Raw genomic sequence first — 142215 nt, 5'->3', positions numbered from 1 at the left:
GTCCATAAACAAGTCCAGAGCTTGCGTTTCCAAGCGATCGTCATTTCCGTCAGGTCGCCTCAACCGAGGTGAACGCCGATAGTGGTTATGAATGGGGAGCTGCGATCTGTCATTCCCTGTGCGGTCAGTGATGAGATCCGACGTTATTCTTTTTCGGGTTCGGGTTATCTGTAGGGTGAATCAGATGCATTTTGTTTTGCTTGTGAAATCCTCACCAACCACCTCTCGGGACGTTAAAAGGGTGATAAGTGGAAGTGGAACATCGATATGGGATAGTGCGATTAGCTGACCTTAACATAATTTTGAACTAGTTATCAAAGATAAGCCGATGATTTGGTTTTTATCACCGCGTTACAAGTACATCGAGAGTGCCGTGGTATATTAGAGGGTGTCTATTATGAATCGCGATAATGCATGATCTATCCCAATAAACCTACGCACGATTTAAGCAAATTATGTTCGAAGAGTGTTTGACCGTTCTAGAAAATGGACTACATTTTTATGTGTATGTACATGTCTCCTACGATGGAGTCAATGGCTTACTAAGAATTTCGAGAATGTAGCACATAGCCCACTGTAGCAGAGGCAAAAATATGAATGCATAAAAATATTGACGCATTCTTACAAAACAGGCTAAGAACCCGTGCCACCGTATTTCGTTTTTCCACAAACACATTTCATAATGAGTATCCACGATCGAAGCACAAACCATTGACCTTTCTACCAGGTGTAGAGTTAGAGACCCGATCGTACCCTTGAAATTTGCTTGCTGTAGATGCCGAAAACTGTATCTGACGATGGCAATGTTACGTGCATGTTGAATATTAACGAGATACGAGAGGTTTCGTTTATTTTTTTTTTTGCGAAGGTCTTTCGTTGATACCGTAGATGGCCCGTGTTGTTTTTTTTTTCTTTTTTGTTCATCAGTTCCACCGACCGAACGTCGGTCCGGAGGCTCGTCTCGTCTACATGCCCTGAGGGGTTCAAGATATCAGTGCCGATCAATGCCTGACCGGGACAGCTGATGACAATGAGGAAATTTGTGTAGCATTCAGTGATGGAACGCTTGGCAATTTTGGCTAGTTTTTTTTTTTTTGGGTGCGAAACAGGTTTCCACGATAAGGAAGAAAATGCATTACTCTGGTTCCGTTGGTAATTGAGGCGAATGAAAGAGTTCGTCATCGACCGCGGGTCGCTGTCGGTTTGGACCAGGGTGCAATAATGGGCGCCAAATTTGGTTCTACTTCTTTGCATGGACACTTTAATTTACCCTCCTGGCGGTCTGGGGGGGCGTGCCGAAACCGAAAAACGACAAGGGAGACCTTCGAGACGTAGCGGTGGAGCTGTTCGGCGACAGACTTTTCCCTGCTAATGTGGAGAGCAAGAGCCCTCCGGCAATTCCATCCACAAAGTTGGAAGTTCGAAGGAACCTATGAAATGGAAGGGAAATCCTTCACCAATGCCGAATTTAAGGCACATTTTTTTTGGCACACTACCAATTTATATTTTGTCAAAGGTTTAATAATTGAGTTGCAAGGCCTTGTTAAAAATTGATTAACTTCCAGCGCATTTTGCTAATGAACTGGCTTGACAAGTTATCATGTTTTTAACATTCTTCGGCAGCTAACCATCAATTTCTTTGCTTTGTTTATGGCTATCACAACCTAATACACTCTATCGAAGACCGAGAAAATCAACCTGCCAGTTGCATCATGCATTCATTCCCGGTCTCCGTCGCTCTATCGTCGCCAATGTTGACGCTAATGCGCCACAGTTGCAGAATGTGTGTCACTGTCAAATATGCAGTTTTCACACGCCAGAAAAGGAAATGCATAGCGAGCTGGAACTGGTGGCCACCTTTGGCTGACACTGCAATCCACGGTCCATGGTTCGAAGCTAATCGAACGCTGTGTGAACAGACCAATCTCTTCCGTCAAACATATGGTGGATCGAGCTTGGAGCACTGCGATAAATTCTCAAGGGAGCTTGAGATACTCCTAGAGATAGTTTCACTTTTCCTTTTTATTTTCAAAGCGGCGATCGATTGCGGAACCAAATTAATATCACTCATTTCACCCTTTATCCCCACCCTGGGATCTATGATTCTCGATTGAACACTCCACTTCCACAACGTCTAGGTACCTGCGGGCCCAATTTGAGCCACCAGTCGACTAATGGATACGCGTTGTTAGCAAACAAAATATGCCACACATCGAGCCAATGAAGGGAGGTTGGCTTCTCTTAAGCGATCAATGTTTATTCTGATAACGCCGTTACCCTCTCAACGTAAAAATCGAATCGCTATCATTGGAACCGACCGTAAAAAACCCGGTCCAAGGGAAATGGGTGTACCCTACAGAATATCTCAATTTTACGTCGCTATCTACCCGTCGGGGGGAGGGGCGATGGCGCAATAGTGTGGAGCGATTTTATTTGATCGGTACGAACCATAATTTAAATCTGGAACCGACAATCACTGAACGGACCCGTAACCGACACAACTGAATGGCTAAAACTAGTTGAACTTGACATTCGTGGTATTTGAAATAAAAAAAAGGTATACTATCCGATCGAGCTCCAACAAACGTAAACGGATACAGCATCCGATTGCAATCACGTGCCTGGTTCCGTTGAAACCGTTTTGGAGGTAATTAAAATTGTTGTCCATGTTTGGTTTGCAAAATATCCTATTAATGTTATTTGATGTGCTTGCTTATTTAAAAATAGCTTTGTTAAATTAAGCCCTTGGTAAAATTTGTAGTAAATTATTTGGTTTTGTTTTTAAGGGCAATCGAATTAAACATAATTTGGATTGTAAAAATTATTGAATTAAAAAGCAGACAGTATATTTGAGTAGTTTTTAATCCTTGACTTTCTACACCTTTCTATAAGTCTGGTCACATTTTGTATAACACGTCCTAAAGCAATCAACATATAATCAGTGCAACAACTTTGTTATCACAATTTGTAATAGATCAACTATTGCAGGTGGTTAAACACTAAAATTGATCACGAATCACGTGCAACAAATCACAGTTTCTTTTCCTTTCCCCTTCAACAGTCTATTGATTGGCTTGCCGATTTAGTTTGTTTACCTCCTTCACGTGTGTGTATTGCGTCCTATCACGAATTAAGAAAAATTGAGGGTAATTACTAGTGTTTATCGGAAAGCTTCGCGGGCCACAGTCAACGAGTACTAGTGCACATACACACACACAGACACACCTGAGGTAAAATGAGCACACTGTATGGCTCGCCGTATTGTTCCTCCAGCGCGGAGGACTACGAAATTGAAAGTGCGTGCGTAGCGTCGCTCGGTTGACAGCGTACTGTTTGCCAGTTGTGAACGGGTTCGCTTAAATGTTCTGATCGCCAAACCCCGACGAGCGGGAGCGTTTGAAGCGGTGCGGCTATTTTTTCTCTACCAGCGTACATCGTCAAAGCCTCCATCGTCTCGGAGGTCTCCTCGCGATCAGCCGATCAGCTTCTGCTGGAGTCACCCTTCGGATTCAGACGCTGAGAATCGTTTGAATTTACAACCCATGTGGCCGCTGCAACATGCTGTGTGACGTCCGCCTAGAGTTTCGCCTCGAAAGGATTTTGTCGAACAGCACAGTTGATCTTGGCGCATAAATATGAGGAGGAAGTGCACCACGCGGCGTGCGAGAGGTCGATACACGATATCGTGATGGATTGACCGGTGGCGCGTGGGAGTCGCCATGTGAGATGCGCAGTTTTGCACCCAGAGAGGGCGAAGATTTTAAAAGTCACGGACCTCGTGGCAATGCGGCGAAGCATATGTTTGCGTCTGGTTCACTAGGCAGACGACACACCGGTCGTCCTTCCAGGTTGCTGCCGGAGATGCTGCTTTCGAAAGTCCGGCAATGACCTAGCGAGGTGGCGGAAGTGGATTTAGCGTTTGCGTGGTAGTTGGCGCTATCCTGCACGTGAGGTGATTTCAAATTGGTGGTAAAGAAGTGACGGCCACCGATTGTCCATGTCGGGTATATGGTATATCGGTATTGACGCACCGCTGGTATTGTGAAAAGACATTAAAGCGTGTTTAATTATGTTCCATACCATTTTGTACTTTGCATACCTTATAGAATGGTCATCGTTATAAGTGAGGCATTTGAGTTCTATACTGCAATAGTGTTTGTAGCTTATGATTCACTAAATAAAATTTATCGAAATATTAAAACACGGTGAGCAATGGTGTATAAATATTTTTCAATACTGCCAGGACTGACAATTACGTAAGCAATATGCTTGAAGAAAGAAAAGAAACAGAATGGCGTTGTAAAACCTATTACCTCTTTGCTTAACGAAACTATTAATCAATTCAGGTAACGATTGCGAGTAAAGAATAAACATCCTTATTATTAGTTTCAGGTTAATTCTTAAACTCTCACGCACATTCGCCCCGATCTTGTTAACGTGTGCATTGAATAGCAGCGCATACTGCATAAAACGATCTTTTTCATAAAAACGACTTTAACTAAGGGAACAATTGTCATCGCTTTGAGTTTCTAGGTAGCCAATCCTTGGGCCTGATACTTTCTACGGGGGATGTGCGAAAAATTAATTTTTAAGGAATTCGTGCAATAGGTAACATCTACCGCAAAAAAAAAAAGTATGAACAGTAAACACAAGTGTCCGTTTGTTCCATATCTTGGTGACCCGCATTGAACGTGCTAACTCGCACGTGTTTTTCTTCTGCTGCTTCTTCTTCTTTGCTTGGGAGGATTTAATCCAATTCGGCTATTGAATCCTACTTCCAGGGCCAAGATAATCTCATGATGTCTAGGGGGCTACTAAGGCCATATGCCCCATGACTTCTTCTTCTTCTCTAACGGTAGAAGAATATAATTCTGATACTAACAGAATAATAGAGACAAATATTGCGAAGCATCTTGAACGAGGGTGAAAATGCCATTTTTTAGAGTCGTTAAACGGAGAGCTTTTTCACACTAGTCATCACCAAAATTTAGGCATGACTAAGATCAATGTAAAAAAAGGTCGCAGCGTACCACGTAACGAGTCAAAAACCGTGGGAATATTTTTGACAGTTGGTTTAAATTTTGTTTGCCTCTTACGATCAGTCAGGAAAGTGGAGTAAAACTACAAAATTGGTATGTTTCATCGCGTACAGTCAGCATCCGACTTACGCGGATAATGGGGACCAGAGAAATCCGCGTATCTCGAATTTCCGCGTATCTCGAATATTGCTTGACACATAGTTTATACTAGGAGGTAAGAGATCGAGTACATGTATCATAGGATATTGATTTTTTTTCTTTGTCCATTAATATGAATGCAATGCAAGCGTATTCAAACAACATAAATTGCAACAATCGAAATAAACAGCGTAAGTTATGCAAATGCGTAATTTACATATTTATTCGTGTGGTTGTACATCTCAGGAATTTAAATCGATGTAATAAACCCAATCTACTGTCAAATTTTGAAAACCGCGTATCTCCGAATCCGCGTAAGTCGAGAGCCGCGTAACTCGAGAACAGACTGTATACGCTTGGCCTGAATATCGACGATACACGAGAGACCAGCGATTACGCTTCGTTTACCGTGCCCTTTACGCTAATGTTTGAGACCGAACGCTATAGCATATATCGAGCTTTCGCGCATTGCGGATTTCTTCTGCCATATCGCTTATACTTCATATTGATGAGTTGAAACTGAAAGGAATTATTATTTAACAAATCTTCTATCCATATTTCCATTTCTTCTATTATCTCATTACGTTTCCGTGTAGCCATTGAAACACCGTTCGCAGAATTCGCGCAGATGCCATTCTGGCATTTTCACGCATATTATATTTGCTTTGGATGATGGTGGTTTCCTAAAATTGTTATACCACGCTTCTTCCAACTACTTTTATTATTTGAAGCCATATTAATCGGTTTAAAAATACAGTGCAGCTTAACGAAACAAGAACCAATGAGTATTAATTGTAGAAACAATTGAAAATTTCTTGGAAATTCAGGGCGCTGCAGTCATGGCCTTTAAACGGCTATTAAAAAATGCGTATTAAAAACTTCATTCGACCAAAAAAAAGCAAAATTGACCAATCGGAACTCAAGCAACAACGGTAAACGCTACGAACTACCATTTTTCCGATAATCGCGTTTATCGAGTATAGCGTACTGCGGGGATCTACTGTATACGACAAACGTTGGATGGGACAGGCTGCGTGCGTTACACGGGCGGCTGCGTACCTGGCATTAAACGTTGAAATGTCAAAGTTGTTTTGGTTATGTGACTAATTCGACTCAAATCATTGTGAGTCGATTCAAACAGTTTAGGATCAAGTCTGAATCGAATCATATCGAGTCCCAAACCAATCAAATCTGATTCGAATCCTAATGGAATCAAATCTTTAGAATCCGTCAAATGGGATTCGAATCTTCGAATCTTCCGAATCCCGATTCTGTCAACACTATTCGAAACACACACGTGCATTTGTTGTCGGTAAAGTGCGGTTCACAAAAGCACCAGCGGAATTAACTTTGAAGTAAATATGCAAAAACACCGCAAATTCAATCCGAAGAAAAGGCCAAAGAATGGCAAACCAAAGCCGAAGGGCGAGGGTGAAAAAAAGGGCCAAGGAAAACCCAGCTGGAAACCGGTTCAAATCAGTGGCCCTGTGATAGCCGATGATGGTGCCGATTTCGGTGGCTTTATCGGTTTGGAGGTGATGGAAAACTACGACGACTTTGTGCGGAATGAGAAAGTGGTGGTAATTATTTATCCCCTGCATTAGTTAAATTTTTGCTCACACAATGTTATTACCGTTTCAGTTGGACGATGATATGGAATTTGGAAACACGAAAAAGAAGCCTAAACGCAAACGAGGAATGCACAGCGATTCGGATGAAAGTGAAACGGAAATGGAAGTGTATAGCCGAGAAAAAAACCTGAAGGTACCGAAATTGACCATGTCCGCGTTCCTTGAATCCACCGAGGACGATTCTGGTTTCGACGACATACCCAAGAAGAAAAATAATGAGAAACCAGACTCGAAGAAAGTGGATCTGGTGGAAAAAGTTGAGCGCACGGAATCGGCGAAATCATCCTCAAAAGCGAAGGAAACATCTTTAAAACCCCGGGAAACTGTGAAACTAGAAAAGGAACTGAAAAGCAGGGAAAATGTGGAAGCGAAATCAAAGGTTGATGAGGAAGAAGCGGAACCATCCAAACCATTTTCGATGCTGCTTAAGCCTCCCAAGCAAAAAGAAAAAATGAAAAAACAAGTTTCAAAGAAACAGGGTGAGAAAGCGGAAGCACAACAATCCTTTTCATCTGCAGATTATATAGTAAGTATTTGTAGAATGTATTTAATATACGTTACTCACCCCAATATTGTTATCTCCTCTCGGCAGTCTTGGATAGAGCTGGGCGTCTCGGAACCGATCGTAAAAGCGCTTGCCGATAAAGGCTTCAAGGTGCCGACGGAGATACAGAGCAAATCGCTGCCGGTGGCGATTTTGGGGTGTCGGGATTTGCTCGGTGCTGCCGAAACGGGTAGCGGCAAAACGTTGGCTTTCGGCATACCGATGCTGGAGGGTATCATGAAGCTGAAGCAACAGGACGAACTCACCTGCGTCGAGGATCATCGTTCCAGTGATCACGAGCTAACGCCACCACCGGAGGACATGGACGACATGCCGGAGGACGTGCGGCGGGTGTTTGCAACCGAGGGAAGCAAACTGCAGAGTAATCGTGCGGATCCGAACAAACCCCTTTACGGGTTGATCCTCACGCCGACGCGTGAACTGGCAGTGCAAATCAACGATCACCTGAAGGCAGTCGCAAAGTACACCGGCATCAACATTGCGACCGTATTCGGAGGGTTAGCCGCGGTGAAGCAGGAACGTTTGCTACGCAAGTGTCCGGAAATTGTGATCGCCACCCCAGGACGCCTGTGGGAGCTTATTCAAGGTGGCAATGCTCATCTCACGAAAGTAGCACAGATAAGGTAGCGTCGCATTGTTAATGTGAAGACAACGTTGAACGTGTTATTTAAAAGTTGTCTGTCTTTTGCTTACCCCCTGTAGATTTCTCGTCATCGACGAAACGGACCGTATGCTGGAAAAGGGACACTTTGAAGAGCTGAAGCAACTTTTGGAGCTAATCAACTCCAATGAAGAGGCGAAAAATCGTCGTCGCAACTACATCTTCTCTGCGACACTGACAATGGATCACGATTTGCCGGAACATTTGATGAGTAAGGTCTTCAAGGATAGAATGCTCGTTATGCCATAACATAACAAAATGTCGTTTCCTTTTCTTAGAAAATGCCAAGAAAGCTAAGAAGGTGATCAAAGAAACGCCCGGAATGCGGATGAATAATCTGATTCAAGTCGTCGGCATGACCGATCCAAAGATCGTCGATCTTACGCAAGACCATGGCACCGCGCACACTCTCACCGAGTCGCGCATTGTATGCTCGGCGGAACAGAAAGATTACTTCCTTTACTACTTCCTCGAGCGCCATCCGGGACGTACGCTGGTGTTTTGCAATTCGATCGACTGCGTGAAGCGGCTCGTGTCGCTGCTCGATTATCTCAACTGCAGCCCGTTGAGTCTGTTCGGAAGCATGCAGCAGCAGCAGCGACTAAAGAATCTGGAGCGCTTCACCGCCAACCCGAAGGCGCTTCTCGTGGCAACCGACGTGGCCGCTCGTGGGCTCGACATCCCGAACGTGGATCACGTTATCCACTACCAGGTGCCGAAAACGACCGAAAACTACGTTCATCGGTCGGGGCGTACGGCACGTGCCAGCCGGGAAGGGCTCGCCCTTCTGCTGATCTCGCCCGCCGAGATGAAGGACTACGTGAAGCTGAATCAGAACCTTGGGCGCTCGGAGGATCTTCCGCTATATCCGACCTCCGACCGGATGATGCGCCAGATCAAACTGCGTGTCAACTTGGCACGTGAAATCGAGCGGATGGATCTGCAGCAGCGCCGTACCGGGGCCGAGCGGTCGTGGCAGGACAAGCTAGAGCAGGAGTTCCAGAACGACTCGGACGTCGACAGCGAGCAGGAGGAGCTGCGCAAGATTGAACAGTCGAAGTGGAAGCGCGGGTTCAAGGCGAAACGGTTGGAGCTGAGCAAGATGCTTGCCGCTCCGCTCTTCATGGAACGTAAGGTCGAGATGCGTTTCCCAACGTCACACCTTGCGCTGACGCCGAAACAGGACACTGGCAAGTCGGCTATCAATCTGGTGCGTGAGGCCGAGCAGGAACGTATTGCAGCGACGAAACGGCGCGGGAAGAAGAAACAAAACTAAACGGCGCAAGAGGGTGCATGTAAAGAATAGGTTTTTTTTCTTTTAGCAAATAAAGCTTTATCCCTGGTAATACTTATGTTTGAGTAACACTTAACCTATCATCTAAATCAAAAACTGCTAAATGTTGAGCAATATTTTGTTCCACTCTTTCCCATTTTTTCTATACATTTCCGTCGTCTTGCTCTTGTTCTTACCCTTGTTAATGTTTTGAAACGTACATCCGCACACCCTTCACCACCAGCGAGCGGGTGTACTTGGCCAAGATCGACGTCACGCCCACCGTCGGCGTGGCAAAGCACTCGATGTATGGTTCGATCTGCTCCAGATTCCACCGTTCCTTCGTGCGGAAGAGTGTATTGAGGCGTACGAGTAAGTTCATCGGTAGGTCGGCTTCGTTAAGGCCGCGCACGCACGGCACATTGCCTTCCCGATCGACGATGCCGATGCCACGCAGATACTTTTCGCTTACTTCGAAACCATCCGGAAGGGCCTCCTGCCAGGTGACGAGAAACTCATCGATGTGAAATTTCAGCCCGTTCTGGAGTATTTTCTCAGCAAACAACGCGCAGACCATATCCTCGCGGTACTGCCACCGGTCCGGCATGCGCTCGCTCGGGATCGTATAGACATCGAACGTTCCGTTTACGATCTCGTACGGTATGATTCCTTGCATCGCTTCGAGTGTTGTGTCCTTATCGATCGCATCCAGTTCCCAGGAGTTTTCTAGGATCACACCCAACAGCAGCGTGAGAACGCGGTACTCGTATCTGGAAAAAGAAAGTTGAAGCTGATTTAGCTTAGAACGACCCAAGACTAGAATTGTTAAACTTCGCTTACTCTATGTCAAGCATCCGAACACGATCTTCCACCTCAATGGCACGATACTTTTTTAAACCCTCGTGAAATTCCTCCTTGCTACACTGCACGGTGTCAAGGAGCTGGCCAAACCGAAAAAGCAGCGAACGATCGATTAAATGTTCATTCTCCGGCCCGGCGTATCGTGTTAACCGTAGCAAATCAATAATCTTCCGATACTTTGGTTTCACTTGGCGCAGCTCGAAATAGTCGTGAAACACCTTTACAACCTCCTTGCGCTCAACGGCATCGATCGTGTCGATGGCCTCGGACTCATCCTCCTCCTCCATGCTGCTATCCATCGACGTGTTGACTCCACCTTTGGGACTTTTGATCGGTGACCGGCTGGTCGCTTGGGCCAGCTTCAACCCGTTTACCAGCAGCAAACTGTTCGATATCTCCGCCTCCTTTACCTCGTACGTGCGGGATTCAGTGCAAAACACGACCTTCTCATTGAGCGCTCCCTTGAAGCACACCTCATCGTTGTTTTCCACCGCCTGCAGGATGTGGTCGTCCACTTCCAGGAGCTTGATGTTGCCCAAATCGTGCCCGGGCTCTTCCTTCGGGTAGTAGATAGCCTGCGCCGTGTTGGTGAGGTTCTTGTGGTCGAGTTTTGCGTGCTTTACGATTAAGCGCACATCATCGATCGTTCTTGAGTAGCTGTTTGTTTAAGACAGAAAAATAGAACATTTTGAAGAGCATGATTTAGAGGGGCCGTTTGTAAATACTTACTCTTGGCTGTAGATCATCTTGTGCGGCAAGACGGCTGTTTGATACGGCTGTTTGACCTCAAAATATTCAGGGCATCTTTATTTTTCAAAACAACATTTAATATTCGCGCGCGCTTAACATTTGACGTTTGCCTGTTGGGGCATGTTCGCTGAGTACACAAGGTGCCTCCATTAATTTTGAAATCACTGTCAATGAAAACCGTTGGAAAAAACTAACGAAATCGTCGAACAAAAGTGGGTGTTTCCTAAATTCTGAACACAAGCAATTTGTTTGTAATAACTTATTTCCACATAGTCTAAGCCAAAAAAAAGCTTTTTGATTAAAAAAATCCAGATCAAAACACAACTGATCAGCAGGCATGTGAATACTCTGAAACTTCCTTAAAATAAATAAAAATGCTTAACATAAGCGAAGGTCAACAGTGTTCGATAGGCCAATGATGGTTTTAAATTCGTACAAAATCTATCGAAAATGGCAGTCATGATGATCATCAATCGATTCACCTAATTTGACGTTTGCCGATTTATTATCAAAAAACATTGTTTATATTGTGATCATGCGTCGTGAATTAAAAATGTTAGTTTTCCTCATTTTTCCTTAGTTTTGCATCCTAAATTATCGAAAAAAGTGTTCTGGTACATTGTACGAGAAAATTGAAGATACGTGATGTGGAATGATTATGATCTGTGCATCATAGTTTTGCCTTCTCTCATACAAACCGTAAGTAATCGTATATTAGTATCGATTATGAAAATCATGTTTTTACTTTTGTTATGAATCGAATTGATCATAAATTGTGAATGATTTTTTCTCCGAGGTGCTATTCCATCGATTGCGATTGGGATGCTCAACGTATGCATTAAACATTTTCCAATGAGCGGTATCAGTACCAATGGTAGCATATATTTATCCACCCTATCCTATGCCAACGTGTTTACCCTGCAACGAAGACTTCATCCCACCCGATGATAATCGGATGGGCATGTATAATTCCGAACACAGCATTCTTGATTTAGCCAATAGATCTTGCCCAATCGGTCGAACAGATGCTGAACATGCGCCAAAATGGGTCCATCGATGCCTGAAGCAATGCAAGTAGCTGTTTGGAAATAATCCGGCACGTAATTTCTATCCCCTTTCAGCGCTGAAATGTACATGAATATACTTCTGCCCCGAGTGGTTTACACGATAGTAAGATAATGCACGATAGCTACCTCATTGCAAGACTGCGTAACGATTCGAAACGACAATCGAATTAAAACCCACCGATGTCGACGGTTCGGGAGGCAGGTTTTTTTAGTAGGACCAATCGGGTATCTCAGCAAAACGCATCACCACCGCGCTGGATCAGGCTGGAAAACATTGGAAAACATCCCGAAAGCCGTATTGCAAGCGCTGTTCATGCTACGAAGATGTTACATAAGCTCAATGGTTGGCGCAGGGCTACGATCTGCACAAGCAACCCTTTAACATTGCATCTCTTGGGGAATTATGCTTGGGAATGCTCAAAGGAAATATTTTTACTATCTTGTGTCTCACAAGTGTTTTATATTCGCATTCCAAGATGTCATAGATCATGATCCCATGCGTCACATTGTGTTCAACAGGTTTTTTCGGTCATTCTGTTACTGAAGGTGTCTCAATCCCCAAACCTGCTGGAGCTTCTGTTCAGTTCAAGTATTTCACGGGCTACAAATGCTTTGCGTCTTACTACGGCGGGAGAAAACACAAGCCATACCGTCGTGCAGTCTGCGTACCTAGCGATTGACCTTAAAAATTTCGACTCATGTCGGGCCTAGAGCTGTCACCCGGCCCGGGAGTCCGTCCCGCGACAAGCCAGGGTTCACGCCGGCGCCTTTGCGGAGACCTTGGGCTACAATATTTCACTGCCTCGGAAAATGTTGTAAACATTTCGGTCGGTCTCCACCCGACGGCCCGGACTCTCCCCGTTCTGATGGCGCAGTTTTTTTTGTGGAGCAACCCGATCGATCGAGAGCGGGTGTATAGCCAAACATTCAGAGCAACAACGGCAGCATTCGCAGGGTGTGTAAATTCCAGCAAGGCAATTAATCAACAGGCCGTACAAATGAACTTCGGTTATTTTTTTGAACTGACACCTTTTGGTTATTGAGGGAGAAGTTTTAGTTTCAAAGTTCCATTTTAGTTCGCTGCCGACCAAGGATGATTCTAACCATTTAATTTGCATTCCTTACAGCATTGCTATGAGCTTATACTCTGCTTAATCCGCTCCACAGTACCGCAGCATTCGTAGGGGCTTTGATCCGTGTGGTATGCTGTTCTTTTAATTAAATGCTATTCCCTCTAGCTACCTTTCGGTGAAACCTTGGCTTTGGGACCGAACTCGATGAAATTTGGTAGCTCAGGGCTACCTGGGATTGGCGGATTAATTTTTCACGTCGCTGAATGCAGGTGGTACAACAACATATTCCGCTCTCGGATTGTCATGATGTTGTCCGGGTGGTGGGTGCAGCTGGAAATCGATTCGTTTCGATACCATTTTGCTGCGTAATGGCGCTTTATCGTTCGACTCCCTTTCGCCCAAACTTCGCCCAACATTAATATGCGTGATGGTGACCTCCCGTCGGCCTCACCCCCGCCCCAGGAATCAGTAACTTCTGGTGGCGTACAGGTTAAAGGTCGCTCGGCGTACCGGGCGAGATTCGGGTTTTGCAATACCACCAGCGCGCCCCATATAATGCTGGACAATTGCTGGATCTCTCTAAGGTTGCATCGGACACGAGCATTTGCAACGAATGCAATGGCAACCTACCTCCTAAACCTGCCCCGGACACAACCACCCGCTTTCAAATGGGTGACAGGCGTGAAATTTTCGGTGTTTAGCAAGCGTAACACATCGTGGGCTAGACTGGGTCTTGAAGTAAGGTTGGCAAGGTTTAGACGAGGCTAAAGGTCTCAATTTAATATATTTTTTGCCAATTAAGTCATAACATCCGTATGATATGTTACGATTTATGTTCGTTTTCTTCGGCCTGTTCTGTCTGCTGAAGCATTTATTGAATGCTGTTTTCGATACTTGAAGTAATTGACCTACTGAACAATTGTTTGGACTTGTGCTTCCATGTTTAACGGGTTTTAGGTTTTGGTTTAAACTTATCCTTCGGTGTCTGCATCAGAAAGTACAAAATATGTTCATAGCATTTTTGCTGCCGAACACTTTTACTTTGAATGGTTTATGATGCTTTTCAAAAACAATTTAACCTAATTTCCGTTTGTAGCTAACTTCAGTAGCACATAAAGTAATAGTTTATCGACGTTGACGTATGTTCAGTACTGTGTTGAAAATTAACAAAAGTGTTTCCATGCCTTTTCCATCGTACCATCAGAAAGCGATCAACAGGAGATAACTATTACTTTATTGCACATTTGTAAAATACTTTACATCCCTTCTGGATACATACCGGGAGCGATTAAACTGAAGCGACGTGCCTTCGTTACGCAAAGCTCTCTAGCGTCAACGTGGTGTTGCCAGGTCCGACCAACCCATTCGAAATGCGCACGTTTTACGAGCCGTTAATGTGTGTGGTTATGGTGTGCCGGAAAGGTGAGTGGAGCGATGTTTCAAACGTTTGGCCGATGGGCGCTGCTTTGTTGTGAAAGATAATGCGCGGGGTCGTTGGGCGGGAGATAAACTATCTTCATACGAGTTGTTGTCCGTTTGCGATGATGATGGTGGGTGGCTTTTAAATGCTGGAAATTCTACCATTCGAAAGGAAGGTAGTTTGTGCCGCAAAAATGGACATGCTTCCAGGCAACGGTATGGATAAATAACAGAAGGAATTAGTAATATAACAGCATTTTGTTAAATATCAGCAATAGAAAAATATTTGTTATAAATTATGAAATGTACAAACTGCATTAATTCAAAAGCCAGTAGAAACTAAATTCATTCAAACATTAAAACATATACATGTTGATGTAGAAAGGTTCTACAACAACTTAACGACTTTAGGACATTATAGATGATGCTTTAAAGATATATGAAAACATAACGATGTAAAAAGTATATTTATGGGGAGAACATAAAATAAAAATAAAGCAAGCCTCCTTAATGGGGCCTAAGATGTACTCAAGACTATGGCAGATGTAATATCCTATTTGAAAAATGTGACCCCTTTCTTATACTGCTAAAATTATCTTGGTTTACTCGCCCCTTCTGAAGTACCCCGTCTTCAGGGCACAGCGGCTCGGATAAAGGAAACTTCACCGTGCAGTATACCGAAAGCCCAGGAACGATTCCGGACGACACACGCGTGACATGTTGGGCGGGAATTGTGGGCAAGTATCCGATTACGCATTACGCGCCCGGGGAAGCTTCGTGAAATGGCACGCACTGCCAACCCGATTGATGCCCTTCCCTTTCCCTCTCGCCTTCTCTAATGGCAACGGCTCCGCGTTACGGAGTGCACCGGGCGGTAATTGAATCGTTTATACATGTTAATTGCAATTTATTATTAAACGCTGATGCTGGCGCTCCTCTGCCGGCGATCCTTTCTCCACTTCTTCACGGTTCAGTTGACCATTCCGGCGAAAAGGATCACTGGCTTGATGGGGGTTGTTTGATAAGTTTGTTGGACGAAAAAAAATTAAATGGCATAGATAAATTTTTCTCAATTATATGCGATTTGTATGTACTCATAAGTAAAAGAAAATATCAAAACCAAAACAAAAAATATACTTAATTGTATTGGATTCGCATGCTTTCAATTTAAAATGAAAAGAAGTACCATAAATGCATGTTTCAATATTTACAATCAATTTGGAACAACAGTTTGGTACGAATAAGAGTAAATGTTAATGACCAGAATCGGGTATCAAATATTTCAAACATAAGCACATGATAGTTTTATTCTAGCCACGTTTCAAACAATTGCAAAACACGCACTCTCTCGTGGATTAAATTGCTTGTCCATTGCGCGGAACGACGGACGCGCGTCCGCAAATCGAGTTCAGATCGATCTTACACTACCGCTCCGCGCCTTAGAAACGAAGCGGCCAACAAAAGGAGGCAAATAAAGTTCCTAATCGATTTCCATTTCCACCGCCCATCTAAGCGTTACCTTATCAGGCGTTACTTAACCCACCGCGTGGCCCTTGGTAACCGATATTATCGAACCCTGCGCACCGTGGAATACTGCTGGTGATGCTGGAACTGATATGCTGGACGATGTAAAATGATGGAGCATTATCGGTGCCGAATAATCGATGAATCTCAGCAGTGATTAAGTTACGGTGCACGATGGAAAGTTCTTGGTCAAACGTTCGTTCTGAGTAGAGCTCGTAGCCGTTGGAATCGTTTATCGATTTTTTATACTTCATTAATAGTTCGAGTTAATGCATGTTTGATTTCATTTCAATAACAATTAAGCATAATATTTTATCAAGTAGTTATATACTATCATCAATCCGAAAGCGCCCCATTACATCAGTGTAAAGCTCGAGAAAATTCAGCCACACTATGTATGAGTTTATAAAACAAATCAACTCACTTTAAACACCTTTAAGTTTTTTTTATAACTGAATATTGTATTCAAATAAAAACTGAAACCAATTTTATTAAATTTTAAATATAATAATCATCAAGGTCATTTCAAATGTGAAATGATTGGCGAAAAATTTGAAGAACGAATAGATAGTAAAATTATATCGTAAAATATACTTAATACTGGCCACGTGGTTCTGCGTGGGTACGTTAAACTTTTCGTTGTAGAGTAATTTGCTAATAATAATTTCCTGCTCCTGAATTATTTTGCAATTACGGAGAGCAGTGCAGAGATGCTATAAAGTCGAAGAGGTTTGCGTTTCGTAAGCAGTTCTGTTTGCGCAAGCCATCGAACATCATAACGATGCGAATTGCGCTTGGGTTTCTGGTAGTTGTTGTGTGTGTCCTGAGCTTGACTCAGACTGCCGACGGACGCCAATCGTCGGAGGAAAAAGGCAAAGAAACGGGCAAACGTCCTGCCGACCTAGGATGGCTCGGAAAGGGAAGTCTACCGACGGAAAAGGCGAAGTCAACTCTTGCGAAACTTACTTTGGTGAAGCAAACGGCGAAGACGACCAGAACTACTCGTGCAAGACGCACTAGAAGGCCAAGGATAACGAAAACAACTGCGGCAAGGACTACTACTACTAAAAAACTGGTTACCCCTACAACTGAGTTGAAGTCGATTGTACTGAGTACTACGACCGGGCCGACGACGACTAAGCCTATAATTTCTTCAACAACAACTACTACTGCGACTACAACGACCACTGTTCCGATAACAACAACAACACGTCCTACTACAACTACCATCCCAACAACCACTGCGCCTTCGACGACAACGACTACTACAACAACTCGTCCTACTACTAGCACACTCCCTGCACCGGCTGCAATCCCTACAACTACTACGCTTCCTACAACAACAACGATTCCAACAACTACAACGATCCCAACAACTACCACACTTCCTTCTACTACAACGGTCCCTATAACTACAACGATTCCTACTACTACAACGATCCCTACAACTACAGCGGTCCCTACAACTTCAACGATTCCTACTACTACTACGGTTCCATCAACTACAAAGATTCCAATAACTACAACGATCCCTACAACTTCAACGATTCCTACTACTACAACGATCCCTACAACTACAGCGGTCCCTACAACTTCAACGATTCCTACTACTACTACGATTCCATCAACTACAAAGATTCCAACAACTACAACGATCCCTACAACTACAACGATCCCTACAACTACAACGATTCCTACGACTACAACGATTCCTACAACTACTACGATCGCTACAACTACAACGACCCCTACAACTACAACAATATCTACAACTACTAAACCTGCTACTACTACAACTACTACCCTTCCTACAACGACTACGCCGGTTACTACAACCAAAGCAACACCACCACCACCACCAAGCATGCCGAATCCTGGACCGAATAATAATGGAAACAATAACAATAACAATGGAAACAATAACAACAACAATGGTAATGGTGGTGGTAGAGGTGGCGGTGGTGGTGGTGGTGGTGGTGGACGCGGTTGAAAAGCGCCCGGCTAGAAAGGAATTCCATGTTTTTTCATGTTTACGTTGGATTTGTGTTTCGATCAAAATTGAAATAGAAGAAAGGGGAAAACGATTCATTGTTTTGTCTTTTCCTTAAATGTTTCATCCTTATGGACAGTATGTTTATTTGAAAGCCGTAATTTCTCATACAAATGATGCGCCATGAACGGGATCAGTGCAAAAATCTTAATCTTCTTACATACTTCTTTTATGTTTTAAATGATGCTCGATAAAATATTGATACATGAATAGAAAGTCTAAGTTCGTTTACAGGAAAGAAGGAAAGTGTCTTCAGGCCAAACAAAAGTGTACAATTGATTTGTTTTGTAGGGGCATATGACCTTAGTTGCCGGTCCTTAATCAACAGAGGTCTACATCACCATGCTTGCTGGCGAAGGCTGGATTCAACAGCCGTATTGGGGTAAATCCTCGCAGACTAAGAAGAAGAAGAAGAAGAAGAAGAAGAAGAAGAAGAAGAAGAAGAAAATTTGTTTTGTGTTTGATTGTTGATGGTCTTCCTAAAATGCCTTCTAAATATGCTCGTTTGTAGATGTAATTCTATAATATTTCCATACCGCCACACAATGAAAATTAGTTTGCATAAACGGCTGAAACGTGTGACTTTCATGTTTGTTCGTATGCGCCACGTAAATACTGGTTCCGGGATGGGTTTGTCTGTAGATAAAAAGGGGTGAAAGGTTTTATGCTAGACATTCGCTCTATCTCCGTGTCATGCTTGAACGGGGCCGAAAGTTTGACCATAACGCGGATTGCGATTGCATTCGAGCGGTCCTTCCCTATGCCATTTCAAATCATCCCCCGAGCCGTCTTCGGAAACCCGTCGTCGAAATGGAAGAACGCGCGGTGTTGCAATTGAGAGTGGACGGTCCAGTTGAACCACCGTAATCTCAAACTGCGTTGGTTTGATTAGGATTGTTATACCTATTTCATGCCACTTATCGATTAATAAACGATAAGTTCACCGGGCAAAATTATAGAGCAACCCTCGAAGCAATGCGCCCACAAACGAAACAAGTCGTCGTTACGGACGCGCAGCTTCTTGATTTTTGCACAACGAGGCCGTTCGGCTTTGAAACCTTTGGAGAATCGGTTGTGGGGTTGTTTTTCTTTCTTGGGTCTTTCTTTCTCCGGGTTGGTAGTGCCGATGCCAGCACCTCTCTCGGAATGGAATCATTTGTGCAGATGAGCGATGAGCATGGTGATTTTACCAGCGATTCGAGTGATTCCAACACCCTCTGCTGGCTTAACCTTTTGCGGAATGGACACTTGCGGAACACCCTTCGTTGAATCGGGTCTTTGTATGTGCAATCGCAAAAGTCTACATGGATTGTCCTGCTATATTGCTAAACGCAGATGGTTTTTTTGTATTGTATATATCCCTTGACATATCTCGCAAAAGCGAAGATGTAAAAAAGAAAACTTTGTTTCAGCCCTACATTCAAACGGTAACTACAAATTGCAGGTAGTTGTTTTTCGTGTTTGTCTTAGATGAAGCTTCCTCAGTTTTTATTAAATAAACATTTGTCTCCTAATTTATTTCTTGAGAATCTAAGTATTATATCTTTTTTAAATATGACCAAATCCGAGTTTCAATGTAATTGCTCTCGAAGGTGTTTATGGGTTGAACGAGAAATAATTATTTTGCTTAAAAATATATATAAATATTCAATTTTATTCATTTGCAAATAAACAAATTAAAAATTTAAAAAGTAAAAACGATTTTGATGCGTAATTAATTACATTTAATGATTATTTAGTTATTATTGTATTGAATATATTATGTAATACTTATTTAGATGCTAGTTTTTAGTACAATTAAAGTGTAAATAATTTGGAGTAGTAGTCAGGAATTTGTTAAACAATCTTTAAATATGATTGCTACAATTAAAAATTAATAAAAACAAAATGAGTATCAGAATTTCACGATTTTCCCATAATGACATTCTCGTAACATTTTTTTTCTTTTTGGTTTGCAAATTACTCTCTTTACACGTCCTTCAAAATGGTATGTAATGGTATACCGCTTTCGGTTATAAGTGATTAAATTAGTATCAAAAACAAATTAACTCTCCCCGGGAAGTAATACTCACAGGCAGCTGATGAATCGTATATAAAGGCTCCTAGAAGTGGAACGTACAAGTTTGGCCAATTCCATCCCTGAAACCCATGATGAAGTTGTCGGTTTGTCTGGTAGTGCTGTGTGTTCTAGCGGTGTTTGTGTCGAATGCAGAATGCGGCAGAGGGAAAAAGAAGTTTGATGATTCCGAAGAGCAGGATGATATACCCTACGGATGGGTGAAAATCTATTTGAAGGTAAAAATGCAATTAAAGAAGCGATTGAAGATGACAACGACCACACGCCGGGTAGTAACAACCCGACGACCTCCGATGGGATGGACGACGAGAATGTCTGGAACTACGCAGAAACTCCCAACGATAACTACCAAGAAGGGAGTTGCGAACTCGACGGAGAAGGGAGGCATTCTAACTACAACTACGGCTAGAGCGATGAACACAACAGTCAAGTTAAGTATCACAACGCAGAAGCCTGGGGTAGTAAGTACGGCAGGAACTACGAGTACTACAAAAGCAGCACCGACAACCATGTGGCCCACAACGACGAAATCTTTGAGTACTGCAGCTGTTTCTTCAACACTGCCTACTACGATGAGTACTAAACCAGCTACTACAACGCTTGGAACAACAACCACCCTGGGTACAACAACGACTACTAAACCAGCTACTACAACAGTTGGAACAACAACTACCCTTGGTACAACAACGACTACTAAATCACCTACTACAACAGTTGGAACAACAACTACCCTGGCAACAACAACAACAACAACAACAACAAAACCTGCCACGACCACAGTTGGAACAACAATTATCCAGGGTACAACGACCACAGTTGGAACGACAACTATCCTTGCTACAACCAGCACGTCGAAACCAGCCACAACCGCAGCTGGAATTACATCAAACCCGGCAACCACCTTGCCGACAACAACTGCTGCATCTACCGTTACCACAACTGCAGATGCCAGCAAGAAGGCATCCTCTGCTACGATTAACGGGGCCTTTTTCGGTCCAGGAATCATCAACGGACCAACAACAGCACCAGCAGCTACAACAGTAACACCAACAACACCGACAGCATCATCGACAACTCCAACGACAGTAACAACAACAACGGCCAAGGTCAGTACCACCATTTACCTCGATAGTACGCTAACGGCTTCCGAAACTACATCTCCTGTCATCCCTTCCTCTTCCGCTGCCATGATGGCCGCCCCGACTCCATGCGTAATACAAACGACGCCTGTTTCATTTGACACGACTACCGCAAGCAGGCCAATGACGAGTACAGCTACGACTACGGCGAGGAACCTACCTACTAGTTCGACAACGCCCACACTGGACACTACCTACGGGGACGAAGAGATCTCCTACGACTATGAGGACTTGGAACCGGTTCCAACAACTACCACCATCCGTAGCAGGGAAGATAGTAACGGGAAAGGACACAAGGAGAAGAACAAAAAGAATGACAAGGAGAAGAAAAATAAAGAAAACAATGGGTTACACTTGGGTCAGCAGAAGGAAGATTCGAAAAAGAGGGACAAAAAGGGGAAATAAATGTAATCACCTAGGAGCATCGGTAGGGGTTTCAAGCGACAAATAAACACGACAATGTGTCCTGGATTGGTTGTACCGCCGCCAGTCTTTGAGAGTTGGAAAATTATCCACTAAGGTCATTCGCGATTAGTAGTCGTGTTCCACATGAGTCAAACAACGGGCTGGTATCGCCTCAACGCCAGCTTCAAGTGGTTTGCTGCTGGGAGTACTAAGCCCCATTGGGAGCGCCTATTCCCACAAACGGTATCATCCGGAGACAATAGGTTGACACCAGAAGATACTTTCGTAAAGTGACGAGGCGTGTGAGCACCGGTCGACACGGCGTGTAAACACTGTGTGCCAGTCCTTTCGTAACTATCCCGCGGGTCACAACTCTAGGCCATGAGCATTGGAGAATGGCTTACATTCGGTCGTTGCCTGGCTCCAGCACGGCGGTTTGTGTTGTGTCTTCTTCCTCCTGCGCTGTACGTCCACTGCCATGATCCGGGGCCCTCTTCTGTAATGCGCACCTGTCAGATGTCAATCGACGTGCAGGCCGCTTCTGTCGCCCGCTGCGTGGAGCAATATCCCGTGTTGTTGCCATTTCAATTGCGCACGCCGGGAGATATCAGAGTGCGTGGGTTGAATGGTTGCTGTGATGGCCATCTCAAAACGACGCTTGTCCGGTTGACACAGTTCACGGTTGGTCTTTGGACGGTGTGTCATCATCAGCGGTTCGGTGGTTTTGCGAAAATGATTTTTGATTTTCCATTCCCAAAGGATGGTACACGGACAGAAATGCATTGGTTTTGATAGGTATGAACCGAAACACGAAACAAATATGATCCACCTGAGGGTAATGATCACTTGTTGACATTTGTGATTTAGCTCACGTGATAGAGAAGGGTTTATAACGTAGACAGAGCATCGAAAGATAATACACAATGCTCCTGACCTACCCAGAAGAAATACAATTGTTGTTCGAATAACGCTGAATAGAGTGAGAAAATGTTCGGGAGACGTAAATTTAACCTCACACTACAATTGGGTCTCTCAAAGCTAAGATCAACATCAAGAGTTATCACAAACGAAGGGGATTGCATATGCTACAAAATTTTGTATGTAAAGTAATCTAATTAAAAAGAGATGCTGATACTGATTTCATTATAATTAAATGAAAAACGAATGGCATACTACAATGGTTAAAACACGTCGCAACACCATCTGTATGATCTTGAACGTTTTGCAAGTACTATGTTGATTCAACTCTTTCTTCAGTGGAAAAAGTCCTTCGCCGTCAGTCAGTGCCCTGCTCTCCATTTGGTTGAACTTGATTCACATTCGACGCCTCCATGGTTTATAGCGCATGTTTTTTTTCTCGTCATTACATGAGAGAATAAAACACAGAGAAGCACGGCAAAGTAGATTAACCAGATTCCACCAATCCCCGCTCCACCCTTTTCAGCAGGTGCCAGTTTTCCCGCGGCGAACCGTGGCGTGCCCGGTGCCATTTTGTCGCCCGCTCAGATGTGGCGCGAACGTGCGCAATACTGTAAATTAATTGGTTATAATTATCAACCACATTGTCCGGGAGGTATTTTTTCGCTAGTGCCCATTTTCCACCACAACGTTTGGTCCACGGTTTGACGATCGCCCTTTCCTTTACCCTTTTTCTGTATCTCTCTCTCTCACTCCGCTACGGTAAGGTGTCTCTATCACTGCCCTGGGTTGGTTCGTAGTACTTGTTTTACGTGTACTTAATTTTCTTGCCGCCGTTTTCCCTTTTCCTCCCGTTTTTATTTTTCGGACCCCGGCCGTTAACCTCGCGGGAGTGGGTGTTGCATTCGACAGCGGCGACGAGTTCCCACCGATGGGTTGGACGGACGACGCGAAACAGCCAATTATGACATTAGCATCAATTTGTCATTGTGCTGCAGTCGAGGGTAGAGGATCAGATTGAACCTTTGCAGGGCTTGTGGAACAGCTCTGGCCGCGAGGGTAGGGGCTTGGGTCTCATCATGTGTTATGAAATATCAATTTACACCGCTTCGTCACATTCTGCTTGTGGCCGATTGGAATTAGAGCCGGTGGGGAGCTCAAGAACACACCAGGAACAGAAATGATTGCGGTGGTTAATTCACAAACGTCCGGCAAGTGATTATTTGTTGGATCTTTTAGAGGCTTTACTGGATATAGTTAGCAACAAATAAAAGACAACAATTTTGGGTTAGAGGAAATATTCTTTTGCATGTATTTGTCCCTCACAAAGTATTTGTGGTAGCAACAATTGTCCATTCAATAGCACCAACGTTTACTAAATTGTTGTGCATAGTCAGGGTGGGATTAGAACCAAGGATTGTGTTCATTATTCTAAACACGTCAAACGAGTTTAGGGAATAAAAGAATTAGGTCTGGCAAATTGTAATGGGAAACTATCAATCATTACGCAATATAAGTTCTAAACATTGGCCCAAGCCTGTGGGTCGTTCCAGACCACACCGAAACTTATTCTGTCACTAGATCCCTGATACACCCACCCCTAATGCCCTGATGTGCTTTGACTTGCTTGACACTCGTCAACCTCGCAAGCCGTCGATACACATTTTCCACAGGGATTGGCAGAGTCAGACTCCGGAATGTGCGTTTCATGGTCCATCGAACTAAGGCGGAGAGCCGTAACAACGTGTCCGGTGGTGTGTCAATGTCAAGAGTCAGTGTCAAATCGGTTCAATCACACAGAAGTAACAAACCGCATATCGGATTTGTCGGTGTCTCTTTCTTTTAGTTGGTTCTTGATCTACGAGTTTGTGTAATATGCCTGAGAATGGTAAAAACATGCCAGGTTTAAGGACCCAGACACCTACGGGGGGTCCAAAGTATGGTTGACAAACATCACTGGACATCTCCTAGGTCGGTTTCGAGGTGACTGCAACAAGCGTAAAGTTTGTGTGTCGGAAGAGTGACAAATGAACTAATTGTTTTTTCCGGTAAGGTTACTCGGTATCGCTTGTGCATATCGGCTGCCGCAAACGGACACTGGAACCCTGCTGTGTAACTTCGGGTTACATTGACCAGAGGACACCGTGCCATTGTGCTCTTGACTCACCAGTTGACAGTTTTCGAGGTCAGTTGTGCATTTAACCGTGCGCTACCGTGGACGTTCATACGCTCCCAACACACTGACGCTGGGGTAAAACAATGACCGAACGCGTGCGAGAAATGAAGTCCAAATGGAGCACATTCTTCGACACCCGCGACACGTTCGCTCTTAATTGTCCAGCTTGGAGCAAGGTTAGGCGCGCGCGGGAACCTGTACGAGATGCTGCACGGTTCCAACAAGCTGCCGATACGATCGATCGGACCTGAGAACTTGGCTTCGCTAGATTTTGGGATAGGCCCTCAAGGAGCGAGGCGAGCGGTCAAGCGAACAAATTCCATCATTAGTCACCCGTGTGGCGGCGGGTGTCCGGTAGTTCTCTCTCTCTGGGGCATGTCAACAAAGTCGAACCGAGCGGCTTGTTGGCAGTTTGTTTCAAAGTGGTCCGAGGTTAGAACGAATCATTCCGCCTCCGTTGTGGAAGAGGCACTCCCAGAAAAAGCGGGTTCGAGATAGACGCAAGGTGTGGGCCTAACCAGCTCCAGGTCCTGCCGGACTGGTGTTGAACCGAGAGCCTAGGCCCGGTCATGCGGGCTTGATGGACGGATCAGGCGGTGAGTGGTCGTGATTGCTTCAAAACTGCCAGGAATTCGCCAGTCCCCACACATATACTTCCTGGTACCATTAATATGTGACCACCACGCGGGTCCAACCGGTGCTTACGACCCATACGGTGCGGACTTCGAGGCTACGGGTCCGCTAATGGATCGTTTATTGACGATTAAATGATTTCGTCAATCCCATACGGGACCCCGAGCCATTGGAACCAGGAAAGAGGAGGTCCACGAATCGAAAGTACCATCGGTTAAAAATAAAAACAAAACCAAAGCACCGGCAACGGACTCGTTCCGGCATCGAAAGACGACTCCTGGCCCCCGCGCGAAGTGAGTGGCGAATTTCGCATTCGTTCTCTTGACAGTGAAACAGTCAGTGATCGGCCGGCGGAGATCGTTTGGCAGCAGCAGGCGCCATCAACAAAACATTCACTAAACGTCACACGAGCCCGACGCACGGTAGTATAAACGGACACTAATTGCACACCGCAGTAGGTGAAGTAGTAGTAGCAGCAGCAAACAGTACTTCATTGACAGCTAATTGTAGCACATGATTGGGCGCCATTAGCTTGATTATTTTACGACGCCCCGTTTCGTTTCGGCTCCGTTTCGGAGGATATTTATGCTCCTCCAGGTGGATGTTACCGGAACACGATTGGGTGGAAAAAATATATACACACCACATTCCTCCAAGTCGCACTGTGCAGTTCTCCCCTTTTTTTTCTTTCGCTAGCCAGCCATTTATTCCGTCAATATATTTGCTTTCGCGCGCCTTCGTTAATATTTAAATTATGTTTCCCTTCTCACCGTCTGCACCGAATGTGGTGACACTTCATTCCGGAATCCTTGCGTCGGTAATCTTCCAGTTCGCCTTTTTTGGGCGAACTCGACGCTGGCAGATTGCGTAGGCTGGATGCACAAATTGTCCGCCGTGGAATGCAGCACGCGTGACAAACGCAGTTCAAAAGTGCGAGGGCAGAGCAGATATCGGGAGGAGGGAAAAAAAGAAATTTCCCAAAAACACACACCGCAGTCACTTTCCTTTTGCATTGCGTGTTTGCAGTTTTGTTTCATTTTTGTAAAAACTTTACTTACTCCGTTTTCGTTTTCATTTCTTTAAAATAGTTGAGGATCGTTTCTTGTTCATTTTTATTCGTCGTCCTGTGACGGTAGAAAAAACACAAGTGGACAACAAGGGTGGAAATAAAAGTTTTTATTAAACCAGTAACTTCCCAGTGCGTGTTTTCGAGGCCGCAAAGTGAAAGGTCACGCGACAGTGTGTGCGCAAACTGCATCGGTCGCCACGTAACGATGCGCTGCAATGCGATGGGAAATTGAGAAAAAAAAAATGGTGGAAATCGATGGGTGGGTGGGCACGGACACGGTCACGGCACACCATGCGATCGGAAGGATGTGGTGTTTGTCGCCACCGTGTCGCAAAAGAAAGCAGGATGTGTCGATATCGCCGCATCGTTTCGAGAAAAAAGGTTCCTATAATCGCACTGGACTTGTTTTGTTAAACCAATTACCAGGTTCTTCAATTCTCAAGGGGATAAAAGATGTAATGAATTATAAATAAAACATTTCTCTCGATAGATTTAGGTGGTTAATATTTAATGAAAATTGTTTAAAGACGTGTTAAAGCTGAACTTACCGTCATGGAGCAGTCCTGAAGAAAGAGTTCCGGTTGTCAGCCACATTCGAGCCACATAAGTTCAACCATTCGGCACTGTGTAGAGTACGGCGAAGCACAAGACAAACCTGGAAGCATCCGTGGGCAATAAAAGAAAAACAAGAAGAAAAAACTGCGAAGATTTGCTTGAGAGTAGGTCAGTTACATCATGATGCATGTACGTACTTATGCTGCACCATATAACGAAGTGGATATTCATGCTTTCCTCCTCCGGTTGCAATGGTGCACGTCGGACAGCTTCCCGCCCAGCAGCCACGGTTCATGCCGTTGTCGTTATAACGAGTATGCAAAAATCCTGCACCCAATCCGTCCGAAATAGCCGCCGGATCGGAGGTGTCATCCGTTCCGCGTCTGCGATTGGGGTTCACGGTGAATGATAAACGAGGTGGAAAAGGGAAGAATAACTGGGTGGTGTTTACTAAAGATAGAGACCAGACGGAAGAGTTGAGGAACAACGAACAACAAGTCTAATCCTCAGTACACGATTTGTTTGACAATTTATGGAAGTAGTAAAGGTCGACGAACTATTACGTTTTAGTAGAGTGAAAATGTAATATTGTAAAATGAAAATTCCGGAACTATTGATAATACAACAAAATATGTAAATAAACACCAAAAAAGTACAAAAGTCTAATAATAGACCAGAACAACCAAAACGAATTAAAGAATACAAAACTATAGTGCCAAATGATAAAACAAACTCTATTCAAAAGACTATGATAAAAAAACATAGAATTTTATGAATTATATTCCTTTAAGTAAACTTTACTTAAAGTAAACTTTGCAGTTGAAAATATGAACCATATCTGAACAGAAAGTGAAATGATTTCTACAAAACAAAAATATTTAAATGGTATCGAAAAGTATCCAATGAGTGCGAAAAAAAGTGTGGCTAGAAAAAATTCAACAAAAATTGAAGAATACAGAAAGAAAAACAGTTGCATGAAACAAAACAAACCCAACTCGAAAACGCATCCAGTGGACGCACAATTTATTGATATCCCGTGAGTATTCGAATACCCTCGGGGGCGCGCTGTCATCGGCTTCGCACGGTGCCATTCATTACGAAAAAAGCTGGGGACATGAGTCGGAGAACGGAAGAAAGCTACATTTAATCGATCCTTCTCCTGTTTTAGCTCAATTGCTGTACGTGGACACTTGACCCAACTTTACCGGCAGCAGCTAACAGACGATCGTTACGTACGCAACGGCACTGCCAGCCAGCCGGAACAGACGGAGGGCATGATTTATAATCGCACTTTGAACTCACTATCCGATCCAGCTCATCCAGCGCTCCGATTCAGCTGGATGCCGTCCCGCTGGGAAAAGTGGACTTGCAGTGCACGCCGTCCTTTTACTCGCGCGTCGGGTGTGGCCGTTCCGATCTCGTACGCAATCGATTGCGCATGCAGTTCGCCCGGAAGTGTCTCCAGCGGGCCGTTACGAATCGTTCACGTTATTGCGTTTGCGGGTCAGGATCAATGTTTTATCGCTGCCTCTCGATCGCGGGTTGTCTTTATGCGTTCTTTGGCCTCGCGTTACTTATCGATTCATGACAAACACGTCGATTTTGCCCGACACAACGCAGGAAATCGATCGACCGTTGGGTCTCTCTGTAACTCCCGGTCGTATCCAAAAGTCGGTGATACACCCGCAGATCTCCGCAGTTTCTCCGCAGATAAGTTTTGTGCCCGGCACGCGCATAGGAAGACAAGCGAAACAAGCAATACATTATCGGGGAGGGCAAAGTAATTTGTACCCGAATCTATCTTACGTTATCGAGGGCCTTGTTTGGCCTTTTACTGATTCGAATTTCTGCAGCTGCGCCAAATGGATAAGCCTGTTAGGGGATCGATTGTCAGATTAACGATCTTGCTTTGGCTTTCTCCATGTTTGACAACAAAATGAGCGAGCATGGAGTTAAGTGGGCGTATATTACCTTTTAAACATTCAAATCAATTATAATTAGTCTGGAAAAAAAAATAAATAAAATTTTACTCCAATCCTTACGATTTATGTAGAAAACACAGTTTAACCTGAAAAATATAATAATATTGTTAGACACTTTATTGAAAAAACTATTGAAAAAAACATATTGGTACAACATATCAATAGGTTTGATGAATTTGACAGAAAATTTATGTTGGAATTCTTGAACAAATTTTGAATTCTTTTTTGTATCAATAAAATAGTTGAAACATGATATGGAACATATTTATAGTGATCAACTGCTCCCAACCAACTTTTCTTCGTCGGGCAAACTAAACAAAGTTGTAAAGAATATTTTGTAATACAAATTCATGCTAGGAAACCTATTTTATTGAAATTCAACTAAAAAGTTGCGGTGATTCAACTTGTTAAAGCAAGTATTGCCACTTACCCTTGCTCCAATACTAAAAATGTCGCAATAGTAGAAAAAATGTTTCAATTTTCATAAACCTAGGATCTTGAAATTAGCCTGAGTGAGTAACGATCGTTTTATCTGATTTTAACGACCATTTATTTAGGCGAAAATGATTGACAAATGCATCCAATTCATCGAAAACGAACGATTAAATGATAGGTAAATAAACGAGATCGGTTTGTCTTATTTCTCTGCAAAAATCACTGTGTAATGGAAGTTATTTAAAACATCAAAAAGACAAACTTAAAATGTAAATCACGCAAGAGTTCTTTTGATTGATTTGTATTAAATTTAGTTCATGGTTCAAAGGTTAATTTTTATGATGCTCGCGCTTATTTAATATAACATCTCACTTTCTGTTGCAAATCATTTTGTATTAAATTTCCATGAGTTTAATTGCATTTTACACTCCAAACACCACTTAACCTCGTGATGAACGGGATAGACAATGAAGAACTGCCTTCTCACGAGATAAACCGTCTTAATTGCCCGCGCTGCTGGGTGCTGATCAATTAATTATGTGGTTCGCCGTGCGATGTGGCCTGTCAGCTCTCCGAATCTTCCGAGCAGCTCCGAGCAGATGATGCATTCGGTGACTCGAACGATGGGCGGTTTATTTTCGCCACTTGGCCGCCGGCCGGTTCCAGTCGGTTGTTTGCTTTAGCTTGTTGTACCTTCCGATGGCGTAAGGTTTCCCGAGCTGCACCGAAACCGACACCGACACCTCCCTCCTTCACGACCCCGAGCATAAAAGCAATGCACTCGCGAGCACTATGCATTTCGGGAATGCAACGCGGCGTGCCATTAATCATCGAGGCCACCGCAGACCGCGCAGCTGGCGAGAATTACTTTCACTGGGACAGATTTTCTCACTTTGATTGTTTTGCTGATCGCTGCCGTGGCAAACCCGCCGCCCGCACGGCCCTGCTTCAGCCCGTGACCTCCGGTGGTTACGTTTAACCGCCCTTTTCTCCCTTTCAATGAACCCATTGCGGTGAAAAGTGCATCGTTTCGTGTCTCCTTTCCTTTCTAACGAGATGATCATCTTTCGAATCAAAAGCCCATCCACCGACCGCTTCCTTTACGCGCCTAGAAGAGACACGCTCCCTTGACATGGTGTGACAAATCATGATTTATGGATCGGGTCACACCGAAATGTGGTTTTTTTCACCCGCGCTTCTTTCCCCCTTCGATCGGGGGTTTTTTTTTTGTATACATTTGTATGTATCCCTTTACTTGCTCCTACTGGAAACCTCTTCTTTCACGACTTGCTCTGACATCCGTGGATCGGCCATTTTCTGGTAATATGGATAAAGTTTAGGGTTTCTTATTTTTTCCCGTTTGATATTTGACACAATATGTGACTTTGTATGATTTTTTCTTAATGGAGAGAAAGATAGAGATGCAATATAGGAATGTTTCCCAGGATGCATTGATTACAAGCTTGATGACGATTTAAGATTCATCCTTACATAACCCTATCCTCTTGAAGGTATGAAAAATTAAATGAAAACAAAATCACCTACCCCTGTCCTCCCCGCTGTATTTCGACAGTTTTGCTTATTCAATCTGACAAGTTTTGAATGCTTTACAATCCACCGAAGATGGCATCGCGAGATGCGCCCGTTCGTGCATCTGATAAGTTGTAAGGTGGTCCGCGCGCTGAGTGTCATCACGGGACGCACAACTTACCTCACTTGATGTCGATGTCAACAAACATGACACATCAAATGTGCACCACTGCATGCACAAGTTAAGTGCACTTAACTTGGAGACAGCCTTAAGGTTTTATATTTTTATTTTATTTTCTATTAAAATCAAGCATCTGTTTTTATTTTTCTTTTTCTAACTCCACTACTGTGAATTTCGTTCGGAAAAGTTGGGTTTATTCAAGTTTTTTTTATGATTAATAATCGATTTGCGTTGATGATGTAATTATTTGATTAACTTGAATTACACTCGTCATCTTCAATGATAAACGAGCTTAATATTTTTATGTAATAAACAACTTACAAAAATTTGTGCCGTTTTCGTGCGGTTCTTCAGAGTGTTTTGTATTAAATAGCATTGATGTTTAGCCTACAACGAATGCAGCTTTAGTCAGTTTGTGGATAATTCATCAGTTTATGTAATATTTCCTTTGAAATACTAAAACTAAACTGATCAAACGCAACACTAGCTTGCAGATTGCCGCGGGAAAATTGCATCGTGAAAACAACAATATTGCACTCTTACGTGTGTGCGATACGTTACGATGCACCAGCGGCATTTGCAAACTCTTCGCACCGTTCGGGAGGAATTTGTTCCTTGTTGCATGTTGACCGTTTTGTGAACCGATCGTAGATACGCGAAGAAAGCTTAAGCCTTTGGCGTTATAAACCCTTGCAGTGCTCTGTTTTATAGACATTTTGCAGTTTTCAAATGTTTGAAGAAAGGATGATTATACTGTTTTGTGAACAGCTTCTTAACTTGGTATTTGATTTAAAATCCGATCTATTTCCTTTATTCTGGAGATTTGTAATTGTTATATTACCATCCTTAACGTAGATATTAGTAATTTTTACTACTAACGAATGTTATGCAATTTCTTGAACAGCCTCTGAAATCTAGCTTTTCATTAATAAATTGACTACCATTTATTTTAACTTAAAGCATGGCTTGCATTCAACGGTTCCCGATTGAAAACAATTTGTCTCTCTTTTGTTTTTCCCTTTCATTCTCCACTCTTCGTCGTGCTGCATCCGTTGCATCCATAATATGTTGGGGTTTTATTGCAGGTGTTTATTTTATTTTATTTTCATCCCTCATTGCGATGGATGCGTGCGTTAGGTGAAAATTATAGCTCATGCAATTCCTCCCATCGCTCGCTCAGTGAAAAATACGGGGTGTCCAAGGTTGGAGGCAGAGAGAATAATTATGAGGACAACATTTATCATACGCCAAGCGTTTACTTTAGCCATGTTTCGGTCGCGCATCGGCGGTGGTTACGAGCTTCGGGTGTAGTTCTGGCTGTGTTGACAGAGGTGAACGCTAATCTCAGCCCATCCTGTGGGTATAAAAATAAAAGATGATGACTAAATTATCGCACGTAAGTTTATGAGACGTCGTCAGTGCGTAGGGCCCCGTAACTGGGCTCGGGAATTCTAACGAAACTCGATCATACAAATGATCGCAGTGAATTGAGCGAAATAGGATAAACAAACCGAACCGAAACGAGCACCACAGTGTTCGCCTCCGGTGAGAAAATGTGCTTCCGTGTCCACGCCTTGCACATCCCTCTAGGGCTCGCGAGTTATGCTGCCTGTCCGATTCCCCCTGGCTCCATGTCAGCGAAAGATTATGCAAAGGCACAAACAACCAAGTACGTGAGGTGACACACTGGGGTCGACGCCGTGCTGCTTTTTTCTTCTTTTTGTAATGTAGGTTAATGTTACATGCTTTTAACTGCAGGTCATTGGGTCCTGTGTATCAAGGTGTAATAATGTTCTCCACCGGGTTACGATCGTGCTGCAGGCGGCTTGGTGCATAGGCATGTTAGCGACGTGTTGTTGATTAGACGATTTGATAGTTTTTTTTCGAAAACAACTAGGAGGCGTTTTATCAATAAAGAACTTCTTCTGTACTAATTTAATTCTCTTCTAAATGAATTCAAGAATATCTAAGTGACCCACCCTGTGTAGATTTGACCACAAAACAATGATAAACATTTATAATGTATCGAGAACGGTTCGTATTAAATGCTTGTAAAATAAATGGTCCTATAGATCTAGTGTTTAAACGTAGAAAACCGATTTTTTTTGACAAATTACGTAAAAGTTTGATATCTTATTAACCTACGTGTGTGTTGTGTTTGTGTTGTAACCGATTTACTAAAGAAACATATAAGAATTCAATTCAAGTCAATTGAAGCGAAATTCAAACTCTTCTTTTATAAACTGTTTTCGCTTTATGACCAATATATTAAAAACAATAAGTAAAATGATAACTCATGCGACATCACTCCGGTTTCCCACCGTAAAATGAAGTAATCAAGTCCAATCCAATCGAAGTTTTTCTCCATCCTGCCATTGGACGCTAATTGCAATCCATTGCTCCACAAACTAGTACTCAGCCTCCAAACAGCCTTTTCGAACTAGTTCGTTTTACACTAGTTTCATTTCATCTTCGTGGTTTTGTCTTTGTGGGTTGAACCACGGGTATGCATTACTTTAATTCCGGTTCAATTCGTTTTACCATGTGTTCGCCGTAAATCTTTTCCAACTTCACCGATGGGACCGATTCGGGAAAAGGAGGAGTTCGGTGCGCTTCGTTGGTTTTAATTTGCATTTACATCGCGTCATCCAGAGGCACAGTTGCAAATGGTATCTTTGCGAACGGCTCGGGCTAACGCTAAATTATGCAAATTGTGCTATGATTTCCAATAAATCAATCCCGCATTGCAATGGCAGGTAAAAAGAAATGCATCGTGATATATATTTAAAACGGTTTATACAGAAAACAAACCAAAAAACAATCATTTGAATTTAAGCTACAGCTTTTCATACTTTGTAAAAGAATTAAGAGATGAGTTTTTTGATATTTAATTCAAATACAACATTAAATTTTAATCTTGAATTTTTGAAAAAAATCATTCGTGCAGTAAAATGTGGAATGCAAATCAAAATTATACAACTCACTACTAAAACGGAACGTTTACATGTTATCTTAATCTTCTTGGAGATAAGAGAGAGTTCTATGTCTACAACACATCTGCCTTCCAATAACATGTGTTTTTGGTGTAGCTCGATGATGTTGGTGAATGTGCTTCCTGTGTCTAAATATGAAACAAATCCCTATCCCATCTCAACGTGAAACAAAAAGCGCGGTTGAAGCCGATGCTGTTTGTGGGGAAAATCAGGAAATGGTCAACCTTTGGGCACCGGTGTCACCGAGATTTGTGATATTATGTGAAGCACGTGAAAGGAAAGCGTCCAAACGTTAACCAAAAGAAATTGAAGCAGAGGAAAGGCCTGCTCGGGAGAAAAGGGCAGCGGGATTTGTTTCTAATCCTTTTAATTAATAAAATTTCCATTTGATCCAATTGCAACCGTGTTTGCGGCGAGCGAGACCGACGACTCGTGACACATCCGATCCGAAGGTATCAGCACACGCGTCCGAAGGCAAGGAAGTCGGCAGCATTTGCATGCGTAGCCCGAGCAAAGGTTTTACGTTGAACGCTTTCCCGAAATCCCACACGCAGCCTGGCGGAAAGAAGGCTACGTGTGATTTGCGATAGTGTCACGAAACACAGACCTCCCCTCGGGCGGGCCAGAAATAGTACAGACCGGGAGCGACTTCCCAAGGCAGGGAAAATGCAGCCGTTGCGCAGCGAGCAAGGCAGCGCTTCTCAATCGACGACGTAGGCACAGTCCAGTCGTTTGGTTGAAAATTTTATAAAACCGATTTTTTAAATCCTTCTTCCATACGAAATAAGAAATCTTCAAATATGCACAAAGGTGAGGTGCTCTTTCAAATGGTTACTTTGTTTAAAAAACTAAATTTTAGATATTACTACATGTTTTGTATTGCTGAAAAGTGAATTTGGTTGGTAAATTTTTGAAGTAGCTAATTTTATGGCAACCTATTGACAATTTCCAAATACTTATAAAAATCTTTCTAATCCAAAAATGGAAGAATGTATAAAAAAAGTTCCCTCTTGAAGTTTCATAAGCCAGTAGTTTTTTGGAACTACTCGAAATTTGTTGGTGATGTATCAGGGCTTTAAAAGTTACTGTTTAACGATTGGTTGCCTGAACTTGCAACTCTGGGAGATATAAGGGTAGTTGGGAAAATGAAAGCCAGGCTGATCCTCGTCTCCATACTCCTATATTGAGGTATACAATAGAGGCTCCTTGAGGTATGCAATGTGTAACACAAACCATTAGGTAGATTGGCGCGTATCAGGTGTAGCCACAACCAAAAAAATTACAACCCGGGCCACATTTACTCGTTTAAAAGAAGCATCAAAGTGAAATACAAAGAAAAGCAGAAATGTTTAACAAATTTTATAAATATTAGTTTACATCTGTTTTATAATCGAAAACAACTGAAAACTGAGTGAAAATTCAGATAAACATGTACAATCGTTGATTGGAATATAAATGGACAACCTTCTTCTTTTTCATGGCGTGACGACCATGTTGGTCATGCCTGCCGTTAAGAATTACTAGACTTTTTCCCTGTATGCCCGTGGATAGTTAGTCCATTCGTGTAGTTGATTGTCCGGTCTCGGTTGGGATAAGAAACCACGTCGTCGAATTATTGTAGAAAACTGATTTGTCGAACATTTGGAGCGAGAATGAGAAGCTCTGCAATTTCTTAAAAAGTTCCGTCAAGAAACTCCCGGCCCACTTGCTGGCCTGACGCTGCTGTTTGCTGCTGATTGCGTGTAGATAGGCAACCGCCACGCAGCAGGAGTGTGTGTATGTGGAAGTGAGGGAAAAAGCTGTCGAAACGAAAAACGGAAGATTAAAACTATTTTAGATATAAAGTGACAAATGAAGAAATATAATCATAATATGCGCATGAGATAAGAAGTCATGCCATGCGGACTCCCGGTGTGCATATTCACGCGTGTATATGTGTGTGTGTGTGTGTGTTATAACAGGGACTGTGAATAAAAGCCTTCGTGAATCTAGAAGCAGGAAAAAAGGTGTAACGAGCCGGGTTTTGCCGTTAGATAATGTACCTTGAAGATATTTCAATTAAATCACGAACACGGCCGTTTTTCCTTACGTCGCGAAAAGGGAAATGGTGGACGGCTTAGCGAGTTTGCTGCCACATCATCATCTTTACGTCATAATCCCTGACCATTTCAAAGACTTATCCCATCGAAGCTTCAAGCTGGCAGCCGTAGGATGTGTTAGTAACGAACCCTGAGAAGTCTATTGCTGTTTCGTTTTATTGTATTGCGATTAAAAGAGATTGAACCATTTGAACCGTCACTTTTCTTCAATTTGAATGTTGTAAATGTGTTTGAAAAGACGGAGAGAAAAAAAAATTACACAAGCATGTTTTTTTTAAAGAAAATGATCTAGGTCATATGTTCTTTCTATGTCCTTTTCTTTGTTTTAGATCTTTCTATCTTTCTTTTAGTCTTTTCCTATGTTTGCATCATGTTTTGGAAGAACTTCTACATAATTGCTACTGATTCCTTTTGTTTTTATTCATAATAGTGATCACATGGTATAATTTAATTTTTGTTTGCGCTTGGAACAACTCTTACATTCACAATTCATTTTGATATTTCTTTTTATTTTTTTCGTTATTTCTTTTTATTTCGACAGAGTAGAATGGATTGTTAATTTGTACTTCTTTGTAAACCAATTTTGATTGATTTGTTTTTTTTTTAGTGTACACTTTTACATCGATTTATTTTACTGTACAGGCTTTTCTCGTATATAAGACATAATGTCTGAAACTAGCGATATTTGCAATGTTATCTGCCAATCATGCCAACACCACATCAAGTAAGACCTTTTCGCAACTGATCAAATGTCGGATTGTTATGTTTCACTAATTGTGTTGTGTTTGTGCTTGTGTAAGTATGCGTTATATCATATGCTCGCCTTCCCCAGGTCCTGACAGGCAAGAATGATATGTCGTTTTACTTGCTTAACTCTTCCTTTTCCTCTTCGACCCATCCCCACATCCCTCATCAACTGTTGTTGTCATGTTTCATGCTTCCGAACTGTCCAAACAAACAATTAAACAACAAACCGAACGGTCCGTTCCGTTTGGGCGAGCTTTAAATCGGTCGAAGTGCCATTCTCTGCCAAAATAAACCGCGAAAAACACCACACGTCTACGAATCCGAATCCGTTCCGAGGCCGATCTGATAGCGTTGCTGCGTGCGATAAGCATCGGCATCGTCCGGTTACGGTGTCCGCGCGCGCGCGCTCGCGCCGTGAAAGTTCGGTGGAGAGAATATTAATGGAAGATGCCCAAAAGTGCGGGCGAAGGTGGAGAAAAAATCCCGAGCGAAAGGGATTGTTTATTTATCTTGGCTTATTTCATTCATTATACTTCTCCGCCTTTTTTCTTTACCCACGAGTTTCAGTCCAAAGTTGAAATTAAATAATGGCGACTGATTATAATCCACCAAGCGTGGATCAAATTATGTTTCCTTTTTGAAGCGCAAGGCTCATGTTAGTGATCACTTTCTTCCAGGTTCTTATTTTGGTTAGTTGCAATCAATCGTGATGCCGGTAGACATTTATAAAGAAACTCCGTTTTTAGTAATATTCGGGAACAATATTTTATGCTCTTCAAACCATAGTTTAAAATTTGAAATAAACATTTCCTCTTCTGAAACACACAAGATAAAATGGGAGTGTAATGGAAAACTAAAATTGATTTAAATTTGTTGTCAATAATCAACGATTTTATCAGAAAAGGATAAACAAGGCTCAATGAGATCTATTTTTCATTCCTTGCATACGCCTCGAAAAACAAAGCAATCGACCAAAAATGAAACTAAAAACCCAACGAGAAAGATCTTTCTTCCTGTCTACACCCAATTGGTCAGCCTTTCTCCCCGGCGTCAAGGGAAAAAAAGAATGAAAACAAATTAAACGAGCTAATTGCCGGTCGTAAATACGAGTATTGATGTCATCGCTGCCGGCCATTACAAACCGGGCCACCAGTGGTTCATAAAACGAAATGAAAAAAAAAAATACCCTATCCGAAAAACCATCATCCCAATAAAGCTTTTTGCAACGGGTTCAGTTCGAATTCGACGAGCGAGAGGATTTCCCCTTTTTTTATCCATATCTTGAATGGATTGAAAGATTTTTGCGGGTGCGTTTAAACCCTTCCCGAAGGAGCGTTCGAGTTTACGCACGGAAGGAACCCGACGATGACGGAAGGTTTGGAACTATCCGGTTGAAGGAAGTGCCATAAATCAGCACTCCACAAACTCGCCGGAACGTGTTTAGCCGGAGAGACGGAGCAGGATGAGTGCGCGGGAAAGAAATTGCAATTGGATCTCAGCAGCAACCGAAAGGTGAGAAGGCAGCCCGCGACAAAGAAGCGAAAACCCGTGGCGCGTATCGGGGCGCCCTTTTTGGCGAAGGCACCGAAAGGAGGAAGCATTAGACGGGTGTCATATCCGCTGACTGATGGAAAGAAAGTTGGCATGCCGTGCCGCGGGTTGACCTTTCGCCCGACGAGCCTCGATATGGCCTGAACATCGGCGGCGAAGGCACATCTCTGCAGGGCGGAGCCAGCTACGAAAGGAAGCCGCCGCTTGGAAGCTCGCGGAATCGGATCCTTTGTGTGGAAAGGCGAGGAATTCGGCCAGGAGCGGCCCCTTGGAAGGGTGGTTTTGTGTAATTCGCATCCGCGTTACCTAATTGATTGGAAGGTGAGCAGCGAGCGAGCCGGGCACTTGTCATTACACGATCTTTTGCAACTGCCATTCGTCAGGGGCCTTTTTGAAAGGGAGTTGGCCCGGCCCAAAGGGTTGCCGTTCGATTATTCTATTTATGCACAAAGTTACCGTGAGCGTGGGATGAAATATGAAGCTTTAAAGTTTGTTTTCATGGGGCACTTTTCAATGTAACATTATATCTTTTCCATACTTTTGCTCTTTATTTGTGAGGATTTTGTTTCGTCTAGAAATTAAAAAAAAAACGGAAATTTAACACTTCTGAAAACGAATGTTATTTGAGAAATTTCGTTCTAACAAGACAATGTTATTTTTCAGTTAAAATTGTTAAAATCATAAAAAAATAATTTTGTTATGCTGATATATTTAACTTTTTACCTTAATGCTTTCAGGCACGATTGGGTGAACATTTCCATACTAAAACGTTTCGTTGACATTCCATTGCATTTCCTATTCAAATATGGATTAACTACATTTTAAAGTGTGTTCAAATGAAATTGAATTAAATTATAATTAAAAAGTGTCTTGAAACATCAATTGAAATTTGTTGAAAACAGTCTTTTTGTACCATTTTATTCCTTTGAATAAGCTTCTCATTATTAGTTTGTTTCGAAAATTAATCCATTTTCATAAAAAATATTGGAACAGTTTTCACATAATATTTTTTACTTTTTTATCACTTCATCATTTCACATCATTTGAAATATTTACTTTATAATAAATGGTTTTTAGTTATGAAAGTCATTATATTTATATCATAGGTTCTTTCATTATGAACTTTTGATAAAAGAAAAACGTAATATGGTTCTTTAGTATAAATATATTGGTAAAAGAGTAAATGAGGCCCCGGGCTAGATTCTCCTCTTCCTGCTGGTTCACATTAAGCGCCTGAAGCTATGCAAAGCGCGACACATGCATTCGTTTCGATTTTTGAACGCTAACGGTTCGCTTAAAAGAACATAACGGTTTAAACTAATCACGAAGTGGAGGTTGAATGCGGGTTAACATACTTTTACATGTTAAGTTACTAGTAAGTAAACTATACCACACATGATGGACAGCATGAAACAATGAGTTTAGCCGAAGAAATGATTTGAAAACGGCGGCGCGCCCGCAGCGAGCGCAGCGAGCGGACTGCGCTAGGTCTACCGAAAAAGAGAGTTTGTTATAGTTTTGAGAAATTAGGGGGGCCCGTGGGCCCCCCTCATACCGCACCACCTAGGTTGATTGCGTAGCCGAAATTAACGGTACACACTACGGTTCAAATATTCGTAGGTTGAATATAACGAATTAATGTATCACCAATTGCATACATTCAGTTTAAACGTCCACAAGAGGTGTAGCCACGATCGACAACATGGCGGCCGGGGCCTCATTTACTCTTTTACCGATTTTTCTAATAACTCCTAACCGTTTCTGTAACAGTTCCAACATAATTCTGGAATAGTCTAGCTTAAAGGATTGCATTATCAGTAAGCAATAAGGAGCACAAACTATTCCTAAGAACCAGTTGCTAACATCTCAATAATCTGAGTTTTGTCGTAAAAACGTGCTATATTTCATACCCGAAAACCTCCCGCTGGGTGGGGGTAATGCATGAAACAGTCGAAAAGTCTGCAATAAATATGATCGCTCGTGATGGATCACTTACCAGCCAGACTCCGGTTTCGTCGTGTACTTCCGCAGAGTAATTGCAAAACGAATCGAAACGAATCGGAAAAAGGGAGAACCAAACGATCCGCGACCGAACCGATGTGGAAGGTTGTCCCAAAATCGTGCCTTACCGCCGGTGGAGACGGAACCTCGGCCCCTCCCCGAACCTCTCCTTATCCCCGTGGGGCGCGCGTTATGGCCACTTCGTCTCTCAGCATGTGGTATCGTAAAAAATGCCCTGAAACGCCACCGGGGTTTCGAGGGTTCGGTTCGCTTTGTTGTAATGCTCAGTTACGCGCGGAATGTTCGATCGGAGATCGTGTCGGATCGATTGCCCTATCCGGCGGCCACCAACAGCATTACACACTCACACACAGGTGGTCGCACGCGAGCGAAGCATAATCAAACAGCACGAGCCGGCATCGATTCGGTGGAATTTGACCTGATGGATGCAATTAGAGTTGAGGAGGTTTTCTTTTAAGGCAAGGCGGCGGCAAGCGGGTGGAGGGCGGCGCCGGCGAACATATGCTGCAATGGCTCGGGTTCTTGGCGACCCTTGGGGTCACACAAGGTGGGGTCATACGAGTAAATAACACACACACACATACAAAGATAACGTTGCAGCAAAGCGAAGGACTTTAATTAAGGTAGGGCAATCTCCCTGAGGCAAAATCGAAGGGTTCACATGATATTTACGATCGGCCGTCAAGAGGCATATCAAAATGCCATATTTTGTGTAATTGATTCGGGAGATTAATACCAATTATGTAATAAAAGCAAAGTGCTACTGCTTGTTTTAATTTACGAAAGTTTATCGTAGTTTGAAAATATTTTGGGTTGGTTAATTTGGATTCAGAATCATGAACCTGAATCAATGTATAACTCGATTGGTTGAATGTAAATCTTTTCAATATTGAAAGATTCTTAAGGCTCTGCTAATAATTCAATAATAACCCCCAATGAAAACAATTTCCCCTAGATTGATTAATGTATTCTACTGGCTTGATGCTCCGGAGATGCTCGGCTAAGAATGGGCGGAGAAGAGAGTTATGTTTTACTTATGCTTTAACCCTTTCTGACGAAGCTATTTCTAAGCACTTCCAAGGAACACCGGTCGAAATCCAGTTCTGGAACTACCTTTCTATGCTACGACATTTACTTGGTTTGAGAGATTTAATTTCATAGCTACAATTGAGGCATATTTGAAATGATTGATATTCCAAGATTGTGTTGCTTTTATTTTTATTAGAATTGTATATGGCTCTACATTTTGTTTATAGTTTACGGGAGTCCCAAAATTTCTGTTAAACGTAAACAAATATTGAAAGCTGTAGACAATCTATACACAACACAAAACTCGTTACAAAATAAATTTAAAATATGCAATAGAATATAGAATTTAAGCGTTTAAATCCTGCTTTATGCAGCAATTATGACATTCCTTTATGCCATGGATCGATATGGATTTAGATCGGCCTCAAACGATATAGCAAACGTGGGTTAAATATGTCCGGACAGGCTCTAATCGAACGTGTGCATTCAGTGCAAGAGCAATTCAAATAGGCAAACGGCACCCATCAACACCAATTTGCAAAAATGATTTACTATCGGCCCGAGACGGGGCGCCAATGAAGAGATAGATGTTGTCGCCAGGACTCGCGTGCGTACCTGAAGGACACCGCAGTTTTGGTGTGGGCGATCACCGGAGGAACCGTCTAGTCAAAGGTGGGACCGTTGATCATAAATTTTGCTTGCTGGAAGGCGAAGTGATTCAGATCCGATTTAAATTCCATCTTTTCTCGGCGTTGAGTGCTTTCAATATGTTCGTTTCTTTTATTTTATTTGTTATTGTTATTTATTGTTCTTAGTCTACAACTGATTTCACTATATAGAACACTTTATTTTCATTATCAGGGGCTCAAAAATGGGTGTCCTTTGTAATGATGATGAGTTCGTCCAATTTTCGTTCACATTTGGTTGGATGGAAACATTTCTTAACACCTCGGGTGAAAAAAAAGAAAAAGAGAAGAATTTTATTTAGCGAGGTGTTATTTATCTCCTAACCTTAATTGCTAACACTTATTACTAATCGCCCTATTATTTAACTAAATTATTTAGTGCGCTTACTGAGCTATATTGGCATTTCAACCTATACCGTTTTTATTTATTTATTTTTTGTTATGCTGTTAAAGTATTTCTATTTTGGTTATCTGGTAGAGTTATTTATTGTGCTAAACCACATTTTTATGATTTTTTTGTTTTTGTTTCTTTTTCTGTTCCCGAATTAATGAGAATAAACTTCTAAATTGTGTTTCTTTTCTTCACGTACAATTTAACGAAAATTAACTTTGTAGAGGATTAAATGATGGCCAACTGTTTGTTTTGGTGTTTGCTACCAACACCCTAATGTGCTGACAAACGGGCACCCGATTTACGTCGGTAGGTGGCACCCGAGAAAAACACGCAAAACCCAAATCGGGGTGACACATCGAGCGAGACCCCGCCTCACCTTCCCGAAGGCGGAACAGAGGGGTTCGTCGCCTAATGCCGCACGCAGTCTAGCGATTCGAGCGCACGCGATGCAGAAGGAAAAGCGATGCTTTACGCCATGTCGGATGTGCGAACCTCTGGGGGACACGAAGAAGGATCACGATGCTGCTGACCGCGTCGTTGGTTGATGCGCGTTTTATGGACGGCGCTGGTTGCACACACGTTGCGTGTTGGACAGAAAAAAAAGGTGCAAATGGGAAGAGGCCAAAGGCAGCGCGGGCAGTGCAGTGCAATTATAAAAATAAACACATACTCACGCGGCAGAATAAGTGGCCGGAGAAAATATGCACGGGGGACCTAATCGTAGATTCCGCTAGAAGTTCCCGCATCGAACGCAGGTGAACATTAAACATGCCCAACATTATGCTCACGAAACGCGTCACCATCCGAAGCGGCAGACACACACACATACACACACACACACACACGCGGGCGAGTCGCTATAATAAGCAACGGAACGATTTCTTTAGGAAATGAGTCAATTTAGTCCCGCACACTCCAGCCTCGTCCGCGTGTGACGTAATTCTAGCCGCGATGGGTGGCTGAGTGGAGGATTTTCCTCGACCCGGATTTTTTCTTCCCTTCTCCTGCTTCTTCTGCTCGGCCAGCCAAATAAGAGTGCACCCGCGGACGCCTGGCTGAAGACGGGAAATAGTGTAGAATTAGTTCGTAATTTGCATTCAATTGAATTGTGAAACCGTGAACGTGATCGGGACTGGGAGTTGTGTGTTACATGAAAACCTTGCACCCTTTCCTGTGTTACATGAGTCCCGAAGGGTGCGAAAGGGGGTTGGAGTTTGACACGTCCGAAAGGGCAGCGAAGACATGGAATTAAAATTCGATTACCCGTATTTTAAATCGACGGTTACTGAAGAGAAAAATACTTTGTCTACAAACAACCACGGATGAAACTTTTCCATAAATCGATACACGAAAACAGACGTACGTTTTATTTCACTTTAATTCTCAATGAAGCGTACGCTTGTCGTTGTTCGAAAATAAATCAGATAAAGGCTGAACAGAAGTGAAGAAAACCGCAACGGCACACGCAATGGCACACTAACCGACCGTAATCGATTAGATCGCTGGCGCCAACGGATTGGCCCGTGGCGTCGATAGCTTTTCTCTATTTCCCTGTTGTGCTTCCCCCTCTCCCCTCCATCCTTTGCCCATTGGATTAGAGATGCGAATCGGCGCATAAATCATAATTACTGTCCATTTTGGGAAACTGCTTTCCAGTCAACAACGTGCCGTCTCCGTCGTGCGTCCCGCGAACCCCGACCATCCCGAGGCACGTGAGGGTGGCCGGGGTTGGGATGAGGTTTATAATTTTTTTTCTTCATTTGGATTCCTTTTTACATCGCGACCGACGCTTCGCGTACGGCGGTGGGCACGATCCGGGTGGGAAGATAAGACTTCTTGGGTAAATAGAAGGAAAAGGGCAACCGTAAGTCCTGAGGGGGAAAGGTAGGCCCGCCGCGCACGGTAGAGTTTAGTATATTTTTTTCCACCCCCTCCCCCTTACCTAACACCGCGCAGTAGTAGAGTTCGAATGGCGTACGGATTTGGCGACCTCATTTCGAACGGTGCGCTAATGCGTTCGGATTTTTAGTCGAACAGCAGCCTGCAGGGTCTGCTGACGCTAATTGTAAGCCTGCGTTTAATTGCAGCTAGCTACCGGCACTAACACACGCACTCTTACACACACATACATACACACATCCACGCCTCATGGATAAGCGGGTGAAATAGGGTGGCAAAATTTATATCGATCGGTAGATAGCATTAAGATCAATCAAATACAATTAAAATAGATCGAACGTAATAACAACTGCATTAAGGGTGATTAAGTGGGAAAAAGAAACGAGAGAAGGAGCGGAGAGGGGAGGTCGAAATGGACCGATAAATTTGGTGGCCCAATTTACGATTGTGTGATTCATTTATTGGATCAATGTTAAGGAGGGCTTAACAGTGCAGCTATGCAAACATATTTTTCTCGCGTTGTCCTTGAATCGAACATATTGAGATACTAAACAAACGATCTTATTTCCAGTTTGATCTCTTACTCCACTTGTCCTAAAGCCAATAATGTACTGTAGCTGTTGGTTTTCAACATAAACATTTAGCAGTTCGTTTCCTTGCTAAGGATTTCTGTCATGAACAAATATCACAAAGATATCGACACAAAACACCAAAACGGAATAAGGTTTCATTACACAGTGACCAGGCATTAAGGGCCAGTGTGGTTAGATGCCCCATTTGGTGGTAAACTGCACCTGCACTTTTTAGCTTAATTATACTATTTAAAACAAAATAAAGTAATAGAATATGTTCATTGGCATGTCGAATAGATTTTATTTAAATTTCATAGCTCTGAAGTAAGATTTAACAGCGAAAACAGGATACATGCTAGATGAAGACTTCCTTATGATACTATAAGTTATAACAAGTGATAAAATAAAATAGTGCACAAGAGACATTCAGCAAGTTCTTCAACATGCTACTTAACGAATACCGATCAGAATTCATAATCCTTGTTCTTGAAAATCATTACAACAAAGCAAAGTTTTTATTAGAACTTGAAAGCACATTTTACTAAATTCTTGACATTTTCTACTTTGTGATAAATGATAAATTGCTCTAAATAAATAACAATTACCGGTCGAGCGTTTTGCCGTACTTTTTGGACCATTTTGCCCCACATTTTAAAATGACGCGTGAAAAAAAGGGCTCTCTAAACAATTTTTATTATTTTTTGGCACTAAAAGAGAGGGTAACCAATCGATTTGTGATGATTTGAATTATTTTTCTTGAATGAATTTCGAGAAATAAAACTTTTTCGTTTAAGTATAGCATATTTACTCACATTACCTTATATCAACATCATGCAGAGATATGAACACCGCTGGAAAACTTTTGTCCGACTGTTGATTAACGCAAACGAGAACCTTTTAATATAAAGTGTTGTTTTTCAGCTTTAAACTTGTTGGTGTGTTGGTTGGAAAGTATTAAATAGATATGCCCACGATTGATGAATTGACGTTTTGTTTCGTTTTGAAGCATTTTTGGTTAGTTTTATAAGCTTTTTGGAACGCTTATACTGGTGGATATTTTTTTAAATAAAATTATAAGAGATCAAGGAAGCTGCGACAATGTCAGATTCACTAAAAACAAAAGGCTATCGTAGCAAGCAACAGGCATATTTTACCGTTTTATGGCCAAATATATGCTTTTAACACCAACACTAAAGTGCCCAAAACCAGTTATAACTATTGAGTGAACCATTACTGGAAGTTATTTATGTTATTATTTCGTTTAACAGTATGCATTACTCAGATTAGCCGTATCATTCATGTGTCAAAAGTTATTTAGGGTGCTTCACAACCGGAACCACCCCACAACCGGAGACAAGTCTTATAAGGTGTATACTTTTCGAACTAGCAATTTTGAAAGGTACACCCATTTCAATGTCGTACTGTTTTTGTTCCTACGTCAGCCCTTCACTTTGATAGATCATTTAGCGGATCAGTTTAGATTAGTTTTCATTGTCAATAAATATTTTCCACTCCATTTTCTTTTCATTTTACTGATGAAGGATGTTGATAATTTTTTCATTTGTGTCTTTCAATTGAAATCCATTTTTTACATTCTTACTGCTTTAATTTAAAATAAGATCTCAATTTTGTATCAAAAAACCATTAGAATTTGCGTGGAAAACTTAATTTTAAGAAAAATATTCAGTATTTTTCCCTCTTATAACCGGTTCATCTTGTTCTTTTACTGCAAAACAAATCCGTAAAACCTATGGCAACTGAATTCTCATCCACCTACAGCTTGCCGCGATGGGGCAAGAATGAACCTGTTGGAAAGGGTAAGAAAATTACTCATTTTCCTTCACCTGTACCGTACCTATTGAAACAGCTCAATCCGACACCAGTGCCAACACCGAAATGAATGTCGCAAGTAGGGCGCGCAATTAATCGGCAAAACATTGTACGCTGTGTCGTTTGCTTCGCGATGCTAACTTTATTTTTTCCATCTCGGCACAAAAGAACCCAAAAAAGGGCAGCCGATTTGAATTAAACAGCACCGATTACGTGTGCGGTCGGTGTGTGCCCATCGGCGGCGATCATTTTCCCACAATGTTTTCCAAGGAAAGGCCTTTTCGGAAAAGGGTTCGGCTTTTTGAAAGGTGGGAGAGAAGAAAACAAGCTGTCAAATGCCAGTGAGATGTTCTGCTTTGGCCGCGCAACGGATATTTTCCCACCGCAAAGGGAGGGCATCGTAATTATATCGATCAGCAGCAGCAGCAGCAGAAGCATTAAAAAGCATCATCATCATCAGCACCAATGGTGAGTGTGCAACGCAAATGACACGCCAACCGGGCGCTTTGTAACTCATCCCGGGCGTGTTAAAGCCCTCTTTCGTTGGTCCTCATTTGGAAAAACAGTCCATTCAACACGTTAGCGTGAACCGTATCCGGAACAACGTCGGGCCGCTCGTCCGTCGGACGGCTTAGGGATCAAAGACAAACGAAACAACACAAACCCGGGGCCAGAAGTAGGCCATCGAGGCTCCCATTTCGATGGGAAGACACCGAACCCGTCTTCGTCGGGACTGCGGGGAAATCATTTCGATGCACCAAACAATCGTGGACACGCTCTTCGAACGAGGGAGGTGAAACAAATAACAGCCCTCGGGGGAGAAATGCTTCGTTCGTTTTGGCCCAATCATCCTTTCCACCACCCTCCATCCTCCCAAAACCACCCACTCAGCGCAGCAACGTCGATGACTATCGTGGCAAACATTTCTCTCGAACGTCGAACTTCTGCTCGAACGTGGCCCGCATGACATAAGCTCCTAACTCGATCGACCTCGTGGGAGAGATGCGGCTCCAGGAGCATCCCGGGATTGGGAATTTAATGCATGTAATGACGCAACCCGCATCGCAATCGTCTTCCACGAACCGGTGACAATCGATCGGGAGATCGAGTTCCCCGGGTTGGCCGATTTCTATCGTCCGTTTGTTCGATACGATGTTAAGCAATAGAACAAATCGTGGAATGACGTTCCGGGAATCCATCAATATCATTTATTATTATTTTTAAAGTCTTCAGACCGTCACGGGCAGGGAGAAATGGGACAACAACCATTTGCAAATATTACATTAACGAGAACAAATGAACAAGAACATTCTAGTTAATAATCAATTCGAACAGTTGTTAATAATTATAACAGTCAAACTGATCCTTGCACCACATGTTTGACAGCTAAAAACATAATAAAATGCACTACATACTACTGCACTACAAGAATTTATTCAATTATTCTAATTCTAATCAAAACGGCAAGATTGTCGAACTTAAATTATGAAAATAGAACCAAAGCTACCAGAAAAAACTACTATCACTAACCAAAGAAATAGGTTACTAAATTTAACCCATGAAATAATTACAGAACGTATTCAAAAAATAAAAAAAAAAATATTGATAAGACAAGATATAAATATTAATATATATAATATAGCCGTTGCAAACAGCATATTAATAACAGCTATCAAGTTGGTTTTTAAAACATATGAAATTATTTGAACGAAGAATGTTCCATTTTTTCCAACTTGTAAGTAGTAAAGATTATCGGCTATGAGTTTTGAATTTATTATAAGTAATTTGTAAGTTTTTAGGCATTTTTTTATTTGTAAGTAATTATTCGATACTCGTTTTTCTATTACCGTATTTAAGTAAAAAATCTAGATGAGTAAATAAAGAACAAATCGCTATAAAAACCAACCCCTGAGGTCCTAGAGATTTAATGATTATCATATTTTGCAAATCATATGGTGAAGAAACGGAAAAAAAACATTGCACCACGCTTATTTGCGTGTTTTGTTTATTTTACCTTTCCCATAAGACTGGACTGTTGAGTAATGCACGTTGCGCAGGTACCTCGAAAAGGGTAAAATTGATCTAAATATCCACCGTTTAGTTCCCTTCGTGTACCTTTTTCGCCGTCCGCGACGTCCATCAACAGCAATCGATTAACGGCGAGCGGGGTGCGAGATGCGTGCGTGACCGGCGGGGGCTGCGATTAGCACGAACTGCGTCTTCACCGTCCACGTTCGGCACCATCATCATCATCATCATCATCATCATCAGCATAATCATCAACACAACCATGACTGGTCGTTTATGATATCGCTGGACGCGATTCAGGAGGACCACAAAACAAAACCCAAAACCAAACAACACCACAACACAAAACACTCGACCAGGCCAGGAGAGGTCGGGAAGCGCCGGCATTAGATGCAACCGTATTGGGATGGGGGCAGGAGGTCCGTGGAGAAATAAAAATAGAAAAATAGAAAAACGGAACATTAGACGAAATCGTTTAGCTTTGGCGATAGCCAAAAAAGAAAACAAAGCAAAACACAAGACCCGACGAAAGATGGACGATCATCGGACACGAGCGAGTCGTAATTTCGTGGGAAGAAACCCCTTTCGGGCCCGATGTTTTTGGTGGATTGGGGATGGGGCACGTGCGAATGGAACGGCGCATAAAACTAACCCGGCGTATAGCTGCTAAGCGCAGATAGCAGCATATCACATTTTAAGCGGCTTATGTAGTTTAGCCTTCCCCCGTGCGATATGGTAAGCTTGATCGTTAAATTTGTTCCGGATCGCTTGGCCTACGGAAGTAGGAATGTAGGGCTAATAGAAAATTTTCGGGCAAAGTTCAATTTTCGTTCGACGAATTGTTGTAAAAAAACACTGAACTAAATAGAAAAGAGCAAACTTTTCAATAAATCGTAGCGATACAACACAATCAAACGTACGAGCGATTTTCCAAAGCTCATTCCATCTACAGTTGCTCCCAAAAATGTTGATGCACGGTAAATTTTCAATTTTGGAAATACCTATTTTAGTAAATATCTTGTCTATCGAACATTTATCGTTATTTTGGATTAATCATAACCCATTTAATAATGAAACACCGTTTTCGGCGGTTACAAAAGTCTTTGCGCAATGTTGAAAGACTTCAAACATGGCCTAATTAGTATTTTTTTTTTTCATTTCATTCAACAACTTTAATTTAAAAACGCCAAAATTGCGTTATAAGTCGCCACAGGATATTTGAAAAGAATTGCGAAGCGAAAAAAGACAAAAAAAACCAACTAACCCTAGCGTACTTTTTCTCTTAGAAAAGGATAGGGAAAATGTGCACACTTACTTTCTAGCGTATTTTATGTCATACTTATTCATTCATTGTTTTGGAATGTAAATCCCTGTAAAGGATTCACATCTCTAAAATTATTTCCCTCTCTTCGTCGACCTGAATCCCTGCTTGAATGAACTTGTTTTTGGTTACGGTAATTAATAAGACTCTGTGGTTTGTAAAACTTAGTTGACTTATCAATGCAAAATATTCTGTGCAGCCATAACTACAAATTAATACTAAAATGGTGCAAAATAATTAGCTCGTATCAAATGTGTGTTGGATTTTTCAATTACATGAGAGTTTATATAAGTGCAGTTTTTAGTAAAATGATTAATTTGCTTAACAACATCATTTGTAATAATGTTATCAACAAGAAGAATATTTTAAGTTACAGATGCTTTAATTTCAACTGATAAAAAAGATGTGTTCCGGTTTGAGTGCGAGTGACTGTAAGCTGGGTAGGGAGAAGTATTTAGTATGCATGCGTCGGAACATAACATTTGCGATTAAAACAATCCCTTGGCTTTTTTCGATGGTTAGGTAAATTAAAAAAGAAAAACAAAAAACAAACGGCTACGTGTGTAAAACAAAACTGGATCCCGAAACGAAACACCCGCCGCACACAAAACATCGTTTTCCGCCCGCATCCGTAACGGGCTCGTCGTAAAGTGGGCGGTGAGGATTACGCGCAGGTCGATCTCAAACGGGGTGAGGTTCCGCATTGGAAATCCCTTACCTCACCCCTTCCCCATTACTGACCAAAGGCAAGACATCCCGCAGCGACAGCAACAACGCACGAATCCGTAACGCGTAACGGCGTCCGGGTGGCGGCTAATCGGGCAACAAAATTGTACTTTAATGCACTTGAACGGCGTGCTGATAACGGAAAAAGGGTAAGGGGCATGGGGGGTACACGGAGCTGGAAATTCCAGGCACGCATTCCCGGGTCGGGTACTCCTTCGGCGTGCTTCAGCTTACTATTTTTCTTTTATGCTCGATCCTCGGTAAAATGTAATCGTTTCCGTCGTTTATCAAACCCGGTTGGCATCGGGGCAAAATTTTCCCGAGGAACCGTGTTCGTGTGTCCCTTAATGGTCAGCTGGGTCGCGTAAGATATGATTAACTTTTAATTGTGGATCGTAAATCGTGAGGTGCACTGAGAGAGCAACCGCAATCGAATAAAAGTTATCACTTTTGAATAACGAATATTAAAAATAAACAAGATTCGTGACTTATTCTAAAGCAGCACGCTTTCAATCAGAAAACAATTAAAAACCCTAAAATTTAATGTAATTAACTTTTCGGTTTAATTTCTCACTTCTTTCCCCCCAAAACAGCTCGTCACGAAATGGAAATGAACTTCAAAGTAAACACCACACGAAATAATAAACAACTGAGCATGTAATGATTGAGCAATTATCGATGCGCTGATGTAATATCGACACGAAACGGTTTCAACGATACCGGTGCTGGGCTGGATGCAACAAAGTTCAGCTGTTTGTCAGCCCGAGATTAATTGCTACACTGCGGGACATGGTAGGTGTCGACTACGTAAGTAACTGATGTTATCGTATGGTGGGAAAAAACGTAAACCTGTCAAATTGAGACCGAAAGGAAATGAAATACTGCGCTTTATTATCTTACTTAGAGGTACAAGTATAAAAATATGTTAATATCCTTGAAAATGATTCTATTCCTAGTTACTTTCTAAAATAATAAACGTGATGTGATTCTGACATTTTGTTTCAACTGGGGGCATATTTTCTTGTAGAGCATAACATTTAATTACAAATAGTAAACAAATTAATTACTAAATTACAAATAGTTACATAATTAAATACTCTGAATTAAAATTTATTTCTTGTTTCAATATTGTTGCAATTTTACCTATTCATTGATGTATAAAATTAGATTGACTAAATGATTTCAAGTTTCAAATTGATTTATAAAAAAAAATCATGCTCATGCGAATATTAGCAAGTCACACTACGATAAAAGAGATTGTGTACCTTTTAACAACGAAAAAGTATGCATTAACCTCTTTCATCTCCGACCATTTTACTATCATTTCCATCAGTGTTGGCAGCTTTACGGTGTGCTCAACAGGTTGACAAATTATTGCAAAAATTTAAACCGAAAAAACGTCCATCAAAATTCATCAACCAAGGAACAACAATGGTGTGCGATTGGCGCCAACCTTCGAGCGAAGAGCGGAAAATAAAGCGGAAAAACTGCCCGCCCTTCTTTGCATACACGTTGAAATGTCGAACGCTTGTCCTCTTCGAACTGGCCCTAATTATCGTTGCCGAAAGAAAGCCATCGTAGCCTTATTTCAATTACTCCACCTGGTCCCCGATACGTTGATGGATGAGTTTTGGAGCGAAAGATATCGCGCGTTGGGGAAAGGTTGTTTTGCTGGTGTGTGGCGGAGTTTCAAAACGCTTCTCAATCATAAAGAAAACATCGCGAGCGTAGATGAACTGAACTGGTTAAACCCTTCAAGGCGATTGGCCGTGTGATCTGCTTCTTTCCATCGGCTCCCCGAAAAACGCGAAAGGTCAATAGTGCACGCGGTACGCATTTAATTATGGGTCTCGAGGTGGTAAAAATGGTAAAATTAAACACTCACACACGTACCAAAATATCTGAAAGCCAGCCGGCAACGCTTGGCGGCCGAAACGCTAAAGGACACCCGGCTGATGATGATGCTACAAGGGATCGCTCCGTTCCAAATAGCCGAAATAAAACCTGACCTCACTCACGTGCGACTCCCTTTGCGGCCACGGAGGGACGGCTACATCTTCTCCGGAGATTCCCGGCTGGTTTTCCTTTTTTCCCCGTTTCTACCCGGTTGCCCCAAACCGAGAGTACATAAATAGGATATCGTAAAACGAAGAGTAAAACCACGTACCGACCTTTACCGAGTGGCGTACTATATTCGCGCCGGTATTCGATAATGATCAAACTGGAACCGTGGGCAGCAGTACGTCCCTCCTTCACTGACATCACCATTTTGTCCGTCGTAGGAACACATAGTTTACGAAAGTATGTCAGAACGACATTTGCGGTGTATAGCGATGTGTACGAAAGTTGAAAACTGTGGCACCCAAGGACAAAAGTAGTAAGGTTAGGTTTTTCTTCTATAGATTTGACATTATATATTAGTTTGTTAGATTCTACATTCTTACAGATGTCGTAGGTCTATACATTTCAGATGATGCCTTTTGCATGTTGTGATTTGATGGTAGCCGTTTATGAAAAACAAGTACAAAGACTTGTTTGCAAAAGTTCTTTAATTTGAAAATCAATATTTATCATCCTTTTACCTTATTGTTGCAAGAAATGCTCTCACTCTCACCGCTTTAATCTATTATTTGAGATGAACACATTTTCCTTGATTTTAACATTTAACAGTTTTTTTAATTGTCTGGAATCAATTTGTTACCGTTAATAAAAAAAACAACAATAATTTAACATGTTTCATGTTTAAAAAGAGACGAAGAATAGAGTTTCAACTTCCACTTTCCAGAAATATGCTTTGAAACATAAAAGTAAGACCTATATAAAAACACACCTACTTTTCGAAGCAACAAACACGCGATAGGATAACCTTAAAACCTTGATCAATGATGGTTCACATGATCTCCTGGCAGTTGCATGAAAACAGAATTCCAAAATCCACATGATGCTACCGAAATTCCTTCACGTTCTTCATCACCGTATTACTTTAACTTTACATATATTGTTTCACGCAATACCACAGTAACAAGTTGGCGTGTTGGGGGTGTTGAGGTTTAAATTGTTTCTTTTTCTCTTCTTTTTTATTTTGTAGTCTTTGTCTAGACTTGTCTTCCTTAGCCTTTTGGTGCAGCTTTGACCAACTATTTTCGATGCTGTGGGAACCGAGCGCACTTCCAAGGCTGTCCGCCTTCCGACCGAGTGCCGAGCCCTTCCGAAATCCCCATCCAAAGACGATCGGTTGCATGCGGGGTGGTGGATCATCACCCCCACGAGGTGGGAAAATCAATCAGTCACGACGCGACGTGGGGCCGTCGATAATGGAGCGGAAAATGAGCAAGCAGCTCATCAAAAACCATCAACCGCTCGATTTCGGAAGACGATGTACGAAATATACTAACTATTTGGTTGTCATATGAACCTTTATCGACGCACATACTAACACACCTGATTGAGGGCATTTTGGTAGGGTTTTTCTTCCCTCCCGCGATTGAACAATTTGTTCGACATTTTTTGTGTTGTGCTATGAAGCGTTGGAAGTGACGCCGTATTAAAAGGTGCACAAGGTTTCGTTCAGGTTCGAACAACGTTAGAGCAAATTATTTACAATTGCTCAATTCGATGCCATTGACATTGAAGCAGCCGAAGAATTTGTGAAGGGAGGGAAAAAACTAAATCAATATTCATAGCTTTGCTGAAAATTCTTTTTTATGACTTTTCATACAAATGCCCTTAAAAACACTTCATTTGAGACCCGAATGACAGCGATCATCTCTTCTTCAACTCAGCTCATTGTGTACTTTCAAAGTCAAGAAGCATCTCGAGCGGTGGGAAAACAAATGAAAGGCTCGAGAGAGTTAGAGAGGGTAAAAAAAATACACCATACCAACCCATTCATCAACTCCTTCGAATGTGGATCATTGAAAGTAGCATTTAGAGACACAAAGCGGCCACCCTATAGGTCGTTTACAAGAAAAATAAAATAAAATGATCCAGTCGTCGTCGTCGTAAAAAATGCCCCTCGGACGACAATCGATCGACAAAAGGAAACCGATCGAAATCCACCGTTGAGCTCCGAAGATGGATGAGACTCATCAATTGCTTCTTCTTTATTTTCAGATCCACGCCATCGTGCACGCGTGACCTTGAGGAAAGCTGGAAGGAAAAATGATGCTTCGCTTCATTCTCTTGTCGTGCGAAAGCAGAATCAAAGCTGACAGCTGTCAAAAAAAGGGTTTCCATGGTGATGAGCGGAGCAACTTTGTCTCTAATTAAATAACGTTCCCTACGCGATGCGATCGATGTTCTCGTGCGATCGGTGAGTGACACTGACACTCGGCGATTGCCTCGGTAATTGAATGTTATATATGCGAAATGCATAACCGACGGTGCTGGTTGCAGGCTATCATTATTTTTGCTCTAATGAGGCAAATCGAAGACGACACTGGGACGCTGAGGATGAAGTTCTAGCGAGTGGGAGAAGAAACCAGAACACAACACCGGCTTCCAAGGCTCACCGCGGAGGTGTTAGATGGATAAATAATGGCACCCGTCAAACGATCTGTCAGAGGGATCTGCAAATGAAAAAAAAAAACACAACGTACAATTTTCTCCCTCAAATACGCCGATCAATGCACGAAGCGGGCAGAGGATGGAAGGATCCTGTTAAGGATCGGGTGTCGGCGTGCTGGAATTTCCGAAAGAATCTAACTGGGCACCATCACCATAATGACAGACTGCCCGAGCCGGCATCGAGCACGAATGCATGTCGCCCGGCCACGGACAATCCGTCAGAGGTCTCGCTGACGAAACGACGATCGCACCTCGTGAAGAATGTTGCATCTTCCGAGCGACACGGCACATCACTCTGTACACTGGGTGTTGCTCAATCGGTGCCGTCCACAGACCGATCGATCAATCAAGCCGCCCAAACGACGGACCGTCCGATCATAATCCTTCGGCGCAACTGGACAAATGGTGGCAAAGCTAAGGTTGCAAATTAGAAGCGAGTGTTTATGGACCGCCATTGACTTACTTTCTGGTTGGAGCGTCAGCCAAACAGTTCTAACGGTACGTTCAGTTTACGAACACATCAGAACAGCTGAAGAGACGCTTTAATTACCCTGTTTAAATCCTATATTTGAAGTTGTGATAATCTACCTTACATATTATAATTCAAAAAGTACACTCAATAAGTATACAAACAAGTTATGTGTACAAAGTAATTATAAGTATACATTCATTTATGTCTGGTTCTCCTTTTATTTAAAATGTTTGTTTTTGGTGTTAAGTGTTAAAGTTGGACTCTACTATAGATAAGCGCATTTTTAATGCTTAGATGCACAAACATTTAGTAATTAAAACTTAAAACGAGTGATATTAGTAAACCTTTTTCAACAGAAATCTCCCGTTAGAATGTAAGAACAATGTGAATAGATCCTACCTTGTATTTTTGTTTTTAATATCTGACTAATTATAACTCACATCTTTATTTTTGTTCCTTTTTTAGTTCTGATGAATCTAAATTTATATCATACCGGATTGCTGAACGTACAGACGAACGAAACTACGGAAGATGCAGCGGATAAGATTCTCGATTCTCTTCAATTCCTCGCCGGTCGCTGTCGCTGTCAGCTGATCAACCAGATCGCGAGTCCAAGATCTCGACGTGTGAACGAAAGCAAAAGTGAAGAAAATTACCCCACTACACAACCGCAAGAAACGATCGGCGCCAAGAAATGCAGACAGACCGTGGATGGTGGAGAAAAAAGCTCCCCCGAAAGCTCCGAAGATCACGAACGATCGGAGTCTGATCGGGGCACTTTCGGTTTCACTTCGGGGTGCAGGAAAAAGGAAGAAAACAAACAAGCCAAGAACTCGCGGAATCGCGCAAGTCGCGTGGGGCAAACGTCTCGAAGGGAAGTTGGTTCGGCCGGTCGCGGTTTTGAATTCAGTCGTCTGTTGATCGTTGCGGTAGTCGTCACGCGATCGTTCCGCGCAACAGCGTGCCAGCGAGGTGGGTGTACGTTCGTATGTGTGTGTGTGTGTGTTTGTACCGTTTTCCCAGGACCGAGCGAGGACGCGCCGTGATTTTGTTGTTTTTCACCATCTTCTGATCACCTTTTGAGCGGAGTAAAATATCGCGTGTGCCATTGCGTTGCGTTGCCGTGTGACGAAAAGATAATTCGCTGGATTGATGCTACTGCATGTTCCAGTTTCGTGTTTCGTGGGCTTGTGTTAGTCTTTCAAGTGCGTGATTGAGAGGAAAATCGTTGTACGATCGTGTTGATAGGATACGCTCGAAACTCGGCCCCCTCCGCGGCTCGGAATGCTGGTGCCGCCACAGAGTGAAAGAAAGAGAGTAAGAGTGTCAGATAAAATTTCGAGTGAAGACGCAAGGGTTACTTGACCTTAGACAACAATATTTCGGTGTGGTTTAAATTGGCCTCGCGGTGGAACGAAGGAATAACACTTCAAGAGTCGGTCGCAAAGAAAAACACTCGAGCGAGCGAAAAAGCTTCGAAAGCTGTTGGGAATTTAAGTGTTTATCTGGAACTGTCGAACATTGTTTCTACAATCATTATTACTTGTTTGTTGTGTGTTGAAAAGTAAACCTTTGTTTTTATAATACTTATTTTTAACGTGAACCCTTTTCATTATTTATGTTTGTTGGAAGGCAGAAGGACATTACAATAATTAACAAATTTCTTACGAGAACACTTGTTTTATACTTTATTTTCATACTGTGCTGTACGTTTCATACTTAAAAAAAAACTGTACGTTTTACTGTTTTTTTTTTCTATTACTAAAATCATCAATTGTGGTTAGTGTAATATTTGTTAAAACTAAAAATTATTCTTTTATTTTTTCAAAAACTATCCATTTGGGGAAATCTGGTATCGGTGAGGTAATTTGCATGAAAGAAAGCTCGACGAAAACGAATCAATTCATCTGCGGTCTCACGGGCTAATTTGATTTAATTGATCACACTTTTTCGTCACTTTCTTCTGACGCAAACGGTCGGTTTCCGTACAACGGCAGCCGGCGAACAATAGAACCGTAAACAACTCCCCAATATTAGCACCGTTTTCCATCGATTTTCACGATTACAATTTCGGAATTTTTTTATTTTGCCCTCCGGTTTTTTGTCTTTTCGACATTTTCTCCCAAGTGAGAGGGTAGGTGGAAAAAGCGGACGAACAAATAAACAACCCTTTGCAGGGATTCTTGCCAAGAAAGTGTAGCATAAACTCCACGATCTGGCCAGACGAAGGTGCCCGATTCCGGAGTGAGAAGAGAAGTGATTGCAAAGGGAAGTCGTAAAGAAGGTGGTCGGGAAGTGAAAGAAGAAAAAAACGCGCAGTAAACAATGGTGAACAAACAATACAACGTGCACAATCCGAAGCTGCACAAGTCGACGGCGGCGTCCAAGAGTTCGCCGGCGCCGCTGCGCAGCTTCTACCCGCCGGTTTCGACGCGCCCCGCCGGCGCCACCGACGAGGACCGCTTTTCCGTGGAAAGCGACAGCAACAACGCGTCCAGTGACTGCGGCAGCTCGGTTGGCGGCCGCCATCGACAGCTGCCACCGCCTCCGCCGCCCCCGACGGCGCACCCCCGGACACCGCAGGCACAGAACAATCTGAACGTCAGCCGCCGCGCGACGCCGTCTCCAGGGCTCGCCAATCGGCGCCACGAGCACGACGACAGCGAGCACGACGGGCTGTACGGTCGCAATATTCAGTTCTACAGCGAGGGCCGGGTTGAGCTGGCCGAGGGGGATGCCGTGGGTGAGAACGGTGGCGGGCGGTACGGTGGAAAGGAGCTGACCATCAGCGACATCGGCCGATTTCAGTACATTCTTCAAATGGACCGCGAAGTGGTGAGTAAAGAAACCGTTCTCATCAACTTCTTCTCTTTCTCTGTTGGTTGTAAATGCTACAACTTAGTTTGATTTGAAAAATTGTATCATTTTTGCGGGAAAATTACAATATTGGGATATATTTAAACGAAAGTTGCATTTTTCAGCTTTTTTATCGGTTGGATTTCCTTCCAACTATTTGCTGAAAATTCTGCTAATTAACGTGGAGGTTTAAATATACTTCATGTTTCATAAGTTTTGTCAACACTTAGTTCAAAGAACTCTGACAGATTTGCTCAATTTTACTTTTGAAATAGTTTGATCTTACCATTCCTTTACCATGACCTAAACTTAAAACAAAAAAAACAATCTTGTCAAGTTACTTTCCATAAGTTTTCTGCAAGTCTCGCTTGCTTCAATTGATATTTAAGAAAGCTTCGAAACATGAAAGATTTTAAATGTGTCAGGATATTACATAACTGAAAAGTAGAAAGGTCAATGAGGTTTAAGAAAATGGAAATCTTTTTTCACAAGAACCCAAATGAGTTCTTAAGTTAATGACATGCATTTTCTGGCTGAACACCAAAAACCCTCGTAACCAAGGCGGTCCCATTGTGCCATTGTGCGGTGATCTTTCTCAGCGATGCCATTTCCACCGAAGGAAAAAGTAATCTGATTTGAATTAAAAATATGCCCTTGATGCGCTGATCAAACGTAAACGACATTTCGGAGCAAGATATTTGCAAACATTAGCAAAGCACGTCGTATGCTTTCAATGACAACCCGAAAATCAATCGTATCAATCACCGAATCAAAAATTGGGTGATTAATTTTGTGACATTTAAACCGAACCGACATTGGGAAAAAATACCCCGAAATCAGATCAGAGGGGGGCTGTTCGGATATTTTCCTCGGTGACCGATGGGTGGTGGAAATATCAGATCAGAAACGTGCGCCATTTCCCACCCAAGCGGGCGAAACCATAGCGCAACATGGAGCGCCCCAATCAAGGCGCACTTCCGTTCCCAAAGAAGGCAAGAAAATAGAAGACGGCGAAGAAAGAAAAAATGCACAAGAATTAAGACATCGTTTTCATGGTCCCAGCAGGGAGAGCGGGGGAACGAGGGCGATGATGATTTGCGCGTATGACCCCGATCCGTCAGAAATCTCATCACCGTAAAAACGGCGATCACAAGCAAAAAAAACAACAACCAATTCCAAAAGGGGGCAAAAAAAACATGGGTGAAACTAGTGTTACATGTTGTTGATTTTTTTTTGCGTTCGCCCTTCGTCCACTTCCAAGGCGTACGGTGCGGAGCATAAGCGGGCACATCATAATGCTCGGCTTGGTTTTGACACCCACTTTACACTCTGGTCAGGAGGGTATTATTGCACTCCACACTTGGCGACGGACGAGACAGGGCGTGAGAGGGAGAGAGAGACAAAAGACCCAGCCCCAAATGAAATTCGGCTACTCCCCATACTCCCGTTCGTCGCTGTTCGGGCGCCCAACACTATCTCTCTGATGGTTAATCAATCAATGTGTCACGCGAAATTAGCTCCCCTGGCTCCATTGTGGCTCAATTGCTGCCATACCCGGGCTCGCCGCCCGCAGACCGGGAGGTACTTATTGTGCTCTGACTGATGTAATGCAATGCCCCCCGTCCCGAGCTGACCAACAGCGTCAGCGGTCGTTTTTTCACCTGCTTTTTTTCTACCCGAAAATGTCATCCACTGGCCGAAAATCGGGCTGCGCCGTTTAAATTAAATCTTATGCACGGCGTTTACGAACAATTGCGCATATTATGCATTCACACTCCCCTTTTTATGACAATGCAGCAATTTTTATAACTCTTAAACCGAACAACCGGGCTTGGGAGTGTTTTAAAGGTGTCGTTGGGCAAGCATTTTTGATGCAATGTTTTGAAACTGTTGAAGTATATTTGAGCAACTTAATTAAAAATACAACTGAAAAGGTAATTTAACAAATATAAGAATAATTACTTTCGAAAGATTATTTGTAAGGTTTGATGTTCTAAAAGTTTGGGTTGCTGCATTTTTGTCATTTTATTTCTGCTTGATTATCATTACTCAATCACTTTTACGGGTTTTTATAATGTTTTGATATATGTTATTTGGTTAACCTAATGCAAATAATTGCGTCCTTGTTATAAGTTGAAACCATTTAAATAATAAAGAAAAACTTAAAAAATAACAAAAGATATTCGATAAGCCGTAGAGATTTTTTTCAAACATATATGGAACAAAATCAGATCGAAATGCAAAAACATGAAATAAAATGGTTAATTCCTTCGAATAGCGTCAAAATAACAGTTTTGGTGATTTCAGGCATTTTCGATGAATTACCCAACATCCGCAGCTCGGCTCTCAAATGTTCGACTCTAACTATTTCTAAGGCTCCAAACCTCGGTGAGAAATTCATCGTAATCGAACGGCAACCCTGGTAACCGAATCACTCACAAACTGCCAACGCCAAGCAGGAAGTGTCGTCCACGCCTCGTTATGACGCCCTTCCACCAGCTTCCTTGCGGGTCAATCCGGGTCGAAATACAAAAAATCGGCGCTGAATCTAATGGTTGATTTTTTTTTAATTCGAAATTCCCACTGCAGAATATGGTCACGTCATAAATAATACGCTGGCCGAACGGACGCGAGCGTCGCAGCTAAGCGGTCTTAGCTAAGCTTAGCGAATCTTTAATTGGGCACGATAAAATGGGAAACGACAAAAAACATCGCACATAAAAGTTATTGCTTCGATGACGCACCGGTGAGCGAACGATGCATCGGGCTGGCGAGGTTGAGTGTTTGTGGAACTACCGTTTTTGGCAACTGATAGTTTGGGATAATGTCTCGGAGGAAATATTGGGTAAACATTAAAATTAATGGAATCCACTGCTAATTCTGGAAATATCTTTACTCGAATCCATTGCTTTTATATAAAAGCAAAATACAAATAAAACATGCACACGATGGCATCATGAAAAAAACGATCATTAAACAAGTTTCTAGCAAAATGCATCTCATAAATCAATTTAACCGCGCAATTTGAGGTAAAAAGAAACACTCCCAAAAAACACGGGTCTCGCCCATCTTCAGCCTCACTAAAGCGCCACTAAAACGGCTATCTAAAATGTGTCTATCACCGTCCTTCTTCTTCGGTAAAGGTTCGGACCGACATTACTCAAAACAAAACTGGGCCCCAATTTTGTAATGTCAGTAGAGCACGTCATGCGGATCGTATCTTCGCCGGATCGTGTTGCTTTATGCACCATTTACGTAGCCTCCCAAGCCGGTGCTTGGTGTGTACGTGTGTACGCGAGTGAATACAGTTTTAGGGTGTGTTCCATGCGAGAAGAATCAACTTGAGGACCAAACAAAAAAGCAAACACTGATCTCCCACAACGATCCGGCGATATTTCTGATTCTGAGCCGCGATTGCCGCTTCCATGGCTTCCCACGCTGAAAAGCGAAGAAAATCGTCGGCCAAAAAACAAACGTGCTAGACTGGGGAGGGTATGGAAAAAAGACGCACAGCACGCATTCCCATCAGCTTGCAAACTTGGCGGATGGGGGCTAGAAAACAAAACAAAAAGATCAACGAGCTAGAAAGCAAAGCAACCTGCCGCGGCGCCGATGGAAATGCTGCACCGTAGCAACCTTTTGTGAACTTTTGCCGAAGCCTACTGTCGACACTTGGTTTGCTTCACCTTGTGGCGGTGCATTGCTTATTGCTTGTTGCATATCTTTCTTTATTTCAAGAGAGAAAAAGTAACAAAACGTGTAAATATTAGCTATAAAAAATGGTTACTTATTGAATTTTGTTAGAATTGATTTTATTTTATTTTTACTGCAATTAAAAATGAAAATCCTTTTATTTCATTTGTTCAAAGAACACATTTGAACCTTTTCCCTACATTAAAATATTCTTATTCATAACAAACCAAGTTTCGCTCAAATGCGGTTGATTTAAAACGAAAGACTTCGATGCTACATTAAGCGACGAACTACCAGTCAAAATTTAAAAATACTTAAGGGTGGAATGATGGGTTTTTCCTTGCATAGTTGCTAATAAGTAGTTCGATACTACCTTTTAATCCCCAAAACAATTTGCAATGCAAATGACGTGAAATATAAACTTTTAATAGTTATGTAATGAAGTCACTTTGATCTTATATTATTTGTTTGTGCTTTGAAAATGAAAATAAATTCATGTAATTTTGTATGATTAAATTATAGTCACTTTTTCCCTACATGGAAAAAATACTGTTCCGCTTTCATAGGGCTGAGTTAACATGAAAGACTTCGATGCTACAGTAAGCGACGAACTCCTCACCGAAAACGGCCTAAAGTATACAGAGGGTGGAATTACGGTTGTTTTTGCCTGCTTCTTTCCATGTTTAAGGCTTTGTAGGAGTAATTTAAGGCCGGCGATCCCCCAATCAGCCGCTGGCATGCGCTCGATCACCATCATCAGGTGCTTCCAAGGGACCCCGATCAAATAACGATCGGGCGCATCCTCGCTTCTTCTTCTCATCGAAATCACATGAAAAACGGCATGCTCGTGCAGCGTGCAGCGGCAAAGGTTAACCCGGAGTTGGTCGTGACTGAGCTTATGCTGAGGGTGCCCGTTGTAGGGCGCTCACAAAACCAACAGCAATAGGAAACGGGGACGAGCTGCCGTGAAATCGAAGAACCAACCCGATGTTTTGGGTGCCGCCGACGGTTGAAACCGAATTGTCGCACGTTAAATGCCATCCGAAAAGTGCAATGTAACGAGCACGCTCCACCAGGGATGCCCCCGGTCGAGATGATGAGAAAACCAACCCTTGAACGATGGAGTAAACCTATTGAAAAAGAAAAGAGTCCCACATCCGCATGGAAATGGAATGTGAAGAATGTTCGCATTATAAAACAGCTGCAGCAACCAACGCAATTCCCCTATGGAGGTGTTAATTTTATCTTCATCACGCCGACGCAACCGTTCTGACGCATATGTATATTCCCGATTCGATCAACGGATTAAAGGATCGATTGTTTCGGGAAGTGCTAAACGAACTGCGAGCCGATCGATTTGGTAAAGTTCCGGCCGGTCAGTGGTTAGGTAACTTTCACGCAAACAACGACAATGCGAAAGTGAAAGGTACAGAATTGGCACGTCCCTCGCGGGCGATCTTTTTCCGTGATTCCTTGGGCTCGATTGGAACTATATTGTTTATTGGGGCACTTTAGAAATCTATTTCAAGCTAAGTGAAGATTTGAAGTGGTTTTCTAAACCGTACCCCCAATTGAATACACATGGTTTATGTTGAATTTTAAAGGTTTTAGATGATAATTCCAGTGTTTTTAAATTCAATTATTTAATTTTTTTTTTAACCAAAATGATTATTGTAAAACTTGTGTCAAGTTTTGTGTCCTCTGAAAATATTTAATATTTTCTTATTATAGAACAAAATCTGAAACAACCAAGTTTTAGTTGGAATTCATTAATTTACAACATCTCAAAATCTTCAACGAATCGTAGAAAACACCTTACCTTCTAGAGTTCATTAACATTGGTGCCGGCTTTTGGAATTCGATACAAGAAAAATATCAAATAAATAAAAAATGAAAGCATTCACAAACACAGGAACACACATAAACTCATTAAAAATTCTCAGCCTGCCTGACCTTCATTTCGCCGGTACGGAACGATAGCAAAAGTTCTCTCCGCGGGAAACTCGTTCCTTCCTGGTTCACGATTGGAAACCAAGAATCTTCCTCCGCACTCGAATCGCTCATCATTTCTCCACGCGAAGCTAGTTATGCAAAACAGGGCGGACAATTCCACCCTCGCGCGCACACTCCCGCTAAGCGTTTGTCGGGCCAAAAATAACATTCTGCAGGTTCACAGAGTTTGAAAAATTTAAAAACTGAACAAAACAATAGTATACATCTTCGTGGGCAGATTTTTTTCTCTCCTGAAGGCCACGGTCCGCAAGAGAAATGCCGAACGAGTGGGAAAGAAGCAAACGCCGATCGTGCACGAGTCTGAAGGATGCGAAGCGTATCTATTCTGCCTTTAAACCACGCACGCTGTTTTCTTTTTCACTTGCTTTCCTTGTTCTACCATCAGCACAACTTTCGCCTTCGGAATCATCACGCCGCCGTTGGCCTAACGTAGCATAATCGACGCCCGGTGCCGTGCGGTGGTAAAATTGGTTCAAGATCGTTGCCGGTCATCAAAATTGATCCGCTTCAAGGCTTCGTAAACGCGGCCACATTTTCAGCCTCCTAGAGACTGATGGAACTTGGAAGTGAAACAGCAGGAAGGCAACGAAGTGGTACAGTTTTTTTTTCTCGAAGTAGGAACGAAAGTAGATTGACGGTTCTTTCCACTATAAAGTCGGCTAGACAGAAAGTAAACGAGATTATTCTTCGGCATGGAATAGAAATATTCACTTCTTTACATAATCGGTTTTCCCCCTCTTCTTATATTTCTATCTATCTTCAACTAAACTGTATTACCAATCGTGAGGGAAAAAATAAGATACAAAAAATTATAGCCAATGTCGAATTTTATTTTGAATCTTTAAATGTTATCTTAGAAATGGCAAAGCGTAAAATTATTTTTTTAAGACAACGTGTTTATCAAAGAAATATTTTCTTTACAAAGGTTTAAATATGGCTATCATTGTCATTAATTAATCTTTTTACCCATGTTTTTTAATATGAAAAGTTATATAAAAAACTGTCCGAATGGTTTTTGTATTAACTTAAAAAGTTGTGCATTGAACTTTGTGTGAAAGAACCAAACACATTAAAGCATGGCATATAAATCAATAGAAGTAGGAAAAAGTACATAATGACGCCTATTAAAAGCGTGAAAACAGACGAAGTTGTAGCTTCCCGAAATACCGAAATACCAATATTGCCCGATTCAGAGTGTATTGAACTGATAGATCAAACTTTTCAGTGTTCAAAACATGGTTTAAATTGACAACAGCCAAATGTAAACCGAAATAAACTTCTGCATACAAAATCTAATTTGCAAACGAATTCAAAAACAAAATAGTTCAGTAATGGTTGACTTTCTCCACCCAAAATGGACTCCACATGCTTACGAAATAGACAATGCGTTTCACGCAGAATACGCAGTGCGTAATGAAGAGCTGCCGGTGTTGAGCGTTTCGTCAGCTCCAGCTGGGCAGTGTGGAAACTCGTCCAGGTTCGGCGCCCCGTTGGACAAATTTACGACCCTCCTAAACTTGACCGCCATTCCGCTAAAACCGTTGCAACATACGCAACGTCGCCTAAGTGCCACGGAAGCAGCAGCAGCAGCACCAACGCCGAAAATAAAGCCGACTCCTACTACGCGCATTGCTTCATTCTTAGCGAGCCCGTCCCTTTTTCGGTCCGGATGCAAATGATTTCCCGCGCGGCTCAATGCGCGGTAGCCCGGTCGAAATGCAATCGAAATTCTTCGAATGTAAATCGAAATCGCCGACGCACGCCGAAAGTCGCGACGTTTTGCAACCTCGGCCGAGAAGTCGAAGGTGTTTATCATAAATTCAAAATTCCTCCCGCTCGACGAGCTCCGATAATCCAGTTTTCGGTTGCGTGCGTTGCTCGGCCGGCTCGCGAGTCGTCGACGGCGCGATTGGAAGATCCAGTTTACCCGGGGCCGTCTTTCGACAAACTTACAGCTGCCTGACATTGAAGGGGCCAAAAATGGACGCGCACGTCCTTCAACTCGCGCCGGAATATTGGTTTCGACTCGTGCAACGGACGTGGCATGGTTTCGATTCCAGGAGCGATCATCTGTGGCGTGACCCTTGGCCGATGTCGCGATCCCTCGGAAGTCAGAGTTCAAACCGGACCCCCGAAAGGAGGATCCGAGTGCGCCGATGGAGTTGCGAGAGGATGGCGACGGGCTGGGGATGATAACCATTCGTTGACATTGAGGCGGAGTCGTTCTTCTGCTGCTGCCCGGTTTTTCGGTTCCAAGGAGTCGTCGTTAACGATGTTAGGCTAAAAATATAAATGTAAATTTATGAGATTGAGACTTGTTTTCTCGCTATCGTGCTCATCAATGCATGTTGAACAGCTGGGAAAAAGTATTGTAATCGTCAGAGTATATTATCTATCCATGTGTTTTGTTGTTTGTTTTTTGTTTTTTTAAACATGTTCACTTTATTGCTTTCAGGTTTAAACATTTCAAAAGCGTAACTCAATTGTATATTTTACGGGAAAAATTCCATTTTCTGTAATCATGTTATAACATTTACCATATTTTTACGCGTATAAAACCTTTGTACAACCTAGCTTAGTATTTTTTATCTTTTTGGATGTAGTCCATTGCCACAGTTTACTTGAGCAAAAAAGGGGTTTTATTATCACTATCGTTGCTAGTTGTGCTATCAAAGTTGACGTTCTGATCTAAGAATTTATGTAATTTTCTTTACATTCAAGCCTTGAGACTTGAATCAAAATATTTGTTTTGGAGATTCAATTTAATAATTTTCGAAGCACAAACAGTTAGTTTGCTTGTATTATACCACTAGCTTGTATTACACCACTGTGCTTGTATTCCTTATCTAATAATCGAGGAATGAAAAGAAGGTCTTGAACAGACGAAAATACAGCAACAATTTTTTTTAAATAATCGTTTATTTCCTTCATTTCAATTTAAATACTCATTTCTTGGTTGAAACTAAACCAGTTTTTCGACGAAATAAAGTTTTATATTCATCCGTTAAATATTACATTGTTTCAATACATCATGGTTACTTATCGTTTATGGTGTACAGCACAAACGGTAACGTTCACATTCGAGTAACATGTGCATCACGAAATGAAACTCAATGTAATATTTCCGCATATTTCACCGAGAGCTTAAGTTGAAAAAAAAAAAACAAACCACAGCTAAACCTCAACCAGTGCAATCGAATACCCACGTTCAAGGGCCCCGAGGATGAACATTACCCGAAGGCTGAGTCATGGGGAAGGAAATACCCATCGGCAGTTCGCGTTTCAGTTCGATAAAAATCTGTCCACGGAACATTCCGTCCATCCATTCCCTTTTCGCGAACGAAAAAAAGGAAAAACCTATGTTACCTTCGTTTGCAAACGTTCTTCACCAAAGACCTTCGGGTTTGCCAACCCGTCGAAGGGAACGACAGCGATCCGCGGTGACTCTCTCCGCCCCGAACGTCCCGCGGCAATTGAATGCCGATTTTTATTGCATCATAAAATAGAACAGCAGTCTTCGGGTTGTTTCTTGCCGTTGGCGAGAGATGCTGGTGGAAAAATGATGATGGAATTGATCTTTAAGATTAAAGGTTTGTCCCACGATCAAGATTTCGGTACGATATGGTGGCTTTTCTGATCGGCAAGGGTGTGCGTTTTATTATGTTTTGGATTTTTTTTTTTAGTAACCCAACCACGCTAACAAGCGCCACCATCGGAGTTCGAACGTTCTTGCGAATTCGTTTCGTCTCCTAATATTTTTATCTTTTTTTTTGCAAAATGGAATCTTCGTGTTCAGAAGGCAGAAGAAAAAATGAGCATAACCCAATCGAATCGAACAAAAATCGTGATGGGCCGGCGAGGCGGAAATCGTACAATCGATACACGGTTGAGAGTGTTTTATTGACTACACGAAAGCCCCACGAGCCAATATGAGCATCTCGTACGATGTCTCTGCCCTAAGGATGATTCGTAAACAAAAAAAAAACGACGTACTCCTACTGCATTAGCGTCGTCAACATATTTATGGTGCTTTATGATGCCGATCTACCACCAGGATGTTCCATAAGTTACCGGCGTATTAATAAACAGCAACGACGAGCGTCGAACTGTAAAAACAAGCTGGCCAAAACAGAGGCAAAAGAGAACTGTTTCATCTTCCTTTCAATGTCACACCGTGTGGCCTTGATATTTACTTTTAGAATGCTTTGTTTTTTTTTGTAAGGAAGAGAGAGGTCAGTTAAAAATAATAATTATTACTGACAGGCCGACATAATACCGTGCCTTTTAATTAGTAAGACTATGAGGTTGGAGAGTAGTGAATATATGTTTATCGTTGCCAGCCTTCATGCAGATGTTTTGGTTTAATCTATCTTCTATCTATTTATCTAGCATCTATCTATCTTCCTCGTTCCTCTAATATATAAAATTTTGCAATGTACTATTGTATGGCAGAAGGTTGTACAATCTTATGTTGCATGCAAGAATGCTATGCAACCAGTAGCCAACCACTAGATAAGGGGGAAAAAAACATCTTAACAAACAGCGCAGCAACATTAGAAAATACCTCTTTCAAGAAAATTAAATAAATAATGAAACATGGATTAAATTATTAAAAGCATACACTTATGGAAAACATGTTCAAAACGCTTTCCAAATTGATTGACATTGGGAACCAGCTAATTCAGGAAATATGGAAGAATACTAAGATAATCAAATTTTTCATTTGTAAAAATTACAAATTCTGGCGTGCCACCAAGCCCGATTATTACAAACCACATACTAATCGAAGTGAACGAAGACAGTCAAGGTAAAAGCAAGTTCTACACCAAAAAAAAAAAAACAAAAACATGCATTATGAAAGGTTTTTTATAATACCATTAATTAGCATAAGTGTAGAATATTGCTAAAAATTATCATCGTTTAAATACATATAAGCATTAACATTGCAAGCGAGAATAAAAATGAATTTAGTGTACAAACAAAGTTTCCTACTTTGTCCAGACCAGTTTGACAAATAATTTAATTATTGCTTCGTTGGTAAAGGTTTTTACAAAATATACCATTCAAAGAAAATTTCTTATGGAATGAGTTATTTCGTAAAAATAATATTAATAGCAATAAAAGTCCTTAATGGTGTCTTGCATTAAAATAGTGAAAAGTGATGTATTCTTTTATATAACACATCGTATGAAAATCGTGTTCTTTTCGAAATGAAAAGTATCCATAACGAAATGAAAGAATACATTAAAACGTAACAAGTTTTGAAAAGATGAATAATTGGTTGACTTTGAAAAAAGGAACATTACATAGCAAGGATCAACTCTGCACGATTAAGTCGCATATAGTTGTTCACGTCTAACCTCGTGTAGTCATATTCTATTGGAACAGCAAATCACTATGGTCAAATGAAGACTCTCGAACACCGAAGGTTCCGTTCGCATCGAGGCAGATGAAACACGAGCAGAAACTCGACCCGGTACAATGTTGTTCCATCGTGGCCGAAATAATTACAGAGCTGAAAAAAACAATTGCCCGGTAATGTCTCCCTCCCCGGCGTGGGCCTTCGTTCTTGGCTACCGTTTTTGTCTTCTGTTCGCATTAGGTCGATTGATTGATCGCCGTTTAGTGTAATTCCACGCACGATTTCTTCGGCTGCTGCTACCGCGTCGCTCCGAGGGTGGCAAGGATGATGAATGTTTTCCCTCCCCGACATCGCTCGGAAAGGGTGCCAGCATCCCTAGGCCGCCGGTTGACATTGACCAGTGGGTTATTTTTCTGTTTTTCTCTTTGTTTTTTGCGGTACATCTCGGCCACCAAACCGGAGCAAATTATACACCCCGAGCGCGAGGGCATATGAAACCGAAAGCGAGAAACACAACTCAAGCGAACTTGAGGCACGGAATCGGTAGCAATTTTATTGCGCTTGTCAGCGAACGAAGCGCCGTCGGTGTAATATTGGTGCACTTAGGCGGTGGGAGAAGGAGTGCGGGGGCCAGTGCAATGATTGTTTCCGCCATCCATCGAACTGCTCGCTTTGGAGGTCAGCTGCGGGATGGGCGATCGGATGGATGGTCGTAAAAGTGGCCTCACAAATTGATAATCATCGTAAAAAAGACGGCCGAAACTGAAAAATTAATATAAACCCAAGGAAACACACCGGGATCCAAAGAAAGAATCGTAAAAATTAAACCACTTCGTTCGGTGGGTTCGTATCTGTGCAGTTTTAACTGCAGCCGGAGCTGCACTGTCGTTAAACTGGGACCGAACGATTCGAACGATCTTTTTAACTGAACCCGAGCTAAACGGAAGATTCCACCACCGTTCGGATGCGCCTCACGCTGTCTGTCTCTCCTTCTCCCTCTCTCTCTGCGGTCAGTTTGAGAACTGGTTTTCCTTGGCTCAATGCCAACGTCGTTAGTTTGCGGCTGGTTTCATTAGCATAACTCACGGCGAACTGTGCCAACCCTCGGCGAGCCGGGCCGCTTCTTTGCGCTTTTCGATTCGGAATAACTGGAACAATCCGAGATGCCACCCGTCGTCGGCCGCTGGACCAAACCTTCGGCAACCGGTCGCCCCGGGAATGTGCTGTCAAACGGCCGGGGTCATTCAAAGCAACATAAAAAAAAGAAGCCAGCCCGTCGACCTCCGGTATGCGTGTGTGTATATGTGTTTTTTTTTAAATTCCCTCCCAACTCCAAATCCGTCGAACCGTTTTGATAAGGTTCGTCGCTTACGGAAGCATTGCAGTCTATCGTTCGCTTATCGGTCCCTGTTTTTTTTCCTCTCCCGTGGCGGGGGGTAATGATCGCGGGAAAACGATAAGTATGATAATGTTTCCGATACGTGTGTGTTTTCCCGTCCCACCCTTCAAGAGCACCCCCTTTTCCCAAACCTCCGTTTCTACGCATTGCTGCACACTTCGCCCGTGGAAAGTGATGTGTGTGTGTGTGTGCGTGGATTCGGTATCAGATGAAACGCCCGGCATTCGGGAAAATATTACGTTACGGGGTGGAAATTTTAAATTTTACGAGCTTGGAACTTGTTTTGTGGCTTGTTATTTGTTTTACTTTTCTTTCCTTTCCTTCGCGTTGTAAGGTATTTTTATAATTTTTATCACCCACGGAAGCCGCGCACGGTTGGGTAACGCGCAATCGAGGGAATAAAGCATACCATTAAACGTACTTCGATGGTTTGATAATCTTTTTTACCTCAGGTTTTACCTGAAACAGGTTCAACCGTGTCGTATGAGGAGCTGTTAATTATTTATCATGAGGTTAATGAAACAAAAATCTGTTAATAAGACGGTAACATGTTAACGCGTAAAACAACAATTCCGTAAACAATTTGAGAGTGAACATGCACCAAGCAAGCTTTTATCATCGTCTCGGCAATATTAAAAGCTTCCTACCAAAAAAAGTTTCATAAACTGGGGCAATCCTTAAAAGCGGTTCTGCAGCGAGCAGTTTCAAGGATTGGGCGACAATAAATCCATCTAGGTTTAATTGCTTACCATGAGTCATACCGTACCTCCTTTTCTGCACTAGAAAACACTCGGTGACACACCAACGAAAAACCAACCCGTATGTCACTCTTTATTACGTGACTAATCGCACACACCATAATTCCGCACCAACAATGGCTCACTTAGGGAAGGGATAGCATAAGAAGAAAGAACCCCCGGAGCCTCCAGGGCCGTCGTCGCTGCTGCGTTGCTCGGTACAACAACGTCGAGGCCACCGCAGGCTGCACTTCGAAGACGGAAGTTATTTGCAGCGCGTGTAAAAGAACGCTGCATCGGACTCCGGCATGCTTGCGGGTGCCGCATGTTGGCCTATTGTTTTGCTGCCATTGGGTTGCAGAAAACAAGAAAAAAAACGCACAAAACCCCAACATACCAGCAAACGCACCTAATTTTTTCGCAACATTAAATTCGCTCCGTTCCAATCCTCGCCGTACGGCTCGCTGTCCGGGTGCTTGGACTAGCTTTAATTGCCGCCGCCATACGCCATAAAGTCGCTGGGCGTGTGGTTTATTAGCCCAGCATTCTCCTTCCCCTCTCAGGCGGCAGCATTTCGAACAATGGACCGCTAATGTGCGACAACCATCGGCGTGTGTGCGGCTTACTCACGTGACAAACACGACAAAGACACGCGGATGGAGATGTTTTACAGCGCTTTTAATGTACGTACTAGTAGTGTGACGAGGAAACGGGAGATTTGGGTAAGTCAAGCACTGAATTTTACGATCGTTTTATCACTCTAATGTGACATTATGTAGAAATAGATTTATCAAAAGATTAATCTAGAACTTTATCTTCATTTGATTCACTAGGTGTGTGTTTTATTTATTTATTTTTGTTATGGAAAAAGTAAAAAGTTGATACCAAGGCTAAAACATGTTTTATACTTCCATCCTAAAAAGGCAATTTTAAGACATTAGACAAATACTTTTTAGACCTGAAAGTTTTAGCCCCACTGCTTTTGAAGACTTTAAAACTAACAGCAATGATTGATGACAATTAAAAGGAATGGTTGTTCAAATCTAAAAACGCAGCTTATTTTTTAAAACGAAATAAAATTGCCCCTTGTTCCCTTTGTGAAAACTAATACCACAGTCCGATTCGTTCGATTTATCCAATATACCTGTAAAAATATGTACACTAAATTGTTTGAATTGTATTTGGAAGAGTAGAAACAATATTTAATGAAATACCAGCAAATAGTTAAACAAAAAGCGCAATGGTTACGAAAAAAGTTATGTTTGTATTTATGAGTAATGTAGAAACAAGCAAATTTTTAACAAGACACACCTCTTACTGAATATTTAGAACATTTTGAAGCGATGTTTACCTAGCGTACATTATAATTTCATGCCAAAATAGCTCTAAAATAAATAGCAGACACATTAATTTGCAGAGGAGCATGCTTTGATTTATCAAGGGTTATTATTAATATTAAAAGTTATTCTTCGTTTTGAAAAATAAACTCATAAATTGTTAATAATTAAGAATTACGTTAATCATTAAAGCTTACTTTCAAACTAGACTGAGCGTGTAGCAAGAGTTGTTTTTCTAGTCAATAAATTCATAACATTCCCTTTCAACCAATCGTAAAATGAATGTTTAAAGTAACACTAGCGGTCATATATTTTTTTAGTCGAATTCAATCCATTATTCTGAATCAGGAAAAAACCTGAATTTAACGCTTCTCGGCACTTGAACTTAAAGTTAATTTAACTCAGCTGCATCCGCTTCATCCTTGCCGTCGGACCGCGTCGTTCTGAAATAATGAGCATACATTTATTGCATCCATAAACGATTGCTGCGTTCCAGTCATTTGAAAGGTGGCAAAGTAGGAAGCCTTCTCTGAGTACTCTTGACGAGGCAGCTGTCCACCAACGCCGCACCAGCTCCCCCGGTTGTAAGCCGACCCATCGCGAATCGTGACCAATCAATTAGAGCCTGATCGGAGAACGTGGCCACTTTGAAGACACATTCTACTTGACGCAACGCGCGCAAAGAATAGAATGTGCTGTCTCGGCGCCGATTTCCGCCAGGTGTCGATTGTGTCCATCCGCGTCCATCAATCGTGAGGGGGCGCCCGACGTGCTCGACAGCACACACATGTGCATCACCAGTCATTTTCCACGGTCCCGCTCACGATGCGGTCAACATGCGTTTGAATTCCGTCCAGTTCAACGACTACTCCGCGTGGCGCTGCTGGACGAAACCGTGGAATCATTGCGGAACGTTGCGCCAAAACGCGCTGCCCGCGAAGTTGCGCCATTTTGGACACGCTTCGGGTTTAGGGTTTTTTTTCTCGTCGCGTCCCGGGTTGATTTGGAAAATGGAAATGCACAGCCGGTATGTGCGTCGGTGAGCGGGTTGTATTAATGAGCCAAAAAGTAACAGTGACACGCGCTTCACGACGACGCCATAACGACACGAGGAAGTGGCAACATGTGTTCGACACGTTCGAAAAGGGGTTGAAAGGTGAATTCAGTCAATCGTTTTCGGTGCCTCTCGATGTCTTTGTTGCTTTCAGTTTAGAAGCTAGGACATATGTCAATAATTCTTAAGATCTTAAAAACATATTTTCATATTTGTAGGTAATTGTAATAATTACACTGTAACAACCATAAATAGTATTTAATGTTATTCGTATTTCAAAATTCGCACGGACGTGGGGATGTAAAGTTATTTTCATAGCAGCTAAATATCATTTGTTGTTTTGCTTTATATTTTTTCTAATTTTGGTCAGTAACAATCTTTTAATTTGTTAACAAATTTGTCTCATTCCATTTTGTAGGTAGCGTTATAAAACAATATTATCAAATTTTTACAAAGGGACAACATTAAAATAAGGAGATAAAACCACATGAACAAAAGTCAAAAGCTGATAAGTTAGAGACAAACTCAGATGCGATAAAGACAGAAGTTGATGCGCTATTTCAATCAAAGATGGGTCAGAGCCAAAGATTCGTGGCAATGACTGTATGTTACAGATATTCTATGCATGTTTCCAAAACGACAACAACACGAAGAACTATCGTTTCAAAATATTTGTTTATATTTATTTTAATATATTAAAATATGTTATTTTTTAAATATTTTTTAACTATCGTTAAAACAAGTTTAATAAGCCAAAGTCACAAAGGCTTAGCCCATTTAAGTATGTTTGAAAATACCTTTAGTTTGCGATCTAACATTAAAAACTTTTTGTTCGTAAGAAAGTTAACATCGGCAGCTGCAAATTCTGACAAATGATCAATCGCAAAAGAAAAGATCAAACACCAAATTTTGATATTAGATTATCATGACGGTTTGAAAATTTGAAAAATAGAAAGAAAAGACAACGATTGATAAAATAAATCGTGCAACGATCCAGCCATCTAGATGAAAACCATTAAGCACGCCCCAAAAACCCACGCTTCGACGCGCACTAACGACGTAAACTTTGGTCAACCACGCCACGATTTGGTGTGATTCACTTTTCACTTTTTCCCTAAGGAAAAAGAAAACAACAAACACTTACACACCCCGTGCTTGACCACGAACTCGAATTCCGACACGGTGCCAAGTATCATTAAAGGTACTAAGCGTGAGTTGAGCGTGCGAGTGGAGAAAAGAGAAGAAAAAAACAAGCGAGGGGCTGGAAGAAAAACACATCTTCAACGAGTCGAGCTACGAGTCACAGGGCGCGTACCGCGTTGCGTAACGGTTCACGCATGCAATTTTCCGTCTCTGGCGTAATCTGCGCGCGCGCGCGCGCGACGCCGACCGCGGTGGAAAACGAGGTGGATGGCAGTCGTTATTATCCGGAAATCCACCAACCCAACCCCACCCCCCCCCGAACCACAACCGACGAACCCTTTTGGGCGAGATGAATCCAATATCTCATGATCTTCTGTAGGAAAATTATTCACACCGGGCAAACGTAAGTGTAAAGACTCTCGTGGTGGGCGGGCGGGCGGGTGGGTGCGGTTAAAACGAATTGGATCCATTTCAAGCCACCGATCGGTTCCGCTTGAGTGTTTAGTCGATCAGATTTAAATGGCGAAAGATTTCGATCGACTGGAGTGTCGAAAGAAAACTCGTAAGAAAAGCAACTTCGTTGCCACACCGATTCGATTTTCCGAATGCCAAATGGACACGTGAAAAGAACGTCACTGAAAGGAAAATTTCACCAACTCGGTCGTGAAAGGCGACGAAGAAAAAAAAGCAAACACACTTGGTTGCAGCGGAAAAACACACACGTCTCACTGACATTGCCGTCCATCGGTGTTTGGCAAACAGAAAATCGAATGAAAACGAGCCGAAAAAATAGCTCGATTCAATGTTACAGCTAATGAAACGGAAAAAAACCCATGTCCATTGCCATCGTGTACCTCCTGACGTGAGACAAAGGGTGAAAATGTATGTTTTCGGCCGGGCACTCACAACTCGTATGGAAATGGAAAATGAAGCCGCACGCAATTGTTGCCCTTGAATCGTGGTGCGCGAATCAATACGATTGAACTTTGTTTGGTCGTGAGGGGGAAAAACGGCACACGCCCACATACCGAGCAAGGTTGACTCATTGGTGGTGCAATTCGTTCGTTTTTGCACGTTCCATCGATAAAGGATGATGCACTTTTGAGTGGTGCATTTTGTTGTATCGATTTTCAACATAGGTGTTGATGGTTTAATACGTTTTAATTATTTTCTATTATTATTGAATTAATGTGCAAATCGTGGTTGATGTTGGTTGAAAAATTAATTTATTACACGCTTGATATTGGACCTGAAACTATATTTTTATAGCTATAAAGTTTGTATAATTTTAGCTAAACAATCAGAATGCAAGGATCATGAATTCTATTCAGTATTCGTTGAGTAACATTTTGAGCTACTTTATGAATGTCTGTTTCCAATATGTTCTTTTAACACTTGTAATAGCTTTAATTATCGAAGGGTAATCTCACATAATTGGGAACTTAATTTCTAATTTATCTGTGAAATGTTATGGAAGAGTCGTGAATTTTACGTTGGATGTATTAGACACACCAATGAACATATTCTGTTACTTTATTTTGATTTAAATGGCCCAATTTAGTTAAAAAGTGGTGGTGCTTTCAACCCTACTGGGGCATCTTGCCACACTTTCTCATTTTTTTACTTTAGAAGTTTAAAAGTCCTTAAGTCCTATTATGTTTATTTATATAACATGATTAATTAAGGTTTTCGAAGGCTTTCTATTTTATATCGAGTTGTTTATTTTTCTCTCTTGTTAGCATTAACTGCAAAATACAGGATTATTGAAATCGAAGAAGTCTTCTCTAGATCAAACGATCTACTAAGTGGGTTTCAACATTTCAAATTTGTTTTTAGTTGAAGGGCATATTTTATATGATTTAGAATTAAAGCTAATATTTAAACTATGCCGCATTTATCTATCCTTTGCAAAGGTTCATAAATTAATTCGTTAAATTCAATTCTGTTTGTTCGCGAACCATCTCCATGGTGTAATGATCAAGATAATCAAGTACTCGTGTACAAATTGTACACGAATATCACTTTCACGATCGTTGGAATTCCAAAATCGGCACCGGCATTTGTACTGAGATAACGAACCACCGCTGCCCGTCGTGCATCTTTCATGTTTTCGGTATTTGGTTTGTGCAAGCTGTTCAGAAACATTAAGTAACTCCTGCGCGATCGTAATCGGTACATGCATGGCAGTATCAATAACACCAACCAGTGAAGGAATCAAGAAACGGAGGGAAAAAAACAAAATACCGTCGCAAACAAAACAGAAATTTAAAATATTCTGTCTACCCTGTGCCTTCGTACATATGCCGCTCACGTCCTGCCCCCGATCGCAGGCGGTGGGAATGTTTTTTCTTTAACATTTACATGTATATTCACACACACACACATACATGGTAGCCCTTTTGGCTGACACACATTTAAAAGTGCGCTCGACAAAATCTGATAAACGAACCGATAAACCCGCCAGCTCCGTGATGCGCCCGAGCGCCGATTACATCAGCCCCATTTCGAAGGCTGTCGGGAAGGAAAAGCAGCCGCCTGCGCCCAGGAAGTGGCCGGGAAATGGGTGATGGACCCGTGAATGCAGTTTTCGATAACCACCTCCAACCGGCACTCTCCCTGCCGGCCCGTCGGTGCATTTTGTAGTCATGTTCCATGGGAATGCACCGGCGTTACGTGTGCTATCACCGTTTTTATTTACTTTTCTTATGCTGTTTTAGCTTTTGCCGGGAAGAAAGTGTGCCTTCCCCCACGTTGCCCGTAAAAAACTCGGGTCGGACAGTGCTACAAATCTGCATAAAAAAGCGATCGAATCGAAGAGGGATACCGATACGGCCTTTTTTCTTTCTTTATTTGACGGAACGTCTTTCTTTTTAACGGCTACCGGAGCCTGTCGGTTCGAAATGGTTTTGTGGGACGGTTTTTTTTTTGTTTTTACCGCCGAAGGTATCTTGTTTCCCTCGCGTGGTGTTACTATCTGTCACCTTCGGTATGACAAAATATTTCCACCGGAATGTCATAATAAGCGAGGAGCACATAAACAGCGATATTTATGCCGTGAACATACTCGCGGCACCGTGATTAAGCTTGATCGGTTCGTATTTAGGTCGTAACCGAAAATGGGTTGAATTTGTCTTTTCGTTCGGAGTTGTTACTGTTGAATCGCCTAAAAGCACAGCAAATATCATCAAAAACAAGACATGTAAGGATCACTTAAGTACAACATTTGATAGGGAAATTAGGAGCAATTGACATCGTATAAGCAACAAAAAGAAACTCATCCTTACCCAATCAATAATATAAACCCTTGGAAGTGTAAACAGTTATAAAAATATCAAATATCAATGCCAGAAAATACAGTTGAATGTACTCTTAGTCAATATACTCATAGTAAAATTTTCATAGTATTTACTACATTTACAGTTTGAAAAACAGTTCGTTTTACCTTACAAAAGGTAGAAACTTTAATTTTTATTAAATGTGCAAGGATTATGGACACTAGCTTGTTTTAGCAATTTGTTTGATGGACTTTTATGAACCAAAAAAAACTTGACCATAGTTCAGCAATCGATTCCTCAAGAAATCCTCGATATCATCTTCACCATGCTGTTTAGCATATGAAATATATAAAAAGTCAAACCTTTCATATTTTTAGATCCAAAAATATTATTCTCTATCTTATTGACAATGAATTTTAACAAAATTCAAGAATTTAAGAAAAAAGGTATAATTTCACAATATTATGAAGATAAAAATATGAAGATTCATTTGGTCACACTAACTCTCTCTTTCGTATGTTTGATTTATCAAGAGAACGAAAAAAATAATAAAAAGTTTTACAATAACTAAGAAATAGTTTATTAATTGTTATATATATAAAAACTAGATAAAAATATCTGAACGAGGAATAGTTTTTTCTTTCCTTTCAATCAACCAACCGTCTGGCGCCGGGCGTGCAATTATGTGGTGCGCATCTTCACTTTTACTTTCACGCGTTACATTTTTGTCTTTCTCCGTCAGCACAATGAGACGTCGGGACGATGAAAAACCCTCGCCGCCAGACTGCGTTGTCATCGGTCTCGGTGGTTTACCATTTTACCGCGTTGATCGATTCCCGGGAGCGTGCGCCGATTACGCGCAATAATTTTTCCTCCTGCGCTTTGCCGCTTTTCCACAACTTTTTCCTTTTTGTAGTTTCTTTTTTTTTTCGTTTTTCGTTATCCATCGATGACGGCATCATTGCGCACGACATTTCGCCATTCACTATCGCGAGCCATCGGTGAGCCTAATGGACGAATGCTCCTGCGGACGTGCTTCACATTTCAAACATGAAGACGAATATCATCGCCAGCATGTGTCTCCTGTTGTGCTCGAAGCAATTTGTCGTTTGGCGAATGAAGAATCGCACCACCGCAATTGAGTGGTCGGGCTTTCCGTCTGGTACAAATTGTTTATCATTACTTGAATGTCAAACCTCGACCGCTGGGTGAGCCATTTCTTTCTCTATTTACCAAACGACGGGTGAGGAAAATTAAATTAAAATCTCTATGTCCTTTCTTTTCCATGGTGCAAACAAATGACATTTGGTCGGTGAAAAAGAAAACGAGGAAGCGTTCCGATGCATTACCGCTGTTTCTGTCAACAATCGACTCACAAGATCGTCACATCCGTAAAGATGCCTCTCATTGGAATCTCTCGTAGCAGCGATGGAGGAAAATAGTTTTTTTTTCGATTCGAAAAAGTAACGAAGAGAATTAGAGAGAAATAAAGAGGCAAATGCTGGGAACCTCCTTTCAATTTCATCTTCGTTTAATGTCGTGATTAATCGATAAACATTCTCTGCGAGCAAAAAAGGGAAAACAGTTTGGAATGCAATGAAACAGCGATTCAATAATGCAGTGAAGTTGCATTAGGAAAAACGGGAGAAATGTAGGAATCGTAAGTCGTTTTTCCCAATAATTACACAACGGCATGAAGCGCTATCGATAGTCGAGCAATTAGTCAATCACGACAACATCAACATTATGATGACCATCTTACGTTGGTAAAGCCGTGGAGTTTGAGTAAATGGTTAAAAGAAATTTCTATTATTTGATGTTTCTTTTTACTATTTTGCTACCTTCTTCAGTCGTTAGTATTTGATAATATTTTCCCTTTTTCCATTATCAAATTTTCTTTTCCGACCAACCTTGGCGCGAACGGCAAGGGCGATTGAACCCTTCTGGGCCAGCCCCGGTGCAATTTCGTCAGCTTCCGACTTAATCGACCGTGGCCAAACATCGTTTCCGCCTTCCGACCAGCTCGGACTCGGATGTCGAAGCACAAACAGGCAACGAAAACCAACTTTTTTGCTTCCATGTCCACACTCCACGCGATTGCTTCAGCTCCACTGGAGCATTTTTCTAAACGGGGTGCGGTACGAGGGGGAATTTCAATGTTCAAAAACTGTGCAATGTTTGATGTTGAGGGTGTTAACGAAGCCATCATAATTGGAACATCATCGGTATCATCGCGTCGGAAATGCGAAACTTTGCTTCAACAATGGACAGTTTAAATGATGCATGAAGCAGAAGTGAAAATGGAATGGAAGCAAACGGAAAATGGAAATCAAACGGTAGCCATAGCATGATTACGAACGATTTGGGATGTTTTGTGGATGATGATGATGATGATGATGATAAAGTTTTTAATCATCAGCTTACCACCTAAAATCCCGACAGAACAGCGGCTATAAAGTTGATGAATTGTTCTGTCCTGAAAGCATGAAATTTTAAAATTTCAATTGACAAAGTTTTCTTCAAGGCGCAGGAAAATTTTCTGCTACGCAAAACAGAATTTTCACGAGTTGAAAAAAGAAAATTTTATTCTATTGTTTCCGAATTAAATTTGGTTAGCAATAACTTTATCGTTAACTGTTTTGCAACAACTGTTTTAAAAATTTGTCTATATTTTGCCTATTTAAAAAACAAATCTTTGCAGTAAATATGTATAGAGTACGTTCTAACGATCAGATCAAATGACAGCAGTTATAATAAGTCCTTTGTTTAACCTTTTGCGCTTTTCTAACGTACAACCTTTTTCTTTTCCTTTCACCCATTTTTCTCTCATAGGTAAGTTTGAAGGCAAACCCCCCGCCGAACCCTTTTCCCAGCGTTTAATGACAAGGCCATCGTCGGAAGCGGATTTCCCACGGAAAGGGTCTGTTTTCCCACCCACATGTCATGTATGCTTCAGGGACACCGTCCTCCGGGCGTCCGGTGACTTATTCTTCAGCCGAAATATAATAGAAAAACGAAAAAGACGTCCTTCACCGTCCGGTAAGATCGATATCGTACGAGGCGTAAAATCGTTGTTCAACACGCAGATGGTAGGGGAAAAAAGTGTCCAACCGAAGAGTGGTTTATAAAATCAATCAACAACAGCCAACCCATGCTAACCGTAGAGGAACTCGAAGGCATTTTTTATGGCACTACGATGGGAGCAAAAATAAACGTTCACGGTAGTTACATTTTTATTCGATCGCTCTTGCAGCGTATTTGGTATAAGATTTTTTACCTTCCACGTTCTCCTGATCGGGAGTCAGAAGGGGAGTATTTAAACAGAGGGTTTGCAAACAAAAACACTACACTTTTCCAACTTCCACCGGACAAATGTGGCGCTTCACACTGAGTGGCCAAAAGAAGGAGCCAAAGTGGGTCGTTTTTTGTCGAGTTTAATCGAAAATCTAACGACCATTGTTGCGACCTTCGTTGACGGGAAGCTTGATTGAGCCGCGGGAAATAAACAAAGCGGCGTCGGAAAAATCTCACATCGCACTCGACGTGAGAACATTGCACCCTGTTTGCTTTCTTCACCGCTGTCAATATGATAAAACAACTTAAAAGGTCATTGTTTAGTCATCTAAACACTTTCATCGAGAAGTTGGAGACAATCAAAAAGTAATAAATGTGATTTTGTTTGCTATAGCCTCAGGCTTTTCACTGCGTCTTCTGATCTTATCGATACGTAGAAAGCTTCCGTGGACTTTTTCAAACTACTTTTCGCATTTTTTTTTTTTTTTTTTGGTAAAATCTTTAAACAAATTTAAATCCCCAGAAAATCAGATGTGAAACTATTTACGTTGTTTTGACATCGGCCACCCACACTGACCACACAAGAAGAACCCCACCCACCGGGTCTGTGGGTGGGAAAATGGGCAGCTTTGTTTAACCCTACGAAAAGCGTTTGCATAATAGTGTCATTCGGTCGGTGGCTTATGGCGCTGGGAACAAGTAAAACACAATCACCACCGACCGCTTGATGAAAGAATTACACTTTTTTTATATTATTTACCAACACTTTCCATTGAAACGGGGAAGGAGGGGATTGGAGTTGATGGGCTGCCGAATGGTGGTAATATGGGACCCTTAACCGAAGAAAAGGTGCTTCAAAAATCACTTAAAACTTAACGTGATGAGCAATTGTCAAGACAAAGGTGGTAGACGGACGGAGAAGCAATGGAGAAACTGTCAGGTATGACGTTTGACATTTACTCGCGTACTTAAACTGAACACTGTATTGCCACAATTGATCGCTTCCCACGCTCCGGAGGCTGTAAACTGTAAAGATCTGCAACTGCTTGCTGCACCCCTGCAAGCCCTGTTTTTCGGTAATTTGCACACAAACAAAAGTCAAGCCGCGTTGCAAACAGTTGTCGCACCTCCCGCAGCAGCGGCATCATAAACACCGAAATGATGAGCAAACCGAACGGAACGTCACGATCGAAATAGGTCAATAAAATCGTACATCTTCTCGGCGGTTGTCTCCCTGGGGGCAGAATTCAAGCGATCTCGACACCGATTGCTCAAAGATCAAATAAAATTATAATCAATCGGTTACGACGAAACCCTAGCCACCGCTTCGTAGAAGAAATGCCATCCATTCTGATGGGACCGGAATTTGCGAACAGTTTCCTACCGTTTTGTTGGCATACCCGATGGTGAGATTTCGACAGAGCTTTGCTCAAACAGCAATGAGCTTCGGGAACGTGGATCCTAAACTGCAAATCTATTAATCGACCCTTCGCTTTCGACAACGATCTCAAAACCTGCATCCGTCATAACGCGGCGGTGTCTGATCGCCCGAACTGGATGATTGCTAACAAAATGTCAAAAAACCGGTGAGTGCTTTCATAACTGGGGGTAACATTCTCTCGTTTGTGCTTTTATCTCACGCCACGGGCCGATCAAAGATCAATTGCTCAAAGCCTGTGAAATGTGGGCAAATTTATCGCAAACTGCTGTCGTTTTATTTTTTTCCAATTTTATTCAGATCTAGCAACCATGTTTCAGTGTGCACTCTTTCGGACGAAATTGATGAAGCCCTGCGGGACCGATTGCTATGCAAAATAACAAAACGTCATCAAGTGCTGGCCGTTGGGAAAATGGAGGGTTAATATTGTACGTGATATTTCCATTTTATGATGGTACTTTTGCAACATCATTTCGTCAGTGTTGGGCATCGATGCAGGTGTCCTAGTGATCGAAAGTAAATGATGTGGTTTTTGCGCATTTGCATCCCTTTTATTCATGTGATCTCCTTTCTCTTTTACTGTAATAGGATGGATTTACTCATCCATCTTTTGAGTTTATACTCCGATAGACATTATTTAATCACAAATTGCTATTTGATCTTGTTTAGTACATTTATTCCACATTTCCATTGATGTTCGTGCGGTTTAACAGTCCTGAAGCAACAAAGTTTGCCTGGTGGGTAAGAAACCGCTGGCGAAGGTTGTGGAAAGAAATGTGGTTTCCCCTTTCGAAGAAGATCTTCTCTTCTGCCCGTTGTTTCACGGTATCAATAATTTACATCGTGACACGAGGAAAGGCACAACACGAAACGAACAGGGTTCGGCCGACGAGCTGGTGTCGTCGTCGTCGTCGTGACAAGTTTTACCTTACCCTTTTGCGCAGAGGTGCAGAAGAAACACGTAGCTCACAATACAACAGCGTGTTCCGTTGGATTTGCCATTAAATATGTCGGACTGTTCCACTTCGTGGTAGGGTTCGCTTAACATTTTACGGAACGGTGGAAACTGTGAAGATGCACCCAAGCATCTCGTTTCACCTGAGCGTGTGCATCAGAATAGACTCAATTAATCCTTGGAATGGGAAGGAATTTCTTCGCCTCTGTGTAAAGTAGGCATCTTCGACGAGCCCTACACGAACTGCCTAATCAAATGTCATGATTCGCCATCGATTTCGACGAGGCGCACGGCTATAAGAGTTGCATAAGCAAATCTGCTAAACACCGGCATCGTTGGGATAAACACAAAGCACCGCGCATGTAACCAATGCATGCAAAGTAATCAGATGTGCGCGCGCGCACACACACACGCGGCCACAAACACTCTATGGTACGCCATGCAAAACGGGTTCATTAAAACGGACATTTTTGCTGTGACAAGCGTTCGCTCGCACTTCGTTAAATGGTCGATTGATGTGTGGTGGCTCGGCCCGATCTTCCTTCCCCCCCTCAATGAGAGGACATGGAAAGCACGTCTTTCACCTACTTACCATCGAGCCTCTGATTGTAACAAAACAAAGCGAAAACGAAAGGAGGCGAGGACGGAAAAGAAACGACACACCATCGTCCTAAACCGTTCACCTATCGTTCGTCAATCTTCGACAACTTTAGGGAGAGATCGGTAACTAATGATTTGGAAGGGTTAAGTAAATCGTACCACCCTTCATTTGCGCGGTGACATTGCGCCCGCCTGGGTGTGAATGGTGTGTCCTACGCGTTTCGCTAAACATGTCCATCTGTCAGCGAATTCAATGATGTCATTCAGTCGTTCGGCCGGTCCACAGGCGAAGGTTTCCATCTTTGTTACCATCTTTCTCCGACTAGACATTTCAGATCGATTCGCTTGAACGTTGGTTTTCGATAAATGGCGCCGAAGAGGACAAAAACCTGGAATTTCTCTAAGAAAATTGGCGCGCAAACAGCGGAACTCGAAGGCCAATACATGTGTGTTAATTGTGCCAAATTGAGGGCAAGGAATCGTATTTTAACACTCTTGAAAGTTATTCAAAAACGATTGAAGATTTGGAGGTAATTTTTGCGAGGCCGACCTCTAACTTACAGAGATCGAGAAACATGGACGCGAGATCCAAACCAAAAAACAACTCCGGCTCACACTCCGGTTTAATTACAAAATGAACCTACTGCTATACCAACAATGGTGACTGAGAAGAACATCGACATCACAAAAAAAGCGACGGTCAACAGCGTTATAAATCTTAGCCACAATCACCCTCAACACCGTCTGAAGAACTCGCTCTCGAGCGGTATTTGTAAGGCTGTAAACGTAACAAAAGCATTCCATTTTGTTTCTATTGCTGCACCCATATCGCTCCTCGGCGTGCGATGTAGTCACACGCGTATTTCATCCCGCAACGCAACGCCCCCGTTAGCATGCGGATTTGTCTTTAGCTCTAACCTTCCGACGTGGAATGTGCGGATTTAACGCATTGCTGGGGAGTGAATGATTCCTCCACACCTCAAACCAGCACCGGTAAGTTCTGCAAACGAAGAAAGGCTGGGTCAAGTAGGAAGCTCGACGCCTGTTAGTAACTTCGATATTGTGCCGAACTCATGGCTCAGTGAAGTACAACAAAGCGGCTAAAGTATGTGTATTGAATCCAACATATGGTACGGTACAACAATAATTGAAGTGGAAAACGCAGAGGAGGAGAAAAAATCGCATCTACTGAAACAATCACCACCGAAGCGCTATTCGTCGAGACGCTTTAGAGCTGTCAATATCTCTTTTGTAGGCAAGTCACCGTTCGCACATTTCGCGGTTGAGCTACTACTCATATGTCTTACGCTACGAGGTTCAGGGATAGAGCACGCGCTAACGCAACTTTCCGATGACGATTACTCGCCCTACTCGTGGTGCAGGTGAAGTTCAAAGAAACCCTAGCCGCCGCTATATCGCCGCGAAGGTGTGGAACTGCGATTGCCTGTGATTTAAGAGGCCCTCGCTCGCGCGCTACCTGTTAATGAACTGTCAGCGATGGAGTTAATAATTTACTGTAGTTCCTACGAACGATCCCCGCGTTGAAGGTTCGGAGTGGTCGGGGTTTCGGAGTGATTACTGAGGGTTAGTTCGATGGCCCAATCCGATCGTCGATAAACGCGCAGGGGACGTACCACTGTCCAAGTAGTACCGTGCTCTTATTTCCTTGTAAACGCAAAGATTCAGATGGAATTCCCTATTTCCTTGCGATATTGGTGTCAAGTATCCACCTGTGCTGATTCACTTCCCTGCGCAGATCCGCAGCTGTCAGATAGCGCCAAGCATGTCCTTCCATCCCCAACGTTAGGGCACTTCAATTCTTCGCTGACCTTCCTGGACCTGAGTTTCTGCGTCAATAGGAAAGGAAATGAATCAAGTTCCGGAGGAGTGTTTGGAGTGACATAACATGAAATAGGCTACAAATCGGACGATCTCGCCGCAATTAGGCGACCCAGTACCGACAGGAAACGATGTCACACACCGCAGACGGTCGGCGCGCGCAAAACACTAATTAGGGATCGGCACGAGAGCCAAGCTGAAGAGTGATCGGCGTCGGATCGGCGCTCCCATAGATCCAAGGATCTCCCGGTTCGAAGAAGTGGCGCTTGCTGCGCCTCTCGTGGCCTCGAAGCAGGAGGAGTTTGCTCTTTGCGTGTTATTGTGTTCCATCTACCATCTCGGGTCTCCACACTTCCTCGCCGTGGGATGGCCGACCGAACACAATTGGGTCACCTGGGAGCGTCAAGAGCGTCGTCCTCTGCGTCGGCCGTTGGCATCTCTGATGATCTAGGATGATCAAGCTTTCCGATCGAATGGTCGACCGATCAGGCGGGCAGAATTCAGGTCGCACGTCGACAATTGGATTTACCATGAGAAAAGGAAGTGCTCCAAGGGCCTCCTCGTCGTCGAAGCAAGCGCGAAACGAAACCGAACACGCACGTTTGCGCCTTATTTGGTTCGCCGGCTGTGTTTTTCGAGTGATGAACAGTCTCATCCCATCTCATTTCTTACTCACCGCGATGCTTAATTCGCCGTTCGCATCTTTTCCGAACCACCGTCGCGCGAGCGTTTGTTCTTCAGATAAAAATCGACACGAAGCAATTTTTCAAACTTGCTGCCAATGGAAGAGCGGTATGCGCGCGCACGCTCGCAGGAGAAAAAAATCCATCACACCAAATTCGAAAGGCAAAGGTCACGTACTTTCGGTTTTGGTAGAGGAAAAGCCAACAGTATGACAATTGCTGGCGCTGAGTTCTGCGAACTCGGTCACTACCTTTCGAAAATCTAATTATCGATCATCCACACGAGTTCGAGCGTCGAACGTCGGGCGGTGATGTACACGACGCAATGGAATTTAAATGGTAACGTATTGCTGCAACGCATTGAAGGAGTCGATACATCGATTCGTCTGAGGTGACACAGAAAAAAAAAACCTCTCGAAAGATTCAAAAACAATCGAACCATGTATCCATTCCCACCCCAGATATTACCTCATAATAGGGACTGTTCGATAGATCTCATTTTGATTTCAACCTTCCGGCACGCAATAACTATGAAATTATTAACACCGTGTTCAATAGCTTCACATGCCCTTTTTAAAGTTATAGTGTTTATTTTACTGTTTTTACAATTTCTTTATATTTTTGTCACATGGTTACTACACAAGTCAATAAAAATTTAATTAGATTTTTATCATTCTGTGTTCACTATAAGTGAAAAGTGAAAGAGTTTTTGTTTGCGGCGGAAACATAAATATTCAGGTCGAGAACTTTATTACGTCTATTTTCAAGAATTTTAAGATCCTGGGATTCAACCATGAGTGACGATGGTATTTCAAAATATGTTATAATTAATTCTTGTAACATTATCTTTGAAGTGTAAAAAATATTAATCAAATCTTACTATGCAATAATTCCTGTTTGAGAATGTAATCATAAAAATTTAAATGAATTAAGAAAACATCAACGCAATAAAAAAACAAAGAATATATAGTTCATTTTTTTACAGTACTTCTAGACAATGAATAACGGCACAAATTTAAACATTTTCTTCAAGCTTAAAAAGTGCGATCAAAAAGAAACAAACATTTCTGAATCAAGGATAATTAACAGTAAAACCAATTACCTATAGTACGGCGTATGAGACAAAAATGCTTCTCTTCAGGTCGAGGAGATCTTCTACGTTGCGTTCTAACTAAGCCAAGGGCATCGAAATCACACGAGTCGTGGACCGAATTTCCATGCAGTCAATTATTGATCCTTTACCAATCGGAGCTAATCATACGTTTCGGCGTATTCGTTTCTGTTCTGCTTTCGAAGGCTAATGAGCATGCTGATTGATTTTGCTATTGTTTATATAAATTTATTTATAGTAGTCTATAATCTTCAATATCAATATAAGATTCTTTGTAGCAAGGTTTTAAAAACGAGGTATCAAGGTTAACGGTGACGTTCTGGAAGGGTTAATAGTTGTTGTGCAGACGGGCCTGTGTCCCTTAAAAGGCAACGGAGGGTCCCATCGAGCGACCACATTCCACTTTGCATTTGATGCCTCTTTGCCCCCCTACAGGGTCAGCCCCTTCATCCACACCGCGTTCCATTGCATTGTGCATTGGTGCATCGCAGAATCTCCTACAATCTATTTATTACCCGCTCGACGCTCGATCTTCCACCGAGCCTCCTCAAGGGTGGCTCATCCGGTTTTGCAACTTTCGCAAGGCAGCACACAAAACCCACACACAAACAAACCACCTCGTGCCGGTGCACGGGTGATTGATGAGAGTGATTTTCGCGCGCGGAAATCAGGGGTGCGCAAGCGCAACCGTCTTAGACGCAGCCGTTCTTCCACTGCATACACATTAATTAAACCGATCCACAGCGAAAGGCAACGAAAGGAGTGTTCGGTGCGCGGTTCCGCGTTTCGACCGGCCTCGGGCCAACAGGTGAACCTAGATCGGCGACCGGTATATGGTGATCCTCACGGCGACGATCCCATCCATAGCCATAGGGGTGCTGCATATCTGCTCCGCAAGGCGCCACCGACTCGGCAGGAGGGAGGGATGATCTATAGAGTCCGGGCAGAAGGGGCTTGCCCGAACCTGAACGACAGTCCGCAGAGTAATGTGCACCATCATCGGCTATTATGTTTCCGCGCAGGGAAGGCCAGAGGGAGTTGAGGGGGGGGGGGGGGGGGGGGGGGGGGGCGACTTCAGGGTCAATCTAAATTGTGCTCGCGTTTTGAGTGGATCCTTCCCTCACCCGAACGGTAGATTGTTTTCTTTGGCGATAAGTTATTATGACTAATGTTATATTTAAATGTGTGCTAGTATGCATGATTATCTCAGAAAATAATGATAAATGGCAAATTGCAAATTGTCTTTAAAATATGCTCTACTTCAAGCAACAATAACATTTTTTACTATTTTTCTATTATTCTATTTTTTGAGTCGAGTTTGTGGGTTTTCTATTCTCGATCAACAATTAGACTTGACGAATAATTGTTGAAAACTGAATCTTATTTCTATCTATGAATTTTTTCCAACAAACAAACTTTAGAAAGTACATAATGGATTTCTAAATTTAAGCTTTTATAAATAACCCGTTTCTCAACATCTTATACTAAAAAGTTAAGGGAAAAGTTGTTTTTCGTATTGTTATTTATTTAAATATTATTGCACTTCAATAAATACCAACAATCATTTGTAAATTGTAATGTAATTTAGAAAGCTCATTAGACTCGCTATTCCCGAAATCTTTTTAAACAAAAATAAAATTGTAAAAACAAGACTATATTCAAGAAGCTATATTCGAGAAATAGTTGATCTACTTTACATTTTGAGCAGTTACAATTTGTCCTCGAAATTTTGTCTAAAAAGATTTATATAAAACCAAATGTTAGAACTCGCGTGGAAGAAGAAAAATTGTACGAAAAATATGAATATACTATTTTTCAAAAAACTTGTTCTTTAATATACAATGTTTCTACAAAACCCATTATTGAATTGAATGGAACATCTTAACACCTTCAAACAAATCACTGTAAAATAACATCAACAAACAAATTACACATCGCTGCACGACACAAGAAACAAATCAATTTGAAAAATGCTGCAAGTATTTTCACGCTCAATAGATTGCATGATAATGACACGTTCAATTTCCCGCGCCGTCCCCGAGTTTTGATGGCGAATCGTTAGAAACGATATCCGGAGCATGCCGTGGGTTTTGTAATTGGTAACGATCGATCAGAACCATCTCGCGATACATTTACCATTTCCTCGTTTGTCCAGCGGCGCGAAAGTGAAAGAGGAGCACTGGCATGGGAAATGTATGTCCCGGTCCGGGATGATGGTACACGTACGATGATGGCTAGCCAGTACTGAACGCCTTCCTGGAAGAGTGGCTTTTACCACTCTCGTTACTCAATCGAACTCGAGGAGGCGAGGGTATTGCCGCAAGACGTCGTTTATTTGCCATCGTCTCCAGTTGTTGCCAGACGGACCGGCGTTTGATACCGGTGACGTTCTGCGTCCGGACGTAACGTTCATGCGCACAGTGGGCCTTTGGATAATGCTGTGACGGACATAATATGAAAAGGATTTCATATTTTCTCACTATGTTCCATTACTTCTAAGTTACTGGCTTTTGAGTTTATTTGCTCAATTTGCTTGAGAAACTAATTAGAATACTTGTTTGCATTGATAACAATCTGTCTACTATCAAATATCTCTTCAATGTGTTTAGACCTCCAAAGAAGCATTTGTTCTTTGTTTTAGACGCGTTTTTAACATTTTTATAATAGTTGTATACTTAAAATAGAAAAAAAGGATCCACAATTATCAGAGTTGTAATTTCTATTACAACCCATGTAAAAATCTGTAAATAAACGACACGGTCCTGAAATCAAATGATCGAAAAAGAACCCAGTTAACGAAATGAAAAAGTTTATTAAAAAGTAAGAAAATGAAGAGCACAATCTAACAAATCCAATCCTCGTGTGGACCATCGCCCTCAGGAAGTATCGTCCGAAGTGGTAACACCGAAATGACAAACTCGTCCCGACCCGAGAAGCACGGGACGACGATTAATGCAAATACATTACCCGTAATGCGATGCGATTAGGCTGATTAGATTAGAAGCGTCCAACATTTGCAGGTCGCCGCTCGATGGCCTCGGATGCGGCCACGGTTTCCCGGTTGTTTTTTTCGCCCTTGTGGTCGGTGTCCGAACCAAAGCGCACCACTTGCCCGTCACCCGAGATGGAGAAATGGAGTCAATTTTGTACTTCCTCCGCTTCCTTCGGGCCGTCTGTATGTGTGTCTCGGGAACGGCTATCACGATTGAGCACGCGCCTGGCCCACCTTTTTCGGTTCCCGATCCCGGATTGTTGCGGCGTGTTGCCTCAAACGACAGTCAATTAACAGCTGCCTTCGGACCGATGAAATAGAATCATTAGTCCTCTACCCCCTCAGTTCCACCACTCGTTCACTACTCCCGGCCACTTCTTGCCGACGTCGCAGGATAAGCCGCTGTGAAGGCCACTCACGAGGCCGCCTTTTCTGTCAACTCGGGTGTCTCTTTCCCTTTTTCCGGCGCGATGCCCGTCTTCCTCGTGCCATTTCTTGCGACAAATCAATTCATTATGGTGGATTAATCTCTTCTGAGCTGCGGACTGATCGATGGTGTGTTTCCGCCACCCCGATCCGATCGTCGTGATGCTCGGTGAGGTAATCGATCGGTTGGTTGGCAATGTATGGCAATACTATTAGTTATCTTGTTTCAGTGGCAAAGCTGCTTTAGGCTGAACTTCTTTTTTCTGTGAATTTTTATACTTGACATCCATCCATCGAAGGTTCTTTATTTAGATCTTTTATTGTCCATTTATCTATATTTTTTTCTCATTTATCACGTGAAAAGCGTTTTTTTAAATCAATTTAAATTTAAAAAAAAATGAGAATGAAAAAAAGGTAATTGTCCAATACTTTTCTACATGTTTCAAACGTGTTAAATGGAAAAGTAAAGTGTGTGAATTTCGAAACTTTTATATGTTTACTTACTTCAAAACAGTGCAACTCCACCACATGGAGCGTTGATATTTTTAAAACATATCCCATACTGGTTTGCACACATTTTCGTTCCGCATCGAGTCGGCGATCAATGTTCCCGTACTGATAACATATCGTCGTAAAAGCTTCACACGATCCGGTCTGCGTCGGATGCCGCACGATGCCGGATGTGCCATGCGCAATTGACAGCGAAAGGGCTCTTCAGCTATGCCGCTCCGCAATGCACTGCATCGTGGTCTGAGGCTCTTTTCCTGCCACGAACAGTGGTGATGTAATAAGAGTAAGGTATACATACATATCACGTGTTATGACTTCTTCGCTCCACATTTCCCTGTTCGAGTTATAAGTCGTTACATCCTGCTGATCTCCCGCCAGTGCTTCGAAATGGAAGCATCATTGCCGGTTTGATTTATTTCGATACGTGAACTTAGTTACATGGATGTATAGATAAATGCAAGAAACATATACTAATCGCTGTAATTGGGTGGCATGTATCTACTTTCTTACATACGAAGCATATTTTATTGCAAAGTTATTGAAGAAGAAATTCAAAATTAAACTTAGATTAATTCAACGAATTTCTATATGACTGATTAAAAAAAAAGAGAAAAATATCGAAAGGAAATGAACTTGAATCGCATGTATTACCGATCACCAAACCACATGTCTTAGGGACTCGTTAGAGCAAATCGGGGTTTCTGTGGTCGTGGAATAGAATTGAATTTCGAATCCCATTTTCTCCACATTAAATTAAGTCCCTCCAAAGGGTAAATTTTTCGAGCGGAACAAACTTTCACGATCACGACCAAAGACGGAACAGTAAGTGAAAATTGCAGTCACCGTTTGTGGAGTAATAATACTCTCAAAATGTTTTAGAAAACCAAACGGTCTATTGAGAGTAAATCTGTTACATCTTCCATTTTTATTTTACGCCGAAAAGTATGCAATAGGCGATGCACGGAAGTTTGATCGCTAGTTCATCGCTCGGAAGAAATATTTAAGGATGTCCAGTTTTCTTCTCTCTAAGAAGTTCTACGAAGCCTTCTCATATTAAATGCATTTCTTGATTTCCTGAGAAATACCAACAAAACATTGTATTTATTACATTTTCCAACAACTTCTTTCCAGGGCACACCGTACAGTGGTTACACCGCAGCCTCCACAGACTCTCACACCCTGCCCTCGTCACCCACACCCACCTCCCTCGGCAGCAGTGGGCACAACCGGCAAGGATTCAACTTCTGGAAGGCCGGCTCGCAGACGCCCCTCTCAGCTTCATCCTCCAGCAGTTCCTTTTTCCGGCCAACCACCCAACGATCCTTGCCCTACAAGGTACTCAAAGTGATCTGGCGCTACATCAAATGGCCACTCGGGCTGCTGCTTATCTGCGGGCTGCTTGGGCTGGTCGTTTACTTCCTCGTTGTCGGTAAGTGTGTCGTAAGCGGAAGCTTGATTCTCTCGAATGGCTAATGGTTCGTTTGCCTATCGCTTGCAGATCGGGATATTATGAGCAGCGGGTTGTTGGGTGAGGATGGCTACGAGGTGGACGAGAACCTTTCGATCGACTTCAACGACTTTACCAGCGCGAACGATCTGCACGACCACCGTTTCCCGGGCGGCTCGACGAAGGAACCCAAACCGAAGGACACCCAAGGGTCCGGTCGCACCGCGGACAGTAAGTTCTCGTTCGGACTCGACAACGATCTGCTGGCCGTGTTTGGACCGCACTCCCGGAAGCCCTCGTACGAACGGGACAACCACCTAGAGCAGCATGACATCGGGACGTCGTCCGGTTGGCCGACAACCACCACCACCAAGACGAGCTCCACCGGAGCAACCGATGAGCAGCGGAAACGAACGGAAAGCGCCAGCGAGGAGATACCGGCGCTGGTGGTGAAAGTGACCGATGCGCCGATCCGGAAGACCAGCACAATCTCGCTGAAGGACTACACCAAGGCGCGGGTCGTCTTCGACGATGACGACTTTCTCGATGCGGACGATGGCGAGAGCCGGGCGAAGGAGGGCACGACGCGGGCGTACGAACCGGCACCGGCCGCGATTCAGGTGGGGCTCCGGGGCAACGTGGCGCGCGGGCCGGAGGTGCGGGGCTTCACCTCCGGCCATCAGAACAATTTTGGCGTCCCGATCGAGGAGGACGAGCGGCTGTTGCGTCGCCTAAACGAACAGCTGATGCAACTGGAACAGCTGAGACAAGTGAATTGAACACCATTTTCCTCGTTTTCTTTCTCTCTTTCTATGTCTTTCTCTTTGTTCGGGAAGTTTCGTTACTACTTACAGCGTTTTATGTTTGTTTGCAATCTTTCTCCTATCAACTTTCCTTCGAAGCATTCAATTATAACACTTTAAAACATGGACATATGTATCGAAAGTATAGATATGTATACTGTCGTAATGAGAAACAAAAAACAAGTGTAATCGATGTTTAAAGTTTAAATTCAAAATGCATTTCATATTCGGACAACAACAAACTAGTAAAAATTGTTGGTATTTCAAAGTTTTGGCTTTTTATATGATAAAAGATAATGTTGAAGACTGTTGTGAATATTTAAAATTTAATTATTGAAGGATTGTTCCGATTGAAAAAGATTGCACTTTTATTGACCTTTGAGGTTTAACGTTCTAATTAAGGTCTGGACTGGGTGGTACCACATTTCACAATAAGATAATCGGGTCAAAATTATATTTCACAATTACAAAAAACAACGACTGGTACATGTTTTGCAAATCTTGGTGCGTTTATCTTATAAAATCCAATCCCATTAAAATTAGAAACAGATAGTTTCACCGATTCCGGTTTTTTGTGTTTGTTTGTTCTACGCCAAGAATGTGTTATTAACGTTTGCACATTATAAACACATTTTCTTCTAATTGATTGCACGGTTCAGAGAAGAAAGCATACCAAAACAACGTCTGTCTGATAAAATACTATGGAAACACACATGCCACACTTGTATAAATGCATGCGTGAGATCTTGTAAACTGTTTTAAAACATTTCTTCAATAAGGTTTTTTTAAATTGATGTGCACTATGCTCACCAATCGGTGAACAATTTCACATGTGTAAAACTGTGTTTAATTGGGCTCGGAATGATCTTTTTGGTGTCTTGCATTTGCTTATCGCATGGTTAATGCTTTGGTCAAAAGAAGTTTCTTTTTATACGTTTAAATGGCACGATCTTAACACTAATGATAATATTTTATTCCACTTACTCTACGAAAACACATAGAAAAATATAACAATCCCTTCGGCTACGACTGATTCGAGCCTCTACCGGACGAAGGTTTCCCCGACGCTACCCATTCTGTCCCGTTTTGAAATCACGACGGAAGGGTTGAAACGATTCAATATTTCCGAAGAAGGTATGTTTGTATTAATTCATAATTTGTTTCCAAACTAACAGAATTGTTGCTGAAATGTATCTTATCGTAGGCATATGTCAGTCCACTTCACTACCGCTCTGCCGCGGAGTTCTGCCGTACGACTTGACGGTCTCGAACAACCGGCAGCTATCACGTCTCGAGTACGACCACTTCCAGTATCTGATCAACTCGAAGTGCTCGGTCCGGGTGGCGGAGTTTGTGTGCCTCGTGCTCGAACCAGAGTGTCGCCCGACCCGCATGGGAACGCTGACACCGTGCAAGCGAATCTGCAAGTGTAAGTGACAATTCGCGAAATGGTTTTCCCAAAAACTTCCCCACCGATTCTTGCTGTTAACTTGGGTTTTCTGTTCTTTCCAGCTATTTTGGAACCCTGCGCCCACATTATCGCCAGCTCGGAAGCTTTAACGGCGACCTTCGACTGCGATAGCTATCCGGACTCGGACGATCGGAACGTCTGCGAGGACCCGACCCGGCTCGGTCAGTGCTACGCGAATGAGTTCCGGTGTGCCGATAAAAGCTGTATCCCGCTACAATGGAAGTATGTGAAGAAGGGCAGCACCCTGTTGGGGTTCTACTAAAGAATTTCATATTCCGCTTCAGATGCGACAACATCAAGGACTGCCAGGGTGGCGAGGACGAGTCGGACTGCAAGCAGTGTGAGCGGGACGAGTATCGGTGCATGTCAAACGATAAGTGCATTCCGGACAAGTGGCGCTGCGACCAATACGAGGATTGTCCCGATGCGTCGGATGAGCTAGATTGCTACTACGACGAGCCAACGACCTACCCATCGGCCTACGGTAGCCAGCGGGAGTATCCGTTCGTGCAAGTACAGGTCCCGAACAGTCCGAATGGGTAAGAAGCGAAAGGGAAGAGGGTATAGCGTAGCCGTAGCACAGTGAACGCACGCACGCACGCCATGCACTTAAACAAACTACACACAAGAGATCGTGACCAACCGGAGTGGAAGTAGAGAACAGTAAGGGTAAGGGCAGGACTGACTCTGGACGTGAGTTCTCAAAGGGTACGTAGTATGACGATCGAGGCATCCAGCTGGAGCCCAAGGTCATCATGGACAGGGGAAGTAGAACTGTGGTAAAGAACTTGATCATTGTGACGCTCAATTAATAGACGCTGTAGACAGAGAATGGTTTCTATGGTGACGGTGACCCAAAGTGGACGGAGACTATCTGGTAAGGACTGAACATAAACAGCTGTAGACTTGGATGACCGATCCTCGGAGTACTTCGACGCGAGACGCATTTCACTGTAGCCATCCACCTTAGCTCGCTCCGGAATCTTCTGCTAGCTCTAGAAAAAAAGTTCTTTAATTACTTGGCTCGTTTTCGTTTTTTTTCCCGTTGATAACACTTCCGTTTTTAGTCGCCCCTACATAACCATAACCAACGAAGATCGCACGCAGGCCGAAGCCGACCAGCATGATCAGACACAGGGTTCCAGAGATGGTGATCGGGAATACGCCAACTACGGCACGTCGGAAGAAGATGCCGACAAGTATGAACCAACGGCGGCGGAGAACGTACCGTTCGTGAATCGTCAGAAGAGTCGCAACGATACTTCCGCGGAGGATAGCACTGCCCCGGCGGCTGATGCGACCACTACCGATCGGTCAGCGGAGACGAAGGTTGAAGATCAAACGGAGGCCGAAACGAGCCGAACGATATCGGTGCCAAAGTCACTGGGTAATAGCTTTTGGGTAGCGCGCACATTGAGAACGGGGTGATGAGGAAGGATTAATTGCCAGCGAAAGGAAAAGCGACAGATTGTAACATTCTTACCACCTTCCAGTGAACTTCCAGGACAGCAAGGAAATCATGATGACCTCGGACTCGGAGAACGATTTCAAGATCAGTAGCACGAGCAGGGACTTCCTTACGACGGCCCACGTTTCCCCGTGCCCTGAGGGTGAACTGCGTTGCGTCAGTGGCATTTGTATATCGGTTAACCAGCTGTGCGATAGAGTAAGTGTCTACAAACGCAAACAACGCAACGAACTCATACTAACATGCCACTCTTCATTCGCTTAGGTCCAGGACTGTGCTGACGGTGCGGACGAGGCGGGATGCACCTATAAGGATTAGTGAATAGAACAATGGCGGCGTTAAATGGCATTTTGTCCCGCCAGTGATGCAATCTTTCATTCCCATTAGTTTGCTTTTTATTAAGTACGTTCCATTTCTCTCTCACCATTCGCCTAGCCTTCGTTGAGTGTATTGTTGCTCGATTTTTAAATTGTTGACTCGTCTTTAGTAGAGGACTAGGATGCGCTACCAATCGAATCTCAACCACCGTGCATGCGCATGCATACTTCATCATCCACTCCACCGGCGACAACCCGCACGACAACCAAAACCGGAGACCCATCTGCAAATAATGCATTGATAAGTAAAAGCAGCGAGGGAAAATAAGTACGAGAAATAGGGTACGAATTAAAATTAAATTAGATTTTCAATGGTTTCTCTTCTCTGGCCAACCCCGGTACCGCATACATGTGAGCATTTGTGTCCATTCGTACCCGTTACCATTAGATTAAGTTGGATCCCTTTCCACTGAACGATCCCTTTAGGTTACGATCGAAACCGCATCCATGCGTTGTCTTTCACCTTACGGTAATTACTTGCTAGGGATCTAGGAGCCGTTTATTTTCTTTCAAACACTATATATTTCGCTTTGTAAATAGAAGGCACACACACGTACACACAACACACACTGGCACGTAAACATACATACATGCATACCATCATACTTACATTTCATATCCGCTATTCTTTCCAAACTTTTGTAAATGTTTTATTTTTATCAGGCTAATAAACAGAATGAAACTATGGATCGATATTAATACGTATATTAAAATGATGTTTTATTTAAAAATATGGCAAAACAACGCGAATGTAATAACGCTTTAAGGATTGTACCCTTTAATGCTAATATAAGAGAGATGAAACATGGCTGTTAATTATTGAGAAAAAATCATTCTTTTCCCATACCGGGAATCGAACCCGGGCCTTCCGGGTGAGAGCCGGATATCCTAACCACTAGACAATATGGGACTTGTTGCGAGTTTGCTACAACTAACCAAACCGATCCGATATGTTCAGAAAAATCCTATTTTTATTTTCAATGGTACAAAACACCGGGCGCCCGCTTGGCAACACGCGGTCGCCAGACACGCGCATGACGTACGGGAAACTCCGTCCGGCAAGCGGCGATGACTCATCCATCGTGAAAATAAAAACAAACATGCAGTTTGGTTCACGAAAATGAACCCCTTTGGGGATGAATGTCGCCCCCGTCCCAACACTTTCCAACTTTCTCGCGCCTATCACATCGAGCGCTTGGAGATGATGCAATTCGATGATATAATACGTATCCCATACGGAAAGAAAGCACGCGCACATACGCAACTACGTTGATTGTGTGCTATTGTGAAGACAATGCACGTTTTGTTGGACGAAATTTTAAGTTAATATTTAAATTAAATAAATATTGTCAGTGACCGTTGAATAATAGCTATAGCAGACATTTAACGAATATTTGTTCAAGTCCTTTTACTTTGGCTTATGATTAAACCTGTTCACTTTCGTATCTATTTTGATGAGGAAGAACACATGGGTCCATTGTTTTTATTGGGCAGAATTTCCCACGCTAGCGCCAGATGGTTCCCGTTGTGCAAAATGCTCTAAATAAACCTTCTTCGTCGCTGGATGAAACGAAGCGCATGAACTCATCACACTCTCTGTGGCGTTGGTAGAGAAACAGTACGACTCAGAAGAGCATCGCCAGTCTTATTCTAGACGCGACCGGGAAGGCACGTGTTTTCGTTCCTCTCGGAACGCGAGAGATTATTATCGTGGTTTACACTTGTGCCTTGCGAATCATGATTTGTTCAATTGATTGGAAATTCGGATTTTGTGCATTTAAAAAATGTTCATGCTAAGCGTAAAGGGGCGTGAATTTGTTATCTAAGTGTACCAGAGACCAACAACGTTTTCGATCTTCTGTGCAATGACACATTCCATCTCCAAACGGGAGATGGCAAGTGATGAATCATTATTTATTGTCGGCGGGCTACTCGCAGCGTGTGATGTTTTTTTCTGATTTGAATACTAAACCACTGGCACATGGTGTCGTGGGGTCGTATTAGTGCATTGTCGTCTGCTGCTGCTGGTGGCAAGTTTATCGGATTAGTCAAACAGCAGGGTCACGCACAAGTTGCTTGAACTTTGTACCAAGTCCGTTCGCAAGCGCGCGATTCCACAGCGCCAGACATCGCCTGCTGCTATCTTTTTTGTTTTGCTAGACTCCATCGGTTGGTCCATCCGGTCGCGGGTTCTAACCGTTGTCAAACGCGAAGTCAGTGACTCACTCCGGAGGAAGAATTTATGTGTGTGTTGCCTCATCGCTTGGCGAAGTTCTAACCGGAGCAAAAACATGACCGACAAAGCCGCGTCTGGAAAAAGAGAGTGAAAAACGAGGCCCACCACCCACCCGTACAGAAAATCACAGCAGGTGGTGATTGTTTACCGTTACTCGGAACCGGAACTTTACCTTCCACCCGCTCAGTATTTCCGATGTGTTAATTCAGCACTACTTGGGAAAGAGTACATTCGGTGTGACTTAAGCTACCCTCCTCTAGCTGGTTCCATACCAGCTCCAATGGGTGGCTGTGAAAATGTTACGAAGCGACTATGTGATTGTGAAGGTAAGTTTTGCCGGCAACTTTAATCCTACCGGTGATTTATGTTCTTTGTCGTAGAAAAGGTGGTTGTCACAAAGCGGGGGTTATACTCCGATCTTCTGATATGAAATATTACTGTATGGGACTACCATTAGAAGATACTGTTTAATGGTGGAGCATGATGATTATAATAACATTTTCACACATGATGAATGAATCCGATTTAAAGCTCATTCAGAAAATACCGATTGTTGAGTTTGCTGTGATACATGAGTTTAAAGCAGAATACAAAAATCGATAACAAAAATCGAAATAGAGAAACATGTATCACAATGAATGCACACAAACTCAAACATAATTGAGTCTGATATGATATCAATGATATGGCATTAACCACCTGTTACTTACTAACTCAAATGGCGCTACAACCGCTGATCAGCTAATATATTAAATAAATAATAAAAAAACGTGATAGGCCATACGTTACAGTTTAATATGTCCGGCTTTCAATTTAAAATATATTTAACGTCAGTTAGCAAGATGCCGGCCTGTCTGTTACTCCTGAGTTGTTTTTTAACAATGAGTTAAATTTTTAAACTACCGTATCAACTCATTGCCTAGCGTAATTTTATACTTTTGTACATATACATCGTAACATCGTTTATAAAACAACGTTCAGAGACGTTATGTTATTAAAAAAAAGATCAACAACTCTAGCAACCAGACAGATTTTGGCAGTACTATGCTGATTTAGACTACATGTGGCACCCATATGTTCATCAAATGTTCAGAATATTTTTATGTGGCTCATAATCCAATCTAAATAGTTCGAAGGTCTCCCAATTCTTCATAGTTATGCTATAGACTGACATTAACAAACTACTGATCTTTTTCATATTATTGTAATATTCTCGCTGGATAATTTAATAAGCAACAACCAAAGTTTGCAAATATGTCCTCCATCTGATAATATTCACCCGACGGATTACTGGTTAGTTATTTCAATATGCAACCTCGTAAACTACCAATAGCAACTCGAGGAACAAATGACTGATAATAATGCATACGCTTGTTGTATTTAATCTACCAAATTATTCAGTAAGCGCATCATAATGATGGGTTGACAAAATTTATAACTATTTTAATGCGTCGCGTTGCAAAGTATGGCTATTTTTGAACAAAATTAATTTCTGCAACGATTGATTCAAAAACGATACGGGCAATCTGCGCAAATGACAGGAGCGCCGCGCGTTTGTTTACGTGGATCGCGTCAATCGTGGAAGAATACAACCCTCGATATAACCTTTCTCATTTACGTACCAAGCGCAAACCTATAGCAACAACTGAGAAAAAAACAAACAGTCAGCGCCATCGACACTACGGGCGAAAGAGAAAACGAATCACATTGGTGCGTGTGAGGAGGGGGTGGTCAAATCAGAGTGCTATATTTTTTCGGAAAGAAGACCAAACACAAACACCAACTGTGCAGGCTACAAGAACTGTCAAACGGTGCAAAGGCAACATAGCAGTATCTTTCTCCAGAAACAGTTCGGAAGAAAAACACCCCTTCGAGCGAAGTTCCCCTCGCGAGCTCCGTTTATCTTTTCGTTTATTTTGATTGCCACGGGAAAAACCAAACATCTAGTAGACATAAACAAGTGGATCGTCGTGAACATTATTTTCCCTTCTCGAACAAAAGCGATTGGAGTGGAATTCCAAACAGTGGCCATCAATCGATCTGTGCATGCGCAAAATCGTTTGCGTCGAACCAACGACGACGACGGTTTCCTATGTGACTTTCCGTCTGTTGCTGCATTCCACATTCCTTTTCCCTTGTGCCAACGGTCGCCACGATAACACATCCGAAATTATGTGTTGACCATTGTTCTGCGCTAAAGGGCGTAAGATAGCAATCGAAGGGCAAAAAGAAAAGTGAAGGATTAACAAACGCACACACACTCTTGGGTAAGTCTAACGAATTGAGTTGTGCTTTGCGATTGGATGTTTCGTGAATGATAAGAAGCAGAAAGGCACCCTTTCGGGAGATAGTGATTCCATACCATTGTTGCCAGCAATTGTCCCGCATTGCACATCGTAAATCGCAATCACTGAACATTCGAAGGTGCTGTGTGCAAGCGCCTTAGAACAACCTGTTCGAATATACAATCGTATACGTTTCCGTACGCCTCTGGCCGGTTGCGTTCTTGAAGGAACGAGCGAGAAGGCACGATGCTGGACGACGGATGTTAGTCCATCAGCGACAATTTAGACTAATTAATTGCACATCTATGTGGACGTCCCTCTGTTTGCGAAGGGGGCGTTTTGCTGGAATGTTACCAATGCAATTTGTCGTTTTTTCAGACCAAATCCTACATCCTCAGAATGAATCGGGAGGAGAACCTATGCTGGTTCCATGGCAAGATATCGCGCGAAGACGCAGAGGACATCCTAAGGCGCGGTAGGTTTTTCCCAATACGATATTCTTTTTCAACCTCACATCACAATGAATCGTTTTCTTATTCACCTCCAGAGGGCAGTGATGGGGTGTTTCTGGTGCGCGAAAGCTCCTCCTCCGAGGGTGACTATGTGCTGTCGGTGCTATTCATGGGTGAGGTGGTGCACTATGCTATCCGGCGCCACGGGGACGACGCGTTCTTCTCTATCCACGATCACACACCGATCCACGGTCTCGACTCGCTGATCGAGCACTATCAGAAGGAGAAGGGCAACCTGGTGACGCGGTTGCAGGTGATCTGCCGGAACGAACCACCACCGCACGATGTCCGCAGCCATGGTACGACCAACCTGTTGCACCGGGCGACAAAGGAGAGCAATTATACCGTCGTCTCGGAGTTGCTGAAGTGTGGGTATAGAAACATTGACTCCAAAAATCAGGACGGCCAGACGGCGGTTCATCTGGCGTGCCTGCATGCGGACGATAAGATCCTTCAGAAGTTGATCGAACGGGGTGCGAACATCAACAGCCGCGATGCAAAAGGCAACACGCCACTTCATGTAAGTAGAGAAGAATTACTCACGTTGTAATGTGAGAAAAATAGTAAAAATATTTTTTAAGGAAATACTGTTTATCAGCTCTATGACATATGTTGCAGATTTTCGTAATATTTTATAACATGCTCATTCTATTTAAATTGTAAGTATGCATTCTCGTTTAAATTTCACAAACAAAAAAACTATAACATGTTATTTGCAATATTCAGCATCATCAATATTAATATAAGTCCACCTTGAAATTGAACTTTAGAATTCTTTTCACGATAATACGAATACGAATCGTTTTTAGAATTATTCTTTGACATCTTTGACATCAGACATTGGGTCAGGCACAAAATTAATACTCGATTTCCGTTTTCTTTCCAGTACGCATGCGCCAAACGGAACGGGCTAGAAATGGTACGGATGTTGGTGAGCGCGTCCGCTAATCTACAGGCACGCAACAGCGATACAGGCTGGGTACCTTTGCACGAAGCGGCAAACAACGGGAATCTGGAAACGATCAAAGAAATGTTGCGCCACCATGTCCCACACCGGCCGCGATCAAACTTTGGCGAAATGCCGTCCGACCTGGCGCGTCACCGTGGCCATTATCAGGTGGTGGAGTACCTCAATCAGTATAATCCACGGGATCCCATCACACGCCGGGAGCACTGGTACCACGGAACGTTGGAGCGCATGGCGGCCGTCGACAGTCTCAAAGCGCACAGCAAGACCAAGCGAGGGCAGCAGCACAACAAGGAGAACAGCGGGCCGGCGGAGAACGGTGCGGAATCCAGCTCCGGTACGTACCTGGTGCGCTACTCGGCCAAACAGAACGTGGACGTGCTGACGATGTTATACGACGACGAGCCAAAGCATTTCATAATCCAGCGTCAACAGGATTGGCTGTACATTGACGAGGGTCCGTTTATGAACTCGCTCGAACACCTGATCGAGCACTACACCCGGTTTTCCGATGGGCTGCCGGTTAACTTGCGCCACCCGGTACCGCCTGGTCCGAAGCCACCCATTCCCACGTTCGCCACCATACCGAAGTCGAAGCATCGAATAAATCGAGCCGCAACGGAAGGGGGCGCTCCTGGATCATCCTCGTCCTCGTTCCTTTCATCGCTCGTCGGTTCGAACGGGGTCGGAACTTCTTCCAGTACACTCACGAGCATGTTTCGCAAATCGAGCGAAAGTGCCACACTACAACCGGCAAAGGGTGGCGGACCTAACAGCGGACTGCCTGGTGCTCCGATGCGGAATCTTTCCGTGCCGAACGATGCGATGATGCAGATGAATCGGGTCGGATTGTTCGAGCGCAGCCCGGAACGGCCACCGAACAGAAGCCCCAAAGGAGGACGCGGAGAAGTCGACGAACAAAAGTCGACGGCGACGCTGAAGAAAACGTTCATGGAAGGCATGCGAAGTCTGCGCAAAAGCAAGCAAAAACCGAAAACACCTTCCGGTGGTGATCCTACCGATGCGAACGGACGCGTGTCATCGGGTAGCACCGGTGATCATTCAATTAATTCGGTTGGGCTTGGTTTGCCGCCTACAACAGCCTCGCCCTCGTCCTCCTCCATCGAACCCACCGTAAGTCCGTCGAAGTTGCTGCAGCAGTTGAAGTTTTCTTCCGACTTTAACCTGGTGGCCAGCTGTGCCGCGGCCGATGATATCTACAAAATTCCGACCAACAACTGTGCCATCGTGGACATTGACATCGGTGAACCGCCGGTCACCGGCGTCGCTCCAGTACCAATCTCTCCCCCGGTGCTCAGTTCTTCGACATACCCGGCGGATGTTCCGCCCACCGATGACGCTCCACCGGCCATTCCTCCGAAGCTGTCCAACACTTCGCTCGATAGTGTCAACAATAACGTCCACGATACTACACCGGCCAGTAGCACCGACTACTTCACTCAAAGCGATGATCCGGTTCACTCCAACCGAATGCCGGACGAGGAAAGCGAAGACATCTACTTCGTGGAGGTACCGATTCCACCCCCGCTGTCGTTGCTTCCTACGCGTCCACCACTTGTGGGGGCGGAGGGACCTGCACCAGTGTCGAGTAATAACAACGACGAAGGAGCGGGGCCACCACCCGCGATTAAGCCCGCCCCAACGAACTACGTCATGACACGGAACGTGCCGATCTTTAGCAGCGTCTCGGTGGAAGAGTGTCAATCACCGACCTCCCCGACGAACGGTGGCGCCCTACGGGCGAGCCGGTTATTCGAGCGGCTCGATTCGACCCAATCTGCATTCAGCAGGGCGAGCGTACTGTCCGGTGAGAGTGTCTTCTTCTCCATGTTTCAACAGAACGAACGGGCCTCCCAGGTGGACGGTCCGAACTATTTCATCCCGAAGGAGTGCATCCACCCGGAGGTTACGCTGGGACGGGGTGAGTTCGGGTACGTGTACCAGGGCTACCTGGAACCGTGGCCAGTGGAAACGACGGCGGGCAGCAGCAACGGTTCCGTTAGTCCTCCGATCAAAATGCTCGGCATGGGTCGGCTTCCAGTGGCGATCAAGAAGGTGCTGGACAATCAGGAACGCCGCGAGCGGACGGATTTTCTGCGCGAAGCGAGCGTCATGATACGGCTGCGGCATCACTGCATCGTGCGTCTCATCGGTATCTGCAAGGGTCCACCGTTGATTATGGTGCAGGAACTGATCCCGCTCGGTTCGATGCTCGTGTACATCACGAAGCACAAGGCCACGATCGTTCCGCACCAGGAGATGATGATCTGGGCGGCACAAATTGCCAGCGGTAAGTGGCGATGAACAGAATTAGTTATGGCTCCCCCTGCTCCATCAATTACTCTATTTTTTTCCCATCATCCCGTAGGCATGCAGTACCTGGAGGAGCAACATTTCGTGCACCGGGATCTGGCGGCCCGCAATATCCTGCTCGCGAACAAGTACCAAGCCAAAATATCCGACTTTGGGCTGTCGCGAGCCATCGGTGCCGGGCAGGAGTACTACCGTGCTAGTCAGGGCGGCAAGTGGCCCATCAAATGGTAAGTAACAACATGGCTATTATTTTTAGCTTCGGAGATTGCTTCCATAAAATATGCTAACCATTGGAAGACGTACAATTTGTTAGGCAATGTTGTATGAAGGCTGTTTTACGAAAGTTACCGGAACTTTATCCATCATCGTCACGACGTCGTGAATGTTCTGAAAGTATGATTTCACCAGACCTTTGTGCCGTTCATTCTTCGAGCTTGGAGCTCTCGTATCGTTCCAAACCGCTTTTTCCGATGTAAAATCGTCTGGGCAGGGTTCCTTAAAGATTCTTATGGTAGTCTCTGAAATACTAGCTTCTTAAACATCTACTTCTTCTTCTAACTACATAAGTGACTTTAATCAACATTAATTCCGCTGTTGTTGATTTACTATTTTGACCACGACAGATTCAATTAAACTCCTTCATAGTTTTGATCGAGCCTGGCTCGAGACTACAACACAAAAACAAGCTGCTTTTGATCTTTGAATAGAAAATTACTGATGTTCTTTGTTTTTTAATGAAAAATAGATGAATTCAGTGCATGTTACATGCATTGATATGATACACATGCATGGGGATGCTATTTTTCCTGGATCATTGTATTTGTTTTACTCCCTTTAAGAAATCAGTCTGTTAATTTGTTTTTTTGTTTATGCCTTCATAGGTATGCACCGGAAAGCTTCAACTACGGTACGTTCTCGCACGCCAGCGACGTGTGGTCGTTCGGAGTGACGCTGTGGGAGATGTTCTCGTACGGCGCCCCACCCTATCACGACATGAAGGGCGTCGACGTGATCACGCTAATCGAGGCGGGCCAGCGGCTGGCCAAGCCGGACGCCTGCCCGGACAAGGTGTTCGCGGTAATGCGCAACTGCTGGCAGTACAACCCGAAGCAGCGACCGACCTTCAAGTTCCTGCATCGGTTCTTCTCCGATGACATCGCGTACCAGAACCTGCAGGAGCTGGTCGGAGCGGGCACAGAAATCAACGCCAACAGTGCGACCATTTCGTCATCTCCGCCGAACAACGTCGGCGCCATTACCGGAGGCGGGGACAATGTGGCTGCCATCACCCCGTCGACGGTGTAGGAAAGGCGAACCCCCAAACCATTGCCCGGCTTATTATGGCTCTTCCAAAGGTGATAAAAGTGACTTCCCAGGAGTGTGTATATGTACGTATACGTTTTATAATTAACGTTTGTGCAAGTATTATGAGGTGGAAACACATTGCGTTTCCACTTTCATTTTATTCTATTTTTACGCCTTCCCCTCCCTTGGTTGTGTTATAATTTTACTACAATTTAGTTATTTATCAACATTTATTTATGCTTTTCTCATCATCTTTTCGATGCTTTTTTATATTTTTGATTTACTTTTCATGGGTTTTGTTTTATAAAAATATAATTTAAAAATATTGTGTTTCCAGTTGCATGATTCAGTTTATTTTGCACTCTTCGCTTCAAAAAGTTTCCAAGATACAGAATGATAAAATTGTCAAGTACTACAAAATAATAGTATTTATTTAGCAAGGATCATAGAAAACGACACTTCCACAAGCGAATTTAAATCGAAACGGAATTCTTTTCATGCATTTTTTGTTTACAATATTTGAACGGGCAACCATCCTGCAAGTATTCTTTGTTAATGTGTTTCGTTCTATCGAAGTGTCATAAAGTTTCGCATGCCATTTGAAACAACGGAATGTATAATAAGAAACAAAACGTGCCACCAAAATCGAATAAATTCCTTTGATGGGTCGATCACGTGGTTTTATAATGTATGTTTCATCGACGTCTCACGCTAGTCCATAAAGGAGATCCAGCCCAGGCCGTCGGATGACTTGTGGCCATCTCAATGCCAAGCAATTGTTTTTCTAAACCGGATGCAATTTACCTTTCGTTTATGCGTGGCATATTTACAGACAGCAGAGAATATGCAGATAGTAAAAATTATTAAAGTAAGATACCCTTGGGGGGTCCGCGACAGCCGAGCGGTAGCGCCGGTTAGAAAATCGTCCCATGAGCGCCGGGGCTCACCACCTCGACGGCGTGGGTTCGAATCCCAACCGAGACCGGACCCTCCCCTGTACGAGAGGACTGACTATCCACGTACAACAGGGAAACAAGTCTCGTAAGCCCTTAAACGGGCAGGCATGACCAAGGAGGTCGTTACGCCAAGAAGAAGAACCCTTGAATAAATGGAATTTATTTTATGTAAAAAGGTGCAGTAAAACATAAGAAAGTCCCGATTGTGTGCGCCGCTGGATTTAGTTTCGTTAAACGTGGGAAGACCCAAAAGAAAACGGCGCACATCATTCTTGATTGTTTGTTAAAAGACAAGAAAACCGTCCAGCTGATTAAAAGTATACTCTTTAGTTACAGAATCAATTACCCCATTGATGCCACACTGAGTTACTTTGGTATTCCTATTATATTTTCACTTTTTACCAGCATTTCGGTACCGCCTATGCATAAACTACCATAAGCACAAAACGTATAAGCTTTAATGTGGATGTACCATTTTCTTTCCTGTTACCGCCCTCTGTTCAACAAGTTCTGGTGCGCCATGTTTTGCCATGAAATGTACGTAAAGTTAGAAAAATGCACTAGCCGAATCGAAATGATGTGAAATTTGATTAAGTGTAGAACGATAAAACGTTTCAGTGTGTAAATGAATGTAAAGTTCCAGCGATCATATACTCCAACGAATACATTGAAATAAAGGAACTACAAAACGAAGGTAGACACAATTTGTAGAACTCTTAACATAAGAAATGTTCTGTTTTACAATATCACTAAACAATCAGTTGTCTGCATGGGTGTTAGTGAACCGGTACTTTAAAAAAAAAAACAACAAATAATAGGTGGAATCGCATACGAATTTGTTTAATTTTAACCATGGCTTAAATTAAGCAATGGTCTATTTTAGCCGCTCGAATTTGGTATCGCGTACTGTTTCAATTGACCATGGTTAAATGTTAAACCATTGATACATAGCCTACTTTGACGCTTTGATTACAAACAATTTGAATTGAACGTTTTCAAAACAATTTTTAATAAAAAAAACTCCTTTTTGTTTTTCATTATTAATTAAATTTGTAACTAGTTTTTTTCTTACATTTTTATTAACTACAAATGAACAAATAACAACACGATATGGAAAATACAAGCTTGTGAAATCTATTGCCTAGTGTAATTCGTAAAAAACATTGGCCATTCTGCCATTTACTTCGGTTTGTGTGCAAGAGGTGGGACATTTTACAACGAGAATTAATGCAAAGTAAATCTTCTGCCACTAATTCATGTCACAGAAAATATTTTAGTGGATTTCCATATCGTAGAAAATTATATCGACTCATTCGTATCGAACCAAGGCATTTGGCTCAACTGTAAACTGCATTCGGTAAGCTCTCTCTATAAATTATAAATAAATGCTAAATTTTTCTTTTTATTAGAAAAATTAGGTGGAATACGCCATTTTTTGCCTTCGTTCATACAACCGGATATGGTTCGGTTCGTTGAAGACTGGGATTACCCAATTTGGTTCAGCCAACCAACTCTGTTTAAAAAAAACTTACTTGTTTTTCGATAAGCTAATAAATATAAAAAAGATGCTCAATAACTAGTCCTATCCATAGTAACTTAGGTGTTAAATTGCCAAATGTTCTTTAAACATTCGTTTGCCCATCGGCGACATAACCGGTAATTATTTGTGTTTTTACTTTTTTATTAAAGCTTTTTCATCCACTCTAATGTTAAAAATGTATATTCTTGTGCCTAGTTTCACAAAAATATCGACTTCCCTAAGGATATTTTACAATAAAATATCTTGCGCGGAAGATTTGTTTATTTAACAACTACCCCAGACACATCATATAATAAACCATCTTCAACGCTGAAGTCAGAGCGTATGCGATGCCAGAAACGATGGTTTATTATACTGCTCGAAATTTTTACCCGCAGAACCCTACCCACCCTACTACCAATTTTGAATGAACTCAGGCCTATCCCCGTGGATCGGAGCGAGACGCAGCGACTGACTTATGCTCCGTCGCATTCGCGCTGCAGCACCGAAATTTTTCAACCCGCTCTTGAGTGAAACTTTGCATGAAAAATGAAATAAATCGAGGGATGGAAAGCATAAACCGTTACAGTTTGAACGGAAAGTGTATTTTTGAACTTTGGATGGCACCGGTGCTGCCACCAACGGTACAACATTTTCCAATGTAAACAACATTGACGCTTTCAAATCTATTATCGATGCACAATAAAGAGAAGAAATAAAACAAACATAGCTCCTCAATGGTTATTCCTAGCCAAGTGCATCATACAGACAAAAGATAGTCCCACGAAATACCTATGCAATAATATTTATATCATCTCAATCGCCTCAGAAATGATTGTGTTTTAGATGATCAAAGATGTATGATTTCAAAAGCATTCGAAGCATTCTCGTGCGGTCACTTCAAAGCAACACTCGATAGAATAAAGAATCCTTCGACAGAATTTCTATATGTGGGTATGTTTTCATTTACGTTATTACAAAATCGTATAAGTGTTACATACTTATAATGATAACGAGAAAATAGACTAATATTATTCAATTTATTGATGATATTAATCTGTTAGCTCGGAACGATCTGTTTGCGCATGCACATGCACATGCATATCAGCAATTCCTGCGCTACAAAAACATATTACGAGTTTGCTAGTTGCTGGCTTAAGTTATGTTCTAAGGAGGGTGGATGCGATATTTTTTTCTCCCAAATTCAATTTTTACTCTTCTCCCGTAGTTGCTACCATTGCTACCGCTGTACGTTTTACACCTGTGAATTAACGAATGCATATCAAACTAACATATGTTCGGCTATTCACAAAGTGTGTCCATTATATTCTAAACATCAAAAATATATCCCAACGATACATTGATCATTTGAATCAATGATCTCGAACGCCAATTATTGCGAAGTGTTTGATGTTAAGGATTCATGTTCGCCATTTGATATTTGAAATATAGAATTCTTTTTCGAGTTTTATCTTCGGGCGGAAACATGTCCAACAGTAGGGCGTTTTATTTTTTAAATAATCGACATAGACTGTCCTTATACCGATCAAATCTTGATTAGCGACGAACGTTTGCATTTCGGGAATATTACAATAACGTTGGCATTTAAAAAATGAGGCAAATTTTAAAGAATTTTCATGGGAAAACGGAATACGTTAGCAACTTTCTGTTAGCAGCAACTAAAAGCAAGTTAAAGAGTAGCATTTCGTTTAAATTTAAAACAAGTTTGACAACAACCATCTACGTTTGATTGTGTGTTAAACATCCAGCTTAATAGCGGACCATGTGACCAACGATTATTTAAAACCAGACGGCGACAAGTGGTAAAAAAGACTAGTAATTTATATTACTTTTGAAGCTTGTTACAGTATATTTAAAGTGTTTTGTGGTCGCTAAACTCCCATAGAACGGCATATCGTGGCTGAAAATCAGCGAGAACGATTTGCCCAAAGTCGCTGTTCTTCCTGTCAAGACTTCCGGCGTATGGAGAAGTGTATAGTGTGCAGTGTCTTCCGGAATAAATCAACTTTATCAGAAAACACGATAAAGAGTACGATTCAGTGGTTTGGACATACATAGCCACAGTAAATCATGCGTAAAGAGGATCGGAGGAGTTGAATGGATCAAATATAAATGAAATATCCCACACTGCTCACCTTACTCATGGCTATCAACTACAACCAATCGAAAAAAAACATTTACAACAACTGAAAACATTCCCAAATGGTTGGTTTGATTGGCTATGGCAAAAGTTTCGGCCAAGGCCAACTGGCCGTCGGAAGTTATTTTGAAAGTACTAAAAATATGTAATGTTCAATAAAATTTACTTGATTCAATATACTTGGTTGACTTTTTTCTTGTCGTCAACGAAAATTTGTCTATTTTTTAATGCAAACGTCGTGGCCGTGTTTCTCAGTTCAAAGGTTAATTACAAAGTAACGGTATTCTTTGTCCGGTAGTGGTTAATTTTCTATCCGCTTGAGCAGTTGCTACACGAGTTTATGTATTTATATTAGGGTAACCAGCATTAAAAAAACGACAGCTTTTTGACCAAGGACCTGCTCTCTTTTAAACTGTCAATACATGATTTCACCTTATGCTGGGAAACGATTATGTTTCCGGCAGAAGAAGATGTTGGAACGTATTTTGCACACAAAAGTAGCTTTTGATAAGAGCTAGATTTTTATCCGTTACTTCCGAATGCTGTCTCCAATTGGTTTATAGATCTGTGTGTAGATCTTTACTAGTTTCCAAAAGACGTAATCTCATGAAACAATCAAATGCTAAGCAATGAAAAATGCGATGCGACATCGAAATTTGAAAAAAAAATCATTGCAACTTGCAGTTGGATGTAGTGGATGTGGGTAAGCTGTGCAATTAGTTTTTAACCAGATTTTGGCATGGCCTATCTTTGTAAAAGTAATTTCTTATCTGTAATATATTTCAAGCTAGGTATGAAGCAAAGTTTCTCGTAGAGGAAAAAGTACATCTTTCTTCATTCGTACTGTTCTTTACTCCGCATCCACTTTTGTTTTGCATGTTCTTAACGTATAAAGCACATGTTACATAAAAAACATGCAACTTAGTCGCTTGGTCACTTTTAATGACGCCGGCAGTACACTGGGCCTTGCGCCAGTTTGTATTTAAATTTAAATCAAACATTTTGCGGTCATATTTTAGTACCTTTTATTACATGTTAAAAATGTGACGAACAACTGTAATGGTAACACAAATAAATTCCATGCGCATATGTATATTTAATGCTGCGCGAAAATATAGCAAAGATAATCATACGGTGCGATCGGTTGTCGCCACACCAGTGTGGCAAAACAAGAATCAGCTGGTTCTTGTTAGCGGTTCTATTTACAAGGTCAACGCGCGTGCGTTATACACATGTGTGTATCAAGCGACGCGTGCGTGTACTGTCACGCAAACACCAAAGCGATTAAGGAAAACCCTAGTTAAACCCGAGGGTGTACAATAATCTCGGTGGACTACTGGAACAATTCGAGGTTAACACCCCACACGCTTCGGACTGGCAGAATCAAATGGTAAGTAAAAACTTTAATAACAAAGACAAATATATACATCTTTCACCCTCAGGCAACATATCAACTCCCAAAGCCGAAGGAACGGCGGAACACCTGCTACCAGGCGAGCAGAACACATCAGGAGGTTACAAGAGGACCGCAGAGGGGAGCGAGGCAGCAGAACGAGAAAGGCAGAACAGAACAGAAGAAAGAGAAACAAACGGAACAAGAGTTGTGAAATGTTTTTGAATTTTTTCACATTTTTTTGCAAAGGTTCAAAACAAAGCTTAAATTTGTTGAATTATTTCATTAATTATTTCATACGCTTCAATTATTTCATGAACTCCGGTGCTGCATCAGAAATGAACGGAGCTGCTTTAATAGGAAAAGTAGCCGAACACTTCACAGAAAAGCAGCGGTCATTTTCCATAGCGAAATGTTGGTGGGGCGGCAGATTAAACCATGGTTAAATAAACAAATCCGTATGCGATTCCACCTAATATGAAAGGATTCTCTTAATGTTCTTATTAAACAAGGATACCCTAGAAAGAAAGAAAAAGCGTAGTCAGATCAATGAAACAGAATAAAGTCAAAACAGTTAGGTTTCTATGACAACAGCGAGAACTTTATTTATTGTACATAATGGGGGACACAATGGATACGAAGACACCTAACATGCAGGCGCAGCTGAAAATGGTTCTACTCCATTTCAGCCACAACCAAAGAACATAAAAACTTTTTAAATGACGAGTACACTTTTTTGCTTAAATCTATATCAGAAGTTGGCGCTTTAGGCAATCTGAACGCCACTCTGCGCACAGTACTTTTGCAGCGCTTCCTGGTGAGCCGCCGGCAGGGAAGAGATCAGCGTACCGACCTTCCCGGCGTGCGCCTGACCCAGCTTGCCGAGGTGCTGTACCAGATATTGGCGTACATTCGTTACGTCCGGCAGCGGATCGAACGGTTTCGGCTGGGCAAAGTTGAGCTGCGAGTAGGCGGCCTGATAGCCGGGCACGTCCTCGATTTCGATGAAGTTATCACCATCGATGGCGGACTCGTCGGGCGGCAGCTCGAAGATCTGCACCACCGTCTGCAATAGCTGCGGCCAAAAGTTTACGTATGGTTCGGCCAGCATCTCCGGGCACTCGCACAGCAGCTTCGTCAGCCCCACGGAGACGATCTTCTGGTCGAGCTCACCCGATACCTTGTTGATGTCGGGGATGAACACCCGTTCGACCACCATGCCGAACATTCTGAAGAAGAAAAGTGGTGAAAGGTGTTTGGTGCTTTGCTAGGACTAACTTGGATAACGTGGATCTACTTACTGCGCCTGAATGCTTTCGATCATCTGTATTAACGCCTGCGGGCCAACACGTGACGCGTAAAGGCAGAGGAACACGATGAAAGATCGCACAAACTTGGTCGTCTTGGAGGAACTAAGCCGTTGAAAGAGCAGCGAAAAGATCTGACGCATGCTTTGCCCGAGCTCTTCACTGTAAGGTAGAGATGAGGAATGAAACAAACGATTGACAGCTTGTATAAAATAGCAAACCATCCGAACTTACGCTGGGTAGTGGAGCAACAAATTCTGCATCAGATAGAACCCTTCATGGTCATTGTTCTTTGAGGCAATCATCTTCTGGAAAACACCCAGCACGCCGCTCAGCTTTCCCTCGGCCGAAATCTGCGGCGAAGCTTGGCGCACAAACGAGCACAGTAGCCGTATCAGCGGTGTCACGTTGCCAGGGCGCTCCCAGAGGGTGGGCGCCAGTAGGCACGGGAACAGCGACAGGTAGGTGTCGGGAATGCTGCTCTTACCCTCCCGGATCTCCAGAAACAGTGATAGCATCTGGAACACGTAGGGCATGAATTCTGAAACACAAGCAAATAAATATGAAAATAACAATCACAATCAAAGCTTTGTGTGCGGAAGTAGTAGGCTAATGCATTAGTTTGTGTTTATAAAATATAGAAGGCACTATAAGGAACAATCCCTCATTTTTACTTTTGTTAAAATTATTCTTCACAAATCACATGGCATTTGTTTCTGTTTTGGCCCGCTGTACACTGACTTTCGTGGTGTAGTGTATTTATACACCTTTTACGATATGTTTTTCAACAGCCTTAGAACTTACCAAGCACATCCTGTTGCAGTATTCCCTGGAAAACGGGGAACAAAGCCTCCTCGAACGAACTGACAGCATTCGGGTCTGCCTTGCAAACCAACCTATAATGTAAGGCGAAAAGTAGGCCGCACAACAAATTAGTCACTGATGATTTGGTTTAAGGAATGTAACTTTGCTTACTTTACGGAAAGGGAAAGTGTCTCAAACAGATAGTGATTGAAGTGTGGCTTCGATGGGTTCTTCGAAACGACCGTCAGGATCTCGGTTAGGCGCGGTAACACCACGATCATGAACGGCAGCGAAGCCTCCTGGAGCGTGTTCAGCACGCGCATGATACACTTCATGATGTACTCGTTTTCGTTCGAACCCTGCACGGTGAAGGCGGCAAACAGACCAGTGATCAGTTCGGCACTCAGCGGCGTTAGCAGCTCCTTCGTCACGATCGGTTGCTTGTCGGTGCCGCGCATCGTCAGGATCTTGTCGATGGCGCACGCCGCATACGTGTGCACCACAACACTGCCCGCTCCAAGGTGCTTCGCGACCAGTGGCATCGTGGCGACGATAATCTGCGGCCCCAGGATCGTCCGGAACGTCATGATGAACTTGAGTGCGTCGGCTTTCAGCACCGGTAGCTGGTTGACGTCGGAGCGTTCCAGCTCCGGAATAATCTGTTGTTGGGTGAACTGCGGTAGCGGCACCAGCTCGGACGATTGCGTGACGCCGTGCTTCTGCGTCTGCCCCTTGGAAGCCATCGACGTGACGAGGTAGATGGCGGTGTCCTTCGTCTTCCAATTGTTGGCCGGGTTTTCTGCGTACTTCGCAAGCAGCACCTGCAGGTATTGGCCGAAAATTTCGATGATTTTTGCCTCAAAGTTCTGTGACAGCGTCTTGACGAGATCACAGGCCGATCGACGTCGCGTTTCCACGTCCGAACCCTCGATGTCCCGTCGGATGTACTCTTCCGGGTTATCCTCAAACAGCTCCTCGTCCGACAGCCGGAAGTCCATGTTCGGGATGATCACTTTCTCGCAAATACTTGCCAGCACGTTCGGATCTTCGAACAGATGCCGATAGTGATTCCTGTCCGCGACGGTACTAAGGAACTTGAGCGCATAGGAGACGAGCGAATCGTACTTCGTCTGGATACCGGTGTTCACCAGCAGCTCCCAGACGGCCGTCACGAACTGGGGCATGTATGGGCCGAACTCTTCGTCGTATTTCTGCGCGTACATGCAAAGATTCTCGCAGATCTGCGACCTCAAGTGCTCCAAAACGCCCGCATCCTCATCGTCGGGCGTCTTGAGACAGGGTACATCGAGTGTCAGCAGGCCGTGGAATGCTTTCATCCACGTTTCCATGTTATCCTCGAAGAACTCGGGCAGATCCTGCGAGTTGAGCGAGTAAAACACTTTGCACACGAGCACCAGCGAGCTGTAGATGACCTTCAGCGCCTCTTCGTTGTTCGCGTGCGCTTCCGCCAACCCTAGTGTAGCCTGCAGTAGCTCGGTGAGCGGTTTTGCGATTTTGTCCAGCACGAACTTAATCTCCTCCCATAGCTCTTGCGACTTGAACTCGTATCGGTAACGCTTGAACAGCGAATGAGCCGTCTGCAGCACACCGTTGATCACATGAAAATCACCCGTGGCGAACTTTTCAATCATCTCGTCGATCAGCTGGGGCCACTTGAGCGGGAAATCGTACTTCCCGATGATGCTGACCGCATCGCTCAGCTGCTTCTGTATGGAAGCGGGTGATTTCAGCATCATTGGGACGATCAGGCTCTTGATGCCGTTTCGGTCCGACTCGCACACCTTGTCCGGCCCATCATTCTCCAGGTGGAAACCCCAGTTACGTTTGACAAAGTTCTTGAAAGCGATCGCCGCCGCGACTCGTATCGTCATGTCGACCTGCGGACGATCGACCAGGTGCAAACATAGTAGCGGATAGTTTTGGCTGATTTCAATACTTTCGATGAACCTTTCAGCTGGAAACGAGTGAAACGATATTTACCCATCATCCTCCAAGCCATCGTCCTTAACCTCTCCAAGCTACGCGTGTCCCGGTGATGCTTTACATTACTTACCGGGTCGTCGAACTTCCGGATCGGGATTAAGCGTCTGCTGGAGGTAGTTTGCCAGCCGCTCGAAGTTGTTCTCGTTGATTTCCATCGTACGCTTTCGTTGGGAGATTTGCAAAGACCAGCTTTACCAACCTTTTGCCACCACCCTTACCAACGCTACCGTCCACCGCGCGTAAATATACAATAAATAAAAACCACCTAATGAAATTAAATCACCACTGCGGCTCGAGGGAATGTGCAAGAAGCGGTCCACAAAATGCCTTTTATCGTATCGTGAGTGAGAATGGACCGGCCAAAAGCGTACAAGCAAAGGCACCGGTAGTTTATGTTTTGTGTATGACTTTTCGCAAAATTTTGACCGCTTGATGGATGCACGCAATTTGCAGCATCGATGAAAGTGACACATTGAGACTCAAACTCACCACTTTCCTGTCGGTTCCGTTGAGTTTGAAAAACATATTCTCACCTTCAATACTAAGATGGATTTCGCGACAAACCTTTTACGCTTTCTTTCTGCATGTAAAAGAAATTTTTCACATTTTTCTCATAAACTTTTTGATATCGTTCCACTGTATTGTATTACTTTGAGTTGAAAAAATGTTATTTCCGTTTAAAATACCGGTGCCATTTAAATCACTGCGTGGTGAATATAGGAAATGTCAAACTACAAATTTGACAGCAATATGTCAGTCGGCTCTCGATGGCGTCAAAAAAACGCGGTTTACTGTGTTGGCATTCCTAATTTGTTGATATCAGATAGCGTTAGGGAAAGAATAGAAACAGCTAAACCCACCGTCGCGACATTCCTTTTGCCCAAGAATATTCAGCTCAGCTAGCTGCCGTTATCAGTCCATTCATCCATTCCAAAGTTTGTCATGCTGGGAACGCAAAGCGCAGTACGGGACGAACAAACCACCTCCGCCGATAACAAATGTAATGTCGATGAATCAGAGCTACAACGTCAGCGCGAAGGTCAGCAAGCAGGAGAAACATGTTACGATCTATCTCGCTTTCGAACGGTGCGCGTGCTGAACAATAACAGTACGCACAAAAGTGTGTGCCTGTTGGGGCACTTTACCAATCTGTCCACCGAGCAGTACGCGATCGTGGTGCTCGAGAAGAGGGCCTTCACCGAGGCCCAGGTTACGACAGCAGCGACCGTAACCGACGGTCGTAACACGCCAACGCATCGTGAAAACTGTGCCGTTGTCAGTGAAAGTGAACACGAACCACCCGTCACGGACGTGGAAAAGTCTTCCAGCCACACGTTTTTCACGTCGTCATCGCGCTTGGAGACGGAATTCATCAATGACATCTACGGTAACTTCGTCTGTACCGTGGATCCAGCCTTGAACCGTACGTAAACCTTAAATGGTAAGGGTTCTGATAGAATTATTGCTAATTCTTTCCATCTCGGTGTCTTTCATACAGGACTTAAGGTAACCATAGTCTACCCAGCTGCGGAGAAACATATCGTCAAATACTCGGTGCAGAAACGATTTTTCATTGAAGAAACGGCCGATCTTTATAAAAGAATCACCTTACCTCATCTGGAACAGGGGCAGCTAAGCTTGGAGGTTTGTTTTTTAAATTTTCAATGAAGGAAAATGCCTTTAATTAATCGAGTGTTTCTTTCCATCCATCACAACAGTGGCTTTACAACGTGCTGGAACACCGTAAGGAAAAAGAACGTATCGTCTACGAGGATCCGTGCAACGAGAACGGTTTCATTCTGCTTCCCGATTTGAAATGGGACGGTAAAACCGTCGAGCAGCTCTATCTTCTCGCGTTGGTTCGCCGTCGGGACATTCGTTCGCTGCGTGACCTAACATCCTCCCACTTGCCGCTACTCCGCAACGTACAATCGCGCGGAATCGCCGCCATCAAGGAACGGTACGGCATCGGCCCGTCCGAACTGCGCATTTTTCTTCACTACCAACCAACGTTCTATCATTTGCACATGCACTTTACCTATCTGCGCCACGATCCACCCGGCATTACCTGCGAAAAGGCGCACCTTCTGTCAACGGTCATTAGCAACATTGAGCTGCTGCCGGATTACTATCAACGCGTGACCCTTTCGTACGCCCTAAAGGAGACGGACAAGCTGTACGAAAAATTTGTCGCAGCCCTAGCGCAACTTCCGTCGGAACCGGCAGCAAAGCGTGCCAAAGTGGACACGTCGGCGGAACCTCCGTCGGATGAGGCGAACTAACAATAGGCAAAAAGGCAGCTTCTCTTCAACAATCTCTTCAATTTAGTTCCATAGATAGATATTTAGACAGGATGGTTCCTTCATCGACTGGTAATATCGAGCGCGTGCTGATCGAGATGCGTCCACGGCTTCAGAGTGCCAACTTTTTTATCGCCTTCCGGCGAAACTTTGCCGACATTGAGTCGACCACGATCGATCTGGCGAACGATCGTCTAACGATCGCCATTGGGAAAGGCGCAGCAGCCCCCGAACGGTACGAGATACGGGTTGGCGACTTCTTCCAGCTGCACACGCAGACGCTCAGTTCGCTGGTGATAAAAAATCGTTACCTCTGTTTCCGGGTGAACACGAACGAGAGCAGTTTCGGAACGGAATTGCTGAATAGCCAGCAGGAGGGAGGTGGTGGTAGCGCTCTGGAAGAGTATGAGCAGTTAAAGCTTGCGGTAAACATTGAACCAGATGCGCGGTATGCTTTGCTGTGTAGCAATTGTGGCGGTTCATTGAATGCACAACCGGACGCCGAACTCGAGGGCATTACGTTCCGACGCGTCCTGGAGCTTCCATCCGAGCAGATGGACGCTAACGAGTGGTTCTGCCATCGTCACGATCACTCGACGGGCGAGGCGACTGAAGGCGTATCGCATCAAAGCGGAGAGCATGAGAAACTCACCATCAACAAGCTTGAACCGCAGACGTGCGATCTACTGTACGGTCCATTCTATGCCCTGCTTCATCGGACCGCCCTACAGCGCGTGCACATCCGGAGCGATCGTTTTGTGCACTGCCGACGTTGTCTGCAATTTCTCGGAACATGCCAAAAATCGCGCCCTTGCGTCAAACTGTGGTACGAGGGTGTGCGCTTCCAACCGATCACCGGGAATCGGGTACCATTGGCGCTCTTTCGCGTCGATGAGCCGCTTGAGCTGTTCCGCCTGCTCGTGCGCAAAACGATACGAGAGTGCAACTTCGTCACGCATCTCGGCCTTCCGCCGATGTTTAAGCTTATGTTCGAACTGCACCGTCCCGGGCGAGAAGGGGACGTGTTTTACCTGCTGCTGCAAATCATGGACAGTGGGTTGAGCGTGTTCCGCATCGATGCTAAACGAACCGAACCGGAATCATCGGGTTCGTGCTCGGAGGATATCGATGACGTAGGAATGGCAAAGTGCCCATTGCAGTTAAAAACGACGGAGGACGGTCAGAATCGCAAGGAAGACGACGACGACGATGGCACCACAGAAGCCGATGACGACGACGATGATGATGTATTCATTGAGTCTAGCTGCCGTAAACACAACATTGTCCTGCAGCGGCACCGCGCGATGAAACTGATGTACTGGTACGAAAAGTACGAACAGCAGCCCCTGTTCACTTTCTGGCGGGAGGACAGCAATGTGGTCAACCTGGAACTTTCGGAACCAATGTTCACCGCTGCCATACGCTACCTGGATAAGAACTCTAGCTACGTTCCGGAATGTTATCGCGTTAATCAGGGATTCAGCATGAGCTATCTTGATATTACCTAGTGTGGAAACTAACACGAAGCAAATTGGGAAACTTATAAGGAAAAACTTATTACAAAAAACTGCTTTGATTAGAAGGAAAATGTCCTGGCAAAATATTAAATTGCGTTGTGCTGCAACAATTATTTCGTCTTCGGAAAGAAATCCACTAGAATGAGCCGCTACGACCTGGGAGATACTTTTTCAAATAATTCAGCGTGTAGTAGAACTAAGCCTGAACTGTAGAAAATTATCAAACAAGTTGGAATGGAAATGGGGGGTAAAATGAACCGACATGTTTTAAACTGAATTGTGCCATTTCAAAATATGTGTACCCCACAAATCTTCAAGCTTCTCGAAAGAATAGTTATTTATTGCTCTCAGGTAATACACCGCAAAATAAGAAAAATTTCCAAATTCCATTTCAAATTTGGATTTGTTGGTCTTCGTTCGTACGTTGATTGAACACTTCAGCTCTGTCACTGTAAACGAACCCTGACGAAGGCGAAGCACCTGACAAGTCATCAACAAAAAATCGTCCGTAGCCCCTATCCAAAACCACCGTAATTTGTGGAAAGTAGTGGGGTGGAAGGTACCAGACAGACTTATCATCTCTTCGTTTTCCGTAGACATTCGCTGTCGTTGTCGTAACCGTGCGTCGTGTTAAATAATCTTAATCTGCCTTGGAAACCGTAGGGTATCGCCAGCCGCTTTCACTTCGAGAAGATAACGGGAAGCACGCACCACCACACGATGGAGGTAAGTTGATTTCCGGAAGTAAAGAATATTGTTCCTCTATAAGTACACTGCTAAGGGACAATTTGTTCTCCTTTGTAGATTGAAATTTTGGACGCGAAATCGTCGAAATCGCTCGGCAAATGTCGCGTGTCAGGCGACACGACACTGCAGTCGCTGAAGAGCGAGGTGCAGAGGCTGAAACCATCGCTGACCGTGCACCGGCAGTCACTCCGCCTGGAACCGCGCGGTAAGGCGCCGAAGGAAAGCGAAACCCTGCAATCCCTTGGCATCACCGCCGGTGGCAAGGTTTACGTGCGCGACCTGGGCCCTCAGATCAGCTGGAAGGGTGTCTTCCTGGCCGAATACGCGGGACCGATCTTCGTGTACCTCATCTTCTTCCAGCGCCCTTCATTTATCTACTCGAATGCTTCCGCTCCGATGAGCCAAACCGCAACGTAAGTGTTTTGCAAATGTAATGTGAAAACTTGTTGCTACTTGCTGTGGAAGTAATCATCGATAATCCAGCGCAATAACGATTAAGACAACCTTAACGAAAAAAGCGACAAGGTTACTTAAACCGTAAAAGAAGCAGTTCGAAGTCCATCACACGATACGATAGTGTGTTGGAGATTGTGATAATGACCCCGTTAATTTATGCACATACATTGCCCTTCCGGGCGAGGAAAGGCCGGACAGTATTTTCGCTGCGCTTTCCATTGAACTCTTGTTTTACCGAAATCTAAAACATGGAAAACTTACGAATTTACTTTCCACTTAGATTCGTCTCACCGTATCATGCTGCTAGGAAAATAGAAAGTTTTTGTATCGCATCAACCTTTTCGGAAATTACTATGCGACGAAACACACTTGCAACTAAAAGCACCACCAATTGAAGGTTTTTCGTACTCCATCTTAGGGTATTTTTTGTGACTAAAGTAAACTCCCCTAGCTTCATGCTACGTCATTTAACTTTACTCTCGTGGACGTTAGGTTGGGACAAATGGGAACAAAAAGTGGTTTGCTCCGCACAGTTGTAAGTAACATCAACAACAGGCTTTATTTGCCAATCATTTTGAAGCTCGTCAATCTCAGTTGGCTTCGTACGTTAATTCTGCCACCGTGACGTAAGCAATATGGCTTTGATTTCTAATGGTGGTGTTCGTTGTTTTGCTTACGGTCTTCCAAGTTCAAGGTCGACGATATCGGAGCCGGTTTGAATAATTTTAATTTTGAATGAAACTGAACTGTACTTCAACATTCTAGTATACTAGTAATGAACTTAAATTAGTTTAAATTGAGATTAAATTATTAATTTATATTCGTGGATAACTTTTCTCCTCGACAGAATTGCTGCCGCTTGTTGGGTCGCACATTATGCAAAACGTTTGCTGGAAACGCTTTTCGTACACCGCTTTTCTCACGCGACGATGCCCCTGAGAAATCTGTTCAAGAATTGCTCCTACTACTGGGCTTTCGCTGGTTATGTCGCATACCACGTCAACCATCCGCTTTTTACGGAACCGTGCCAGGCGATGGTGTACGCCGGTTTGGCAACCTTTGTGGTAAGTGCAAGTGATGCAGGAGAGCATCCATTAACAAGGAATGGCAATGATTTTCCTTCTCCCCCCACAACAGGTCAGTGAGCTGGGCAACTTCTCCATTCATCTACTGCTGCGCAACCTTCGACCGGCCGGTTCGACCGTGAGGAAAATCCCGGTGCCGGATGCAAATCCACTGACGCAGCTCTTCAAGTTAGTAACACCAGATTCAAAAATTCACCGTTGTTTGAACGGCGAAGATTCTGATTGCCTGTTTATTCAATTTCTTTCAGCTTCGTCTCATGCCCGAACTACACCTACGAGTTCACCTCGTGGGTCGGTTTCACGTTGATGACGTCGTGCATTCCGGCCGGACTGTTCGCGGCCGCTGGCATGTACCAGATGACTATGTGGGCTCTTGGCAAGCACCGTAACTACAAGAAGGAGTTCAAGGACTACCCAAAGAACCGCAAGGCTATCCTTCCTTTCGTACTGTAAGGCAGAAAATGAGCGTTCCGTGGGTTGGCCGACATCCTCCCTATCCTCTCTAGGAGAGGCTTACATTGGGATTCGCTCCGTGCCCATTGAGAGATTTCGTTTTTGCATTTGTACCGGGTTTTTTAGAGTTTGATGTTTTTTTTTCATTTTGTTAATGGTTGAGGTGTGATTTTTGTGAAAATGGTTGACACTTATATTTTATTGATTCGTTCGTTTACTCACTTTTCCCAGCATATTTCCTGTTCCGAATGGTCGAATGAATGCGCAGTGCATCAATGCTCACTCTCACTAGAATTAATTTCGCTGAAGCAATTAGTTATCATTTTGTTGTTGTTAGCAACAAATCAGCATTTATTTATTATCGAGTGCCGGTTCATCTTGCGTCTTGCACTGCACGTCCGTGTTCAATTGACTTCGTTTTGGGCAGAAATAGAACGAACGTATGACGAACACAATTCAGTCGCCAATCATTCCTTGCTGGCAAATTGCGGACAAAAAGCAAAACTAAATAAAAAGAAACAAAGTTATAAGAAACACTACACTAAGATGCGATTAAGGGGGAAAAGAGCTAAATAAATAAACACAATTACAAGACTGTATGCATTTGCTATGATTTATCCTTTCGCCCTCCTTGTTTTATTGCTTTACAAATTCCCATTCGTTCCTAAACCCAAACAAAAAATCACACATCGACAAGGAAGCAGTTTGGAAGGATATACATTATTAATTATTTTTATTACTTTTCTTTTTTTTTTAAGATATATCTGTTAGTATACCATCGAAAAAACATCAACCTTCGTTTGGTTGTTAAGTTTTGTTAATAACACGCGCAATAGTTAAAAAAAGCATAATTGAAAATCTTAGGTGAATTTACGAAAACAAAGTTTCATTTGTCCACTCAATTTCAAAATGTTCGATATGGCGTTTGCCAAAAGGTGGACACCACCTTGGGATCCTTGCTAAGAACAGTTCTAATTTCGAGTGTGAAACCTTACTACGCTGGACTAGCCTCAACTAGCCACTCCAAAGAACACACACACACATGGTTCTATTAAATACATCATTGCGAGCAACATATTTAAAAACCCTTTCGATTTTGCCATCTCTTTGCATGGAATATTAATTGTTCGATTACACTGACCTAATCAATATATTAAAAAATAAACAGATAAAACCTTTACACCCACCAGTGAGATAATACTTTCAATTTCACTCGATCTGCTCACGGCGCTTTCAAAGGTATTCTTTACGGTTTGCTAAGTATAAATCTAAAGCGTTATGAAAACGCTCATTCGTACGCCACAACAGAATGCACCCTCGGGGGGCTTCCCAGTGTGCGGGCTATAGAATTAAGAATAAAACAAAAATATGCGTGGCCACGATTAACTGGTGGCGACGTTGCCCGCGCCCCAGGCTTTCAGCAGGGCGAGCGTTTTGTTCAAATGGGCGCACCATTCGTCACGTTCCTCCTTCGAGTCGGCGGATAGCAGATACCTGGAACATCAAACAAAAAAACAATTAAGGGATTGCAGTTCCACAACGGCGGGGCTCGTTCGTTCGTGCTGCTTACCTTTCGATGGTCATCCTGCCCCGACGGACGATCTTGAGTGACTCGACATCACCGTCCTGTGCCGGGCGTGGAAATTCCAGCATGAGCGTATTGAGCCGGGAGCAGACGTCGCGCGGTGCCACGCCGACCCGCTGTGTGCTGCAACCCTGCAGATCGATGCTACCGATCGGTGCCTTCCGCTTCTCATCGTCCGGGTACCGCCAGTAGTTGATCGTGTGGCGCTGCAACCGACACCAGCGCCGATGCCAGGCACCCAGGCCCGACACGTCCTCGTACATCGTCAGGAACCCGTGGTAGTCCACCGTGACGGACAGTTCGCAGTTGACACGCATATTAACCGTGCCGTCAAGCGGACTGGGACAGCCAGCGATCGGGTTTAGCATCCAGCTGGTACGCTGAATTTCCTTCAGCGAGAAAATGATGAATCCGTACTGAATGAGCGACGGCGAGCGGACCGCATGTGGACCAGCCGGTGACTGAACCGGGGGCATGATAAGCCGCGAGTTCGCCTTGATGCCCTTCGGGGTGTGCAGTTTGCTTGATCCACCGCCACCCTTCTTCTTGCTAATCGGAAGGTGATACTTGACTTCATGCGGGAGAACTTCGCGCGATGCTGGCATACCGTAGATTTCCATCGTTATCTGTGGGGAACAACGCCAACTCACAATTACAATTCTATTCCAACCTTGGGAGGATTAGCATTTACCTTAAAATCCGCAAACACGTTACTCAGCTGCAAAACGTCCGGAAAGCGCACCGACAGCATGCCCGGTAGCGTCGGGGTCGTTTGTGTGGCCAGCACGGTTTCATTGTACTTCAACAGACAGACCAGGTTGTGTCCGGCGATCTGATCGGCCCCAAGTTTGCGCATGTACTCCTGCTTCAGTGGAAGCGTGATTTCTTTTACCGTCAGACGGCCCTTCTCGGTCGGGGCCCCCGGGGGTCTGAGGCAGCCTTCCACCCGCAATCGTTGCACTTCATCCAGAATTGCCTGCCGTCGGTGTGCTATTATGTGTGTGTGGAAGAGGAAGTAAGCATGTATTTATTCAAATTAGTTAATAATCAAAACGTTTGCGTTTCATGTGGTCAGACTCTTCGTGTCCGCCGAACTCAGTAGATGTAGATTTTTTTTGTATTCTGTGACTATTGGAGAAAGGTTGAAAAATCATTTGCTAGCCTAGTTCCGGCGAGACCTAAACGTGCACGAAAGGTCCAGCAACAGACAGACGGCAAAACGGCCCGATGCTGTCTTGGCTATGACAAAATTCTGGCCAACTGCCAAATGGCCGCCTGACTGGAGCGGCGGTATATTTTTTCAAATAGCAAACTGATGTAATTAACTTAAAAAAAATTACTTCACTCAATCATCTTACAAGATTTTTATCCTATCGCCGATGAAAGTTTATCCATTTTTTTTAATCCCAAACGTTAGTAAAATTGTATGCAAACGGGAGAAGGAAACTTACTGGCAACGAGCAGATGCCGCTCGCATTCTTCCGCTTCTGACGAGCCGGAAAACTCTACGGTGGCCGCGCACAAGTTCAGCGCCTGGCTGGTCTGGGCAATAATCGCCTGCTGTTTGCACACCTCGTCCAGCAGCTTCTTGATCTTGTCCTGCACCAGAAACTGGGCTTCCTCGGTGGACGCACTGGTACCGGTCGATTCGGCCGTGCTTGAAACGGCATCCTCCTCATCCTCCTCGTCCGAGTCGCCGGCCGTGGTGGAATCGACTACGGGTGGTACCGGCGTCCGCGGTACTCTGCGCGGTGTTAGGGCACTTTGCTGCTGCTGCTGTTGCTGCTGCTGGCGCCGATAGAAGCTAACGGTGTGCACCAGTGTGACCATGTTGTCGTCACCGGACGGTTTCACCTGTAGCTCCGAACGCACGGGACTGCTGTAGTCCACGGTGCCCCCGCCATTGGTACTACGGCGCGGAGTGCCCGACTTACGTTTGCTGGCGCCAACAATTCTTGCTCCATCATCCTCCTCGTTGATCGTCACACAGCGATCGCCACCGCGGCCAGGGTGTTTCTGGTACGAGAAGCTGTTTGACGAAACGGACGATTTACGCTAGAGAAGGGAGGAACATATTAAAAGTAGAATCTCCAGTAAGTAAAACGCTCCCGGGAGTTTCTTGAATACATAAAATCGGCCGAAAAAATGGATCGTACACCGTGAGGAAAATTGTGTTGTTTTAATATGTACTAGCATTAGATGGCCGACTGTAAATGATACCCTAATACAGCCATAGTGTTAAAACCAGACATTTTTTAAGTAGGTTATATTTAGTCTATAGTAAAACAAAATTTATTAGTACATGTTATAAAAGATAGAGTTACATACAAGGATAGAGAATAACAATCCAATAACGTATTCCCACAGCAAACATTCATGCTATTCATTTCCACCACCCTCCACATGCAGCTTCATTATTCTAAATGCCTTTCTTACGGGTGTATTGTACTCCTCGCTGCTACTTTCATCGACGAACGCCTCTTCAAGGCATGCATCGAGCAGATCGCTGTCCTCCAGCTGACCCGAAGTATCGCTCAAGTCAAACTCGACCGTTCGTTTCGGTGGCGCACCAGTCGACAATTTTGCTTCCTGCTACAGGGTAGGTAATCAAACAGGGAAGAGGCAAGGGGGAAAACATCGAATAGAGCTAACATCGAATTTGGAAAGGGAAATACTTGAGGATATTTTGTACACAACCAAATAAAAACCATTCCAACTTTTATACTTGTGGTAAACAAACAAAGAAACTGCACTCAACGTAACTCAAACCACGGAATGATTACTACTACGCTTTCCGTTTCGATAAAAATACAACCAAAGATCGTAGCAAATGGATCGATGTTCGTGCTTACCTTCCATCCCTGGCTTTGTCGATGTCCACGGTTGCTCTTGCGGCGATCGTTCATCTTGACGGCATCCATAATTTCACGACCCAGACTCACATTGGCGATATTTGCTTCGTCGTCCGAGTACATGAAGCTGTCGAGAGAACAATGGATTTTTTATTGGATCAATCTAATGAAATCATTTCTCAAATCCGACAATATCACTTGACAACGATTAACCATGTGGATTTTAGCCTTTTTGCAAATGATGTTATTTAATTATTTATTAAAGTATCGGTTTGTCGATGAATTACGTTCTTAAATAGCGTTGTTAATTAAGTTAAGTACGACCCCATAGAATATATGTTAGCAATGACGCTTTTAGTCATATTGATATGTTCGAACATGTGACTAATTTATATTTTACTCTCACCTCAAAAATAAAAAAAAATCAAAGCTAAATTTCAGAAAATCAATGAGTTTAAACGTATAAGTGGAAATAACAAAATTCCTTAATGTATATCATTAAGGAAATTTGTCAATTTTAATAATTTGATGAAAAAATTTCTTATTGAATTCAACCAAATTCAATGTTTGTGGCTACAATAATCGTATTATTCCAACCAGTGGAAAAGGGGTATTATTTTAAGCAGAAAAATATTTTACAATAATCTGTAACACCTAAAACCCTTTCTGATGAATGAATCAATTGATTTCAACATGCAGATGAACAGTTAATGAAAAAGCATGATTAAAAAAATATGTTTAACAAAATTCAAAATAAATGCATGATGTGGGGAAAATGATCTTAATATGATGATAAGGAACGAGGGAAAATGAATTAAGAATAAAATGTACAGGTTCAGTATAAGCCCATAAAGCGTGCGTGAAAGTGGTTATGAGGCGTGTGCATGGCGTTCAAATGTTAGCGCAGCAAAAACACTGCAAAAGGTCAACAATAATTTCCCACCTGTCGTCATCCTCGTCGACTTCAAACTGCTCCTCTTCATCATATTCGTCCTCCTCTTCCTCTTCCTCTTCGCCACTCTGGTCTTCCAGGCGCTCATGGTCGGCCTTTTCACCGTAGCTTGCGGTCCGGTAGGCCCGATCGTCCGATGTTTCCGAGCCGGACACCGTGGCCGTAGTGTAATCGTCACACGGGGTACCTTCGTCACCCGATTCGGTGGCCGTCGTTTCGATGTCACTCAGCGCCGGGTACATGCGGCCGTCCTTCGCAGCGGTGCCCACCCGGATACGTTTAACGTCGTCCAATGCGGCCATCACTCCCGGGCTGTCCTTTGAACCATCTGGAAAGGATACATTTCGTGTAATTGAAAATTAACTATTCTATTTCGTGAACATCGTTGCGAAGTGTTTCTCGTACCACTGCGTCGCTTTACCGCACCGGTGTGTCCACCATCGTCAACGGGTTTCTTCTTTTTACCGCTCGATGTCAGGTAACCCTCCGGGGGCATTGGTGGTGCGGATGGGATGGGTCTTGGACCATCGCAGCTACCGGACACGTCGGACGACATGTCGACGGGCTTTGAGAAACGGTTGAGCAGTTGTTCCATTTCCTGCTGACGCTGCCGCCGATTGTCCTCGGCAATCTGCGACTCTGAGATGGTGCTCGTGTTGGACATCAGCGCCGCGACGGTATTACGAATGGCCGAACCACTGGCCATTGTTTCAGCCTTTGTGGCAGGCTTGCCATGGTCGACTTTCGGCTTACTTTGTGGCGATGAGGGTGCAGCAGCATTCGCTTTCGTCTGATGCCCGGTGGTGATACCACCGAAGCCTTGGATACCTGACGAGGACGATGCCGAAGACGGACCTTCCTTTTGGCCGGTGATTTGCCGAATCGATGGACTGATACCGAAGGCAGCCTTTGGTACAAGTGCCGCTCCCTTATTCTTTTCAAAAATGGCCAGGCGTTCCTTGAGCGACATTTCGGCCGGATCTTTCTGCCCCGGTTTCAGTATGGACTGGCGCCGACCGGAAGATTTTTCAAACATTGCTGCCCGACCCGATACGATTCCACCGCCTTGCTTCGACGGTAGTGTTTTTTTCTGCTCCATTGGTGGTTTTTTAACTTCCACCGCTTTCAGCGCCGGTTTCGCCTCAACCGGCTTCGCAACGGGAGCTCGTCCATTTTCGGGTCTTTTTTCATGCCCATCGTCCTTGTAGTCGTACACCAACTTCGGTGCGGTCGACTCACGCCTCTGGAAGCCCTGCGACTCGAGTGTATCCATTACCTTCTGATCCCATTTGAGGGACTTCGTTTGCTGCGGTTTACCTGCTGCTCCCGCCGCTCCTACTTCACCACCACCCATTCCCGACGCCGACTTCTGAGGGCTGAGGATCGACTTTGGTGGATTTGGTGCGGGGTACTTTTTTGGCGTTGCACCCGTCACGGTAGCGTGGTTAGTACCACCACCACCACGTCTAGGGCTTTGCTGCCGATTGGGAGATTTCTTCTCCCTACCTGGCACGATGGTCTCCCGATGGTGCTTGATATCCGGGTGCGATGTATCATCCTCCCAGTTGTTGATCGAGTCGGCTAGCATCGCCAGCTTGGCCAGCTTAGTTTTCTGCTGGCGACCGCCACCCTCTCTCAGCTCCTCATGGAACCGTCCCTCGGTACGGTGCACTGGCGAGGAAAGATCCTGGGTGTCGGAGTACAGAGTGCCGAGTCGTTGCAGCTGATTTCGCGACTGATCGCGAATAATATTCTTCTTCGACGCATTCTCCTTCTCACCGTCAACGTCTTCTCCATCACCGCCACCTGCAGCCGCTGCAGCAGACATTCCCGCCTCAATTGCACGCACAATATTGTGCTCCCACTGTTTCTTTACACTACCGTCCGTCTCCAGTTCCTTCACGCCTAAGTCTACCTGCAGGTTAGCGCTAGTGGTGATATTAATTTCAAGCGCTAGATCACAGTTATCCTGACCACCAATGTCCACCGTCGTAGTCCGGTCACCGTCTGCCGCCGTGCGGGTCGACACGGTGGTTGCAGAAGCCTGAACAGGCGGTGCTTTCGGTGCGGAATGCTTTCTCGATCCTGACGGTTTCTTTTTCGGCGATGCACCCGACGTTGGCTTATCCGCTTCGTAGTTAAACTCGGACAGTGGGAACTTCGAAGTGTTCGTAATACCAAGCGCTGCAGCCCGCTTCTCCGCTCGTTCTAGTATATTCTGCAGAACGGAGCAGTGCATGGTTTTAGCATCATTTCTTGTGCAGCTCGAAAGATATGCTTACCTGCGTGAAAGGATCCATGTTGGCATTTCCTCAATACTGCCACACCGAATATGAACTTAGGAAATATAAACTTCCCGAACACTTTTCACAAAAAACCTCACTTCGTTTGTAATATTGTTTTCAAAAATGTATGGCACGCACTTCTTACGGACCAATTTCCGGGCAAATCAATGTTTTCTGAACGAACCTGTACATGCACTGCGAAACGCCTTTCGCTTTGTTCTTTTGCTAACGAGAAGCGTCAGTGGACTGGTTCAAAAATTGCAACGGTCGTTCAACCGACTACTTGTCAAAACAAACGACCGTTGAAAGTCAACTAGATAAGTTTATATGAAACCCATTTTCGAAATCGAACGATCTTCGAAGATAAGTTTGAAAAGTACGGAAAGTTGAAAAATGGGAACAAAATGGAATCGGTATTTAGTTCATTAGATCAGCATAATTATCTGATTGTTTCTACAAACGCACAAAACAAGCAATTTTGTTTCTTTGTTTTTGTGATAATTTTTGGGTACGATTTTTATTCAACGTGTTACCTGTTACTGCAGTACTGAACTAGGCACTGGTAAACGATGAAGACCCCGATTGTGACAGCCAGCACATAAACAAAACAGTTCGCCAACGTTTCCTTCGATCATCTGGCGCGGCGAATTTCATCATCTTTCGCGAGACCTCGGGTGGAAGGGATAAAGTGGTTCAAAACCAATTCCCCTCCAAAAAGATCCTGTTCGAGGATTTCTATCACCGGTGACTTGCTTGTTGGAACGTGCAAATTATCAGGTAGGTACCTTCATGTGGATTCCGTGGTTACCAGGCATAGTGCACGGCATCGTCAAGATGCCTTTCTTCGTGATGTAACGCATTCGCGCAAGGTGTCTGACCTTGAACTTCGGAGGGAAGATCTTGAGGAGGGATGTATAAAATAAGTGTGCTGGGGTCGAGCCATGCGCCACAGCTGATGTGATAGTAACCAGAAGAGTGTTTAAATTAATCATCTGTATTTCTTTGTGCCTGCATTTAGAATGAGCGGTAAAATGCCAACGTACGACGAGACTCACTCGGATAAGCTCGCCCGCAAAGCCCGAGAGTCTCCCTTCATGCCCATCGGAATTGCAGGCTTGGTGGCGGTATGTGGCATTGGGGCGTACAAGTACAAGAACCGGGGAGCCATGTCGACGTCCGTCTTCCTGATGCAGCTGCGAGTGGCCGCGCAAGGCACGGTGGTCGCCGCCCTGTCCATCGGACTCGGCTACACAATGGCAAACGAGTATATTTTTAACAAAAAAGAGTAGAAAGCTAAGAGGCTCTTTGGATACTCAAAGAAGTAAGTAAAAACTGGACAATTTTTGTTTAAAGTTATTTTAATAATATGCTTATTCGTGCTCGTTTTTCGTTTCGCTTTCCTTCCAGGTGTAAATAAGTATTAACAAATAGAGAAAATCACTATTTATTCTCCTATGAGTCCTTGGGGCAGTCCGACTCCCTTTCATCATCCTCCGAAAAAAAAAATAAGAACTCGACGAAAAAGGTGTTGTTACTAGTGCTACACAAGATGGAAACTGTGATTGACGAGATGTTATCAAGCAGAGAAGAAGGAAAGAAGGAACTTGATAGTGCAACAAAGGCAACAATCAATCATTCCTCGTCCTTGGAAGCACAGGATCGATATATCTCACTTAGTTTATTGGCGGATTCATCAGCTTTGCACAAATCGTTCAAACATTGATGCGTCTTAATCTCCCAACGATTCGGAACGACTTGGAATAAATTTGCCGGAACTGTTTGTTAAAACCAAAAAAGTTATAGGTATACTAAACACAATTTAAAGAAAAGAAAAATATAATTGTACCAAGTGCGAAGCTTCAGTGTGTGCTTCTTCATTTTCTATTCCGATAACGAACAGCATGTGATCGTGAATTTTCCGAATGACGTGTGAAAACTGTGGGGGGACAAAATTGCAGACGTAGGCAGGAGGTAACGCTATGAAAGTGAAGTGGTGTGGTTATTTTTGGTACACGCTGGTCCACGCGAGTCTATGAATGAAAAGCGGTTCTATTCCCGATAAACACGGGTATTCCTATCTCCTGTCTGGGAGGGGATATTGCTCTTGATGAACATATGTTACTACGTGACCTTCGGTGACACGGTAATGATTGTGACCCACTTCAGTTTAATGAATGTGTTATTGTCGGCAGTGGGAATCCGGGAGATGTTTTTTTCTGCTAAGTCTCAAGTGAGTTTATCAGTTTAATGGTGTTTCATTTTTAATTCTGCATAACGATGAGCAAAGGGTTTCAAACAGTAAGTACCGGATGAAAGATAACGATAATGTTGAACTTGAATCATTTCAATTGAGCAATAAAAAAGAAAGCTAAAATAATTAACTCTTCTCTTCTAGGTATTTTGTGTAGTGAGTGTAGTGAGAAAGTGAAAGAAACCCATGTGGACTCCAATTATAACTTAATTTATTAGGAGTAATTAGCTATTTATTGTACAGAACAGAAAAACAAAGTCAACTGGGATTTAAATCGACTTTTGCTGCTGCTCCAGGTGACGTTGCGTTTGGCTGCTTTGGTTCTTCTTCACTGTGTCGTGTTTATGCTGCACTCCGGACAGCACCTCCGTGCTGCGATCCGTGTCCCGCCTGTACACCCGATTGTCGCTCGGTATCTGCACGTACCCGTAATCCAGATTTTGCTGCGTTTGCGGCTGATAGATCGCTTGCTGCAGTGCTACACCTTGCGGCGAAACACGCGCTGGGTCGGCGAAAACGGTCGTCCGGCGGCCGGCGGAAGCGAAAGAGATACCGAGCGGTTGGACGGGCGGTGGTGGTGGTACATGAATGTCACGATAGGCCGCAAGCGGAGCTGAAGCCGTCGATAGTATGATGGAACCAGCGCCGGCCCCGTTCGGGGATGGTGTTGCAATATACGCTAGGTTGGCGGGAGCCTGGAATGCAGATAGGTAAGCCCCACCAGACACTGGAGTTGCCTGCGTAGTTGTCGAAGCAATCACTGCACCGGCGTGCGGGGCCGTATTGTAGCTGTGGATCTTCACGTCACGCAATTGCGACGGATAGAACGGAGCAGGAATTTGGGTTGAGGGGTTTGCCGCGTAGTAAACCCGGGCAGGACGAAGCTGGTATTGTTGGTGCTGATGAACCTGCTGTTGCTGCTGTTGCTGCTGCTGTTGCTGAAGAACCAAAGGTCTTTCGTAATATGTTTCGTACGCAACCGGAGGAGCTGGAGCTACCTGACCAGCGGTTGGAGAAACAGCTGGCCCTGAACCAGCACCGGCCGGTTCGTTCTCGTAGGTAACGTCCGCCCGATAGCCATTGTTGTCGGCCACATACTTGACGATCTGCATGCGGCCATCTGGAAGCTGCACCTTATAGCTACCCTTGACCGCGCCGTCCGTTTGCTGTTGCTGCGTGTGCGAAAAGTCATCACCCGACGCCGAGTCCTTCACGGCGTACGAGAAGACGTAGTTTTTCTTCACGTTCGTAGATGCTTCCTATCCGCGCGGAGGTGAGTAGAAAAGGAAAAGAATTTCTTTACTGTCGCATAACATATTCGCCTCATCATGATTGATCATTACGTACATTGAAGCTATCGATATCCTCGACGGCGTACCCTTTGCCGAGGACTCGGGCGGCATGTTTCGCCAGCGCCTGATAGACCGGTTTCACAATCTGTCCATCCGGTCCGGAAAAGCGAACCATCTTTTGGTGGCGTTCCTTGAGGGCGAGCGTCTCGTAAGGGTACGGCAGCCCATTGACGCTGTTCGGTTCGCGCAGCCGTGGGAACTGAATGGGACCTTGACTAAAGGGTGCGGGAAAAACGATCGTGGGAGATTATGAATGACAGAGGGGAAATAAAATTATCAAACCGGCGCCCAAGGTCTCCAAAAAGAAAAATGCCCCGCCTAAACGGTACCGTTTAGCGGTGGCGGCCGGAAGGGATTCGGGTCTTACTTCAGAAGGTTTTGGGTAAATTTTTCCCCGTTCGTAACAAGGTTCCGGTCGAAGATGGCGATTCCCTCGTAGGCGTTCCGGTACGGGTGTGGGTTGACATCGCGTGGTCGCAGCAGGGAGGCCGGCTCGGGTGATTCGACGGCCACCGCCCGACACGGCAGTCCCAGTGAGCCGAGCGTCACCACCAAGTAACAGCACCAATTGATCTGTCAAACGAAACGAAGACAGGCAAGACAAGCCACAAAACAAATTCACAAATTGTTCCACATTGTAGTAGGCTCACGGCTTTTGGGGTAACAATGCGGCTGCCCTACCTTCACCATCGCCGCCAAACGCCTTGACTGCATTGTCGGTTCCCACTGTCCGCGTGCAATGATTTAAAACACATCCACAACGGCCGGTACCTCCGCCTGTTGAAGTTGTCCGTTAGAGCCTGCAAATGGGTGAAATGCACACGAGAAGAAGGGAAAATAAGTATAATAACACGTTGCGGGAGGGTGATAGACGAATTTCGGGGGCTGCAATTTTCACACCAAACACAGCTCGCATGGCTCGTGGGGGCGTGGGGCCACCATGGGGTAAGGTGCAAGGGCTCGGTTCAGAAGAGGGATGGATCGATATTAGCACTGGCAGTGGCCTTCCATTATTGCAGTTTTACGGCCGCCGTTGGTATGAATGTGCGCACTGAGGGAGGTGCGCAAGAGCATGAGTGGATTTTGGAATTTTTCCACGCCAGCCCCAAGTGCGCGAACCTCCGGCCGGGAATGTGATAACATCGGTACAAACTATGTTCGGTGGTTCTTCTGTTACGACTTCGGTACGGTACACCGAGGAACAGATCTTTGTTTATTGTGTGCAAATCAAACGCTGCGTAGAAGAAAAATTTAATTTAATCATCTTTAGCCTAAGATAAGACATCCATCTTGATTTTGCGAGAACCTGAGTGATTAAATTGCTGGAAGTTGTTTCTATCATCTATAGGCGCCGTTTTATTGTTTAATCTGAGGAATGTTAGGGAGGATATAAGTGAAATAGATTTGAGTCTAGTTTAGTGTTATTTAATCATGTTTTATACGAATTGATTGTTGTTTTCAATTGACCAAGACCATTATCATAGATGCAGTTATCAGGGCTGTTCGAAAATTATCGATTCAATTATTAACATTACATTACATTTTTGTCCACAGACATGAATTCAATTCGAAAAAAATGGTCGATTGAACAAGATAAGATGAATTTGATGCAACAGCTCATTCATTTGATAACGCTACTCTGATGGATCCTCTCTTTTTTTTTACTCAAACTTATTAGAACGTTGAATGTAGTATTATTTATTATAATAGTCAAATCCCTTGGAAGAATTAATATTTAAAGAATAGGGTCAAATAAATCCAGTCAAAAGGGGTCCAAAGTTTTAGTCTAAAGTGTTTTAGTCTAAACTTTTAAATTTTAGATTTACTTATTATGTTGGTTTATTGTTGTTTCTATAATGTTAGTGCACTTTTCAAACATTCTAGAGGCAAGCAATAAGATAAACTAATAAACATATAAACATATTCTTTAGAAGTTTTTTTTTATATTCCTGCTAATTTTTTATTCGTTTGCAAATTATTTGTTCGCAATTCTATTCTTTCAAGATTTTATACATTAGAAAGACGCCTCAACTTCTATAGCATCCTCCAAATAAGCTCCACTTCCACGTTAACCTTGACCGCTGGTCAAACCCGTCTTCAAACGCTCTCACGATGTTGCATGATGAACCACGAAGAGCTGGTCCATAAAAATTACACACGTCCAAATTATGCTCCAATTCACAGCTCCATAAAAACCGCGCGCAGGGATACAAGCTCCATGCATCGCATGGTAAGGTGGTGCATCCGTCGATCTGACGAGGTGCTGCACACCACCGGTTGTTTTTTTTTTTAATTGGGACGTGTGGTCTTGGAGATTTTATGTTCTCGTACAGCACCCCCGCTAAAGTTCACACAATTGGTCGTTTTGACCTACCAACAACAGTTACGTGCCCTATGGAAAATGTGTGTCTCATCTATGCTACACGGGAACCCTTGACCTACGCGCCCAATCTTGCGTTGGGGTCGTCGCGTATGTATAGAAACCCATAAAGCCGTCGATTGATGGCCAGCTCGGTTTATGTTGTGACGGGATGATGTTTGGATCATGGAATCATTAATGCCGCGCTCTCCAGCACGAGCGGTTATTTAACGATCATTAACATACCAATTAGTTATAGACGGACATTGTTGCCGTAAGGGTGCACGCGAAATCGCACGCGCGCGCGCGCAAACTGACCGGTTAAGCCGTGGAGTCGAGCCGAGTTGCGCAACCAGTTGAAGATGTCTTCATTATTTGGCGATGTTTTGGTACACATGTACACGGGCAACAAACGGGTAGTTGTTGACCGTAAAATTGATATGGTAAAGAGTCATAAAAACGAGTCCTCGTTGTTGTCCTACTCAGCCGGCGTACAATGTGCTTGATCACACATATTTCTCTTCAATGTGAATTATGGATAATCTTGTATTTTTTGTTTCGACGCAGAAGCGACCAACTGTATTCCGACCAACACATATTTTGGTACCGATTGTATAGTAGAATAAAAGGCAAGAAAGGGTGTCCAATCTTCTACTGTACATTTTGGTAAGTTATAAATACAAAATTTAACAAGAAAATTATGTTTTTTAAAACATCCAATGGAGAAAGTAGTTTGAAGTAAAAAATCTCATAACTTAATATGAAAAGAAACATGCTCTACATAATTTGAAACTATCTAGTTTTACATCAGTTTGCAAAATTTCACAATTATTAGGTAAGATTTTTGTGTAAAAAAATAGAAGGGTGAAATGCGACAAACGGAAGATATGAAAAGTCAACATTTGCATACGCGCCGGAAAGCGCGATGATCGAATTTACCGGTACACATAAATCACACTGTTACCCAATATGCAACACATGTCACTAAAATTTTGGCCCGATCAAATTCTTCCGTTGGCGGGCTGATCGAAAACGGTCGGCAACTACACCGAATGCAACAATTTATGCTGCTCACGTTGAACGGATGTAGGAAACCGCCCGCCAAAGAGTGACAAACTCGGCGCATTTCACACCAGACTACAAGTCCATAAAGCGGTTCACAATAGCGGCCTGAAGACTGGGAGCATTAGTATTCCGAAATGCTGCTGCAAAAGCGTGGAACCACCGGGTGTTGACGCGTTGAAACGACCTAATCTCTGCTTCTCACTAATTCGTTGCGTTGGCGAGAGTTCATATTATTGGTTTGTTTCAGGTGTCCCCAAGGAGGTCTTTCTCCATCGATCACCCAAAACCAATCGGCCAGAAATCGTCCAAGTCACAAGCACGCACACACACAAATCTCGCCACAGATCGATCAACCGAGTAATTGCCGAGGGTCGGTTCCGAAACGTAGAAGTAGCATAAGACAGTTTCACCAACCCTTTCGATCCGCCGAAAGAGAAGAAATTTCCTCACCCTGACAGCGAGGTAATGTCGGCAATTAATCCTGTTAAAAACGGATCGAAGCTGCTGAACGGTTTATGGAAGGTGTACTAAGTACCAGTACCACCCGACACCCTATTTGGCACGACGAACACGAAACCACGAAATGATTTTTTTGTATTTGAATGATAGTTAATTTTTTATCCCGCGTGTGAGGTAACTAATTTGGAAATTACTAGAATGGAGAATTTATGTCCAACAATTTAGAAAAATTGTAGGCAGACAGAATGCTTAATTTTTGCGTTTTTTTTAATTTTATTTTAAAAATATTTGTTCTCAATGACTATTTCAAATTTTCATGGTTCAAAAAATAAAACCAAGAAACAAATGGTGAAAAAACTTTCCTTAACAATTTGCTATGAAATTTAAAAACTTACACGAATTCGAACACTTTGAGTTCTACTACGAAAAAATCGTGACACTCAACCGACAATCGCACTTTAAATACGCGTTGTTTCCCTCGCACCACAGATTCTTGATGTGTTCCACTACGATTAGGGGTTGCAAACTATTCCGATCAACAGCGTCCGTCGTCGGTGGGCTCCGGTAGGGCACTGAATGTCCGCGTGCCGGTCTGCGCACCTCATAACCCCGACGACGTGTGGTCCGGTGGCCCGCGCAAGGCAAACATTTCCGCCAAAAGCCGAAAACCGCGCTGCGCCCTGCCTTTTGCCCTGCTAGCGTCTTCCGCCAGGCGCCGTCCGGTAGATGAGAGCCTCTTGTAAGGAGAGGGGAGATACCTGCCTCTCGTGGGCTGGCTAGGCTCCGATAGGCTTCAACACATTCGGTTGGGGGTGTACCGCTCCGTCTACGGTGACGCACTGTGCCGCGCACGGGTCTGTGCAAAAGAATGGCAGATTTTGAACTAATACCCTTTACCATTTGGTTCTGTTCAATAGTATGTTCGTTATTCTTATTTTGGAATTTCAAATTACTTTTATTTGTATAAACGATGGTTTTCTGTTTGAAATGGGAAAGAACAAAGTGTAATCAAAGTTGTTTTTATTAATAGTTATAATTACATTCAAAGTCCAAAATTGATAATAAGGACTTTAGACTAGACTAGACTAGACTGTAAAACATACATTTGAAATGCCGACAAAATATTTTCCAAAACGTAAAATTATTCTTTAAATGTCGTAATACTTAGCTCAATTGAAAATACCAAAAGAAATTCCTTACTCTTCTCACGAGAATCTCAGCATATATGCAAACCGTACATGTTATGCACAGTTTCAGATTTTTTTTTAGTAAATTATATTGCAAAGAAGTTAAACCTGAGGTTATGTTTTTAGTTGCTCCGATTAGTCATGTTGAGGAAAAAAAAAAATAACAGTACGGAATAGAAACTCTAACTAGATTTCAGATCGATCAAGTTCGTAAACAGATTTATGGAACCTATCTCTGAGGGCGTTTGTTCTATGCTGGAAAAGATACTAAGGCAAATTTATGTCAACTACTAACATTAATACGTTTATTCATACTACACTATCAAACTAAATTGTCAATTGATGTTTAAATTTGGGATTTTGCAAAGACTAACATTAGCTAACGACATCTAAGTACATCGACATCAATATAAAGTTCAAATTTAGCATATTATTTTATTGGGTTTATATGTATATTTTTCTTGTACTTATTTCTAAGCTAAAGATATTTTATATACGTTCTCTTCTTAGGTGTGGATGGTCTTCAGCTTGGTGCGATAATAAAAAAACTAAGCTCACACTGAAATCGGCTACTTTTTCGTCTGCTAGTGTGGATTGAAATTTTGGTTTGTCTTTGCGCAACATCAGACTCCACGCACTTTAGTCAAACAAATGCAACCACCTTTGGGACCCAAGCGTATGTACTTTAGCACTCTTTATCACATCAGGTGGGAAGGAGGAACTTTAGAACTGAAAACAAACGTTGAGTGGGGCAAAGATTTCAGACCTCCAATCGGGCCTCACGTGCAACCGAAGGGTGGAAGCAACCCTAGAATCGGCCGATAGTGTCTTGCATCTTAGTTGTCGGTAGTGGTGGCGTGATAGAGCACTCAATCCCGAGGCACGGGGCGTGCGGTCGGACGTTTCGCGTAATTAGTGCCAATGGTGGTAAATCTCGGTGCCTAACCTCCCACTTTGCATATAACCTATCGTGCACTCTATCAATGGAGGTAGGGAAACGGTGGCAAGTGTTGCCCACATGGGAAACGGTTTTGGGAAAATTGACTGGGCTGGGCCGGGACTGGGAAAATTTCACGCAGCCTTTTGGACAGCCGTGCAATATGGCACATTCGTCACAAATGTGTTTGTCTAACTTTAGCACGGCGTCTAGTGTAAGCT

At 43.3% G+C, this 142215-nt stretch overlaps 12 protein-coding genes and 1 non-coding gene across 13 annotated transcripts; 8 read left to right on the top strand and 5 right to left on the bottom strand.

Moving 5' to 3' along the window:
* Positions 1 to 6538: 6538 nt before the first annotated feature.
* LOC131285514 (ATP-dependent RNA helicase ddx24) lies at positions 6539 to 9368 on the top strand. The gene is made up of 5 exons (XM_058314371.1): positions 6539 to 6757; positions 6819 to 7334; positions 7401 to 7996; positions 8076 to 8245; positions 8313 to 9368. The coding sequence occupies exons 1-5, from the start codon at positions 6539 to 6541 to the stop codon at positions 9308 to 9310; spliced, it is 2499 nt and encodes an 832-aa protein (XP_058170354.1). The 3' UTR covers positions 9311 to 9368.
* Positions 9369 to 9483: 115 nt separating this feature from the next.
* On the bottom strand, positions 9484 to 10914 carry LOC131287291 (sister chromatid cohesion protein DCC1). Its single transcript, XM_058316325.1, has 3 exons — positions 10898 to 10914; positions 10148 to 10825; positions 9484 to 10077 (listed from the first exon to the last, which is right to left on the bottom strand). Exons 1-3 carry the CDS (start codon positions 10912 to 10914, stop codon positions 9510 to 9512), a joined length of 1263 nt encoding a protein of 420 aa, XP_058172308.1. The 3' UTR covers positions 9484 to 9509.
* A 9525-nt stretch (positions 10915 to 20439) lies between these two features.
* Positions 20440 to 21672, top strand: LOC131285513 (uncharacterized). The gene has a single exon (XM_058314370.1). The coding sequence runs from the start codon at positions 20440 to 20442 to the stop codon at positions 21670 to 21672; it is 1233 nt and encodes a 410-aa protein (XP_058170353.1).
* A 36739-nt stretch (positions 21673 to 58411) lies between these two features.
* Positions 58412 to 98310, top strand: LOC131288241 (uncharacterized). The gene is made up of 10 exons (XM_058317357.1): positions 58412 to 58921; positions 93935 to 94232; positions 94302 to 95020; positions 96055 to 96187; positions 96258 to 96482; positions 96566 to 96746; positions 96809 to 97063; positions 97592 to 97911; positions 98018 to 98196; positions 98263 to 98310. Exons 1-10 carry the CDS (start codon positions 58412 to 58414, stop codon positions 98308 to 98310), a joined length of 2868 nt encoding a protein of 955 aa, XP_058173340.1.
* Positions 98311 to 99207: 897 nt separating this feature from the next.
* Positions 99208 to 99279, bottom strand: Trnae-cuc (transfer RNA glutamic acid (anticodon CUC)). The gene has a single exon. It is a non-coding gene; the product is annotated as a tRNA-Glu (tRNA).
* Positions 99280 to 103268: 3989 nt separating this feature from the next.
* On the top strand, positions 103269 to 108035 carry LOC131286042 (tyrosine-protein kinase Shark). The gene is made up of 6 exons (XM_058314903.1): positions 103269 to 103365; positions 103438 to 103922; positions 104289 to 105414; positions 105472 to 106680; positions 106759 to 106930; positions 107585 to 108035. The coding sequence occupies exons 1-6, from the start codon at positions 103290 to 103292 to the stop codon at positions 108006 to 108008; spliced, it is 3492 nt and encodes a 1163-aa protein (XP_058170886.1). The 5' UTR covers positions 103269 to 103289; the 3' UTR covers positions 108009 to 108035.
* A 6630-nt stretch (positions 108036 to 114665) lies between these two features.
* LOC131289798 (exportin-2) lies at positions 114666 to 118556 on the bottom strand. The gene is made up of 6 exons (XM_058319111.1): positions 118223 to 118556; positions 116320 to 118123; positions 116149 to 116240; positions 115579 to 115885; positions 115339 to 115506; positions 114666 to 115266 (listed from the first exon to the last, which is right to left on the bottom strand). Exons 1-6 carry the CDS (start codon positions 118305 to 118307, stop codon positions 114804 to 114806), a joined length of 2919 nt encoding a protein of 972 aa, XP_058175094.1. The 5' UTR covers positions 118308 to 118556; the 3' UTR covers positions 114666 to 114803.
* Positions 118557 to 118975: 419 nt separating this feature from the next.
* LOC131285995 (m7GpppX diphosphatase) lies at positions 118976 to 120434 on the top strand. Its single transcript, XM_058314851.1, has 4 exons — positions 118976 to 119379; positions 119473 to 119575; positions 119651 to 119796; positions 119871 to 120434. Exons 1-4 carry the CDS (start codon positions 119095 to 119097, stop codon positions 120432 to 120434), a joined length of 1098 nt encoding a protein of 365 aa, XP_058170834.1. The 5' UTR covers positions 118976 to 119094.
* On the top strand, positions 120361 to 122054 carry LOC131285994 (uncharacterized). The gene has a single exon (XM_058314849.1). It carries the CDS (start codon positions 120506 to 120508, stop codon positions 121958 to 121960), a length of 1455 nt encoding a protein of 484 aa, XP_058170832.1. The 5' UTR covers positions 120361 to 120505; the 3' UTR covers positions 121961 to 122054.
* A 431-nt stretch (positions 122055 to 122485) lies between these two features.
* Positions 122486 to 124825, top strand: LOC131287237 (probable very-long-chain enoyl-CoA reductase art-1). The gene is made up of 5 exons (XM_058316269.1): positions 122486 to 122695; positions 122774 to 123129; positions 124020 to 124236; positions 124310 to 124425; positions 124506 to 124825. Exons 1-5 carry the CDS (start codon positions 122690 to 122692, stop codon positions 124708 to 124710), a joined length of 900 nt encoding a protein of 299 aa, XP_058172252.1. The 5' UTR covers positions 122486 to 122689; the 3' UTR covers positions 124711 to 124825.
* A 484-nt stretch (positions 124826 to 125309) lies between these two features.
* LOC131288513 (anillin-like) lies at positions 125310 to 132399 on the bottom strand. The gene is made up of 9 exons (XM_058317653.1): positions 132382 to 132399; positions 130505 to 132317; positions 130091 to 130427; positions 129148 to 129274; positions 128732 to 128887; positions 127747 to 128350; positions 126987 to 127285; positions 126281 to 126921; positions 125310 to 126204 (listed from the first exon to the last, which is right to left on the bottom strand). The coding sequence occupies exons 1-9, from the start codon at positions 132397 to 132399 to the stop codon at positions 126093 to 126095; spliced, it is 4107 nt and encodes a 1368-aa protein (XP_058173636.1). The 3' UTR covers positions 125310 to 126092.
* A 616-nt stretch (positions 132400 to 133015) lies between these two features.
* LOC131287287 (HIG1 domain family member 1A, mitochondrial-like) lies at positions 133016 to 134237 on the top strand. Its single transcript, XM_058316322.1, has 3 exons — positions 133016 to 133161; positions 133403 to 133705; positions 133792 to 134237. The coding sequence occupies exon 2, from the start codon at positions 133404 to 133406 to the stop codon at positions 133671 to 133673; it is 270 nt and encodes an 89-aa protein (XP_058172305.1). The 5' UTR covers positions 133016 to 133161; position 133403; the 3' UTR covers positions 133674 to 133705; positions 133792 to 134237.
* Positions 134238 to 134904: 667 nt separating this feature from the next.
* On the bottom strand, positions 134905 to 136701 carry LOC131285511 (uncharacterized). The gene is made up of 4 exons (XM_058314369.1): positions 136669 to 136701; positions 136355 to 136560; positions 135983 to 136202; positions 134905 to 135894 (listed from the first exon to the last, which is right to left on the bottom strand). Exons 1-4 carry the CDS (start codon positions 136699 to 136701, stop codon positions 134905 to 134907), a joined length of 1449 nt encoding a protein of 482 aa, XP_058170352.1.
* Between the last annotated feature and the right edge of the window lie 5514 nt (positions 136702 to 142215).

The sequence above is a fragment of the Anopheles ziemanni genome, chromosome 3, assembly GCF_943734765.1.
Source record: "Anopheles ziemanni chromosome 3, idAnoZiCoDA_A2_x.2, whole genome shotgun sequence".
Taxonomy (NCBI): Eukaryota; Metazoa; Arthropoda; class Insecta; order Diptera; family Culicidae; genus Anopheles; species Anopheles ziemanni.
The sequence above is the reverse complement of the archived record's forward strand: the minus strand, read 5'-3'. Positions and strand labels throughout refer to the sequence as shown.

What these genes read in the sequence shown, in the direction of transcription:
- LOC131285514 (XM_058314371.1), top strand. Translation starts at nt 6,539, where the DNA reads ATGCAAAAACACCGCAAATTCAATCCGAAGAAAAGGCCAAAGAATGGC. An exon ending in TGCGGAATGAGAAAGTGGTG is followed by an intron (nt 6,758 to 6,818) that starts GTAATTATTTAT and finishes TTACCGTTTCAG; the next exon opens with TTGGACGATGATATGGAATT. An exon ending in TTTGCCGGAACATTTGATGA is followed by an intron (nt 8,246 to 8,312) that starts GTAAGGTCTTCA and finishes TCCTTTTCTTAG; the next exon opens with AAAATGCCAAGAAAGCTAAG.
- LOC131287291 (XM_058316325.1), bottom strand. An exon ending in GTTCGGATGCTTGACATAGA is followed by an intron (nt 10,078 to 10,147) that starts GTAAGCGAAGTT and finishes TTCTTTTTCCAG; the next exon opens with ATACGAGTACCGCGTTCTCA.
- LOC131285513 (XM_058314370.1), top strand. Translation starts at nt 20,440, where the DNA reads ATGTCTGGAACTACGCAGAAACTCCCAACGATAACTACCAAGAAGGGA.
- LOC131288241 (XM_058317357.1), top strand. Translation starts at nt 58,412, where the DNA reads ATGGTGAACAAACAATACAACGTGCACAATCCGAAGCTGCACAAGTCG. An exon ending in AACTGGAACAGCTGAGACAA is followed by an intron (nt 95,021 to 96,054) that starts GTGAATTGAACA and finishes GAAAACACATAG; the next exon opens with AAAAATATAACAATCCCTTC. An exon ending in AGCTGTGCGATAGAGTAAGT is followed by an intron (nt 98,197 to 98,262) that starts GTCTACAAACGC and finishes GCTTAGGTCCAG; the next exon opens with GACTGTGCTGACGGTGCGGA.
- LOC131286042 (XM_058314903.1), top strand. Translation starts at nt 103,290, where the DNA reads ATGAATCGGGAGGAGAACCTATGCTGGTTCCATGGCAAGATATCGCGC. An exon ending in GGCGGCACAAATTGCCAGCG is followed by an intron (nt 106,681 to 106,758) that starts GTAAGTGGCGAT and finishes ATCATCCCGTAG; the next exon opens with GCATGCAGTACCTGGAGGAG. An exon ending in GGCAAGTGGCCCATCAAATG is followed by an intron (nt 106,931 to 107,584) that starts GTAAGTAACAAC and finishes ATGCCTTCATAG; the next exon opens with GTATGCACCGGAAAGCTTCA.
- LOC131289798 (XM_058319111.1), bottom strand. Translation starts at nt 118,307, where the DNA reads ATGGAAATCAACGAGAACAACTTCGAGCGGCTGGCAAACTACCTCCAG. An exon ending in ACACTTTCCCTTTCCGTAAA is followed by an intron (nt 116,241 to 116,319) that starts GTAAGCAAAGTT and finishes CTTACATTATAG; the next exon opens with GTTGGTTTGCAAGGCAGACC. An exon ending in ATCGAAAGCATTCAGGCGCA is followed by an intron (nt 115,267 to 115,338) that starts GTAAGTAGATCC and finishes TTTCTTCTTCAG; the next exon opens with AATGTTCGGCATGGTGGTCG.
- LOC131285995 (XM_058314851.1), top strand. Translation starts at nt 119,095, where the DNA reads ATGCTGGGAACGCAAAGCGCAGTACGGGACGAACAAACCACCTCCGCC. An exon ending in AGGTTACGACAGCAGCGACC is followed by an intron (nt 119,380 to 119,472) that starts GTAACCGACGGT and finishes GACGTGGAAAAG; the next exon opens with TCTTCCAGCCACACGTTTTT. An exon ending in CGTGGATCCAGCCTTGAACC is followed by an intron (nt 119,576 to 119,650) that starts GTACGTAAACCT and finishes TCTTTCATACAG; the next exon opens with GACTTAAGGTAACCATAGTC.
- LOC131285994 (XM_058314849.1), top strand. Translation starts at nt 120,506, where the DNA reads ATGGTTCCTTCATCGACTGGTAATATCGAGCGCGTGCTGATCGAGATG.
- LOC131287237 (XM_058316269.1), top strand. An exon ending in CCGATGAGCCAAACCGCAAC is followed by an intron (nt 123,130 to 124,019) that starts GTAAGTGTTTTG and finishes TCTCCTCGACAG; the next exon opens with AATTGCTGCCGCTTGTTGGG. An exon ending in CCACTGACGCAGCTCTTCAA is followed by an intron (nt 124,426 to 124,505) that starts GTTAGTAACACC and finishes AATTTCTTTCAG; the next exon opens with CTTCGTCTCATGCCCGAACT.
- LOC131288513 (XM_058317653.1), bottom strand. An exon ending in TGCGGTAAAGCGACGCAGTG is followed by an intron (nt 130,428 to 130,504) that starts GTACGAGAAACA and finishes TATCCTTTCCAG; the next exon opens with ATGGTTCAAAGGACAGCCCG. An exon ending in GCGAGGAGTACAATACACCC is followed by an intron (nt 128,351 to 128,731) that starts GTAAGAAAGGCA and finishes TCCCTTCTCTAG; the next exon opens with CGTAAATCGTCCGTTTCGTC.
- LOC131287287 (XM_058316322.1), top strand. Translation starts at nt 133,404, where the DNA reads ATGAGCGGTAAAATGCCAACGTACGACGAGACTCACTCGGATAAGCTC.
- LOC131285511 (XM_058314369.1), bottom strand. Translation starts at nt 136,701, where the DNA reads ATGCAGTCAAGGCGTTTGGCGGCGATGGTGAAG. An exon ending in TTTACCCAAAACCTTCTGAA is followed by an intron (nt 136,203 to 136,354) that starts GTAAGACCCGAA and finishes CGCACCCTTTAG; the next exon opens with TCAAGGTCCCATTCAGTTCC. An exon ending in AGGATATCGATAGCTTCAAT is followed by an intron (nt 135,895 to 135,982) that starts GTACGTAATGAT and finishes CCGCGCGGATAG; the next exon opens with GAAGCATCTACGAACGTGAA.